We start from the raw sequence: 121,929 nt of genomic DNA, 5'->3' as shown, positions 1-121,929 counted from the left end.
TTGTAAAAAGAAAAAAAATAGTAACCGTGGTTTAACTTGACAAATTAACCAGTCAGTTCATGTCCAGTTGACGTAAGCTCTACGAAAAGAATATATGTACGTATTGCGTTTCAAATAAATATATGTATTAGAAAAAAAAAAACAGTATGATATAAAAATACGCTCATACATTTCGAAACATGCTGAAAGCTTTTTAAAATCAATTGTAACATTGCTCTTAAAATGGAAAAGGAAAAAGATATATCCCATACTAGCCGTTTTGAGAATACATTTTTACTTCAAATGGGTTTCTCGTCATCACGAAGTATATTCCTATTCTAATCCTACACAAAGCTCACTCACTATATATGAAAATGACATATGCATATTACCTCGTCATTCAAAGGTACCCAAGTAATTTTCGTAATAAACTCACTAAAAGTGTCATATTAATAAATCAGTATTTGATTTTTTAAAATTATATACACGATACAACCAGAAATTTGGTGTTTGTCAAATTATGAATATTAAAACTTGATATCCAGGGTATGTTGACCTAGAAGTTTGATATATAAAAACTTGTATCGTAGTGAATGAAAAAAGGATTTTACGCACTTGTCTGACATAGAAAAAGGTAATGTATTTGACACTAGCAAAAATACATGCGTGCGTCCGCAGAAAAATTTTGGATTGGGGGGGAGGCAAAATAATATGAAATTGTGAATTGATTAAATAAAGTTCTTGATAACGAGAAACCAAGTTAAGTAAAAATGTATTCTCAAGACAACTGGTTTCGGTATTAGCACTTAATTAAAATAAAGTATAGAACGACGTTTCGACCTTCTTAGGTCATCTCCACGTTAACAGAGAGTTTGAAACTGACCGTTGTCGGGCGCGTCTTAGGGACGATTTGTTTGTTTGTTTTGGAATTTCGCACAAAGCTACTCGAGGGCTATCTGTGCTAGCCGTCCCTAATTTAGCAGTGTAAGACTAGAGTGAAGGCAGCTAGCTAGTCATCACCACCCACCGACAACTCTTGGGTTACTCTTTTACCAACGAATAGTGGGATTGACCGTCACATTATAACGTCCCCACGGCTGAAAGGGCGAGCATGTTTGGTGCGACGGAGATGCGAACCCGCGATCCTCAGATTACGAGTCGAACGCCTTAACACGCTTGGCCATGCCGGGCCTTTTCCTTTACTTTGGTTTAATTTTGGTGTGTTTTCTTATAGCAAAACCACATCGGGCTAAGTCCACCGAGGGGCATCGCACCCCTGATTTTTGTGTTGTAAATCCGTAGACTTACCGTTGTACCAGCGGGAGACTTAATTTTGGTGTTAGTTGTTGTATAAGTAGGACTTCTTTTATTCTACGTTTGTTTCCCTTCTTAGTATCTGGGTGTTTTCTATGGTTGTATTTATTTGATTTGCAGTGTTCAAAAACGTGTGGTGTTTTTGTGTTCTTTGAATCTGGTTTCCATTTTTCTGCTTGTTTCTCCAATATAGAAGTAGTGGGAGTTGTTAGATTGTATTTTATAAATAACGTTGGTGTTGTGTTTGTCAGTGTATGTTTTACACAGTATGGACTTTAGTTTTGAACCTGGTTTTTGAATAAATTTGGTGTTTACTGGAATATTGTGTTTTGTTATAAGTTTTTTTTTATCCAAATGTTGGATATTTTTTGCTGATTTCGGGAACATAAGCTATGCAGCAGTATAAGGTTTTGTAATTTGTTGTATCTTGGGATTTTTTGTTGTTTGTTTGTACGTTGTTGGTCTAGATGTGTGTGTAAAATTTTTTCAACGGTTTTTGGAGAAAATTTGTTGAAGAAGTGTTGTTTTATTTTGTTGATTTCATTGTTAGTTTCACCGAGTGATCATAGTTTTGTGGCTGTGTGTTTTTTTTTGTTTGTTTTTGAATTTCGCACAAAGCTACTCAAGGGCTATCTGTGCTGTGTTTATTTGGTTTTTTAATATGTTGAGATTTTTTCTTTTTTGTTTCATGTGCTGAGTCCCAGGGAATGTATACTCCAGTGTGGGTGACTTTTCTGTGGATTTCTGATTTGAATTGTGTATCAGTTTTAGTGATCTTGAGGTTAAGAAATGCTATTTGATTAGGTTTTCCTGTTCACAGGTGAACTTGATGTTGGGATGTATCGAGTTAACGTGGTTAAAAAAACTAAGTGTGTGTTCTGTAGATATGAATCCAGCAATTGTATCATCAACATATTTGTACCAGTATATTGGTGGGTGTAAAGCTGAATTAATCGCTTGAGATTCAAGTTGAGTCATGAAAATGTTGGCTAGAATTGGTGACACGGAATTCCCATACTTAAGCCACTTATTTGTAGGTAGGTTTGGTCATTGAACAATAAATTAGTTTTGGTGGTAGTAAATTCCATAAGAGTTGTTAATTGGTTGCTGAGGATGTGTATCAATGGGATGGAGTTTTGGATATAAAGTTCTAAAGTTATCTTGCAGGCATCAGTTGTTTCGAACTTTATATCCAAGACCCAAACCTACTGATACACATCGCCAGGACCAATTAGCAACCCTAATAGGGAAACAAACATAAATATACCCAAAATCAAAGAAGCCCAAAAAACCAAAATTAAACCAACATAAAGAAACACCTTTATACCTTTACTAATTAATCACCCAACATCAAACTAAAACGCCCCCTACAATCCCGTAAGCTTTCAAACTCTTGTCTATAAGACATGTGCCGGGTAACGGTCAGTTGCAAACTCTCTCTTTGTCAACCTGATGATGACCTGAGAATATTGAAACGTTGTTCTGTACTTTATTTTAATTAAAGTTTTAATAGCCATGTCAGTCTTCTTGAGAATAAATAAAGTAATCCTCTTGCCCCCAACTCACCTCCTCTGGGGACGCCCATGCATACACGAATACATTTATATTAATAGTAACTGATTTGTCTCTGACTCCGGTGGCTTAGCGGTTATCTGAAGGCTTATAACACTAAAAATTAGGTTTCAATACCTGAGGTGGGCAGAACACAGACAGCTCATTGTGTACCTTTACAAACAAAGGCAAGTGAACTATAAGTTAATTCTAAGAGAAAACATTAGGCTATATGAGCTGTGCCTACCACGAGGAATCGAACACTGGTTTTTAGGGTTGTAAGTCCGTAACCTTACCCGCTGATTCATCTGTGGAGACGATAATAGAACAATAGAAATTAATAATTTGTGTTAAAATGTTCTGTCTTGCTAAATTGTTGTTGTACTTTTTTGCAGTTTAATATGTTCGTTGACAGCCCTGAAAGTCTGTTGTTGCTAAACTTCGTGTTATGATGTTTATCTTAACACAAGTGGCTTTACGTAAGAGCTCTCTGCGCACGACCGTCTCTAATTTGAACTGATAGACTGGAGGGAAGATAACTAACCAGTCAATTGTTCCCACTCTTGGGCTGTTCGTTGTCTGATGCAAATAATGGGACATGAAGATCCTTCATGGTGTGGTGTTTAGGACGTTCGACTCACTCACAGCGGGTTCGAATTCTCGTCACCGAACATGACCTGCCCTCTCAGCGTTGGGGGAAGTATAAAGTTTCAAGCAATTCCACTTTTCGTTCGTAAATTAGTATCTTAAGAGTTGGCGGTTGGTGTTATTGACTAACCGCTTTCCCTCTAGTCTACCATTATTAAATTAGAGAAGGATAAAGCAGATAGCCCTTGAGTGTATTTGTGTGAAATTCAAACAAAACAAAACGGTCTCTTTTTATAGTACATCACGACCTCAAAACTGCGAAGTGTTTGTTCCCTTGACTAGAAAACCACGCTCATTGCTCAAGGCAGCTGTGGGTGTTACGGGCAAATGTTCGGTTAACCATTTCAGTTATTTATCCATTTCAGATGTTAGTGAGCACGTGCGATGGTATGGCCAATGTTGCACGCTCTTCCATGTAATAATTTCCAGAAATTCGCAGCACGTGTTTCTTATTATATTACCATTCAGTGTGATTTGATTTGAATTTCGCGCAGAGCTATCTGCGCTAACCGTCCCTAATTTAGCAGTGTAAGACTAGAGGGTAGACTGCTAGTCATCACCACCCACCACCAACTCTTTTACCAACGAATAGTGGGATTGATCGTTATATTATAACTCCCCCACGGATGAAAAGGCGAGCATGTTAGGTGTGATGGGGATTCGAACCTGTGACTCTCGGATAACGAGTCGAGTGCTTTAATCATCTGGCCTCCATTCAGCGTGGAAAATCACAGTTAGACTAAGTGTTAAAACAAATGAAACAGGAGGGAGAGAGACAGAGGGCGTTTTCTTTTTTCAATGGTTATTTGCGATCTTCCAATTGTGGGTAATTAAAACCTGAATTTTAGCACTGTTAAGTCCAGGAACTTATCGCTAAAGTACCAGGGAAACAAGACTTTTAGCTTTCAGTATTTTTAAAAGCATGACATTGTTTTCTACGTATAGTGTGATGATTTGTGTAACACATGGCTACAGTTGAAATAAATCTTGAAGAGCCATATGGTATGGGAAAAGATATTTATCCATTAAATAAATAGTTCTCACGCTCTTATACTTGTTTCTTGTATTAAGCACAATGCTACACAATAAGTTAGCTATGTTGTGTCCACCACGTGTATCGAAACTCGGTTTTTGTTGTTATAAGATTTTAGGCTTTCTGCCGAGGCGCTAACCTACCTATAATGTGAAACATCTAATACAAGAGAACACATTTTCTGTCAACTTAACATCTCGTACGATACTTGAAGTAACTTCTTTTATTTTTGTCATTGATCTGACCATTCTTACCAGATGATGGCCAAGGATCATAATTGATCACTAATCGATTTTTATCCTCTAACTACCATAAGAAGCTTCCCTATTACGATGTTTATCCCCCATGGCTACTATCTACAATATGGGACTTCTGTAAGTGAATCTTTGTCCCTGGACTACCTACAATCCACAATAAGAAACTTCTACAAGTGTATCTTTGTCACGTGATTGTTGTCTACAATATCGGGCTTCTGTATGTAGATTCTTATCTCCTGTGGCTGTCAACGATATTTGTTTTGTTCATATGTTTATTATTAGGTACAAAGCCTAGCTAACCTTTATCGGTATATACATATACCAATGATACAAAAAAATATATTTGAGATAATACAAAAACATATTCGCTGAACTATTCACAGGATCAAAAGTTTTTAAAAAGTTGTATTTGAAAGTACCAGCAATTTTAACTGCATTGTGAAACAAACTAATTAACATACTATCTACCGGTCATTTTGTTCAGTGTTACTTGAAATGGATAATTTCTTCCTACTTGCAAGTATGCATATTTTTATATAATAGTTTAGATGCCTCCCTATGTAGTGGCACCATCTAGTAGTGGTTTAATTTATTTAAAAATAACGTTATTCCTTTATTTTGTTTCTCATTTAGTTATTCATAAATATAAACTTATTATTCTAAATTTTATTTAAAAAATATCCTGTTCGGGGTAAATAGGTAAAAACACTGACGTCATTTTGGTGGTAAAGGGGAAGACCTATAGCAGTAGTATCCAAATTCAGAGACCAGACTGATAAATAATAAATCATAATGTTAGGTTATATATGTCTGTCCACCATACGTTTAGGGTTAATAACATAAATAATTATAACACCAGTGATACATGAAGTTTTGTTTTTGACAGATTTAAATTTTAATTGGCGAGGGGGATCAGGTATGGCCCACCTTGACATATAGTAATTAAACTGAAACACAGAAATGAAAACTCACAAAATTTCACTTCAATCATGTCTGTTGCTATATCAACACGTTATTGTTTTAACAAATGCACGGGTACAATTGAACTGCTAAAAAAAGAAACCACTATTACTACTTCACAACCTTCATTGAATTTTTCCAATTACATATTGTTTACTTCTTCTGATTAGAGTTGTTTATGAATGTTGTTGAAGGCTACACCATCTAATAAAAATACAGTTCGCAACACACACTGTTAACTCTTGTCTGACTGAATGGTGAGATTTGTCTGTCACTCTTATCCTACAAAGAGAGCCCCAGAGTGAACAACACATTTTAAGGTAACACATAAGAAATGATAATTCTGAGAATTGATCTTTTCTGTTACCTGCACTGCATTAAAATAGAAAACATTTATATATATATATATATATTGAATGTAGTTTTTAATGCTGATTTAAGAAATATAAGGTTTGGAGAAATTAAAATAAGTATTTGTTTTATTTTGCTTAATAAATATAGGAAACACCTCTAACATTACATATATGTAACTATGTATTTAAAAGTGTAAACTGCCGAGACAGTATACTATACAAAGTATTGCATGAAAATGTAACAAATTCAATATGAAAATTCAGAAATATTCTTCACTATTTGCTTGAAGAGACCATAATTTTCATGCCTACGATGCCAAACAAACTCGCAGAGATACGAGTCAATCATGTCATGATTGGTTCCACAATGTCACTTGCTATCTCTTTTATCCACATTCCAAGTACTTTCAATTTGCTGCAAATTTCAGAAATATAAATTAAAATTTGAAAAACGGATTTTTAAAAAGGAAAAAAAAAAAATTCTTTAAGAATGTTTAATTCAAATGAACATGTAATTATCTACTAACTGGTCTAAGTTCACATAAACTGACCTAACCTTGGCAAAATTTCATTCTATTCCTCCAAATATTAATTTACATTTCTGGAATTAGCATTAAAAATCCCATTCAAACAAATATTTCTTTTTCTATTTGAATGAGTTCATGAAATAGAAAAGATCCCTCTGGATTATTGCCCATACACACTGACCAATAACCAACAGCAAGTCCACTGTGGTCAGACAAGGCAAGCAATTATGAAAAAAATTCTCATTTATAGTCAGAAATTTCATGTTTTACATTTATATATGAAATTAGGAGTTATTTAAAAGCCTACTTTAAGGAGTAGGATTTCTATTTGTATTAAAGGACCAATTAAATTATTTTATTATAACAGTTATTTTGTTTAGAGAACTTCTAGTGTGAAGTAGTAAGATAAAAAAGGTTTTTATTGATATAAAACTATGATTTTTTATTGATATAAAACTATGATTTTTTATGGATATAAAACTATGATTTTTTAAACCTAGAATTACAAAATGGATCCCATCAGCTTTTCAAAAATAAAATTTCTGTACACTGTTGGTTATAAGGTTATCAATAAATAACATATAAGGTACAGAAAAAATGTAAAAAAAAGATACCATGAATACCATACCACTAGTTAGTGTTACATATTTTATACAGAATTAATCACCAGTATGAAATCTATACCATAACCAGCAGTGAAAATTATTTAAAAAAAACCCCAACGAAAACAATTCAGTAACCAGTGGTAAATAGTATAAAACAAACAAGGTAATGCATGGCATAAAGAAACAAGCCAGTAAGCTGAGTAAACTGTTTTAATACATTCATAACTTGCCCACTTATTTAACTTCCTTTAGAGCTGATCCATTTTTTTCAAAGTTGGGTTTTAGAGTGGTCCAAAAGTTAAAACACTTTCAAACATTAAACCTTAGTACTCACATACATGTGTTCCTTTAATGTAATGTTTTTAATAAAAATGGTTAAAAGTATAAATTTACACAATTGTTAGCTGCAATAAGGTAATGCTTGGAAAACAAGTGTCACTTGTTTCCCTAATATACCCATCCTCGAAACCACCACTTCACATTTTTCAACAATTCCTTGAATGCCCTCTTTATCAAATGTGCATGAGGTCAGTCAACTAAACTGATTCCATATTAAAGGAGGAATACTGACCATACTAAATATATTACCAAGTTTTCAGTAAAATATACAAGTTTGTTATATACAAATAATCTGATGCATTACAAAGGCACTTGTATTTAAAAGTTCTTGGTGAATCAACAACATTGGCCTGATTCAGAGTCTGACAGGTCACAGTGATGTTCCTGTAAAGAATAAAAGTATTTTGTCCATCATGTGTGTTTTTCTTATAGCAAAGCCACATTGGGTTATCTGCTAAGTCCACCGAGGGGAACTGAACCCCTGATTTTAGAGTTTTAAATCTGTGGACTTACCACTGTACCAGTGGGGGACTTTGTCCATCATGGAGTTTGCTAAATTTCCAGAACAGGCAAAATAAATATTTCTAGTTTCTTTAGTATCCCCTTATACTATTCACCCTCTACCACAATCTGTTGCTAAATCAGTGATGTAGGGTAAAACAAATGGTTTACTAATTCTGACTGCAAAGACACTATTATGTTGAAGGGCACTCTTTTGGGGGAATTGTACATTGACCCTGACTTTTGCATCTCGGGTTAAACTCCTGTAACCTGCTAGCTTTCACTACAGCAAATGGTAACTCATCCCATAAACTAACCTCTCTGTTACAAAAATAAAACTGTTTTAACCGAATCCTAACCTCTCTCTTCCACATCTTAAAACTACGTCTTCCCATTTTATTGCCTTGAGAATATGGCAGAAAATAAATCAGCTTTATTCTGTTGATGCCATGGATAATATTCCAATCTTTAATGAGACCACATCTTAGCTTTCTTCTCTCAAGATTTTAAACTATCTCCCAAAGACAATCCTTCCAACCCTAGTGTTCTCTTCTTAATCATTCCAATAATTTAACATCCCTTTTTAGATTAGAAGACCAAAATTGTATATAGTACTCCAGGTTAAGATTTTTTAGAGACAATTACCTCTTCATTTTAAATTGGTATGTTTACAATAATAGATTTCTAATGATCAATGCAATCTTCAGTGAATTACCCATCACTGTACAAAGATCCTTTTTCTTCTTTCACCATTTAGTGAGCCCACATGTACCTTAAATGTGAGATATAAATCAAGATATTACAAATTCATTACCTTGGATTTACTACAATTTAAGATAATTTGTCAAATTATAATTAAAGTTAATTTGTTGATAATCTGTCCAATCAACTCAAATCATTCTGTAATATCATACAGCTAGAAATATGCAAGACTTTCATGTCCCAGGTGAACTTTAATAATTATATATCTGTCAATATCATTAATGTAAATAAGTAAAAAGAAAACAAAAACAGCCCAAACATGACATACATCGCTGTCCTGTTTAAACTGAATCTGTTGAAACTACTCTTTTCTTCCTAAAAATCCAATCAACTGATCTTTTCATAATCCATATACATCAAGTCCACACCTTTTCCATCATTCAGGTAAAACTTGTGACACCCTAAAAATAAAGTTAGCAGATGGGTAAGGCGCCTTTCCTTAAGTGAATCCACGTTACCTCTGTTTTCATTACTGTATAGTAATAGCTTTTCAAAGCTTCTTTTATCAGAAACATTATAATTTTTCCACCAGAGAATTAAGACAGAGTTCAACCATCTTATTGTCTCCAGAACAACAACAAAAAATCTTTATTTTGGCAACCTGCTTTTCCTTACACAAGTACTGCTATATTTAAAATTATCAATTAACTTGTTTCCCACAAGCCCTTTTTGACTTTATAATTTTTATTTAACCAAATCCACATGTTAGTTTCAACTTCATAAATTTAACCCTGATATTGTCCTCCTTCATCCCCATTTGGTAATTCCCATTACCTTATTATTATTTTTTAATTAAAATCCATTTATCACAAAATCTCACAATTTGTTCACATCAATTGTTAACTCATCATTGCAATTTACTAGTAACACATTTTTCTCCCATGGTCTCCAAACATTTAAAAAAAAAATAGGAACTGACACTTCAATTTTATTTCAACATGAAGCAAAACAACAAAACAGTGAATTATATTTTGTTTGCTCTTGAAAAATAAGTGGTTTAGTTTATTAAGAAACATCTAAAAAATTCCTTTGATGTAAAACATATAAATCGGAACATCACCAACACATATACAATGTTCACTTACTTTAAAATCAATCAAACTTGTATTTTTAATTTAATGTACATGATGAATGAGTGATCTTATTAGGTCATCTAATTATGAACAAACATTGTAGGCCAGTTTTCGATATAATTTCGAGTCTAATTTCAAACAAGGAATTTTTATCTTGAAACCTAAACTTCAACCACTTCATTGTCCTTATCTTGGTCTTTCTCCCCATCAAAAAATTCATTAGCTGGTTCAACTTTGGTGTCAGCTTCACTCTGACTGTGAGAATCTAAATTATCATCTTCATTAGGGTTATCAAAACTCAGTACATCTGGAGGGACATCCTGCATCTGTACACTTGGAGCATGAATGAGACATTTCAAGTTTTCTGTGGTGGCTTTTATAATTGCTTCAAGATACTGTCTACTATTTGCATTTTCCTGCCTCGTTACAACTTCAGGATGTAATAAGAAGTCGGGTGCAAAGTATTCAAAATATTCGTTATATGGGATCTCGTTGCTAATTGTTTCTTCAACTAAAAGAGAAGTTTCATAAGTCCAACAACGAGCAACATTTCGCACCGTGTAACCTCCACCTCCAAGAACAAATAAAGGCAAACCTAATTCTTTGACAAACTTAACACATTCTCCATGTCCTTTGATGCTAAGATTAAAGCACCCAAGTCTGTCCCCTGCTAATGAATCAGAACCACACTGTAAAACGATACAAGTTGGTTGATAAAACTCAACCACATGTTGAATCACAGGTTTAAAAACTTGAAAATAACTTTGATCATCAATTCCTTCCTTAAGAGGAACGTTAACTGAATAGTAACGTCCACTTTCAGCTCCTATTTCGTACATATCACCTGTTCCAGGAAAAAAGTAATTTCCATATTTATGAAAAGAAACTGTCATAACTCTATCTGTCAAATAAAATGCTTCCTGAACTCCGTCACCATGGTGAATATCTATGTCCACGTACAAGACCCGTGGATGATATTTCAGCAATTCCAAAATTGCTATCACGATATCATTCACGTAACAAAAACCTGATGCTTCGAATTTTTTAGCATGATGTAACCCCCCCGACCAGTTGACGGCAATATCACAACACATATTATTAAGTTTTACCGCACCTTCTAAAGATGCTCCTGTATACATGGAACAGAAGTCGTAGAGACCGTCAAACACTGGACAGTCATCTCCTACATTAAAATGGCTTAAACTTTTTGTAAAACTCTGAATATTCTGAGGAGTAACTCTTTGAAGAAAATCTATATATTCATCAGAGTGAAAACGACACATGTCATGAGCACTAGCACGGTAAGGTCTGTAAACTTGCACTTTCTTATATAAACCATAATGTAATACCAGACTATGAGTTACCGACAACCGATGAGGTTTCATTGGATGTCCTGGCCCATAATGAAAATTTCCAACGTCCGGGTCCCAAAAGTATATCACACTTTTCTTTGTCATTTTTAATAAAACTAATTTGCGTTCATAACCTTCGTCAAATCTCTCAAATTTACAATATGGCGAACGGAAATGACGCCAAATAATATTCGATATGATAATACACAAAATGCTCAACAGAGTGCGTGTCTCAAATTGTTAAAAATAAAATATAAACAAATATTTGTTTGTGCTTGTGTGTGTGTAATTGTGATTTCTATGAAATAAAACGTAAGAAACTGATGCAACTTTATTTTCTTATTGAACCACTACAGCTATTGTAATGTTAAATAAACATAATATTTTAATAATTTCAAGGTATCAGTTTATTCTATAATGATAACTTTCGTTATTTAAGACAACTCATTGGATGATGAATATGAATGCTTTATCGAAATAACGTTCACTAAAATTACTAGTTTTAGCGCAAAGAGCTACACAGTAGGCCATCTACATTTTTGTTCACCCAGGAATTTAGTGTAAATTTCTTGATGACGAGAAACTCACTTGAAATAAAAATGTATATCAGGAAGGCTGGTATGGGTATTAACACTTAATGATAAGGAGAGAACAATGTTTCGACCTTCCTAGGTCGATTTTAGATTAAGAAAATGACCTAGGAAGGTCGAAACGTTGTTCTCTTCTTATCAATAAGTGTTAATACCCATACCAACCGTTCTGGGACACATTAGTGTAAACTTGTTTCTCACAAAATTAGGGACTCAAATAAGAATAAATGCTCTATATGATATAATACTAAAACAATAATAAATTATACTAAAGTAGTTGAGCAAAGCTAATTAGTACTATATGGCATAGACGGCAGACCATATCTGGAGGTATACTTTACTTGCTTGTCTGACTATGGCTGTTGAATCAAATATTTAGACAACAATATTTCTAGTGTTTATATGTATGTGGAGGAGGTTGTTGGTTTTCTTTTTTAAATAAATTTCCTCTCACGAGATTGGAACTCGACACCCATTGCATTTTAGTCGAGGGTTCTATCAGATGATATTAATGGCTAAATCTAAAGAACATTCTAATAAGGCATTTTTAATTACTCAAATTTATATATAAGACAATTTCCAAAGGAGTCAAAAGTGTAGGACATGTGCCCACAGTGCCCTTCAGTTCCGTCACCAGTGCTGTCAAATATGCCACGAGAATAGGTAGAGTGATTAAATATTATAATAATAAGATATATTTACGTTTGCTTCCTGTTTTTAAACTAAATAACTTTAGAACAAAAATAAAATAAAGAAATTGAAAATATACGATAAATTTTCTTTGTAAAAGAAGGTTTAGCGCTTTTTTAAATATAATTATCAATAAGACACGCCACAACTCATAAAAAACTGCAAATATATAACAAGAAATTAACACAAAGTCTAATTCTCAAACTATTGAAGAAATTAATTTTTGTTTCTCAACCAAACGGTTTGTTTGTTTTAACGCAGGGACACACAAAAGGTTGGTTTGGTTTGTTTTGAATTTTGCGCAAAGTTACACGAGGGCTATCTGCGCTAACCGTCCCTAATTTAGCAGTGTAAGACTAGAGGGAAGGCAGATAGTCATCATCACCCACCACCAACTCTTGGGCTACTCTTTTAGCAACGAATAGTGGGATTGAACGTCACATTATAACGCCTCCACGGCTGAAAAGGCGAGCATGTTTGGTGCGATTGGGATTCGAAGCCGCAACTCTCGTATTACGAGCCAAGTGCCTTAACCACCTGGTCATACCGGGTCTACACAACAGGCAATCTGCACACTGTACACTGCTGTGGTTATCGAATGTGCTTCCATCTAGCGACGAAACGCTTTCCAATTATGTACCTCAGAACATTCTCAGACATATTTTTATTTCAAGTGGGTTTCCCGTCATCAAGCTTCCCAATCATATTATACATTTAATATTACATTAACATAAGATAAGAAATAACTTCACTTCAGTGTCAAGATCCGTTTGCTTACGAGTTATGAATATACAAAAATACTCATTTGAAAATAAGTTAATCTGAAATCTTAATTAAACATGTGACAACATATTTTGCAAACGGGCTATACTTTTGTATATAAATGAAACCGGTGTCTCAGTGGTAAGTCTGAGTTTCTTAACTCTAAATTTGGGATTGAATACCTGTGGTTGAGAACAAAAGAGACAGCACATTGTTTAGCTTTGAGCTTTATATTAAACAGAAGTTAAACTGTGAACCTATTGCATATCACAGACGGATATGAAAATCGGACACGTTACTTCTTCGAAAAAGAACCCGTCATGGCCAGGTGGTTAAGGCCTTCGGCTCGTAATCTGAGGGTTGCGGGTTCGAATCCTTGTCGCACCAAACATATTCGCCCTTTCAGCCGTGAAGGCGTTATTAGTCGGTGATGGTCTACCGACTATGCGTTGGTAAAAGAGTAGCTCAAGATTTGGCGGTGGGTGGTGATAACTAGCTGCCTTCCCTCTAGTCTTACACTGCTAAATTAGGGACGGCTAGTGCAGTTAGCCCTCGTGTTAGCCTGGTGACTTAATCGTATTCCGAGAATTCTGACTGTGATTGGCCGGACATTAGAGTGGCGTCCTTAAAAATATTTTCTATTGGGAGGTAGGATCAGCTTTTTACAGTGTAATCAACACACTAAAATAATATGTTTTATGCGTGTTTAAACGTAACATAAATTTACAGCTTTGATAAAAAATTACAAGAAATATTTATTTTATTTAATTACGGTGTTGAATTTACATATTAATATAAATGCCCCTCTTACCTCTTCCTGTGGGAGTCCCTGATCCTACCCATAAATTTAAGGTTCAGTAAAGGAAACTATTTGAAGACACTTTCCTTACACTATCGTGTATATATATTATTAGTTCTTTTACTTAAAAATAGATGGCGGAAGGTAAGGTGTGCCGCAAAAGTCGGTCAGTGAAACTTGCATGAATATCAATTATAATAACAGAAGTACGATCAGCATAAATGAATGATAAATGGGGGGGAAAAAAAACCTTACTTGAAGCTAGAAACGAAAAGGTAGATATAGATTATACACGTAAGGAATTAACTTTAACAAATTCAGGTAAAGATTCTAGTGTTTAAGGTTTATCTCATCAAGTGGCATCGGAAATAAAATTAACTCCAGAGTTTAAGTATGAATTTCCGCAAAGCTACTCAAGGGCTATCTGCGCTAGTCGTCCCTAATTTAGCAGTTTAAGACTAGAGGGAAGGCAGACTAATCATTACTACCCACCGCCCACTCTTGAGCTATTCTTTTAGCCACGAATAGTGGAATTGACTGTAATATTATAACACCCTCACGGCTTAAAGGGCGAGCACGTTTGGTGTGATGGGGACTCGAACCCGCGACTCTCAGGTTGCGAGTCGAACGCCTTAACCCACCTGGCCATGCCGGGCCCATTTGTTTGTTTTAGAGCAAAGCTACGTGGGGGCACTTGCTCTGTCTAATGTGGGGATTTAGCCCCGGATTGTAGTATTATGAGTTGTAAACGTAACACCAGAGAATGTAATCGCAGAAATACATGATTTTAAGTATGAAATTTATTTCATTTTAACTTTACAAGAAGCTATGAAAAAACAACCATTATCTCTAGAATGTAGCTCTCACGTTCATAAATTATCCACCACCATATATTCCGAAAAATTACTCCATAGTGAGTCAGTAGTAACAGTATTGGGGGATTATACCGCTAAAATCCCAAATGTGATCCATGCAATGGGTAAAACGCAGAGAGCTAATGGTGTGTAAAAGAATATTGAGAAAACGTAACAACACAATAATGAAAACTTATTTCATTTGCTACATTTTAGACGTGTTCTCATCGTTAGGCTTAGTTGTTAAAACTGTGGTTTATAACAAATGAAACTCACAGAATGTATTGAGAACAAAATAAGAAAACTGTTGATCTGTTTCAGCGCAAAATTACACAAGCGGTCATTTGTGCTGTGTCCACTGCAGGAAATCGAACCCCGGATTTTAACATTATAAGTTCAGGGACTTACCACTGACTTATTGTATAAACGAAATATAAGAAATAACAGTCGGTAAACTTCCGATGGCATAAATATTTTAATTAGTGTCATCAATACACACTAACATACTTCTATAATTGCTGACATATTATTTACTTATATGTACATAAATGTAGCGTTGATTTTTTACGCTGTTTGTTAATAATTTATTTATATGAAATATGTCATTAAATATGTATTCTCAAGACGGCTGGTATGGGTATTAACACTTTAAATAAAAATAAAGTAGAGTAAAACGTTTCGACCTTCTTAGGTCATCCTCGAATTAACAAACAGAGTTAGGTGACCTAAGAAGGTCGAAATGTTTTTCTCTACTTTATTTTAATTAACGTGTTAATACCCATACCAGTCGTCTTGAGAATACGTTTTTACTTCAAGTGGGTTTCTCGTCATCACGAATGGCATTATTTTAACTTGTTTGAGGTTAAACAAAAAGTTACACAAAGGGTTATCTGTGCTCTGCTTATCATGGGAATCGAAACTCAGTTTCTAGTGTTATACTTATTAACTTAATTGGTGCAGTAATGTAACACACCATAGAGTAATCATATTTCATACCGTTTTAATGGTAATCAACATAGTCATGGGCGTCCACAGAACTTTTTTTTTTTCAGGGATGAACACAATTTTCTTGGAGGGTGAATGGTGTGAAATTATGAATTGAATAAAAAAAATCATATACACGTGCTAAATGAATAAATAAAGAAATATGTTATTTATTTTCCTCGAAGATTAACAATGAGCTGTCTTTACTGTGCTTACCGTAGAGTTTGGAATTCCTCGGCTGGTCAGCGATAAGTTTAGAACTTATAAAGCTAAAATTCATGGTCAGTTCTCCGTATTGGACAGAGACAAGTAGCCTAATTATGCAGTCGGACTGTTTGTTACTCATACTGCATCAACGGTGCCATAATGAGGAGGGTGTTTATGAAGCAATCAAATGCAAAAATGTGGATTCAAAAGCGAGCACATTAATCACCGGGCCACGTCATACTCATAAACGTTACGACTATTAACATAATAATTTTATAAAATACCCAGATATACTGAATAAATAGTGTGTTGGCTCTATCTTAAAGCTTTATATTTCGGAGCTAACAGTCCCGGGTTCATATCCGTGAAGTACAATAGAATATTTCATGCAATCTAAGATGTGTTATAACTGTGACAGTCACTCACTCAACTAAGATGGTAAGGTGCTTATGTTTTTTGTTTTGAATTTTGCGCAAAGCTACACGAGGGCTGTCTGTGCTAGCCGTCTCTAATTTAGCAGTGTAAGACCAGAGGGAAGGCAGCTAGTCATCACAACTCACCGCCAACTCTTGGCCTACTCTTTTATCAACGAATAATGGGATTGACCATTACATTATAACGCCTCCACGGCTGAAAGGGCGAGCATATTTGGTGTGACAGGGATTCGAATCCGCGACCTTCAGATTGCGAGTCGAACGCCCTAACCACCTGGTTATGCCAAGCCAAGGTACTTCTCACTCGCTACCTTCACTTTGGTTAATGGTTACAAGTTAGGGATAACAACAGATAACCTCAGTAATTAACAAAAATCCAGATTACTTTATTCGAGTTTAAATATAAAAGGGCATAATAATATTAGTTTTTTTATAGAAAGGTACTTAAAATATATTATTGTCCTAACAACCATAATTCGATAATAATATTACTGATATTTTAAATCAAAATGTTTGTTTGATACGAGAAACTTGTCATTGCGTAGTATTATTACATCTCGAAGCTTCCTTTGGTTTCTACAAAAGTAGTAATGATATAAAAACTACAGACTAAACGGGTTATTTATTAATTGGTTCAGTGTCAGTTAATGAGTTAGACAATAAAAAATCGAGTTAATCAGTCAGTCGCTTGTGTATTATCAATCGATATCGAAGGAATTCTACAAGTTAAGCGTACCATTTGTTTCGGAATTTCTGTTTAAAATTTTGTTTGTGAAGTTTGGCCTACTAGTGAACGTAGTACTTATAAAACGTTATTAAGAAAGGTTTATGTTTAGGTGAATGTTCTGCTAGCTACTGTGATCTACATTTGTTTTAAATTAATTGCACATGTTCTGTGAATGTACTACTGATATATTTATGCTCGCTCGTTTCAAATTCATGACGACATATATATACTCGGACTCGGAGCAACGGTATTCACTAATAAGAGACTCGAAACTGTAGTATCTACCAATCTGGGAATTGATTTTTCAAAACTGGACAAAAAAGAAAAATATTTATTTCAAAATAATTTTGCTTTCTCCATCACTAAACATTTTTTCTTTAAGGTAGTACAATAAACTAATTATTCTTCACTGATTTAGTAAACACAACACGAGCTATTGCAGTTTTGTTAATGGTATTACTTCCATCTGCCTTTCAACAAAAAGTGTGCCTGGTTTAATATATATTTTAAAAGAATGCGTGACACGTGTTATATACAGAATTTAAAAACATTACCACAAACGTTAAATTCAGCTCTGTATAAAAAGTTGATTTATTTCAACATTGATATTTTCAGTCGCTATACATCAGTTTTTTTTGGTTTTTTTCAGCAGTAAGCAGTAGAACAGTAGAGGGAGACACCACACACCATGACCAGGAAAAAAAGAAAGAACGAGAAAAATAAAGAGAGAAAAAAACACCCACAAAAAGAATGATTTTTTTTTCTAACCACTGCAGTTTTTGAGGTGGCTGGAGTTGTGTCACACATACAATAATTATCCCAGCCTCAAGCTGACTAGATGTCGCTACGGGAGTTTCTACAGTCTGAGTGAGGTGGTGGTATGGTGAGGGTGATCATAGAATGGACTGTACAGAGCTGGCTGTACTAAGACCTTTGCTACAGGGAACATTTCGGTTTCGTCTCTCCTTTGTGACCTGTGGTGTAAAAAAAAACATGAGTAAATGTCATATACTGGCAAATATAAAATAACAGTAAATAAACCACACGTATATTTATTTATAGTTCTTATGATATTTGTATCTACAATGAGATTTTTGAAGATGAAAGACCGTATACGATCGCCACTGTGCGAATGAAGCTGATACTACAATAGTTTTTACGAACTTTGAAATGTGACCGTATGTGACGTAGTGGTTAATGGATTAAAGGGGTCCAATTTCTATAGTGAAGTTGTTGAAAACGATCTATACTTTCAGCTGTGAGCGTGTCATAAAAGTGACAGTCAGTCCTGTTAAGTCAGCCTTTAAAGATAAAGCTCTTGTAGCAGCAGTTGCTGGTAGCTTGCTTAATTTTGTCCGTCAGCTTAAAATTAGGGAGAGAGATACAGGACCCTTTGACCCATGGGCCAGATACGCTAATCATTAGCAAAGCTACTCGACGGTCGTCTGCACCAGCCGTCCCTAATTTAGAACTGATACCAAGCGTGTTTCTTATAGCAAAGCCACATCAGACTAAGTGCTGTGTCCTCCGAGGGAAATCGAACTCCTGATTTTAGCATTGTAAATCCGTAGAGTTACTGCTGTTCCGGTGGGGAACTTGTGATCAAAAAGCAATTAGTTAACATTAACCACCATCAGCTCTGCTTTACTAACGAATAATGGGATTAACTGGAACATTACAATGCTCACTCGTTGTGAGTCAAGTGCCCTAATCACCAGACCATATCAGACCGGCCCAAAATATTACAAACACGACAAGTAATTTTACGTCAGAAAAATATAATCCCAAAGATGTACTAGATTTATTTATATACTTTTTTGTCAACACTTAAAGTGTAAATCGAAACATTTTCTATGAAATAGCTTTTAGTGAAGTTTTTCTATCGACTTTAAAAAATAAAACTATCTAACCTGGGTGATTTAACTTATTCTACAAAGGCATATTCTCACAGCTTTAAGCCTAATTGAACTTGATTACGATACTTTAATTTTTTATCACTAAGCCTAGGCCCGGCATGGCCAGGTGGGTTAAGGCGTTTGACTCGTAATTCGAGGGTCGCGGGTTCGAATCCCGATCGCACCAAACATGCTCGCCCTTTCAGCCGTGGGGGCGTTATAATTTAACGGTTAATCCCACTATTCGTTGGTAAAGAGTAGCCCAAGAGTTGACGGTGGGTGGTGATGACTAGCTGCCTTCCCTCTTCTTACCTTATTAAATTAGGGACGGCTAGCGCAGATAGCCCTTGAGTAACTTTGCGCGAAATAAAAAAATACTAAGCCTAATTTAATTTCATTAACATACTTCAATTGTTTATTACTAAGCCAAATTGAACTTGATTACGATACTTTAATATTTTATTATTAAGCCTAATTGAACTTCATTAAGATACTTTAATTTTTTATTACTTTTTACGCCCCGGCTTCTTCTTCCTCTTCAGCACCTCTGGTCAGAACCTGAGCGAATTTTTTCAAGTCAATCTGGCCCTCATTGTTCATGGGAGCTTCGTTGAAAGCATCGTCCACCTGGTGTTAAACAAATGTATAACTTGTGTAACTTTATTACAGTATGAAAGGGAACTTAAGTTCTATTTAACGAAGAGGAACCTAAAACTCAAAGTAAGCTCGAATGTTAAATCGAGTTTAGCGTTGATTTGTTTTATTGCATTAGAATGGTAATTGACACTATCTTATCTACAATGTTAATCGTTCTTTTAAACCCAACAGTGGGTGGTTACCTTATAAAATAACCCTTAAATTAAAAAAGAATTATTAAACATTGACCTAGTAAATGTTTTTAAAACAATTTGCAAAATATATATATTTAGACGTTTAGTTTTATTGGCTAAAGTTAAATTTGAACTTGTTCTAATAAGACTTACAATTCTTTAATAATATTTAAATAAATAATTTTTCAAAATAATATTTATTCTCAGGCCAATCTGGATGTACTAGATAATAAATAAATAAAAGTTTTTTTTCCCCTTAAAAACCCACATAAAATGTTTGTTAAGAATATTAGTTTTCCGAATAAGAAATTGACCTTACCTCCTGAGAGGAGAGTTTCTCGCCCCAAGTCATTAGGGCATGCCTTAAACTGAAGAAGAAAAAAAGAGAGAATGTTTACTATTTTTATTGAGAGTTTCTCGCCCCAAGTCATTAGGGCATGCCTTAAACTGAGGAGGAAAAAAAAGAGAGAATGTTTACTATTTTTATTACTTACATTTCAATAAGCTAAACTAATATTTCTTCTGTAAATATAAATTTAAGTTAATGCTTAAAAACACACACAAGAAATGAAAACAATCAGATGACTTACGTATCTTCATGAACTAAGCCTTCACCTTCGTCAAAACGAATGAAAGCGTTGACAATAACGTCTTCTTCGTCAGTACCTATCATAAAAATATTTACCATTGTAATGTGTATTTTCGGTGCTTTAATTTGGATGTTAGGTAAAGGACGAACAACGTCAATATTGAAAAGGTTTTAGAGACAGGCCTAATAATTCTAAGGAAACTTAAGCAACGAGTATGTGTGTGTGTTTTCTTATAGCAAAGCCACATTATACTATCTGACGAGTCCATCGTGGGAAAACGAACCGCTGATTTTAGCGTTGTAAATCCGTAGACTTTCCGCTGTAGCAGCGGGAGACCCCACGCAGCGAAATATCATAACAATGTGAATATACAATTTTTTTTAGAACTTGTATATTTTTTCTTCGTGAATATATTTTGTTGTTGTCAGAAAAAGTTGAATGTTAACATTTTTATACTGTCACGTAAATGATAACTAACCAATAAGAATATAATAGAAAGATAAAGATAGTGAGAAATTTAACTATTTTTAGAAACGTAGTCTATTTAACAAAACAAAAATATGACAGAATGATATTTAAGAGTAAAAATTCTTTAATTTCTTGGAAATATGACCTCAAAGAAAAACAATAAAATTGAGAAAATGAATTCAAAAATTTATTAGATTAATGTTAATTTTTGGTGAACATCATAATTTTAACTGGGAATAAAGTAAAGTGTTTCTGATTGGATATGTAGGAGTCAATTAATTGTGTTCTCTGCTCTTATGGTCAATGTATTTCATCTAGTTTCCCCGAAAGGGAACCGAAAGCCGTCTGGAGGGGCTACCTGTTTTAACTAATTCCACCAGTACACAGTAGTATGTAGTCTGTCAGTCAGTCAGTAGACACTAAAATGACGTCACATAAGGGACGCTTAACGTTACAACTTATATTTTTGTGACGTCAGTAAAACTTGCGTACGCTATGTGTCACGAGAAGAATTATGCACTATATAGGCTACTACACAACATTACACGTTAACTTCAAAAACAACACATAAAAATATTTGTTACTCTTAATTTTAGTTTTATTCACTCTTGAAACAGAACACTTTGTGGGACTCTACAAACGTACATCTAGTTTTATATGTTTACTTACAACCTAAGCTCCGTGTACGTCACGCTCTCTCCAAGTTGTAAAAACAAATTATTTTTCACGTCCTGACTAATCAGTCAGAAAACTTTGATTTGTTTTTTTTGTTCCTTTGGCTAGGTCTTAACTCGTGCTTTTTAGTGATTTGGACACCAATAATGAAGTGTACGTGGACAATAGTGTTGTCTGTTGAAGTTCATCATGAGTTAAGTGTCAGTTGGCCAATAGTATTGTCTGTTGAAGTTCATCATGAGTTAAGTGTCAGTTGGCCAATAGTGTTGTCTGTTGAAGTTCATCATGAGTTAAGTGTCAGTTGGACAATAGTGTTGTCTGTTGAAGTTCATCATGAGTTAAGTGTCAGTTGGACAATAGTGTTGTCTGTTGAAGTTCATCATGAGTTAAGTGTCAGTTGGACAATAGTGTTGTCTGTTGAAGTTAATCATGAGTTAAGTGTCAGTTGGACAATAGTGTTGTCTGTTGAAGTTCATCATGAGTTATTAAAAAGAAAAAAAAAATTTACCTCCAGTCATTTTGTCACCAAAAATGGTCAGAAACATGGTGAAGTTGATAGGTCCTGGCGCTTCGGACACCATAGTCTCGACCTCTTCATCAGTGATAACTCGGCCTGTAAAACATGAAACCAGATATTATGAAATCGAGGACGTGTATGGTATGAAGTGGACTCTCTCAGATAAAGAAATCTAATACGAATACTGGTGTATTTACTGATCGAACAACTTACTTCCATGTTTAAACCGGATGTCGACTAACGCTTCCCGTATCAGGAAAATTTCGGAGATTACAAATAATTTACAGCAACATTGTTAATTTGGTGTCATGATTTACCTTTCTAATAAACACAGGTCAGTGAACAAAGACTGAATTTAGTTTTAGTTTCTGACGAAAAATGAAAAACTCGACAGTTTCCAGTTCTTTATGTCACATCACATTCAACTGTACTCTAAAACTGAAACCTGTGAATGGATTATCCGGGAAAGAAACAGTTCACCTTCAGATAAAGTTACAGCCAGTTATAGATATAAAAATGGATAGATAAGTGACTTACCTAGAGAATCAAAGGTAGCTTTTAAATCGTTCTTGGAGATAAAACCATCTTTGTCTTGGTCAATAAGTTGAAAAGCCTAGAAAGGTTAAAGTTAATACGATATTTATATTTCTAATTAGTCAGGATAAATATATTCCCAATCTAAGAGGAACGAGTATTTATTGTATCGTAAAAATAATGTTAATAGTAGTAACATGTATGTTTGAAGATCTTTCTTAAAAGAGTTTAATAAGTATAATAAATTGTCAAGAATATAGACAAAAATAATATAATAAAAATTCACAGTATAAAGTATCCTATAATCAGATTGTGTTTGATAAATCTAAGTAATGAATTATATATATTTTATTTTAAAATCGTATTTGATAGACCTAAATATTAATTTCTACATTCTATTCTAAAGTTATACCTGATAAATCTAAACACTGATTTATATCTTTTATCTTAAAAGTTATATTTGATAAAGTTAAATATTAGTTCTAAATGTATTATTTCATAAATATAAATAGTGATCTATATCTTTCATTTTAAAGTTAAATCTCATAAAAGTAAATATTGTTGTAATGAAAAAGGAATGGTCACATTAACTGATTGTTCTCGAAATTGAAAAACAAAATTAAGGTAGATTAAGAAATAACTTATATATAGATATAGATATATCTTTTTGCATTCAGAATTACGTGACATGTTACATCATTCTGTAAAATAAGAAGGTGTTACTTTGTTTTTAAGAAATCTAGATATGGTTACCTCCTTGAAGGTGGTTACTTTGTGTTTAAGATATCTAGATGTGGTTACCTCCTTGAAAGTGTTACTTTGTTTTTAAGGTATCTATACCTGGTTACCTCCTTGAAGGTGCTACTTTGTTTTTAAGGTATCTATATCTGGTTACCTCCTTGAAGGTGTTACTTTGTTTTTAAGGTATCTATATCTGGTTACCTCCTTGAAGGTGCTACTTTGTTTTTAAGGTATCTATATCTGGTTACCTCCTTGAATTCTTGTACTTGGCGCTGAGTGAACATGGAGAAAACGTTTGAACCCGATCTTTAGCCGCCTTCTTAGTGGACCCCTTAGATACCGGCGCAGGAGCTGGAGCAGGGGCCGGGGCTGGGCTGGAGCTGGCTCTGGTTCTGGAGCTGCTGGAGCCTCTTCCTTCTTCTTACTTTTCTTCTTCTTCTCTTTCTTGTCATCCGCCTGAAGAAACGTAATATGTTTCAACGTTCATAAAGCTAATTCTAAAACACAAGGTGTGCCTTTTGTTTGTTTAAAAGGCACGCATCTACGATAATTGTATCTAAATCTGAACTGATAACTTGTTTGCTTATTCGTTTGAACTTAAGCACAACGCTACGCAATGGGCTAACTCTGTTCTGCCCACCACGGGTTGAACTGATAGACTAGAGGGAAGACAACTATTCAATAGCACCTACTGCTAACTGTTTAGATATTCCAATTATAATGACGGGGGTTAAGAGTCACTCTTATAAGGCATTCACAGCATCTAAACGCGGAGTATGGTTTTTGCGGCAAAGAGACGCGAGCCATGCACCCTCAGATACACAGTTCAATAGGTTACTACTAGGCCTTACCCGGCTTCATTGATAACAAGCGTAGCTCTTCACGAACGATGCTAGGAAAGCAATAATGCAATGAGAGAAACGTTAAAGATGACAAATTAAGGCACCTTCAAAACGTATTATACACAACTGTATTTATTTATAAAAATCACTTTAACACATTCGCCTTAGTTTGTCCATTACAGATGTTATCGTGTTTAACGCCCACCGCTAGTAAGTCTACGGATTTACAACGCTAAACTCAGCGGTTCGATTCCCCTCAGTGGGCTCAGTAGAGAGATGCTGTAAGAAAACAACGTGTTTAGTTTCAATACTTAGCCAGCTTTCGGCGTTTAAACCGAAAAGTTTTTAAAAGCTCAAAGCTATACAACGAGTTATTTATGTTGTACCCGCCGTGGGTATTGAAACTCGATTTTTAACGGTGTAAGTTCATAAATTAGTCGCTGGTGACCCTATAATTTTCGGCTAAAATTTTGCATTTGTTAAGGAGAATAAAAAAGTACCTTCAAAAATAAGGCTGAGACAGCAAGTTCATATCTGTAAGTGTATTTGTGTTACATACAGAGTGGTGCTGGTGTGTAAACACTATTTTTGTGGTAATTTATAGACATATCATCTCTGAGGCATTTAGACGCCTGTATTAGAATATGCACAGCTACTGCAAAAACCAAAAAACCGTAGACATGTATCTATGTATGTATCACAAAGATAATAAGATATTCAATGCTGCCATCTAGAGTTCCCCTTCTCGTAACGATGGCCTGAAAGTCCTTGTTTGAAACATTTTTTTTATCTCTCTTGTGTTTTTAAGAAGAGATGGTCGCCATTTTTATACTCTAATAATAGCCATACCTAAAAAGGCAATGGCAAACTGCACTTTGTGCAGTCTGTATTTTCGCCTCTTGTCCCCCAAGCGGCAGGTACCCAAAGTCTATTTCTGGATGATCTGCCCAGGAGAAAGCAAGCACTGCTATTTGACTATAGGAGGAAGTATTTAGATTATAGTTTTTAGAGTAGCAAAGATCTACATCTCTGTTGCTCTGTATTTGTTTTGCTACTTATAATTAGGTGCAAATGAATAGAGGGTATGGGGAAAATAATGATTAGTAAATTTTAACAGCACATCTTAAGGGAAGCAAAGTTGTTACTGTTTAAAAAGGAGAGGAAAGGCTTACGTACGAACGCGTAAAATAACGAATCACAAAGGAGTATGAATACATGAGACATTCAAAAATTATCTGAAAATACAGTATCAATATACACAGTGAACCAAGTGTGTTAACAATGATATCTTATACCAGTTTTAGCACAACTATAGTCTTTGGATTTATAAAAAAAAGTACTAATTTTTATTCAGATATACTGTACGAGCATCTAACTTTATCAATTTAAGAGGAGATTCTCTTTTCGGTCTAACTTTTAATAAATCGTGTTTTCCGAAAGGGCTTGTCTTCTGATAATTCTTATACGACACTTCTTTTTAAAATATTCTCAAATATTTCAAAGATAACAGAGCCACAAGACAACAACAACAACAAAAACAAGAAAAATATATAGAAAAATGGATAATTGTTGAACGGATCTGGTAAGGAAAGGCTTAGTGTATAAATCGAATCTAAAAATTAAATTAGTTTTTTTTTGGAATTTTGCACAAAGCTACTCGAGGGCTATCTGTGCTAGCCGTCCCTAATTTAGCAGTGTAAGACTAGAGGGAAGGCAGCTAGTCATCACCACCCACCGCCAACTCTTGGGCTACTCTTTTACCAACGAATAGTGGGATTGACCGTCACATTATACACCCCCACGGCTGGGAGGGCGAGCATGTTTAGCGCGACGCGGGCACGAACCCGCGACCCTCGGATTACGAGTCGCACGCCTTACGCGCTTGGCCATGCCGGGCCAATTAAATTAGAAAACGAATGAAGACAGCCCTCTACAATAAACTGCCTATGAATGTTAAATATCTTAAATCGGTACCTCAGGAAATTAAAATCTATAAAGATTAGAATTAATTGATAATGATAGAGATGACTTCGATTTTAGCTCAATTTTTCAATCGTCGTGAGTAGCTAACTATCAGAACGTTGACTGACTGTTCAGACTGTGAAAACAACATAAACAAGAAAAATCTGATTTCACGGAGTGATTTGTTTCCGAAATAATTTATAAATCATGCTCTACGAACACGAGAAATTAAACCAACGTTCCGAAAGTTTTGTGTTTATGGCAAAACCATTACAACTATCTGTCGCCGTCTCTAGTTTTGTAATATAAGACTACAGGCGAGGCAATCAGCCAATGGACCGACTGCCACTCTTATAACGTACACACAGCTAAGAGGTTTTTTTTTTTTTTTGTGGCATCTAACTGTAATAATAGCAACTTTCTTTCTAACAAGCAAAGAAACATTTAAGGACTGAATAAAATAGTTTGAACATGCTGTTAAAAGTTTGTAACTATTGTAAAATAGTTTGAACATGCTGTTAAAAGTTTGTAACTATTGTTAATTTAACAATTTACCAGTCTTTCTCTAACGCAAGAATTTATGCTTTAATATCAACTCTAAATTCCATAATACGTTTAAACACCATTAACGTATTCATATCTATATTATAGAAATATTCGAGCAATTTTAAAGTAATATTTATGTCTATCCAGTTCTTTAAATGTGCGACTTGTTTGTTTAAAACTACCATAGATTTTCGTAAGATGGACTAGTTCTTGGATTTTTTTGAATATCTAAGTTTCAGTATTGTATCTAAGGCTTTTGTTTTTAATCTTGAAGTAGAATAAATACGATATTTTCACATACAAGTTGTTATTATTATATTTTAAACACAGAAATCAGTTATTTAGGACTAAAAATAACTAAAACGATTTAAGTAGTTTTGTTGTATTTAGTAGTTAGTTTTTCTAACGCTTGGGTTATTCTGATATAAAAATAACCGAGGCAATAACGTATTTTAAATTATACAATTAAAATATTGATATAAGTTGGGACACACGATTTAAAAATTGACGAATCTGTAATAATAATCTATTATCCTTGTTTACGAGAACTGTTAAATCATTAACTTGAACAACGAACAGTATCTTACCATGGTGGTAAGTTGGAGAAAGGAAGATCTTAGAGAATATGAGGTTCGCTTTGCTCCAGATGAGACAACAGAGTGCTCCAAGCAAGATGTATCAGGTACTCTTCCAGCCTAGCGTCAGGCTAGATCAAGTGACGTCACACTTCAAGTCCAATCAAACGCTGGGATTCATAAAGCTGCGGCACATATGGAACAAGAAAAGAACCAATAACGTAACACGATATATTTATCTCAGAGCCGCTTCACCCGCTTTAGGGTGCAGACGGGTGTAGAGAACTTTTCTCTTTATAGAATTAAGCAGGTCACGAGCAAAAAGAAATAAAAAAAGAAAGTCGTTGAGAGAAACAACCAAGAAAACAAGTCTACTCTGACATGCAGTAAAACCAAATCACGATAGACAGTTTTTATGAATATCCACTGTATTCCCTAAACGTAAAACAGGAAACACCTACAGAGATTTCTTTTACTATATAAACAACTTCTATTGTTCTTACGAGCCATGTTTCGTAACCCGATATGCCTACGCATCTGTTAAACAGTCACTACTACCCGCTTCTAGTTCATGTTAAATCTAATGTACGACCTCATTTGTTGTTCGCGTGGAACCTGTACTCATGACGTCACACTGCCAAACATTACTTTCTATTATCGCTCCTGTATGGCTATGAGGTGTCGTTTTTAGTTGGAAATAGATAAATTAAGAGAGACAGTGTTGTAAGGACGACTCCGCAATTGCGGGAAGAGTGGGGGTCGAGCAAAGAAAAGGGAACTCGAATATGTTAGAATAGTAACTACAACTATATGGAAATACATTTAGTGGGCCCAATAGCTTGTATTCAGGTGAGGGCATATTTTGTAATTACACTAGTGGAGAAAGACGATTTAACTTTTGTACGTTCCTCGACACTCCACATTGATGGATTGTTGTTTGTTATTAAGCACAAGGATGCACAAACGACTATCTGTGCTCTGCCATCCACGACAATGGAAACCTGGTTTATAGCAGCATAAGTTCACAGATATATTACTGTGCCACTGAGAAGGGGTTTATTTTTGTTTTTTGAATTTGGCAAAAAGCTACACGAGAGCTATCTGCTCTAGCCGTCCCTAATTTAGCAGTGTAAGACTAAAGGGAAGGCAGTTAGTCTTCACCACCCACCACCAACTCTTGGGCTACTCTTTTACCAACGAATAGTGGGATTGACCATTGCATCATAACGTACCCAACGGCTGAAAGGGCGAGCACCCGGGAAGCTTGGATTACGAGTCGAGTGCCTTAACCACTCGGCCATGCCGGGCCCTGAGAAGAGAAGAGAAATTTTATAATTTCGCGCAAAGCTACAAGAGGGTTATCTGCGCTAGTCGTCACTAATTTAGAAGTGATAGACTTAAGGAACGGCAGCTAGTCATCAGTACCCACCATCAGCCCTTGAGCTACTCTTTTACCAACGAATAGTAAAGGATTAACCTTCAATCTATAACTGCCCTAAGGCTGAAAGGTCGAGCATGCTGGATGAACGGGATTCGAACCCACGACCCACAAATTGCGAATCAAGCGCCATAACTATCAAACCAAAAAAAAACTTATTAATACCACCTCAGCACACCCTTTATTTTTGGTTACCGCTCAAAATTTATAGTGTGTACTGGAGAGGTTTACAAATTTTGGTGATAAAATAGTTTTATTTTCAGTAACTTAAACCGTTAAAGCTAATTTTAAACTGTTAAGTCACAGATCTAGCTTCCTCTTATTGCCGCTCCAATTAAGATACTTAACTTAAAAGTTATTGCCTTTTTCTGATCCAAAAATTAAAAACAAAACTAACTGCAAAATAAATCTTCTTCTAAAAAGAAAAGAACAAATGAAGGACAATAGAGCCGCCATTTTGTGTCTATTCTTTTTTAAGGGTTAAAATATTATCGCGAACTATAAATGAATTTAAAATTAAGCTGTAAGAAGATTAGAGTTTTAAAGCAAGAAGAAAATTTCCACTTCTCTAGAAAGTTGGCTCAGTTTTGGCAGAAACAAGTAAACAGAATGTCAAAAATTTCGGTTTTCTGGAGAATGTTGAAGCCGGATATAGAGATCGTAACTATTTATCAACTGTAAACAAAACACCTGTGGCGCTTTAGAAAAAACACTTCCAGACTCGTGTTTTTCTTTTCAGAATAAAACAGTACAATTAAGATGACTCAAGTGAGGTGTAAATCAGATTAAGAACAGATTTATTATTATTATTTTTTTAAATGTATACTATTTTTTGTTTCGAAGCCTTAGGCCAGCGAGTCGCTTTTTCTTGTAAGCTTGACTATAAATAGTAAACGTTTGAAACTATATTTATTTTTTTCAGATTTGTTATTATGATTCGAGTGACGTCATGCTCATAAACCACAGGTGAACACGCCTGCTATAAATGTAACCCATACATTATTTTTATAATCACAAATCCAGGTGTAAACTTTTGATTGAAAATGTTCATCTATATTGGAAACAATAAACAAATTAAAGTAACAACGCACGTTTAATGATATGGAAAGATAAAAAGGTGACTCTCTTATTGTTGTTTGTACTATTATTATTAACACATTACTGATAGCAAATATTCTTTGTTTTCTGAATGTGCCCTCCAAGTAGCATGATTTCACCTGTGTAATTATATTTCTGCAAACAACAACAACAACAAAATGTTGGTCAAACTGAATTATGTAAGAATGTTAACATTTGAGGGCATGAGACAGTAGACATGGGATTCAGCACCCTGTCGAAAACTTAGGTTTCATTCATAGGACACGTGTTTCAGAAGTAACTGGTAGATCAAAGAACTGAAAAAATATCGAAAAAGGTAGTTTTGTTTCGAGTTAAACAAAATCTACACAGTGGGCTAGTCCCTGCATAGTACAGCGGTAAGTCTACAGATTTACAACGCTAAAATCAGGGATTCGATTTCCCTCGGTGGACTCAGCAAATAGCTCGATGTGGCTTTCCTATAAGAAAAAACCAAACAGTGGGCTATCCGTGATACATCCACCACTGGTATGGAAACCCAGCTTTTAGTGTTAGAAGCCTTCATACGAAGGGGTGGTGGTGGACGATATAGGTAGAAGGAAACGAAATTCCAGGTGATATATATGTTTAGTTTCCTGTCATTCATCCCCACTGGCTCAACAGACACAATAAAATGCTTATAACTCTAAAAACCGAGTTTAGATACCAGTTAACAAGAAACATATAAATTTCATTAATTTAAAGCGATTTGTATATCAAACATTGGAGCAGATTTAATATTCCAAGTGAACTTCTTCTAAAACGACTTTACTTCGCTATTGAACTTCTATCTTGAGCGCTACAAATCTTGTGAATTTTCAAGTTTAAGATATGAACTTACTGTTTTAAGAGCGGTTAATCAGAAGGCTTATAACGCTAGAAACTAGACCTAGATAACAGAAACACAGACAGCCCTTGTGTAGCCTTGTTCTTAACTACAAATAAATAATAATGCTTGCTGTCGGTATAGGTATTAAAACTTTAATTAAAATAAAGTACAGAACAACGTTTCGACCTACTTAGGTCATCTTCAGGTTAACAAAGAGAATTAGGTGAACTAAAATTGTCGAATTGTTGTTCTGTACTTTATTTTAATTAAAGTTTTAATACTATATAACAATTAGTCACTTGAAAGTAAACTATTTTTTGAAGGCACGAAGTAGGATAACTTTCTATATTTATTCTATTGTTACTTCTGCTTTGTACATGAAAGTTATCGCACTTCGTGTCTTTAAAAATAGTTTACTTTCAAGTGACTAATTATATATTTATATAAAATAAAAATAACTCAAAGAATTTTCCTCACTAGAGGACTCTCTGTCTCTCTAGCGAGGCAAAAAGTATGGATGCTTGAATATTTTCAGCCACAGGGTTGCTGCTGGTCTTAAGTTGCAGTTTTCTAACCCGTGTTACACATGTGAAATCATTCCTTGTGTGGTTATTAAGTAAAGAGTGCTTGTAGCACACCCTAGCGGTGGAAGTATTTGTAGTTACGTGGTTTATCTCAATCTTTACAAACTCATCAGAACAGAAGTGCTTGCTTTATCTATTCCGACCCATAAGAATTTCTAGGCCTAGTAAAAAAAAAAAAAGAAAAGGAAGTATTTTAACAATTGACGTCTGTTCCTCACGGTTTTATTTTTAGAGCACACACAACTACAACACGATACCTTAAACCGACACAAATTCAATTTTTATTTTTGTCTATATATATATATATATATATACACACTTTTCGTTACATCTACACCGTTTCATCAGCCTTTAAAGTGGTTTTCGAAAGACAATGAAACCGATTTAATAAACGAGAAATAAATATTAATCATCTGACATATTATTTAGTAGATTAGTTTAGGAGTAGATATATAATTAAATTAAGATTAACCAACAAAGCATTATGTAGCGAACAGACAGATGCTAATCAAAGACGTAGTTTTATGTACGTGTAATTCTAATTAATTCCTCTTTCCCAACGTAAAGTTCCCCACTGGTACAGCGGTAAGTCTAGGGATTTACAACGCTAAAATCAGACGTTCGATTCCCCTCGGTGGACTCAGTAGATAGCCCAAGGTGGCTTTACTAATTCCAAACAGATTCACTCCAGTCTTTCGGAACCGGCATGGCCAGATGGGTAAGGGTGTACGACTCGTATTCTGAGGGTCGCGGGTTCGAATCCTCGTCGCACCAAACATGCCCGCCCTTTCAGCCGTGGGGGCGTTATAACTGTGACGGTCACTCCCACTATTGGTTGGTAAAAGAGTAGCCCAAGAGTTGGCGGTGGGTGGTGATGACTAGCTGCCTTCCCTCTAGTCTCACACTGCTAAATTAGGGATGGCTAGCGCCTATATCCCTTGTGTAGTTTTGCACGAAATTCAAAAACAAACAAACTATTCTTCCCCGCTTACAGCAGCAAGTCTACGGATTTAGAACGTTAAAATAAGGGGTTCGATTCAGGGGAACGTGATCCGAATTTTTTTCATAATTTGAATAAATTCTTTGAACACATTATAAATGGGATTTAAGCAGATGTGAAACAGATTTGAAGGGTGGCTGTTACCTAAGGACTTCCACACATCGAGTTTCTAAGCTTCTTGTCACCTACCGGAAGCAATTAAAGTTTATTTTAAGGCCACTAACTCGATCCAGGGGTTTGTTTCTTGGTTATACAATTTTCACCGAAAGTTGTACAAGGGCTATTTGTTTTTAGTCCTCACCCTCTCTCCTAGTTTTGAAATGAAAGACCAAAGTAAACACATCTCGTCAATAACATCCACCGCCAACTACTGATGACTTCAAGTGCGGAGCGCGTTTTTGCAGTAACTGGATACACAACACATAACAAACTATAATGAAAAAGTAAATAGTACTTACAAATTATTTTAACGTTGTAACTTGTGAAATATAAAAACATGGATTCATTTTTTCTAACTTTACAAATATAATTACTCAAGTAATGTATTTGTTTGATCGCCATTTTATAATATTGTATAAATGAAAACCTACATGTAAGAACGATTCTCTTTGTTATCAAATATGACAGACAGCCAAGCCGTTCAATTACTCTGAAAGATGCTTTTATTGCATCCCAGACTATTATTTTAATTAGTATTTTATAATTTATTTGCTTTCTACCGCTAGGTTAACACTCAATATTTCAGCACTTTTTAGGCCTATTCGCCAAACGATTGTTTGTTTGTTTGTTTTGAATTTCGCACAAAGCTACTCGAGGGCTACCTGCGCTAGCCATCCCTAATTTAGCAGTGTAAGACTAGAGGGAAGGCAGCTAGTCATCACCACCCTCCTCCAACTCTTGGGTTACTCTCTTACCAACAAATAGTGGGATTGACCGTCACGTTATAACGCCTCCAAGGCTGAAAAGGCGAGCATGTTTGGTGCGACGGGGATGCGAACCCGCGCTCCTCAGATTACGAGTCGCACGCCATAACCCACGTGGCCATGCCGGGCATCGTCAAATGAAATAGTCTATTTTGTAATACAAATGAAAAGAAATCTAATACTTTAAAAAAACAGTCATTTTACGGTGTGTTTGTCACTCAACTTCCAAATCTTCGAATTATATTTCGTTATATTTTGAAGTATTTGATTATTATGATTACTCACTGATCTCTTCGCTACATGCCGATCAGCATCTTATTCTGATATTTTGATATTCGTGTGATTGTTTAACAGTAATCATGGAACTCAGATTACTGAGTTTTCAGACACAACTAATGACAAATATGTATCCAAAATAATAATAGTAGCTTCATAATTTTAAAAGGATGTTTATATTATTTTTGTTGCAACTTACGTATGTCCTCATTCTCGTTTCAGTGAAGCTCTATCACACAATTATTATGTTTTATAGGGAGAGAAATTTGTAGTTAAAACCCAAAGTTAAACAATGGATATTTATAATGTGACCATTACGTGTATTGAAGCCCAACTTAAAGCGTTCTAAGTCTATAGACGTGTTGCTGAAACACTGGAAGACATAGGAATGTGGCAATAATTCTGTTCACTTATATATTATTTGGAAATATAATTTCAAAGCTTTGTAACACAGCAATATTAAATGCATGTCTCTTGATAATGTTTTTTAAATATGGATAAAGTTTCACGAACAACTTATCTTTTCAAACATTCAGGCTTACGAGTCACAATATTCATCTGGTGTCGCCATCTTGTGGTATATGAGTCATCAGATTTAGCACGTGTCGCCATCTCGTGTTGTATGAATCACAAGTACATGCCTCCAGGGTGACGTAATAGCCTGCATGAAAACTATACTACGTTATTTACACGTTTTTTTACGGTTATTTTGCTTCATAAACAGTTTCAGTTATATGAGACAGTCTACAAACAATTTTAAGCATGTAAACAATGCACAGGTGGCTGATATGGGTATTAGAAACTACTGGTTAAAACACAAAACAAGTACCAAAGTTTTGATTTCTCTAGGTCATCAGAGTTTTTGTATTTTAGATAAAAGTCGTTAGAATCCGTATCAGTTGTTTCTACGATATGTTTACTTCCTCGTTATCATTGATAGCAATAGATGGCTCTGCAGTAGACAGAGTTATGTTACTTGTTAGAGATGTGTACATTTAGTTAAATCGATACCTTTTTCTGATGACTATTTATGTATCAGCTATTTCGAATATCGTTTCCACTAGAATACCAATTTAGGGATGCAGTTTTGTGGTTTTTTTTATCTCTAATTCTTCCAGTAGAGGTCTACCTTACATTTGATTAACTTTTCTTCTGTCGTCACTTCTGCAAGGTTTTCAAAAGAAATATGGCGACGCCCACTCTCACGTATCAGTACAATTAATATGAATGGAAATAAATGTCTAACTTACTAATTACTACTGTTGTGTAAATAAACAGAATAATAAGGTTTGGCAAGTTACAATTTACTAATGAAAGATTAACGATTTATTTCAAGGATTCTTGTTTTTTGTATGCATTATTTTAACCAGTCAACGATTTATCTAAAGTAAAGTGTTCTTGGTTTTTATGTATTGTTGTGATCAGTCAACGATTTACTTAAAGTATTCTTGGTTTTACAATTTCATCACACTTCGTTTGTTTTAATCGAATTATGCTGTTAAACTGGCCACATAAATTATAAAACTGGAGCTGATAGTTGTATGACTGGAATGGTCCAGATAGGCCCTACAGTTACAGATGGCATAGCCATAGAGGTAACAGGTGTAGAAGAAATAGCTTCTCCTGTTTCATACTTTATAGAAAGAGATGTGGCTATTTACATTTACCAATTACTTTTACAAATGCGTTATTTTGTCGTTCAATAATATTTACGTATTTCATGAATGTCTCTTCTTGTTGTTGCCTCTCTGTACATCTCAAATAGTTTTATCGATTTTGTCTTCGATTAAATTTACTTTTATTCCTAATTCATTTTCAAATATTACACTCTCTTCTTTTAACCCCTCTTTCGTTCTTTTGGCGTTATTTTAATTTTTCTGTCTCATTCTGTTTTTGCTTCTTTCCACTCTTTTATTATCTTAAGGAAATTTTAGATCTCTTTTTGCGTTATTGGTGTCATTTTAAAGTTATCCAAAGTACTATTTTTCTCACCAAAATAATCCCACTTCTGACATCATTATTGAAACACGTTCAATTTTTGGCGGTTTTTTATAGTTTATTTCATAAAAAATAACGCAAAGTTCACCCACCTGACAATAACGAATTAATTAACTTTTTCAATAATGTTCTTCACAGGATGCAGACTATGTTCACTGATAAGCCTAACTTGTACACACAGAATCAGAGAGTGAATTTTTAAGATGTAATAAAGATTGTTGTTTTTTGTGGCTGAAACAGTTACTGCTAGTAGTTTTATAAATAACAATGAATCCAATAAATGCAAAAACAGTCCAGTTTTACGTGCATCACTTGACATTAATATACTTTTTGTGTTAAAAAGAATAAACATGTTGCCCAAAAATTTCCCAAGAAATAAGTAAGCTTAAGGCAACTTGGGATAAAGTTTTAGAATACATTTCTCCAGTTTACGATTATCTAAATAGTTACATCTAAATAAACAATTCTGTTTTGCTAGTGAAAAAATAAATAAATTGGCCTTTTTTTGACGAATGGCAAAAGTCTTACAATGACTAATGATTTTTTTTTTCTTCTGGTGGTTTACCAGAACACCAAAAGTTGTATAGAAAACTGAAGTCCATCATAAACTGATAAAGACACAACTTGCAACATTAATAACTGTACATCTCGAGGATGAAAAACTGTTGTTTTGTCTCTTTTAAAAGAAGAAAACAGTGACATGTTTGATGGAAAAGATACCGACAGTGTACCAGAAGATACGTTACAGAGATGCCAAACAATAGTTTCTTCCACAAACTGATACACCCTGTTTTACTAGAGTATCTTAAGTTAATAAAGAAGATGTAAAAGGCTTAGAACTGACAGACATAACCAGCTTTAATTAAGCAGGTGATTTGTCAAATAGTAGGGTTACAAAACCAAAATGATGATGTTTGCCTAATAATTTCCCAAAGTAAAGATTTGAACATCTTTTGTTAAGATGTTAAAATTTAACGACAAATATGAAAGAAAAGTAACCTAGAAGAGGTAAGACAGAGTCTCAAATATGCAGCATTATAAATGAGCGTTCATTTACAAAATGTGAGTGCAAATGTGTGTTGTTTACCTTCTGTTTGAGTTTGTGCGTGTTTAAATCAATTATAATTACTTGAGTTAATAGATGAAACACACTTTTGTAACCTTTCATCACATTGAGACTTTTTAAACTACTTAGTCAGGTTGCCTACTCATGCCAGACCAGATAGAAACATTTACAATCTTTTATTAGATATTTTCAAAAGTTTTTATTTTTTGGTTTGAAGATTTCAAAAGTTTTAAAATAAATGTGCTCTTCTTTTTGTGGTATCACTGAAATTGTAAATAAATGAATAAAAGTTCGTCTGAGGTCTTAAAAATGTTGGAAAATGTGTTAGTTTTGGTCTCTGTTTTTATTTAGGCTGCAGAAACTTATTACTATAGAAATTTAAAAATTCAAATAAAATGATATCGAGAAAATTCATTAGAACATTTTCCAGAAAATCATTTTAGCGCTCTCTGTCGAAAGAAAATGGTACTTCAACCACCAGCGCGATTGCTGAGATCTAACCATTTTAAGTAAGTTTTTATTTAAAATGTGTTCTGGCGCAAGAACTAACGTATTCCTTAAAACATTTGAACAACCAACTGTACTTTTCTGAAGGAATTATACACATAACATAGGCAAGTACTTCAACCTGAGAAGGGAATAAAAAAAACACGAAAAAGAAAGAGCTACTTTGATATATAATTTTCCATTTATATTTAATCAATTAAAGGAGTCAATTTTAATATTCGATATAAACAACATTTTAACAACCAAATCTGTTACTTTTCTTTAATTGAACATTCAATATTTCAGTTTACTGAAGTTTCAGGAGCATTCTGCTAAAACACAAACCTTTGTAGTGTTAGTTACGGTTTGTGTTTTAGTGAAAAGCTCCTGATAAAATTAGTGACAAACAACTATTCACAGATATTTCTTGTACAATCTTACAGGAAAATAATAATAAACTTTTAATAATATACATATTATATCCTACATTAAACACAAAATTATAATTACAAGTACCAATCAGAATGTTAAACAGAAGTTTATGGACTAAGATAGACATTTGTAATACTCATGTTAAGGACCACGTTGAGACACAAAGATAAGGGTATTTGTAAGTGTATCTGGATGTGGAAAGAGACATAATTCAAAAGAAAAGTTATTATTGTTTGGTTTGTTTTGAATTTCGTGCAAAGTTACACGAGGGCTATTTGCGCTAGCCGTCCCTAATTTAGCAATGTAAGACTGGAGGGAAGGCAGCTATTCATCACCACTCACCGCCAACTCTTGGGCTACTCTTTTACCAACGAATAGTGGGACTGACCATCACTTTATAATGCCTCCACGGCTGAAAGGGCGAGCATGTTTGGTGCGACCGGGATTCGAACCCGCGATCTTCAGATTACGAGTTGAGGGCCTTAACCGCCTGGCCATATCAGGCCTACATGCCTTTTGTTAAATAGGCCAGCTTAAAATCACATCACTCTCAGGTGGAGAACATATCCTTAAAACTGAAACATGAGGCCCGACATGGCCAGGTGGATTAAGGCGTTCGACTTGTAATCTGAGGACCGGGGTTCGAATCCCTGTCGCACCAAATATGCTCGCCATTTCAGCTGTAGGTGCGTTATCATGTTACAGTTAATCTCACTATTCGTTGGTAAAAAGAGTAGCCCAAGAATTGGCAGTGGGGGATGATGATTAGCTACCTTCTCTCTAGTCTTACACCGCTAAATTATGGACGGCTAGCACAGATAGCCCTTGAGTAGTTTTGCGCGAAATTTAAAACAAACCGAACCAAACTGAAATATGAACATTTCTTGTAACGTTAGAGTTTGAGTGGTGTAAATTAATTGCTTTGAAATTTGAAATAAAAACAAATCTATTTAGGAGCTCAAAAACTTTACCTACTTATGGCATCTTAATGTCACATGGGACATTGCCAGAAGAAGTAGGGGAACATAAGAGATCTTGAACTTGAACTGTGAAGGTCGTACAATTTCAAACAAAATTAAAAATTGATATTTTTGATATGTAAATATAATAAGCTGGTGTGATTATGTCAACTTTCAGTGACTTGCATTGCTGTAATCATGGGTTACAAATTCAATATAATACAATTATGAGCGCATGTCCAAAAACTTTGTCCATCTCTATTTTTATTCAAATATCCCAGTGGTCAGTTGTTTTTTTCTTACAGCATACCCTCCAGTGGCACAGCGGTATGTATGAAGACTCATATCGTTAGAAACATGGTTTCGTTACCCGTGGTGGGCAGAGCACAGATAGGCCATTTTGTAGCTTTGTGCTTAATTCCAAACTTTACCTACCTATGCTGTCATCTAGTGGTTTGAAGAATTACTAACTTATATTATTTGTTTAAAATCAACATTTTATTTTTCACTTGCAGCATTTTGTTCAGTGACAAGGTGCTGTAATTATGGTCGTATAAATAAAACTTGATTTTTGTTAACTGTGTGTGATTTGTCTAATTATCAAGGTACACACACAGTATGTTGTGGGATGTCTTCTTCATTTATTAGTTTTAAAATATAAAAAAAAATATTTCAGGTTGTATGCTGATGTAGTGTAACAGCATGAGAAACTGTCAGCGTCTTTGGTTTCTTTACTAATGCGGGTTAACATTAAATAATAAGTTATTTCTCTACGAAAGAAACTTCCTGTGTGCTGGTTGTACATTTTGTTTGTTTGTTTTGTAAATTTCGAGCAAAGCTACACAAGGGCTATCTGCGCTAGCCGTCCCTAATTTAGCAGTGTAAGACTAGAGGGAAGGCAGCTAGTCATCACCACCACCACCAACTCTTGGGCTACTCTTTTAACAACAAATAGTGGGATTGACCGTCACATTATAATGCCTCCACGGCTGAAAGGGCGAGCATATTTGGTGCGATGGGGATTCGAGTCGAGCGACTTAACCACCTTAAACAAACTTCAAGAACTATCAGAAGTGGTAGTTTAAATTTGTTTCAGGGGCACAGCGGTATGTCTGCAAACTTAGCACACTAGAAATTGGATTTCGATACGCGTGGTAGGCAGAGCACAAATAGCCCATTGTGCAGCTTTGTCCTTAAATTCAAACAAACAAATAAAAATCAGACAAGTGCTTGTAAAACAACAATCACTCAGCATTGGAAGGCAGTGAATATCTGTGTGTATTTTATTGAATATGATGTAGTAAGTTCTTTAGAGTGTCTTTATTATAAGTTTACGAAAAAAACATTTTTCTTTTTACAACATACTGACGGTATAAAAGCAACTGTCAGTTTGTCATAAGGTTATTAAAACACTTAAAAAGTATGGTTTATATTACCTAAGTCATTTGAAAATAACGTACTTATTACAGGCAATGGCATAGTAATAGTAGTTTTACGTTTTAAGAATGAATTAAAAAACAACAGAATCTTCTCAGTCGGTTACGAAAGTCTGATAAAATAAACTGGTATTCTTGTAGAGAATTTCTAGTATACAGTGTTATCAAACATTTCCCTTCCTGCTTTGAACAATGACACCGCGTATCACACGGTCAAACTGTCACAATCACTTTAAGAGCACTAAAAATATCATAAATTGTTTGTAATTGCTTGCATAATGTGTGTTGTATACTAAACGAAAAATGGCTTTCAAAACCTGTGTTTATTGTTCTCAAATATTGGAGGTGAATAATTATCTACTGGCATAAGCTACTTAAATAAAATTAATTTATATTTACTTTAGAACAGTTGCCAAACACGCTTGGCCATGCCGGGCCAGGGGCTGAATGTTATTTTAAATAAATGAAATATTTAAAACTAAGTCTATCTGCAATGCTGAAACATAAACTGGTGTTTTTACAGCCCATTTCAAAATTTCGAGGATTGGCATATTTATTGCAAAAGGTGCTGAACTTAGTATATTAAGTATCATTATTATTAATTCTGCATAACTTATACTTGTATTTCTTAATTAATGCTTCTTCCTGTTTTACCGCCCTTTGCGTCATCTTATGGCGATTGCAGGAGAATAAATATTCGAATCATTCCCTAATTTGTATTTATAGTTATTCAGATTTAAAAAAAAAATCATTAAGAAAAATAAAAGGAAAAATGCTGATCAGGTGGAAGACAAAGTTTTATAATAAATATTATAAATATGGTAATACCATAAAACATCTTTAATACGGATGTTTCGTTAGGGTCAGCTTTGATATTCAGTTCTAATTCGCTAACATCTCACACGAGGAAACAAATTAATATAAGTTTTAGACAGGTATTTCTTACCAAAATGATACGCAATCATATCAACAAAAGTTCAAACAGTTTCTTAAATTGGTAATCATGAACAATCACTTTATGACCGGATAGACATGGTGGCGTTGCGATCGCTACTAGATCCGACCCTTGCAAATACTTTGATGTATTATTACGAAACAAATATCGATGGTTGAATAATTGACACTTTGTCACAAACCAGTACTATATAGAAGGTTAGTTGGTTCTTTTCTACCCTTTCATAACACTGATCACACCAAGAAGGTTTTAGAATACCCAAACTCATAACATCCATGAATAAATCTTACATGTAAGATGTTAGAAGACAATAAGTTAGGTTTTTTAGACGTTCAAGATACAGTGTTTATACTTATATTTAAGCCTTTCTCTATAATAGTTTATCTCAAACAATGTTATTTATTAAACATGTATGACGCTCGTTTTATCGTACATTGCATTATATTGTTACCGTTTAAATCCATTCTTTCTAAACTTCCGATTAAATACGAAAACTCGCTCAGTGTTAGTTTTGTTTTTTTGTAGTTCAAATGTTATGAAGTTTGTTTAGATATTAACGCTGATGATTGGATTTAGGAAAATTCCCAAGCAGCATGTTTTTTGGTATATTCACATTTTTAATATTTATTATTAAACACAAATAATTAATAAAAATCTATACATCTTGCTTCGATACTACTTAATAGATGCCGCTCGTGCAGCAAAGCAGGTGTTTTGGACGCTTCGTGAGCTTTCGTAGGGATGGCTGCTAATTCTCGGTATGGTATTTTCTTCAAACCTCGGGTGTTTGAAGGGAAATAACTTGTATTCCAAAGACGGTTGGTATGTGTATTAACACATTGCTTCTAATATCGTACAGAACAACGTTTTGACTTTCTTAGGTCAAATTCTGTTTAAAAAAGGGTAATTACACGATCTGGTGAAGAGAATAGTATTTCCCCGAGTGATACATCTCGAACATTTGTGTCTACGCCGTTAACTGTTGAGACAAATATCAATAATATTATACGTATCGTCAGCAAAGACAGGGTAAGGTTGAATTAGAGCATATTTTAATGGATTCGATCTTACACTTTGAACGTAAGGAAGAAGATGATTTTTACTTTATTCTTGGTTGTGACGAATTATCATCGACAGAACAGATTTTAGCAGAATACAGGTGTAGAGCTGTTGGTATTCACCCAGATAAAAATCCTGATTCAAATGCAGTTCAACGATTTCAGAAGTTACAGAGAGCCAAGGATGTGTTGACGGATCCCGAAATGAGAAAACTGTATGACAAGTGGCGTAGAGGCTGTATAGCTATGCCATTTGAACAGTGGACGAACTTAGGGAAAAGTGCACACACTTCCATGCACTGGGTTACAAAGAAACGAAAGGAACCCATGTTAATCGAAGGAGGTGTTTCGAATAGACCAGAAGATTCTTCAAGTTCTTTCTCAAGACCATCGGAACAACAGTCAATATGGAGGAGTGAGTCACCTAGCGATGTGTTACGAAAATTTAGAAATTATGAAATATGAAAATTAAAGTCTTTTTGTGTTAATACTGATACAATACATTTAACTTAATGCTTAATGTACAGAGATTTTCGTTCTTTCAGCTTTATTGTGTAATTATAATGTATAAATGTTATAATTATCTTGGTGAATGAAAAACGGACTCTGTGAGATTCCTATTTCCCAACTGATAGGGCCTTCTATTATTACCACAATTTTCTTCTGAAATAGATTTCTTAACAGTTTTTTCTTTCAGCACATAATATTTGTCTTTCAATAAATTATGAAACATGAATAATTTTTTCAAGAAATAAGTATCAAAATAAATGATGTGGTGTTAATTTATCTTGCAGTTTAGGGTAAAAAAATTGAAACTTTTGTGTAAATCATGGTCTATTAACACTTTATGCTACTTATTAAGTAATTTCTTACAAACATATATTTCTGTACTAGTAAACTACACTGATATTTTCTGGCAACTAAATTTTATTTGTTCTAGAGATTACAGAAACCATTGTGTTTATTGTACAGTGAATGTTAACAAACTTGAAAACTAGAAAATTCTGAAAGAATATTACCCTAAAGTGTTTTAATGAGATTTTTTTTAAGACCTCTTTCCATTCCTTGATGAATAATGCATATAAACCACAAAGTAAATGAACAATCTGTTAATAATATTTTTAGTGGGGTCTGGAATTTACAAGGTTTAGTTGACTCCAACCACTTACGAGACTCGCAGGCCAACTAGAATAGCAAAAAGACTTTTTCCCATAAATTTATAGATCTGTTGTGTCTTGTTAAAGTATCTCCTATACTTTGGTCTCCTAAATAGTCACTAGCTTTCTATGGATCCCTGGCCTATCTTTAAACATTGTTGGAAATCCTTGTGATGTCTGAACATGTGAATGGTAGGATTGATCCAGGTGAATTGTAATGAATATTATTATATCAATGAAGAAATACCTAACCATTCTGTCAGTAGTAAAACATGAGTGATATAATAAAAAAAACAAAAAAAAACTTCTGTATGATATTTACATATTTACAATTGTGTGTTTCTTTAAAAAAAATCATGTCTGCTATTGATAAAATGGAATTAATATATAGGTCCATGCTTTTGGAGTGGATAAGTTAAAACTGATAAGGACCAGTTAGATTTTCTTTTTGAAGGACTGATGAGAAGTTTTGCAGGTTTGGTCTATGATTATGTATGTATATATATCTGTGTGATATATTGTATTTCATACATCTACAGAGACCTGTATTCATATGTAGGAGTTTTTTGTTTACATATTACTGTATATATGTGTATTTTTTATTTCTTATCAAACTTTGTTACTAATACTTGCAGGTTTATACTTACTGGTTATTTAACTTGAATATTTTCAGCATAAAAGTAAATAATTCATCTGTACTCTATTTCTCAGCATTATATGAGACTGAAATTACTGATATTAACAAACAAACCACAGTATGTAACTTCTAGTTGTACAAACTTAGTGATTGTGTAATTAGAATCAAAATGTACAAATTTATTTTGTAGTCGCTTGCAATATATTCTGTGAACAAGCTATGAAAAACCTGTAATGATTTCTTCCTACAGTTTAGTAGTTCAGTTGAGAATTGTTAAAAATTAACATGAAGACATGAAATAATAATAATAAAAATTTTTTAGTTGACTTTAACATATTTCTTTAGGTCCAGGTGGTTGACATTCTGGGATTTTTTTTATGAACTGTTTGTGTTTGTTGCTGGCAAAATGTCGGGCTTTTTGCTGAGTCGTTTTCCAGATCTCTATAGAAAATGAGAAAAGAATCTTCCAGAGAATAACTGAACTCAAAGCCTGAAATATTGTTATGAAGGTGAGGTAAGGACATCCACAAAAAACAGTTTCCTCAGTTGGTAAAATATTTCATCTGACTTGTGTTACATGAACTTGCATGGTAGGAATTGTTGTAATAGAAGTTTTGACAAGAAGATCTGATGTGAAATACCTATTTGTAGTCTAAAGTTTATTGGCTTGATTAACTTGTACATAGTTTGATATAAAGAATGATATGTTATTAGTTGACAATTTGTCCTAAACATGCTATATCTGAGATTCGGAACAGTTTTGAAATAAACAAAAGGATAAGAAATACAAAAACACATAGTAACAAATGTAATATTATATAAAATAAACATGTTAACAACAAGCTCAGCTCACCACTATCAACCACAGATATGGTAGCATTTGTTTTACAATTATTTGACTTTTATATACTGTTAACAGAAGTTTTCTTATCTTTAATTTTGGCCATATTAACTAGAAATAGAATTTTGAGAATGCTTTGAGCCTGACTTAATGGAGTTGTACAAATTAATTTTCCATGAAATGTCAAAGAAAATGTACCTCACAATGGTTGTCTGAACACATCCAACCATGTGTAAAATTCCATCAGAGAAATAAAATTAGAAACATGTGTGTAGACAACAACGTGGTATCACTTGCACTTTTTTATAAACGTTTTTCAAGTTGTTTTTTTTTCTTTGTAGAAAATATCTAAACCTTTTGATACATAAATGAAATACTAAAATCAGACGGTATCGTTTAAGCCTTCCGTTACGTTGACAGCATCCACCATACCTGATGCTTGCCAATTCCAAAGCCTAACCACCCTATAAATATGAATAGAAAGATAATTAAAAAAACTTTTCGGAAGTGTATAAAGCTTAATATCACAAAAATGTAAGATTGTGAAAAACGCATTAAGTTAATAGTAAATGAAAATTAGCATATAATATGAACAATTAGATGTTCAGTTTTATTGCAAGTTAATAACGACATGTTGATTAGTAGTACGGTTAACTATCTGAGCACTAGATGGCAGGACCGTTAAATCAACGGATAAATATGTATTCGGTGTACGTCTAACATTTTATGTATAAATAAATAACACAACAGGAATATTTTTGCTCAACACATTACAGTAATACTTTATTAATAATTCGTTGTGTATAAGTAAAATGAAACAAATAGGTGTCGCAAATATATTTTATCGTGCTAACTTCAATGCATTCAAATTCAGTTAAAAACATTGTATATTATGTAATAATCATAAAGTAAGAAGGTATCGAAAAACTTATTAAACAATCTAAGGCAGGGGTTCTTAATCAGGGGTGCCCGCACCCTAGGGTGCGAGGATGCCCATGAATAATTAAAGCAAATCTATATTTTTACATAAGAGTATGCTTTATATTTCTCCAGGGGGTGCGAGAAATGATTACTGATTTGAAAGGGGTGCAAACACTGAAAAAGGTTAAGAACCACTGATCTAAGGCTAGTCACTGAATTAGTCATAAGATGTCACGCACAAAATAGGAAATTATTAGATACATTAAACTTCTAAAATATATGATATATATATATATATATATATTATAAACGAGAGAACATACACTTTACATTAGTGCAGGACCCGGCATGGCCAAGTGGGTTAAGGCCCTCGACTCGTAATCCGAGTGTCGCGGGTTCGAATCCCCATCGCACCAAACATGCTCGCCCTTGGGGGCGTATAATGTGACGTTCAATCCCACTATTCGTTGGTAAAAGAGTAGCACAAGAGTTGGTGGTGGGTAGTAATGACTAGCTACCTTCCCTCTAGTCTTAGACTGATAAATTAGGGACGGCTAGCGCAGATAGCCCTCGTGTAGCTTTGCGCGAAATTAAAAAACAAACAAATACTAGTACGTCACATTAGTGCTTTTTATTAAACTAGGATGTAAAACGTAAATGTTGAAAATAAATTGTCACTATTTGTTTTTTAATTTGGTCTTTATAGATCTGTCTTATAAAAATATGTTATTTTGTTAGTAGAACATTAATTTAATGCTAGTATGACAGTTGTAATAAAACAATCAAGGTTAATTTTTCTTGACGTCCCAACACATCTATTCTTTTTTATTCTCCCAAATTATAAAAAAAGTATTTGTTTTGAATTTCGTGCAAAGCTACACGAGGACTATCTGCGCTAGCCGTTCCTAATTGAACAGTGTAAGACTACAGGGAAGACAGCTAGTCATTACCACCCACCGCCAACTATTGGACTACTATTTTATCAACGAATATTGGAATTGACCGTAACATTATAACGCACTCACGGCTGAAAGTGAGAACATGTTTGGTGTGACGGAATTTCAAAGCCGTGATTCTCAGATTATGAGTCGAACGCCTCAACCACATGCCTATGACGGAGCTAAAAAAATATTTATAACGAACTAAAGATGAAAACAACTATAAGATAACACACCATAGGTGTTCTATCAGAAGTATATATAGTATATAATTGTACATATTATTTTTATTGAAATTAATTTTGTCCTTTAATTTAATAGTTTTAAATTAAAGTTATGAAAAGCATTAAAACGTTTTTTTTCATAGAAAATATTTGTTTGTACGAAGCTAGACAATGTGCCGCCTCTGCTCTGTCCTTCGCAGATATCCAAATCTAAGTTTTAGGGCTATGAGCTTTCAATATCTGTATACACTCGTTTTCTTCACGCTTATAATGAGGGTTAATCGAGTTTTTAATGAGGTGCTAGACTTGCCGCTGGGTGATGGGAGTCGCAGCTAAACAAACTTTTTCTGCAAAGTTAACAAAATATAAGAAATATAAATAACTTATTTATATGATTTTATGAACTGCATTTTCTTCGTTATGTTGAAAATAGTTGGTTTAATTACTTTATTCTGGTTGTAACTATTGTAATGTTGTTGTTTTTAATATTTTAAACCTGCCCCCCAGTGGCACAGTGGTATGTCTGCGGACTTACACACTAAAAACCGGGTTTCGATACCCGTGGTGGGCAGAGCACAGATAGCCCATTGAGTAGCTTTGTGCTTAATTCTAAACAAACAAACAAACAAACAAATATATTTTAAACCTTATAACAAAGGTTACGCCATCTGACGAGAATACTTAAAACGTCTGAATGACAATCTAGCCAAATGATATTAGGCTACAAATGATAATGAAAAGCAAAATGTTTACAAAGTATGAAAACACACCAAAAACAATTAAAATATTCGTAAAATGTATGAAATGTACATTTATCATTAAATGTAGGAGTTATATATATATATTTATTTATTTAAGAAAAAGTTATTTTATGACGAATGCACTTAACTGGTCATCACGTACGTTTTTATTTTGTTCCTTGGTCAGTTCTACAGTTTTGCTTCAGACGCTTACGAGTGTTATAACATAAAATACTTCGAGATAAAACCTACTTCTGTGTATTTCTTTAAGTAACATGAATTGTTGTTAAACAGTCGGAGTTAACAAGCAACCATGATGCAATGTGATTGGTTGTCGCAAATTGATATGATATAGTATGATCCATTGTCAAAACAACTATGATGTGATATGATTAACTGTAGTAAAAAGTCATAATGTAATGTGATTGGTTGTACCAAAGTATCCATAACGTAATATGATTGGTTTCAAATACACTCGTACTGAAATATGATTGGTAGTCACAAGTACTCGTAATGTGGTTGGCTGTCTCGAGCTGTAGTGATAGGACATGTTGTAAAAAGAAATTTTTGCGAAGTTTTGGATTTTTACTTACTGTAAACTGAAAATAATGTCAGTTAAAACATACGGGAAGCTGGTTAGTCCAGCGTTTAAAATAAAAAAGTTAAAAATATTTATTGTAGCACAAATATAATTTATCATTAATCGAAAACAAATCCAAAACAAAAATTCTCAACGTTGTTTTATGTAATTCAAACTTTTTTGTTTCTAAGATATTTTTTTCTTGGCACTTTGCTCACCATTTATTGTATCCAGCCTCCAGGTAACATTAAGTTAACACATAATAATAATGTCCGTTTTTAAAACCCAGAAAGTTACACACAGCAACGCCAGAAGGAAGCTCTGGACACTTTCCGTGATGGCTCTTCCGGCGGAAGTTACGCAGGTTGTCATGTCAACAGCTTCCATCATGTGAAGAAACTCCTCTCCCAAAACGTCTCGATAACGTACATAATCAGGCAGTGGTTCCAGTCTTGTCGTAGTGTCTGAAAATAGCAAGTCAGAGATGTTCTGGTAGTTTCCAAACATTCGAAACGTGGACGCCTCGGGTCCAAACACGTAACCGGCGTTCACCAATAGCTCAACGGCATTCGCTTTCTGTTTCTCGGACACGAAGTTTGACATCATCACCTAGAGACATGAAGAACACGTAGAAATAAGATTGCAATTAACCTATAAACTAATTAATATACAGTTGACTAGACGCAAATTTAAGTACTCGTATGTTCTTCCAGTTACAAATCTGTTATCAGATAATGTCAGAGAAACTTACGTGCTTTGCAGGAATAGCCATCATGTGACAGAATTTGTAATCTTCAATTCGGGCTTGACCACCACTGGGGCACAGGAGTTGTAAATCCTCTGTCTGCAGCTGACTGACCCTTCCGCCATTGACCTCGTTATTATAAAACTTTTCTAGCCATTCGTGATCTATAAATGCCACGTCACCTCTTCCTTCGACTAAACATCTAAAAGCACCATCGTTGCCATAGTAACGTTCTCTTTCATTTTGTGCGCAGACATGTCGACCATCTTGGTTTCCCTTACACAGACGACACAAAACATCTGCGCCAGTAGTGTTCAAATTTAGTTTACGATCAGCTGCTCCCGGAACACAACTTGCTGAGAAAAACTCGGCTATAGAGGGCATTACGTCGCAAACGTTTGACGTCACGAGTCGGGCGTCCATAAGTCGGGACACTGGAGCGGTCCAACCAGATGTGTCCATCATTTCTTTATGGCACGATTGTCTTCCTATTAGGAGAAATATACAATACTTCTTATCGCTCGCTCAAATAATCCAGTCAGGCATGGCCAGGTGATTAAGGTGCTCGACTCCTAATCAAAGGGTCGCGGGTTCGAATCCCCATCACACCAAACATGCTCGCTCTTCCAGCCGTGGAGGCGTAGCCCAAGAGTTGGCGGTGGGTAGTGATGATTAGTTGCCTTCCCTTTAGTCATACACTGCTAAATTAGAAACGGCAAACGCAGAGTAACTGTTCATTGGTTGGAGGAAGCAATAGGGTGTTTATTCGAAAATGGCTGCGCTAATTTTAACAATGTAAACCTGAAGATGACCTAAAAAGATCGAAACATTTTTCTGTACTTGTTCTTGAGAATACATTTTTACTTCAAGCGGGTTTTTCGTCATCACCAATTTTAACAGTTTTGCATTTGAAGTTGATTTACGTTAAATATACGACAACTGACCAGTTGTATCATACAGATGATTATTTATATCTAGTCTAGTGACCAAATGATCAGCTGGTTTATCTGATTGAACTTTACTAAGTTCATAAAAAAAAAACAACAACGATTTTTTTAGTCTTAACAACTGTACCCCTTCTCACGTAACTAAATGGTAACTAATGCTAAAAATCGTGGGCCAGTGGGCAGAGCACAGACAGCCCACAGCTTTGCACTTTACAACACAATAAACAAAATATCAATGTGACGCTGATATAATTGTTACAACGATGAATGAACTTTGACACAAAAAAGGTCTAATAGTACCCATGATGAACGAACTTTGACTGTCATCACTCACTGTGGATAAATCAAGATACTCAAGTAGCCAGGGATCTCAGACAATATTCCAAACTCTGCATCAGAGTGTTTCCGGTCCCTGAATCTGTTAGTTACAATGTTCTTAATAACACATGATCGAAACAAAGAAATGCCAAAAGAAATATACCGTCAGCAGTTATTTTCGCTAACTACTGCTAGGATTCTTCCTGTCTGTTATGTATTTCATATATAAAGTAAGTGATTTTTACTCAGTTTTTTTGAAAATTTCTTATATTGTGTGTACTGTAACAAGAAGAAAGATAAATTAGTCACCACAGTGGAACACGTGGATCTGGTGTGAAAGTAGAATTAACATATTATTGAATATCAAGAAAGTTTGTAAAACAAGAAAATAGGACAACAAAAAGATGTGTGAGAAAAGGTTGGCTAAAAATTTAAAACTTACCAGTAAGTATTTATTAAATACATTAAGGATAAACAAAATATTAGAATAGGGTAGGACCCTTAAAGAATGATGAAGAAAGGCTAGTACCTGACAATTATAAGATAGCACTAGGTTATTAAATTTTGATTTTTCTTCAGTTTTTACTAATGAAGGATTAAGCAGTATTGTGCATCTAGAACAGTTGGTAAATGGAAACAAGATCAAACAAGATGTCTACATTAACTCTGTGCTGGTTAAGAAAAACATTGAGAAGTTTAGAGAACAATAAGGCTTCTGACCAAGATAATATCCCCCAAGGGTTTTTAAGTTGGTTAAAGATTGGATACGTGAGTCACTTACTACTATTTTTTTGTTAGTCCTCCGACAGTGGGCAGGCACTACAGGATTGGAAGTTAGCTAAATGTAATTCATCTTTTCAAGGAAAGTGATAGAAAATGTCCCAGTAATTATAGACCCATTAGTCTTACACCAGTTGTGAATAAAGTTTTGGAAAGTCTTATAAAATATAGTTGCAAAGCCAATTGAAAAATTTAAGAATTTTATCACACAGTCAACATGGTTTTACTAAGGGGAAAATCTTACCTTACAAATCTTTTGACATTCTATGAAAATGTTATTGCTTACATAAATAAGGATAAGAGTGTAGATTTGGTGAGTCTGGATTTTTAGAAACCATTTGACAAGTTGGAAAGAAGAAAGCAGGAGGTTTTTACAAATGGAGTTCAGTCAATCTGGATTAATGTCACAAGTAGGTAGCTCATGACTTAGTTTTAGGACTTTGGCTCTTTTTGATTTACATCAATGACATAAATGAAGAAATGGTCAATAAATTACTTAAATTTCCAGATGAGGTTAAGGTCTTGGGTGTCACTGAAGAGGATGCTGCTGATTTACACAAGGATTTAGATCATCTAGTGAGTTGGACAAATAAATGGTAGCTTGGTTTTAATTATAATAAATGTAAGATAATTAATGTGGGTTATTATAATTTGAATTATAAATATAATTTGGATTGGAACAACCTTAACAATGTCATCAAATGATCAGTCTCCAAAGCCATCCAAGCAATGTGTTGTTTCTAGCGGTACAGCAAATAGAATTTTAGGTTGTATCTAAATAAATATTGAATACAAGTCTAAAGAGGTTATGATTTTATTGTACTGGTCACTGGTTAGACCATATATGTAATATTGTGTTCAGTCTTGGGCTCCTTAACTTAGGAAGGACATTGAATTGTTGTAAAGAGCTTAGAGAATGATTACTTCACAGGGGTTGTCATGTGAAGAGAGACTGACATCTATGAAATTGTTTTCTGTTAACAGATGGAAAGTTAGAGTGGATTTGATTAATTAAAGTGTTTAAGATTGTAAAAGGAACTGATAATGTTGATATATCATATTTTTTCATACTTAACTGTGACAATAGTAGGACTACGAGACAAACTTTGAGAGGGTAGGAGTCATTTTCAGAAAAGACAGTTTTATTTTTTTAACAGGGTGGTTGGTCTTTGTAATGAGTTGCCTTCACATGTTGTGGCGGAAGTAAATTTAAGTGAGTTTAAGAAAAGGTTTGTTAAGTATATGAATTATAAGAGCTGGTTTCAAGTTTTTAAAAGTTAATTTAGTTTAGTATGTGGAACACCTGAGAAGGACCAACAGGTTGTTCGAAAACGTTATGTTATTTGTTAACACGATACATAGGACGTGTCAATAGTCTACCTTTGACCTGTTATCAAGTACAAAACTAAACAATGGACTGCTTGTGCTGTGCTTACCGTGGGTATCGAAACCCGGAGTTTGGTTACAAGACTTCAAACGCATCGCTGTGAAAATAGGGGGAGGCTACCAAAAATGGGTGACATTAACATAACGTTATGGGTTTAAGTTAATATTAAACATCCATATTAAATATACGTGTTTTAAGAGTTCACCGTTATAACTGATCTGAGTAGTATGTTTAAGTTTACATCGAGATAACATTCATATAATACCTTTTAATTCACTGAGTCTTTTAATGTTTGAACCTCTCCGAACAACCGCCACTGCCCATGAAGAAATATCACTATCGTTGTATCTTTCGCCCACGACGGGCTTGAGTCCATAGTATCTAAAGTATTAAGAGAAGAAAAAAATTCCGGACATGTAAATTTCTAACTGACAAATTATGATTTTTACTAACTCCTAATTAAACACCTGGTAAGATAATAACGCAGAATGCAGATACAGTGAGAATATTTTTATAATAAAAATGGCTCAGTTGTTTGAGAAATAGACGGATTAGTTTTTACCAAAAGATGAATAATTTTATTAACATAAATACACCAGTAATCGAGAAAATGTTTAACTTACTAACTCACCTATACAACAAATATTTTTTTAACTTTAAATTTCATCGTATGGAACGAATACACAAAGAATTAAAATATTAGGGTTAACTTAGTACCTCACCTGTACAACAAATATGTTCAATTTCATGCTATAAAACAAATACGCATACAACTAAAACATTAGGGTTAACTTACTTAATCACTTAGACAATGAGGAATATTTTCTTAATATTATTTTATATAATACGATGTGGTTATTTACACTTTTACTTTAGGGACAAATTAAAATTCAATTGCAATAAATATGAAACTATCTATAAAATTACCTGCCTGCTCGGTAGATGTCGTCACTATTTAAAATTATCACATCAGCATCATGTGATTTCACTACTTCCATACATTCCGCTTCTGAAACGTGATTGATGCATCGTATTTCTGGTTTCAGTCTCCAAGCGAAAGCTGCTTTTCGAAGATCGTTACATTTCCTGTTGGCCACGACAGAAGTGACGCAGATACTTACAACATTTTCTTCGCATCCAGGATTTTCTTTTTCAATGGTATTTAAAAAAGTTGAGCCTGTTCGAAAGAGTTTCATGTTTTCTGAGTTATGCAACAAGAAAACCCAACTTAACAGCTTCGTAAAACTAAATTCCATTAAAAAAATGTAAATTCGAAACTTATAATCGAGTTACCTACAAATAAATATACATATATATTTACTGTCAGCTTGGATCGAGTACCAATGTAGGTTTTACAGAAAATTATATATGTAAAAACGGCTGGTATGGGTAGAGAAAGCACTATGTAGAGGAGCGAACAGCCGTTTTTACATATATAATTTTCTCTACAAGTGGGTATTCTCGTCTTCGCGGATCAGATTTTACAGGATCGACTATAGTCAAAGGATTTGTGTAATCCAGGTTTATAGTTCGCTCTTTGGAAACGTGAGCGTGCTATAAGAGTGACGATGAAATATTACTATTCGATTCGACAAGGTTAAGGGTCGGCGGTGGGTGTTATTCTCTAGCTTGTCGTCTTCCTTCTAGTCTATCAGTTCAAATCAGGAAACGCGATGGTAAACCCAACGTAGAGCTTTGATAAAAAATCACGAAACAAACAAGAGATTTGTCGGTTACTTTTCAAAGGATTTAGGCCATCGATTGACCAAGGTAGTCTATATCTGACTGAAGGGCACAGTATAACTGATCTGATGAATTTGATGAATATGTTTGGAATACTAGTATACTTACAGCTTAAACAGAACCGTTGAAAGAAGTGAAACAGATTAGAGTAAAGAATGAACACAAAACTTTGTGTGACTCATGTTACTTCGAGAAAACAAACAAACGCTAACACTTACCTAAATAATCATTCCATGTGGCCATTGTTGGAGGAACAGGAACAATGTTGGTCACATTTTCACTGGACACAAACGCCTCGTGTCCCCATGGTGGCCTTCGGAGGATCGTATAACGAGTGAATATCTGTTGCAGGACACGAACCAAACGATTTTTTTCTTCGTCTAAAAAAAAACAACAACATTTATTTATAACTTACTTTGAGTCAGGTTGGTTGTGAAAACACGGAAATGTAGATTCTTTAGTTAAAACCTTCATTTAATTAATGACGTATCTTCTAACCCAGTGCATTAAAACAATTAAATACGTATGTACATATTGTTACATGCTATCATAAAAACAATGTCAATACTGAATAAAATTATGTGTGACTATTAGCAGTATCCACATGGGATAGCAACGAGTTCAAGAAATTACAACACTACCCAGCAGTTTTAAATGTACACACACACAAAACATGTTGTAAAATAAACAGATAGATTAGGCTTAAAAATAATAACAGCTCTTCTTGTTAATTACGTTTGTTATCAGAAACTAATGTTAGTCCTATTTTATTTTCTAACTTATTACCATAAAATATTAATATTAGGCCCAAATTCTTATAATCAGACATTAATATTAGATCTATCGTATTTTCTAAGTTCTTATCATCAGACATTTATATTAGGATCATCATATTTTCTAAATTCTAATAATCAGACATTAATATTAAGCTTGTTATAGATTGTTTGTTTTTGAATTTCGCACAAAGCTACTCGAGGGCTATCTGCGCTAGCCGTCCCTAATTTACCAGCGTAAGACTAGAGGGAAGGCAGCTAGTCATCACCATCCACCGCCAACTCTTGGGCTACTCTTTTACCAACGAATAGGGGGATTGACCATCACATTATAACGCCCCCACAACTGAAAATGTGAGCATGTTTGGTGCGACGGGGATGCGAACCCGCGACCCTCAGTTAACGAGTCGCACGCCTAAACACACTTGGCCATGCCGGGCCTTTAAGCTTGTTACATTTTTACCATTACGTTTTTATCTAGCCTCTTATGAATTATAAAAAATTAGATGAGTGTATAATATAATTCTAATCACACTTTGTCGTCATATCCATCGGCGACTGCAGTGTTAGGAAATACAATACGCTTATCTTTAATATCCATTGATAAGTCATAAGATATAATAGGCCTAATATTAAAGTCTAATGACAACTATAATTAAATATAAATATGTCTTCCCAAATTGAAAATGGCACTCTCATCATAATAATCGTTATTTTTTATTTACTGCGTTTATCGACGAAAGTTACCGAGGGTTAAAGAAAGTTGTCAAACTTTACATTCTTAAATGAGAATGGAGTTCAGTTAATTCGAATTACACAGAAACTATGGTTTCGTTAATATGTTCAATTTGATAAATACATAAAATATGACGATTATTTAAGACAAAACTGCTTACCATAATTCATGAATTATTAGCTATTGTTTATTTGTTGGTCAGGAGATAAAATATTATGAATGTTTACTTGGATAAATCTTGACATCTAACCCTTGCTGTTGACCACTGGGAAGTAGTAATACTTGTATGCTTGACCACATCTTGATATCTAACCCTTGGTGTTTACAAGTAGACAGTGTTACTACTACAATACAGATTTTGTTTGTAATTATTGTGTTATCAGCACAAACCTCCATCTGTTTCTAATTTCATTGTGGCCAAACATCTTCATTCCTCCCTACACTGTTCATAACATTTTCTCCATGCTGTACAATATTATACTAATAGTTGGTCAAAGACGTTTGCCGCTAACTCTTCTGCTTAGGAAACAGTTGAGTATTAAAGATTTTTATTTTATAAATTAATGGAATTTTGTACTCGTGTGGGTAGTCTGAATGTAATTACATCAGCTAAATGTTTGTAAGACTTATCCACAAAGTCACCGTAAAAAATGCTCTCATTTCCTTTTTATTAGACGAGTAAGACGAGTATTTTCCTCATGCCATTTGGTACCATGTTTCTGACGCTTAGCCCATACATATGTAAATTCACCCATATTTTCAATGGTATAAATATGATTTTTACCAAAGTACTCGCATAGATAGATAACAAAAGACCAATGATCAAAATAATATTTTTATATTTGTTTGTGTGCTTCTGCAAGAAATTCCGTCAGTGATGTAAATTAACAACAAACTTTAAATCTAAAAATTGATTTACATTCAATAACAAATGTTTTCTATATTGCGAAAATTCGTAACACATGTTTAAAGTTGAACAAACACGGGTTGCCTTTTCTGACAAAATAGCTTTTCGGAATTGATGTGGCTAATTTTAAATAACGAACTAACAAGGATAATGTAATGTAATAAAACAATTCACAAGAAAATAAAAACAATTAAAGAATTGATTTATCCAGTGGGTACCGTCTCCGTTATCGACATTTTCGGCCGTAATTCCAACAACATGTCACAAGGTTAGACCAGATTAGTAGATTAGGTTATTTCGAAATCCATAGTTTAAGCTTCAATGCAAAATAATCTTGATAAATTAAAAGAAATACAAATTAAGTATATATATACACAATGCTGGCCAAAATCTTAAGGTCAATGAACATAAAGAAAAAATATGCATTTTACGTTGTTAGACTCACCCATTTATTTGAGTAGAGCTTCAAAAGATGAAAATAAGAATAGGGAAAATAAAAATAAAAACTATTTTAGCATTTAATAGAGAAAATGTGAACACTATGAAATTAGCCAAAATACTAGTTGGTCAAAAGTTTAAGACCATACTGAAACGAAGCGTTAATCAGTTAACACGTAAAGAAATTTAGTCATTTGTATTCAAGCATTAGCGTTGTAAACTCTCTCACTGACATCTCCTACGTTACATTGGGTAAAAAACATGGCAAAGGCTATAAATTTGACAGAGTTTGAACGTGGCAGAATTGTCGAGCTGCAAAAGCAAGGTCTCTCTGAACGTGCCATCGCTGGTGAGAGTGGGCGTAGTAAAACTGCTGTTGCAAATTTCTTAAACGACCCTGAGGAATACGGAACGAGAATTTTAAGTGGTCGGCCTAAGAAAATTTCGCCGGCGTTGAGCAAGAGGATTCGACGGGTTGTCCGGCAAGATACCAGCCGATCGTCGAACCAAATTAAGGCCCTTACTGACGCTACATTCATAAAACGGCATATACGAGAGAAAAGCTTTGCAAAACGTAAACGTCTTTAAAGGCCACGGCTCCTTCCACACCATGAAACAGCTCGGTTAAACTTTGCTGAGAAGCACCAAACATGGGACGTACAAAAGTGGACGAAGGTTTTGCCCTCTGATGAGAAAACATTTAAGCTGGATGGTCCAGATGACTTCCAACGTTATTGGCATGATACGGATATTCCACCGGAGACATTTTCTACACGATACAGTGGAGGAGGTTCCATCATGATCTTGGGTGCTTTCTCTTTCCATGGAACAATGGAGCTTTAGGTTATACAGGGCATCAAACAGCAGCTGGCTACATTGGCATGTTGGATAGAGCATCCTTATTGACTGAAGGCCCTTGCTTGTGTGGAAATGACTAGATCTTTCAGCAGGACAACATTGCAATTCACAATGCCCGCAGGAGAAAGGACTTTTTCATGGCGAATAACGAGATTCTTTTGGACCATCCAGTGTGATCACCTGAACTGAATCCCATTGAAAATGTTTGGGGTTGGATGGCAAGGGAAGTCTATATAAATGGACGTCAATTCCAAACAGTGCATGGTCTTTGTGAAGCCATCTTCACCACTTGGAATAACATTTCAGCCAGCCTACTGCAAGTGCTTATATCGGCCATGCCAAAGCGAATGTTTGAAGTTATTCGCAATGACGGCTGTGCAACTCACTACTGAGACCTCTTGTTGGGCATTTTCTACCCTGTTTAGGACTTTTTTTTGGTATGGTCTTAAACTTTTGACCAGCTTGTATTTAGGCCAATTTCATAGTGTACAGTGTACACATTTTCCCTATTAAATGCTAAAAAGTTTTTAATTTTTATTTTCCCTTTTCTTATTTTCATCTTTCGAAGCTCTACTCAAATATGTAGTTGAGTCTAACAACGCAAAATGCATATTTTTTCTTTATATTCATTCTCCTTAAGATTTTGGCCAGCAGTGTATATATACACACAATAAATAGTTTTATATATTAATTTAAGTTAAGAGTAAGATCATTTCATTGAAAATATTACATACACAGGTAATTGTAGTTTCAATTTGATGTGAATTCTCAAACATGGCATGAAATAATTTTGAAAATAGATTATGTTATTCATTAGATTGCCTTTTACGTTTGTTGATAAGCACAAAACTACACAATACGCTCTTTATACTCTGCCCATCACGTGTATCAGAATCCGATTCGTAGGTTGTATGTTCTTATTGTTTGCTTTTTTTTTAATTTCACGCAAAGCTACACGAGGACTATCTGAGGTAACTGTCCCTAATTTAGCAGTGTCAGACTAAATGGAAGGCAGCTAGTCATCACCAACTACTGCCAACTTCTGGGATATTCTTTTGCTAATAAATATTGGGTTTGACCGTCACTTATAACGCCCACACGATTGAAAGGGCGAACATGTTTGGTGCGGCGGGGATTCGAACCTGTAACCCTCATGTTAGGAGTCAAGCACACCAACCACCTGATTATGTCTAGCCGATGTGTGTTTCGAGATTTACCGTTAAAACATTGGAAGATGTTCTCATAAAAATAAAGCATCAAATGTGTTAAAATCACATTTATTGATCACTTGACTAATGATATAAAATTATAAAAGAGTAAATCGACAAAATATGAGGTTTCTGATTCAGTATTTTCCTGTCGGACTATTTTTTGAAAAATATAAATACAAAAAACTCACCTGATACTGGTATTCCTACGAAAGCGTTAGATGGAATTCGTGCCCAGTAACATGGGTTGGTGTTTAATATTTGATCTGTAGTTGAATTCAAGCACAGGTATTCATATTTATTTGCCAAGGTTTTTCGATTCTTAAAGAACTTCTCGGTTGCTTCTACAGTTGTGAAAGCAATATCATTTCCACTACTCACAAGACAATGAAGTGCGCCCTCGTGGCCAGAGTATCTTTTATCTAAACAAGAAGTTTCCTTTCCGCAGCCATTGCAAAGTTGTGGATGGCGCTGTTCTGTGAAAAGCATTCAAGACCCAGATAGTGGTATGATAATATTTTATAGGTCTAATGAAAATACAACAACTGTAAGTCTCCTGATAATACAATGTGCTATAGCCCTAGCAATCAAACAATGAGTTAAAGGCCTATACTTAGAAATACAAAGGTAGACTGAAAAGCGTAAGATTAAACACAACGATATAAATAGACCTTTTAGATACTGAAGGTGTATTTCTAAAACCAGAAGTCCTTGGCCTTACTTTTAGGCCTAGACTCATTCAAATATATTATGATTTTGCTGTGAATTTTAAAATTAGTAACCCTAACAATATCCAGTATGAATGATTTGTTGCATTGGTCAAGCTTTCGTCCGCCAAGCGGATAAAATATGTGGTTGTATTACAGATTGATTTTCTTTTCACAAAAATTTAAATTTAAAATACGTTATGTGACGTAAAGGTCTAATATATTATTTGATTCGCGGTAACGTAAATTCACATATTGGAATTAGGTAAGGTTATTAAATTGGTGAATTAAAAGGACTTCATAAATATTGGGTAAAATACATGTTACTATGACACTTTACAATGTTTATAAGAGTGGATTATTTTGTGAGTTTAAAAGTGATAAAAGTGGTATATATATAGTACTTTAAACTGATGAATAATTATACAACATTTTACGGCTGCATTTTACATATATTAAGTTACACATTTCATCCATATTTAGGCATCTTATATATAACAACGTATAAAAATCGAAACTACTACAGCTAATGATTTCTTACGTAGGAAAGAAACTACATTTGTTTATTAATTGTCATATTAAGAAAAAGCCGAGTTACTAGTGACATAACCTAATTTTATTTATTGTAATAAATTTAAATTTCGTAAAATATTTCGTATAAAAATCACATTATTGATTATTTAGAAGAACATTATTCTGTGGTACTCGTAGTCCATTATTTTAACAGTGCTTTTAGAAGTTGGTTAAAATATATGTGATCCTTTGGGCAAAGAAAAACTCTTTATTACATTTATCAAACTGAAGGGATGTCATCAGAACAAAGGATGAAAAATGAACTATTATTATTTAAGTTGAAACATAGATAAGTCATCTCATTGGTCTTAATTTTAAGGACGTAAGGATAGAATAAGAAAAATATAACGTCTAACCCTTTATTTATTTACATTACAGAACCTACTAAGCCTTTCTTCCAAAGCAGGGTCCGGAGACCAGCTTCCACCAATGCAGCTCTTCATGAAGAAGCTTTCCATGGAGTGAAGATCACTCCAACAATCGGGTGTAAGTATTTTTTTTCATCGAGAGGGCGCTGACCGGAACGTGCCATCCAGCTACGTCATTAAACGACCCATGACATGACCTCTTACTACGAAGATCCGCTAAATTTGTGAGTCTTAAATCTTTCTTCACAACAGCTGTAGCACGGTATTTATAGGGCACTATTGGACATCGTAAATATTATTATAATTTTCAAAATTAGGCCTAGAGAAACACGAAGAATATAAAAGAAAACAACAACTGTAATCAAGAAAACAACATCGTTTTGCGTAATGAGTGAACATAACAGATCTGGAGTAAATCGAATAATACATTCTAATTTTTGATTACATTATCTTGATTAATTTTGCTGATAAATAATATGTTTAAAGATAATTTTATAAGATTGTGTTATGACCTATTTTTGTTAGGGTTAGACTAACTTTCACGAAAATAGGTTTACGTATGAATGGTGTTATTTGTCGAAATCTAACTAACTAGAGAGGTGAGCAGAAACAAAATAATTTAAATATTCTAACACTTTTTTCACACAAATTTTGTAGAGAAAATATCAGACAATTTTGTTTGATGTGATGTTGTTTGAAAAAAATTCAGAAATTAATCAGTAACAATAAATAATGCAGTTTTAAATATATGATAAGCCTAATAGTTTTATGATAATTACAATTAATTATAATGATGCTTTGCCAGCTTAATAAAGGCACTGACACTACTACAGTTGTTATTGTAATGCTTATATGTTTTTATAGGCTTATTTTACAAACCAGTTGCAGGCTAAGCTTTTCTGAGATACAGTAATTTTATTCTCCCGGTGAAACTGTCATAGTGGGGTTTCAGAATAAATTGGACTAATATAACCTATGTTTTTGTCAATGCCTCACAATCGATTTTACGTAAAATTATATTTAAAATATACTGTGGAATTAAGAATTAAATGTTATACTGTTATTTAATTAATGCTTTCCGTTGATAAAAGAGACTAAAATTCAGTGTGTACAAAGTAATTCGTTAATACTATTTTATTTAATTAATGCAACTACATTATGTTCATATTAATAAATTGTGATAATATAGCTACGTTATGAAAGTCCAAAGATACAGTTTTTGAGTGGATTGTTTATTTCTACTTGACTTTTTTTTTTAAACTACGTTTCGACCACTCGCGTAGCCATCATTAGGTAATTGTCTCTATTTTGTAAAATACTAAACGACCATTTTGTTTCAGCTTAGAAACCATATAGGGCGACACCTTTGTTTTGGTTTAAATTAGGTTTCAGTTCACGAATAATTAATGTTTATTTCCTTTCTCTTATATTCATGTTGTTCTCATTGCATAATATCTTAAAGTTGCTAATATTAATTGGATGTTGATTCGTTGCGCTTTGTTCGTAAATGTGGAATATTGTTATATTATTTTATCATCATGTTTATGTTGCGTCTCGTTTCGCTTATGTACGAGAATGTACTTTCGTATGTGCTATCGCATCGAAAGCATTGATATTTGAAGATTATTCCATTGTTGAAGTTGTCAAAATAGAACTTAAGTTGAACTTTGATTTGGTTTTTGAATAAAATTAAATCTTCTGATTATTTTGTGTTTTTTTTATGCTTGTTTCCAAATGTTTATGCTGTTTTTTGCTACATAACCGTGATGTGATAATACACTTAGTAGCATGTTCTCACAACATTTATTATGTTAATGGTATTTATTAAACTTAGTTGATATCGTTAAAGCATGCGAATATATCTTGCTTTTATTAATTTCATTGTATTATTTTAGTATGATAGATTATGTGATATTAATATCATAAGTTTATACTTCTTGTTGATTTATGTTAACATAGTTAATGTTCATTACGTCATTGAATTATGACAATTTCGTTAAAGTATGCTAATATGAATGTTATGATAATATATTTAGATTATGTGTATTATGTTAATTTCGTTAAATTATTCAAATATAAATATATTATGTTAATATCATTAGATTACGTTAGGCTGTTTATCAGACAATGCTGATATCATTAAATCTTGCTAACATCTAGGTTTTTAAAAGTATAATTTTTCTATTTTAGTATTATTTGAGAATGTTAATACCATTAGGTTAGGTTTATGTAACGGCTTTGTTTGTTTGTTTTGAATTTCGCACAAAATTACTCGAGGGCTATTTGTGCTAGCCGTTCCTAATTTAGCAGTGTAAGACTAGAGGGAAGGCAGCTAGTCATCACCACCCACCGCCAACTCTTGGGCTACTCTTTTACCAACGAATAGTGGGATTGACCGTAACATTATAACGCCCCCACGGCTGAAAGGGCAAGCATGTTTGGCGCTTATGTAACGGGACCAGTACCTTATTAAAAATACTTACACAGTGTTTTTGTGCTATAAATGTGTATACATATATACTAGTATTTTAATTTTGAACGCGTGACTTAAAACTGGGTAACGAATTTCGGTTGTTGGTAAACAAATTTGAAAATAATTATTTTCCATATTGTATGGCTTTATAGTACCTTCATATCCTGTTGCTTCCATAGCTATGGGAACGAGGTTAAAATGTCTTCCTCCTACGTAAATTTCTTCTGGTCCAATGTTGACCAGGTCAGCTTTACCGTCTAGTATAATGCTCATGCAGCCTAATCTATAATAATAATAATTTTATTTAATATCAATAATTAATAACCATGACATTAATGATAATGACATGCAGAAGTGACATGTTTTAAATTAGACATTCTGGTTAAGAAGTTTATTTTTTTATTTTACATAATTTTATTAGATATTTACAGCAAGACAATCACCGTAAAACAATAATGCTTGAGATATTAATTACAGCGATATGTTGAATTTTAATTTTGTGTTATCAATCAATAGGAATAGTAGGTTATAAGATATTTTTAATATGTTTGTAAAAACCTTGAATAATAACTAATTATGCTACTTCTGTATGTGACGTATTGAATAATCGTTAGTTAGGTTACATTTATATATAAAATATTAAATAATTATTAATTAGGTTACAGTCATATATAAAGTATTAAATAATTATTAATTACATTCAGTTAGCATATAACGTATTAAGTAATTATTAATTAGGTTACATTTGTATATAATATATTAAATAATCATTATTAGGTTAGATATATATATAAAATGATTAATTAAATTAGTATACATATATATAATGGATGAAATAACAATAAATTATATTACATCTATATAAAGTATTAAACAATCATTAAGGTATGTCTATATAAATTATTAAATAATAATAGATTTGAAGATTTTTGTAGCAAATATTGATAAAAATTAATTATGAACGTTTTATGTAAAGCATTATTAATTATATTGCATATTTGAAATCGAAATTAAACCAACAGAAGTCAGCGATATCAATATCAATAGTCAATATGTCGATTCTTACTTGTCTCGTCCTTCAACACACTGGACATAATTGGGCATTTCTTGGGACATGGACAAGCAAGATTGTATGTTCTTCCCTGGAACACAAAGTCGAACTGAAAAGAGTTATAATGTTAAAAGATGACTTTTCAGAATGGATTCATATCTAATAACTTGTACGGAGAGGATTAATATATACTAGTTTACAGCGCACGCTCTATACTTTAATATTAGTTACAGAAGTAGGCTAAACATGTGATCATTTATCTTTTTAAATTAAATGAGAATTTTGTTTTCAAATATTACATATCTTAACTTCTCAAGCTTTCTGTCATTTTTAAAAGTTATTTTAAAATAATTTTTGGTCTTATAGTTTTTTATTTTGTAACATCTTAGTAATTTTAGAATATTATAAGTTTTCTTTGTTGACATAATCTTAGTTATAAGTAACTTTTATTTGAATTAATATTAATAGCTTAAAAAGTTATCAGATTAATAAAGTACCTTTTAAAACGAAAAATCTCTGTTATAAAAGATAGTAACTCCGTCTAACGTGATAAAAATGTTTTTTCTTGTTATTCTATCACTTATTCGAAGTATTCGGTAGTAAAACCCCGATTTAACTTACACCCACATACTGAAGCATACTGGAAGCCTTTAAACATTTCTTCCCCTTCCCTCCAGTGACTCAGTGGTGAGTTCCTGAACTTATAACGGAAAAAAAATCGGTGTCTTTATCCACGGTAGGTAAAGCATATATCGCAGTTTTTTGTATCAGTGACAAAGAGAAATAGGACCAAAGAATTTTCATGAATGATAGTTCGATTGCTGACATAGAATTACTACTCTACGTTATTTGGAACAAATGGTGCACGTTATTTGTTGATGGCCATAGAGCAGTGTTTTAAATAGTAGCACCCCTAATTCGGCAAAGTTTCCGTTTCGTCTCTGCCCTTCACATTGAAATAAGTTGCGCAAGTGATAACAACAAAATAAATATTTTCTTTACCTTACTTTAATAATTTTTTTAAATAAAAAAAGAAGAAACGCGTTGAATGCAAAGTGATATATTTGTTATGTTATCGTCGTCTTCAACTCTAATTTTTTTCCGTAAGATGGGGATGTTTGTAAGTTTCTTTTCCTTTGTTAGTTTGGGAGAAAGCTTTTTAATTGGCACTTTATTAATCATAAGTCCAGAGGGAGCCGTTTTGTTGATATTACTTCTACACATAGAAAAAGTGAATAAATTATTTGTTAGTTCCATTATAAGACAATAAGGGGCGCTACATTCAACTCACTGCCGCTATAGGAGCGATTACCAGCTCCTGACCAATAAAAGCTCGTCCTTGAAAAGAGATTGTGTAGCGTTCGATAAGGTCTTTTATTTAATTGTTTTTATGTAAATATGTTGTGCCATGCTTTTCTGTATAAATATAGGAAACTAATTATAATGTAGTGAAGTTTTTAAGGGCTGTGATGTTTAACTTCTGTGAATTCTTCTCTAACAATAAGTAATTACCAATAGTCAGACATGAAGGCTGGTAATTTCCGAGGACAATAGATTGTAAGTAAACAGGGACTCGACTGCCTTCAACTTTGACAAACTACTGTGTTTGTTAGCAATCAGCAGAACTGTTACAATATAAATAGCTACATTTAAATACGAATCACCCAAGGTATTTCATTACTCAAAGAAACATGGAATTTGTTTCAAAATAATATTTTCGGATTGTTTATCATCCATATCTTTACATAATAAATACCGTGTTTCTCCGAAAATAAGACAGGGCTTATATTAATTTTCACTCCAAAATATGACACTAGGGCTTATTTTCGGGGGATGTCTTATTTTGATATATTAAAAAAATGAAGTTACAAAGTAAAACTATTAAACTAACCATTTAAAATAAACTATTATTAAACTATTAAACTAACTGATTAATACTTAAACAAACTAATTAACTAACTATTAAACTAATTAATAAATTAATTTTTTTTTATTTCTTTCCTCTTCCTGCCACTCTTAACTAGGGCTTATTTTAAGGGTAGGGCTTATATTAAAACTATCCCCAAAAATCACACGAGGTCTTATTTTATGGGTAGGTCTTATTATCGGAGAAACACGGTAAGTGTTGACGGAGAAGGAAACGATATAACAAGTGGATTAAAATAATGTTGTAGTTTGTGAGAACAGAGCCACGTATAGAACTATGTGCGCTATGTCCATTGTACGGGTTCGAACGCTGGATTTCAGCATTATAAATCCGTATACTCATTAACTTTTTATCCCCCCCTACACACAGGTGGGTCAGCGGTACTTCAATGGACTCATAACACTAAACCTCTGGTTTCGATACCTGTGGTGGGCAGAGCACAGATAGCTAATTGTGTAGCTTTGTGCTCTAGAAGAAACAAACTCATTTACTGGGAAACAGTAGTTTGGGTCTTACGTGCCAGAAGGGAATTGTTTATAGATGTGGAATATACAATAAAGGACCGAACCGTGAAATAATGGTAATTTGATTAATTCTTGACAATTAGTTCATGACGTGTGAAGTGTTGTGGAAAACAAAATATAAAAATCCAAACAACTCGAATCAATAAACACAAAGAAATTAAATATTTTTAATAACGAATTTGTTTGTTAAACACAAGGCTATACCATGGGCTATTTGTACTCTGCCTACCACGAGTATCGAAACCCAGTTTATGGATTTGTAATTCCACAGCCAATCCGTTGTGTTACTGGGGAAGGGCTTAAAACAGAGTAGGTAATAATATTTTATACAAATTTTGAAAGAAGATCGTGAAAATCACTGGGTAGAGCACAAAAGACTCGTGCGTCTGTACAAAGTTTTAAGGCCCGGCATGGCCAAGCGTGTTAAGGCGTGCGACTCGTAATCTGAGGGTCGCGGGTTCGCATCCCCGTCGCGCCAAACATGCTCGCCCTCCCAGCCGTGGGGGCGTTATAATGTTACGGTCAATCCCACTATTTGTTGCTAAAAGAGTAGCCCAAGAGTTGGCGGTGGGTGGTGATAACTAGCTGCCTTCCCTCTAGTCTTACACTGCTAAATTAGGGACGGCTACTACAGATAGCCCTCGAGTAGCTTTGTGCGAAATTCAAAAACAAACAAACAAAGTTTCAAACAGCTGTTTCTGGAAACATAACTAAGTCATAGAGCACACGGTATTCGTCCGAGACACTTTCGAATGGTGCAAAATATTTCCTTGTGTGCCATTCATCGTATTAATATTTGATAAGTATGATTTTGTTCTTTGGCCATTCAAGAGATGCTTGTTTGTTTCTAGAATGTTCACGCAAACCTGAAGCTTATGGCAAGAGGGAAGGCAACTAGTCAACAGCACTAACCGCCAACTCTTGGGCTATTCTTTTCTGATCGGATAGTGGGAATTTAACAGTCATTGTTACATCGAAACCACAATAACCATAGTGAGTTATTTATGGAAATGGGACGCGAATCTTCTGATTATCAGTGTGGGCAAGCTAAGAAAGAGGCCACGCCCGGCCTACTCTAAACATTAAGGGATAAGTACTTACTAAGGGTAAGTACGTCATTACCAATACTTTACACTTAGAATTTTCAAATAAGTAACAGAACTTATACAGAATACGTCTTGTGACGTCAGGCTTTTCACGTGGTTTACGATACGCGTGTTTAAATTTGAACACTTTATAAGGTTGTTCTTGTTTGTTTTTTGAATTTCACTCAAAGCTACTCGAGAGCTATCTGTGCTAGCCGTCCCTAATTTAGCAGTGTAAGACTAGAAGGAAGGCAGCTAGTCATAACCACCCACCGCCAACTCTTGGGCTACTCTTTTAGCAACAAATAGTGGGATTGACCATTACATTATAACGCCCCCACGGCTGGGAGGGCGAGCATGTTTGGCGCGACGGGGATGCGAACCTGCGACCCTCAGATTACGAGTCGCACGCCTTAACACGCTTGGCCATGCCGAGCCTAAGATTGTACTGATCATGATATAATGTTCTATCGGCAGATATCAAGACCTATAAGAGAGAATTTCCAGAATAACCAAGGAAAACTATTTCGACATAGCGGTAAGTCTGAAGGCTTATAACGTTTAAAAATGGGGTTTGATACCCATGATGGACGCAGCACAGATAGCCTATTGTGTAGCTTTGTGCTTCACATCAGGCAAACAAACAAACAAATAAACATATATACCCAGAGTTAGAGTCGTTACTGATCATGCGTCCTGAGAACGTTGTTTTGGAATCATGCGCCCTCTAGTATTCTATTAGATCAAATAACAGTAAATGGTCTCCATAGCTACAACGACGAAGCTGCTAGAAACAACGATCCCAATGGGAATGCTTGTGTTCAATGAAGTTTAATTCCTGGCTACTGGTTTGTGCTAATATATATAAAATCAGATTAGGAAATTTAGAGAAGTATAGGTTTTAGGTTCGTTACCCACACGTTTAATGTTGTCGATTTCAATAGTGTATATATGACCGTTTGTTTCTTTGTTCAATTTCGCGCAAGGCTACTCTGTGCTAACTGTCTCTAATTTAGCAGTGACAGGCTCGAGGGAAGACAACTAGCCAAGAGCAACGGTGACAGGATTCGAACTGCGACTCACAGATTATGATTTGAGCCGCATATATTTTTTTATTGTTTTTTGTTAAGCGCAACGGTTATCTGTGCTGTATAAGATACAATACTTCAGTTACATATCTACGTTTAGAGTTAGGTGTTTTACAATAAAAGGATTTTTTTTTCTTCTGTGTCGTACCCTGGAGGTCAAACGTGGATATTTTCCAAACCGCTGAGCATGAAACGTGATTACAAATCCTGGCAAACAGCCCTGACGTTGAGGAAAGCAAACAAAAAGGCTTTCCGAAAAAATAAAAAATAAAAATGGGTACATACATTGCCACACCTTTCTCAGGAAAGCAAACACGTAATACTGCTACTGGATGTGGCTAGTCTTTCAAAACACGAACACGTAGACATGGGGTTTCAATTTTTAAGTTGCAATGACAACATTAAAAGGGTTTATGTGTAAATACTATTGTTCTAACTTAGAATATATGTGTAATGTCGGAATACGGCTTGAAGTGTTTGTGCGTTGTAGAACGTTATACAACCAACAGAAGTAATAACTACCTACATGAACAGGTCTTGAAAGACGTGAAAGTGGTTGCTCCAAATTGCCCTGATTCTCGCGTTAGTAGAGAATCTAACTAACATTACCCAAGAATTTGTAACTTATGCTGGAGGGAGGAAAAGCTCTAACGCACCTGATCCTAACTCACTCATGTGCATAACCCGAAGCTGTTGAAACGCAACTATCCAACTTGCATCATTGAAAGGAAGTGAGCTAGGGTGCATAAGAGACTTCTTGGGATGTCTACATATAGCTTTCCAAGGAATTTTGCCACTAAAAAAACAACAACATGAAACGGTTGTATTACGAATACTTCAATCCTTTATTGTATAAGTCCGAGTACCTGGAATGAATATCGTACAGTTATGAGTCCATTTAATAATGCTACAAGTCTTTATTAGATCTCGTGTCATGGAGACCGTAATAAGAAAAGTCAAGAATATTCCATATATTATAAAACTAAGTATATATATTTACTGATGACAGATTTTTTTTTATAATAGGAAAAATTTGTACGATTAGTTCATGTCTTTTTTTTTAATTCCTTCCTGTTAGGATTTTGGCAAGTGAAACGTTGACTGGTTTGTTGTGAGCGCAAAACTAAACAGTGAGGGCTGAGTGATCTGTGAACCGATTTTTAGCGTTATGAAAAGTGTTCACTTGGTGTATTGTGAATACCTCTGTGATATATTCGGGGAATCTACAAAAGTGATCTTACGACACATTTTATATAAGATCAGAAGGAAACTATTAATATATCTAGGATACAGTTTATATAAGACCGGAAGTAAATCATTAATATATTTAGGATTCCGTTTATATAAGACTGGAAACAAATCATTAATATATCTAGGATACAGTTTATAGAAGACCGGAAAGAAATCATTAATATATCTAGGATACAGTTTATATAAGACCATAAATAAATCATTAATATGTCTAGGACACAGTTTATATAAGACTTGAAGGAAACTATTAATATATAGTAGTGTAGATATATGATATCTTAAAACGGAAGTGTTAGTCTTGTCTTAAAAACATGTGATACGTGACTGACTTCAGAAAACTTCCTTGTTTGTATTAAGAAAAAAACGAGTTAGTTGACGAAGTAAGAGCCATATTTGTTGAAGTGTTACGCCCCTTAAGTATTATTGGGTGTTGTCCCTTCTAAGCGGTGGGCCTGGCATGGCCTAGCGCGTTAAGGCGTGTGCTTCGTAATCTGAGGGTCGCGGGTTTGCGCCCGAGTCGCGCCACACATGCTCGCCCTCCCAGCCGTGGGGGCGTTATAATGTAACGGTCAATCCCACTTTTAGTTGCTAAAAGAGTAGCCCAAGAGTCGGCGGTGGGTGGTGATGAGTAGTTGCCTTCCCTCTAGTCTTACACCGCTAAATTAGGGACGGCTAGCACAGATAGCCCTCGAGTAGCTTTGTGCGAAATTCCAAAACAACAAACAACCCTTCTAAGCTATATTTTAAAAATCTGACGTCATCTGGGAAAGGGATCAAGACATCCAAGCCCCATCCCAACCTTCGTAACCGCCCAGGCATCATATTATAGTTGTTGCCCATCTACTCTACAGTTGAAAGGTGGAAGTCTGTGTCCACCTGTCACTCTACAGTTGAGTGGTGGACGTCTGTGTCCCCCTGTAATTCTACAGTTGAGTGGTGGAAGTCTGTGTCCCCCTGTAACTCTACAGTTGAGTGATGAAAGTCTGTGTCTCCCTGTCACTCTACAGTTGAGTGGTGGAAGTCTGTGTCCCCCTGTCACTCTACAGTTGAGTGGTGGAAGTCTGTGTCCCCCTGTAACTCTACAGTTGAATGGTGGAAGTATGTGTCCCCCTGTAACTCTACAGTTGAGTGGTGGAAGTCTGTGTCCCCCTGTAACTCTACAGTTGAGTGGTGGAAGTCTGTGTTCCCCTGTAACTCTACAGTTGAGTGGTGGAAGTCTGTGTCTCCCTGTCACTCTACAGTTGAGTGGTGGAAGTCTGTGTCCCCCTGTCACTCTACAGTTGAGTGGTGGAAGTCTGTGTCCCCCTGTCACTCTACAGTTGAGTGGTGGAAGTCTGTGTCCCCCTGTCACTCTACAGTTGAGTGGTGGAAGTCTGTGTCCCCCTGTAACTCTACAGTTGAGTGGTGGAAGTCTGTGTCCCCCTGTAACTCTACAGTTGAGTGGTGGAAGTCTGTGTCCCCTTGTCACTCTACAGTTGAGTGGTGGAAGTCTGTGTCCCCCTGTAACTCTACAGTTGAGTGGTGGAAGTCTGTGTCCCCCTGCCCCTTTATCAGTCTTCTTACTCATTCATTTGTCTATTTTCTTAAATTCATGGTAACATGAATACACAAAAGTCAATTCAAGTAATGTCGATTGAAAGCTAAATATGACGAAATGATCATGTTACATCATCTGTGTGCAATTTCCAGACAAAGGAAAAACGTCATTACCTCAACTTGACATTGGTTTTTCCCAAGTTCAAAACAACCTCGTAGTTAATACGAAAACGAAAACTTTTTTTTTAAGAAGGGCGTGTACAACAAGTCAAGTTTCAAGGGGATGTAGGAAGTAAGTACTTCCCCCCCCCCCAAAGTTACCGGAACTGATAATTGTGGATAATACCGCGAAGGTCATTTCGATTTATCTTATGTATAAATTTTCCGTATAGTTCTATAACTCGCGTTAATGTTGAAAGGGGGAACACCCACATCTCTTTGTTCCTGATAAAGTTTAATATTTGTGAGTCGCTGTTTAAGACCAACACCTACGATTGTCAGTTTCTTTGTGTGGTTTAGAGTAAAGCCACAGAGTACTATTTGCTGTGCTCACCGTTGGGAATCGAACACTGGATTTTAGCATTGTAAATCTGTAAACTTAACGCTGTTCCACCGTGAGACAACAGGTGTGGTTTATTCTAAAGTAGTCAATATTATTACCAGCATGTCCTTCTGTGGGGCAGCGTTAAGTTTATACTTACCACGCTAAGATCCGATGTTCGGATTCCCGCCATGTGCACAACAGGTAGGCTCATATGTCTTTGAGCTGAAAAAACAAAACAAAAAAGAATACGTATATATTTAGAAAGCGATAAAACATCGTGGTAGATTTTTACAATATTATCATCAAACGATACACAAGTGTCACAAATGTTAAAGTCTTTTTTTGTTGTTGATGTCAAAGATATTTTCAAACTTTACAGCACTTTATGCGAGAGACATTCTAACTTGCAAGGATCAAGATATGAGTACAGACATAAGATCCCTAATTTAAAGCTGTTGATCAGAAGAGGAAAGAATGATTAAACATTGTCCATCACCTTAAAGCTACACTGGAATGAACAGTGGTATTAATTTTATAAAGTGTTCATAGTTGAAAGTTCGGGATATATTAAGACGATATTTTGAGGCTCGAACCTTGGACTGCATTTCAATGTGATAAATATTATCTACTTATCTAGTATTTAGACATAAAACTGGCGAGCTCAGTACGTTATATTAAAATTAGTTTGGAGACTCACTACGTAGTTTCGCCATTTGCAATCGTGCTTTATCTAGTAAACGTGTAAAAGCCTCGGGCGTAAGGTTTTCACGTCCAAAGCACACTACTCTTCCGAGTAGTCTTCCATAACCCATCCACAGTTCGATCGAGACAGTTTTCAACCACTCATTTCAACTGTCCTATGACACGAAAATCTACAGATGACTTGACCGGTATGTTTTCACATTTAATAATAATTTAATTTAATGAGGTACGCGATGGTTGGAGAAAAGGTATATGAGTGAACGTGTTATCTTGGTGAACTCATACCTTGTCAACGTTATTTAAAGACGAAGATATTTCTTGATTATGTTGTGTACTGTTTATCTGAGGCACGTGGACAACATTTACAACTGAAGTTCGTGGATTCTCACCTGCTATAAGATGCAGCACTTTGCTTATTACGGGTTGGGTATGACTTCTTGCAGGTCTCTTTTGGGACAGTTCTAGTACCCCAAGTTGCTCCATATTATTTTTTTGTCAATATCATTAAGTATAAGGGACATCTCCACCTTGGAAATTCTATATATTTTTTAACGTAACACATCTTCATGATCTGAGTGCATGAATATTTTGCGTCAGAAATGGCTTTTGCACGCGGATCCCTAAAGCGATTAGTTTTTGGTAGCATCGCTCTACCAACAAAATGGGAATGTTAAAATGTAGTTATGATACATTCTGTCCCACCATGATTTTAAGTGGGCATGATTAAAATCGTTTTATTAAAACCCACTCAACCATGTATAAATAAAGTTATAGATCCATACTTTTGTAGGTAAAACTAGTACAAGAAAGACTAATAAATTTTACACAACTACGTGGAACTGTTTATAACACTTCGTATATAAAATGCACGTGTTTCGTGAATTGTTTCGTTTGTTATATAATCTTTGAACGAAATATTATATACTTAAGACTATGTTATTGCTAAACATGTCAAATTAAACTACCTTGTGTTAAACTTAACCCTAACTTCCAGAGGCGTAGCTAGGGGGTTCCAGGAGGGCTTACCCGTGAAATATCTGGGTATACTGATTTCATATTATTTTTCAGCTTTTATATATAATAAACACGTTTTGTATCATTTAATAATAAAATAAAACTTTCAGCTTTATAATTTATTACACTCTCCTGTTAAATTTGTTTGCCCCCAATGAGTGTAAAACCTGGCTACACCATTGATAACTTCTAGCCTCTAAAGCAAGATCCAGTTTAGGCTGTGTTTTTTAGTATTATTCTGGGGTAGAGACTTAATCGTATTCCGAGAATTGTGACTGTGATTGGCCGGACATTAGAGTGGCGTCCTTAAAAATATTTTCTATTGGGAGGTAGGATCAGCTTTTACAGTGTAATCAACACACTAAAATAATATGTTTTATGCGTGTTTAAACGTAACATAAATTTACAGCTTTGATAAAAAATTACAAGAAATATTTATTTTATTTAATTACGGTGTTGAATTTACATATTAATATAAATGCTTCTCTTACCTCTTCCTGTGGGAGTCCCTGATCCTACCCATAAATTTAAGGTTCAGTAAAGGAAACTATTTGAAGGCACTTCCCTTACACTATCGTGTATATATATATTAGTTCTTTTATTTAATAATAGATGGCGGTAGGTAAGGTATGCTGCAAAAGTCGGTCAGTGAATATCAATTATAATAACAGAAGTACGATCAGCATAAATGAATGATAAATGGGAAAAAAAAAATAAAAACCTTACTTGAAGCTAGAAACGAAAAGGTAGATATAGATTATACACGTAAGGAATTAACTTTAACAAATTCAGGTAAAGATTCTAGTGTTTAAGGTTTATCTCATCAAGTGGCATCGAAAATAAAATTAACTACAGAGTTTAAGTATGAATTTCCGCAAAGCTACTCAAGAGCTATCTGCGCTAGTCGTCCCTAATTTAGCAGTTTAAGACTAGAGGGAAGGCAGACTAATCATTACTACCCACCGCCCACTCTTGAGCTATTCTTTTAGCCACGAATAGTGGGATTGACCGTCATATTATAACGCCCCCCACCGCTGAAAGGGCGAGCATGTTTGGTGTGACGGAGATTCAAACCCATTACTCTCAAATTACGAGTCAAGTGCCTTAACCACCTGACCATGCCGGGCTAGAGCAAACGCAAACGAACTTGGCAGGGGTTTAGTTTAGAAAGAGAGAAGTCTGAGGAATTCTCTCCCCAACAGGGGTGGTCAAGAACGTTGTGGTTCCTCTTCGTTTACGCTCATGGAAGTTTATTTACTTTTACGTGGAAGTTTTCTTGTAATTTGGTTTGACTTGTTTAAGCTGATGAAGTGAGATGAGGCATTGTGAAAATGACGGGTGAGAAAGAGCGAAACAAAAGCAGCAGAAGTGAAGTAGGCCAGGCCGGAGCTCATAGTCCAAAACGCCGACGAGACAGCAACTCAAACGGCACGATTCAGGTCCGGGAAAGAATATTACCTTGGCTGGGATCTAAAGATCCAATGCTTGAGATTTAGATGTGGGGGAAACGGGAGTGCCCCCAAGAAAACTCCCTTTCACAAGACAGGGTTTTACCTGTCCTGTGCCGAGAACAAATATTCACCTAATTTATCATTATGTATTTTGTTGACTGTTTTGTAATTGTTGAAATATATGGTGAAATGTATTTTGTATGTCCACTGGCTAGTTTACATTATGATGCAGTTAGTTGGTTTCTAAGCTCTGCTTTTAAATAATATTTATATGATATTTCTGTGTGCCTGTTTCTAAGAGTTGGTAAGTTACTGATTTTGTGTACATAGTTTACGGGTGTGTGTGATGGTAGTCTGTTTGCTGCTCTTAGTATTTTATATTGTTGTACTTGGATCTTCTGTAGTGTGTTAGACATGTGTGACTTGACATCCATATTCTATTAACGGACAGATGTAAGCCTTGTATATTTGGATGATGGTTTCTGGTGAGCAGTTTGAGTGTTTACTAGTTATGGTCATCAAATGTGAAATGCGTTTTTTGATGGACAAATGCGTGTTGTTAACATGTTTTTTCCATGTTAATCTGGAGTCGAAAGTGATACCAAGAAATGTGATGTGCTTGCTCATGTTGATAGACGTATTGCCGAGTGAGATGTTTACTTACTCTAGTTTTTATGTACCTTTTTAATTTCCTATAAAAAGTGAGTGTTTGTGTTGGATTTAAAACCATTCTCCACTTGTTGTCCCAGCTCGAGACAGTATGTAGTGTTTCTTGTACGCGAGACATGACCATTAGCGGGTTTATAGAAATACTCTAGATAGCAATGTCGTCTGTGTATTGTGAATTGTAAGTGTAAGTTAGACTAAGAAAAGGTACATCACTGACGACCGGGCTAGAATTTAAATATATTAGTATTAAAAACAAAACCTAAACTGCGTGTTACAGTTTTAAAAATTGTAATTAAAAGTGTCACATCAAAATGTGTTTTCTTACAGCAAAGCCATAGCGGGCTATCTGCTGAGCCCACCGAGGGGAATTGAACCCTTGATTTTAGCGTTGTAAGTCAGTAGACATACCGCTGCACTAGCGGAGGGTCACATCAAAATAATTATAATATTACAGAATGCAAGATACAGATTTTATATGCAAAACATTACTAGAATAAATGTAACAACTTCATTGAAATATTTATTCAGTGTTCCTACTACAAGGACCCTGGCATGGTCAGAGGGTTAAGACACTCGACTCGTAATCCGATGGTCGCGGGTTCGATTCCCCGTCACACAAAACATGCTCACCCTTTCAGCTATGAGGGCGTTATAACGTAACGATCAATCTCACTATTCGTTGGTGAAAGAGTAGTCCAAGAGTTGGCGGTGGGTGGTGATGACTAACTGCCTTCCCTCTAGTTTTACACTGCTAAATTAGGGACGGCTAGCATGGATAGCTCTCTAGTAGCTTTGCGCGAAATTAAAAAAAACCAAATCACACCTTCTACAAGAAGAATTATTCGAAACGAAAAGGAAAGAGTTGCAGTGTACTTGGTGTTTACTGTTCGACCACTCGGGTGGTGTCCATTCTCATGTAGTGTAGCTGTGTGTTACATGATGTACAATTTATAACCGTATTTGTTAACGAAGTAAACAGTCTTTAAGACTTAAATTTCTTACGAAACTAACCGACCTAAATAAATAAAATAAACAATAACAACTTGAAATTACCTGGTTGACTTGATATAATACGTAGAAAACCCTGTAAGAAGATAAAGACGAAAGGAACCATCTTCTCCAGAAATCGAAAACTACACTGAAAAAAACAACAACAACTAGTGTATAAACAGCTTCTTGTAAACTAAGTGGTTCTTCTGTTGATTAATAATTGTTTATAACACCATTCACTACTTTATACCACTCTATACAGCTTGGATCAGACTGAAATTTCTGAAAATTAAAATTCGAGTTCTCTGTATTTATTCCTAATTATACTATTTGACACAGTTTTATTTACGAGTGGCGAGGGTCACGTGACACAAGGAAGTGGGGGGGGGAGGTGTTAACAAATGTTTTCAACTGTGGGGTTTCCAGCCGTGAAATTTGGTGGCGCGTGAAATGACTTCCTTGAGAAAAACGTAGATTCTTTCATTAAAGGGTGTATAACTTTAACTCACAAATCTTGAAACTGCTAAAAAAGAACAACACGTCTTAACGGTACAATATAGCACGAATCGGTTCTGCACTGTCCTAGATCCACACTCGTAATGTCTGACTGTCTATCTCACATACGCACGAGGATTAGCGATGATAAGGTCCATCGGTTTTTTAAAACATATTTTTTTTAAACTCATTACAACGATTGATATTCAATCGTCACAACTTTAGTATTTTTGTTTGTTTATAAATTTCACGCGAAAAATAACAGTTGTTCCCAATTTAGAAATGATATACTAGAGGGAAGGCATTGGGATTGACCGACACTTTATAACGCCTCTACGACTGAGAAGGTAAGCATGTTAGGTGAGGAAATTCGAAACCTTTGTCCACAGATTACGAGTCGGGTCGCTAATAACCATTAGGTCTCGTTAGGTTTAAAAATTAACGTATATACAAAAATATAAAATGTGAAAGTGTATACAATAATAGGACGATATAATAATCTGGTATTATTGGGGCGCTCGACTCGCAACCTGCGCGTCACTGGTTCGAATTCCTTTCACAGACCACGCTCGACCTTTCAGCAGTTAGGAGGCTATAATATAACAATCGGTCCCACTCTTTGTTGGTAAAGAGTGGGTGGTAATGACTAGCTTTTTCATTGTATTGAAAATTAGGGGCGGTTTTGCACAAAGCCCTCGTGTAACTCTACGCGAAATTTGATAAACAAATCAAACTTTTGGAAATAAGATGAATTTTAATTTTCGCTACAAGAAAAAAGTTTGATAAGAAAAGAAGGAAATTACATCTCGAAATGCGTACAAAATACGTATTTGGTTTAATTCGTTATTGTTTCTGAGAATCACAAAATGTTTCTCTTTTTTTATGTTCAAAATGCTTCAGTTGGATCATAAATGACTGATAAAAGACACTCCGATTGAGTTGTGAAAAGAAATAATAAATTTGTTTGTTATTAAGAACAAAGCTACAAAAAGCAGACATACCACTGTGACACAAGGATGCATTATACCATTATTATATTATTATTATTATTACATTTAAAACAACATGAAAATATTGAAACTTTCAGTGTTGCTCCCCGCTAGTACAGCGGTAAGTCTACGGATTTACAACGCTAAAATTAAGGGTTCGATTTCCCTCGGTGGGCTCAGCAGATAGCCCGATGTGACTTTGCTATAAAACACACACTTTCAATGTTGAACCCTGGCGATAAACAGTGACAACTAATGTTGGGTTAATCTAAATGTTAAGATGATGGTATTTTCTAGCTGGAGAACTAGACGGAGTAGAAAATTAATTCCAGAACTTTTATATTCAATATGCTAATTCACTGTGCGATGTGCTAATTTAGCAGCTATAAGCGTGCATGGAGATGGAACTGATCGTAAGCTATAATGACGCTTTGAAGTTTGTATGCACGTGTTAGAAAAACACCTAAGGTATTGAACACTCTGTCTAAATGTAAAACTTTAAACCTAAAAGTAAAACACTGCATTAGAAAAATATATTTAAAATCTGAGAAACTGTATTCAAATTAAATCTTTTAAACTTAGGAGGATAAAACTTTATTCAAATAAAAGCTTTTAAACTTAAAAATAGAACACTTTATCCAAATAAAATCTCGACTGTTTAAATGTTAATACACAATTTATTTTAAAAATGAAAATACTAAATAAATATTATTTTGTGCTCGGTATGGCCAGGTGGTTAGGGCGCTCCACTCATAATCTGAAGGTCGTGGGTTCGACTCCCCATCACATCAAACATGCTCGCCCTTCCAGCCGTTGGGGAAGGCGTTATAATGCTACAGTCAATCCCACTATTCATTTGTGAATGAGTAGCCCAAGAGTTGGCGGTGGGTGGTGACGACTATCTGCCTTCCCTCTAGTCTTACACTGCTAAATTAGGGACAGCTAGCGCAGATATCCCTTGTATAGCTTTGCGGAAATTCAAAAGAAACAAAGACATGATATTTTGTAAATTAATTCTTGTGACAAAATGTCGCAGGTAAATAACGAAATAAAAATAGCAGTTCGATTGTTTAGTTTGTTTTACACCATAACAATGATTGTTCATGAAAACTGAAGACATACATACTTATTTATTGCCTAAAGCACTACAATGCCGTTGTATTCCAGGCAGGTTTTATTTAGCGAAAGGCCTCGTCGGCAATGGATATGGCAGATGTAGTGTGTTTATTATATTATAAATCATTCTTATTTACATTCATTATCTATAGACCATGCTTATCACATATTCGTGAAATGGTGTCATTGAATTTAAAGTCACCTCCTGGGGACGTTAGCGTCGCAGTTGAGTTAGTTGAGTTTCAAAGAAAATCAAATAAAAGTTTGATTTTAAACAAATCTTAAGCCTAATCAAGCTGTTCGTGTAGATTGTGAATCTGGTTACAACCAAAGGGTATAGGTTAATTTTAACCCTGATCAGACTCTCGTCACTCCATGTTATTGCAAGTATTCCACCAGACACGATGCCAGTGTCCTCTGTCACAGTTCATTACAAAAACGTGTGATATTCTAAAAAAAGTGTTAAGTAGTTTCGTTGTGGGTACGTATGGAAAATATGATTTGTTAGTAACGTTTCTACACATTAGCGTAGACAGCTCCCACAATAAGGCAACCGAACACAACAGGTAGGTTACCTATCTTAAAGATGTAAACGTTAATTGGCTGTGGTCGCACCCATTGTTTACACATTAAACTTTCAAAATATCTTAACCTAAGCGTACGTTGTTAAAACAATGCTTTTAGTTCTGGTTAGTTGTAAATGAAAACAAAACGTTTTAATTATCATAGCACGTGACTTTCTACCACAATCTACGCGATCACGTGATTATCACCAACTGTACGATCACGCGACTCACTACCGTAACGTCATTGGTTACATGACTTTCATTACATGTACAATTAGAGAGGGAATTAATTTTAATAGGCTTCGTAAGTACAGCGCTAAGTCTACGAATTTACTAACCCTAAAACAGCTGGGTTCGATTTCCGGCGGTTGGCTTAGCGCAGTGGTTCTTAACCTTTTTCAGTGTTTGCACCCTTTCAAATCAGTAATCATTTCTCGCACCCCTGGAAACTTAAATATAAAAAAGCTAAAAATATAAAGCATACTCTTATGTAAAAATATAGATTTGCTTTAATTATTCATGGGCATCCTCGCACCTCTTGGGAATCATCTTCGCACCCCTGGTTAAGAACCTCTGGCTTAGCGGATAGCGCGATGTGGTTTTGCTGTAAGAAAACACACAATTTACTAAATATGCCGACGTGTGTCATAATATACTTTTATTGGACCTAGTAGATCTGCGTTATAAAAATAGTTATTCATAATTAATTTATGCTATAATTCGTGAGTATATACAATTTCATCTCGTCGAATACTCTAATAATGTTTTATATTGTTGGAAATAAAATTAGGTTATTTTTTTGTATAATTATGATATTTGTGAAACGATCAGGTTACTGTCAGCTCGCAGATGGAAGAAAACCTGTATGTAAACAGGATAAAATGTTGGTGGCCTGTCATGGTCTTAGGCACTTGACTCGCAATCTCAGGGTTTCGGGTTCGAATTCTTTCTCCGAACCTTCTCGTCCTTTCAGCTGTTGGGACGTCATAATGTGGCAACCAATTCAGGTATTCAGTGATAAAGGGCAGCTCAAGAGATGTGTGTCGCTTTAATACTAGAAACGGCTGACGCAGTTTTTCGCGAAATTAAATATAAATAAACGTAATTTTCAAAGGTACAGTACTTAGGCTACGTAATAACTGTGGGTTAAGTTTCAAAAATGTTGGTGACGATGATCAAATAATAATAAATAAACAAGGATTTAACCAATGTTTGTCAACTGTTTGTAATGTTTGTCAACTGTTTGTAATTTTTGTCAACTGTTTGTAGTTTTCACAGTGGAAGGATGATGTGTATATTTATAAGACGAATAAATTTACATTTCAAAATCTTCTCATGACATAAAACTCATATGAAAATCAATCATGTTTGTTTTTTTAATTTTGTGTAAAGCTACACGAAGGCTATCTGTGGTAGACGTTCCAAATTTAACAGTTTGAGAATAAATGGTAGGCAGATAGTCATCATCATCCATCGCCAACTCTTGGGTTACTCTTTTAGCAACGAATAGTGGGATTGATTATTATATTATAACGTCCTCACGGCTGAAAGAGCGAGCATAGTTGGTGAGACTGAGATTTAAACCCGCGACCGTCAAATTGCGAACCGAGCCCTCCCTAACGACCTGACCATGCCGGGCTGATTTCTAACATTCAACTCACTCCGTCGATTGCTTAAATGCCTAGTTATTAATATTTTCAGTGTATTAAGATAAATATAATGAAATAAAATCACTCCTTAATGTTTGTTTTTACGCTACACTTATTGTTAGGTGCAAAGATGTAGAAGGGTCTCTGTCCACTCCTGATTGTTACCTAAATTACATATTTAATCCACTTTTGACCACTGTGTTCGAGTAACATGTAACAGCTAAATAACGTTTGGAAGTTGTGAGAACTGAGTTGGATAAATATACTCACCCTCGCCATCTATCGGCGGATTCCGTATGTCTAAGTTGCGCTCCAGTCACGTTAAATGGCGTTTGCAAATTATGGTCATTAAGATGAATAATAAGAGAGTTACGTTACGTTTGTAGAGAATAAAGTCGAAAATAAAAGGTAAGAAAAAATGATGAATTATAGTTATAACATGATTATTGTTCAGTTTCATGTACAGTAAGAAAATTCAGGCGTAAAGCGAGTGTTGTATGTAGAGTAACTAATCTTCGAGTATCTCGAAAATTAAAGAGACTGCGTTGGTGGGTAATTACATCCAGACAGACTCATTTAATAACGTGACAACCTAACCCTAGTGGCAGGAATGAAGGATTGTTAAGAGATGTGGCATTCAGCTATTTTAATTGGTTGACTGAGTTAAACAAAATATTGTGGTGTGCGCTTAACGTCAATTTTCTTGGTAGCTTATATTACGTTTGTGTAAGTAAGGGTAAAGTATGAAATAAAGAGGCAAAAATAATAATAATAAATTAATAATAAAGATGCAGTAAGAAGTCTCTTAACAACACATGAGGAAAAAAACCTTTGTACATGACGAAATTTTCCTTAAAACAAAAACGTATAACAGTTACGAACCCTACAGAGCGACAACGTTGAAACTTCAACGACGACATCTGACGAAATAAAAAGAAAAACGAAGAAAAATATGTCCCCGATATGTCAACGGTAAGTTCGATTACCAGTGGTGAGCAGAGTGTAGAGAGTCCATTATATAACATTGCATTAAGTGAACACACACACTCACCTGACAAAAGTAAACTTTAATTTGCGACCTCTAGTGAGATAACAAAAACTAAAAAAACTGGCGAAAGAAAACACCGACTAAAATAAAGAGTGAAATTGTACATTAAGTACAGTTGAGGGTGGGTCACTTGACCAACAGATTAAATATCGTATCAGAGTACTGAATGTTTATGAATAAATACTTCTGATTGAACGTCAGGCCTCATAGTTGGTAAGCAATGGTGGCTAAGCGGCGAGCGCTTGGTCTTATGACGTCTAAAATTCTGGGTTTGATACCTTATTGTTCACACCATAGCTAGTCCATTGGGCAGATTTATGGTAAACAGAACAAATTAAGTTTCAATTTGCTTTGAAATTAAATTATTATTTCTGCATCGTCCTGGATATGATATATAAAATTGAAAATACTTTCAGACGAGAAAAGACAAAATTCCGGTGTTTAAGCCGCAGTTTGTAGGTAAATAAAATATAGCCAGGGATAGAAATCAAGATCTTCGACCTTTAAGGTGGTGCTGAATATCTGCTTTCTGATCGTTCTATCCTCTCCCACTTCCCCCTGGACTGCAGCTTCCTTATTATTAAAACCACCCGAAAATTCATTTTCCTGGGATATTCATGCAAAAAAATATAAGGGGTATCTGGAATAACCGATCCTAATTTTGAACTGACAAACTGATGATGTTGTACACCACTACGTACTATATGACATCAAGTTTAGTAGTTGTACACCACTACGTACTATATGACATCAAGTTTAGTAGTTGAACACCACTCTGTACTATATGATATACAGTTTAGTAGTTGTACACCACTATGTACTATATGACATTAAGTTTAGTAGTTGTACACCACTACGTACTATATGACATCAAGTTTAGTAGTTGAACACCACTCTGTACGAAATGACATCAAGTTTAGTAGTTGTACATCACTCTGTACGAAATGACATCAAGTTTAGTAGTTGTACATCACTCTGTACGAAATGACATCAAGTTTAGTAGTTGTACACCACTATGTACTATATGACATCAAGTTTAGTAGTTGTACACCACTCTGTACGAAATAACATCAAGTTTAGTAGTTGTACACCACTCTGTACGAAATGACATCAAGTTTAGTAGTTGAACACCACTCTGTACGAAATGACATCAAGTTTAGTAGTTGTACGCCACTCTGTACGAAATGACATACAGTTTAGTAGTTGTACACCGCTCTGTACTATATGACATGAAGTGATGTTGTTGTACACCACTCTGTACGAAATGACATCAAGTTTAGTAGTTGAACACCACTCTGTACTATATGACATCAAGCTTAGTAGTTGTACACCACTCTGTACGAAATGACATCAAGTTTAGTAGTTGTACACCACTCTGTACGAAATGACATCAAGTTTAGTAGTTGTACATCACTCTGTACGAAATGACATCAAGTTTAGTAGTTGTACACCACTATGTACTATATGACATCAAGTTTAGTAGTTGTACACCACTCTGTACGAAATGACATCAAGTTTAGTAGTTGTACACCACTCTGTACGAAATGACATACAGTTTAGTAGTTGTACACCGCTCTGTACTATATGACATGAAGTGATGTTGTTGTACACCACTGTATGCTATGTGACATAAAGCGATGTTGTTGTACAATACTGTGTATTATATGACATAAAGTGATGTTGTTGTACCCTACTATGTACTGTATGAAATACAGTGATATTTGTATGACATAAAGTGATGTTGTTACTATGTACATAAAGTGATGTTGTTGTACACTACTGTGTACTATATGACATAAAATGATGTTGTCGTACACTAATAGACATAAAGTGATGTTGTTGTACACCACTGTGTACTATGGGACATAAAGTGATGTTGTTGTACCCTACTATGTACTGTATGACATAAAGTGATGTTGTTGTACACTTTTCTGTACTGTATGATATAAAGTGATGTTGTTGTACACCACTATATACAATATGACATACAGTGATGTTATTGTATACCACTTTATGTTATGTGACATAAAGTGATGTTATTTTACACCACTGTGTACTATGTGACATAAAGTGATGTTGTTGTACACTACTGTGTACTATATGACATAAAATGATGTTGTCGTACACTGTGTACATATGAATAAAGTAATGTTGTTGTACCCCTCTGTGTACTGTATGACATACTGTTATGTTGTTGTATACTCTATGACAAAAAAATGATGTTGTTGTACACCACTAGGTGTTATAATATAAAGTGATGTTGCTGTACACTACTGTGCACTATACGACATAAAGTGATGTTGTTGTACACTTTTCTGTACTGTATGACATGAAGTGATGTTGTTGTATACCACTGTGAACTATATGACATAAAGTGATGTTGTTGTATCCCTCTGTGTACAATATAACATAAAGTGATGTTGTTGTACACTTTTCTGTACTGTATATGACATGAAGTGATGTTGTTGTATACCACTATGTACTCTATGATATAAAGTGAGGTTGTTTTACACCACTATGTACTATATGACAGGAAGTGACGTGATGTTGTTGTATACCACTATGTACTCTATGATATAAAGTGAGGTTGTTTTACACCACTATGTACTATATGACAGGAAGTGACGTGATGTTGTTGTATACCACTATGTACTCTATGATATAAAGTGAGGTTGTTTTACACCACTATGTACTATATGACAGGAAGTGACGTGATGTTGTTGTATACCACTATGTACTCTATGATATAAAGTGAGGTTGTTTTACACCACTATGTACTATATGACAGGAAGTGACGTGATGTTGTTGTATACCACTATGTACTCTATGATATAAAGTGAGGTTGTTTTACACCACTATGTACTATATGACAGGAAGTGACGTGATGTTGTTGTATACCACTATGTACTCTATGATATAAAGTGAGGTTGTTTTACACCACTATATACTATATGACAGGAAGCGACGTGATGTTGTTGTATACCACTATGTACTCTATGATATAAAGTGAGGTTGTTTTACAACACTATGTACTATATGACAGGAAGTGACGTGATGTTGTTGTATACCACTATGTACTCTATGATATAAAGTGAGGTTGTTTTACACCACTATGTACTATATGACAGGAAGTGACGTGATGTTGTATACCACTTTATTTTTCATATTTTATAGTTAGCCGATTGTTTGTAGTTGGAACAGATAGTGTATGATAAATAGTTTTACTCCAGTTAGTAATCACTCATTGTTGTGAATAGTATGACATTGTTCTTTAAGTGTGAACGTTCCTAAGCCCTTCTGACCTAGATAGGTTTCATACTGCAAAATAAAACGTTTCCTTTGGTACCAACATATTGTATTTTTCGACGCGGTTCATCTTTGTAAAAGGGTTGGCTCGCTGCAGTAGGGACAACCTTAATATGAATTATGGTCATTTGAAATACTCGAATGTCGAGTTAATATTCCACAAATAATAAGACATTTAGACGCTCTGGTGAATACGATAATTGGATGATAACATTAGTGAGCGCAAAGTAAGACAAATGAAACTTAATTTTTCGTGAATTTTTCCCTTGTTATTAATTTATCAAAGAAGAAACGTAATATGCAGTTCATAAAATAAGGAGATAAACGAGGTAGGCATTCTTTTTACTTTGTACCTCATGTGTTAGTAGTATTTTTGTGTTCGTATGTGTAAGATTCTGAAATTATAGTCCTTCACGCATCATTGGTGTCTTTCTATCACCAGGCGGTTCCTAGGCACCAGGCCAAAGGTCAAGATCATGACGTTATTTTCAGGTATCTTGGTTATAGTGGGAACTATATAAAACTGGATGAAAGTTTAACGTCTAGATTTGAAAGGACAAAAGAGTGGTTCCTGAAAACGGCAGTGAAGATGATTTGACGTCGTTAGATGATGAGGGACATGATGTTATTTATACACTGCTCTACAAAAATTAAAGCTTTTTGTTCTATTTTATGATAAATAAAACTGTGAAAACTTAACTAGTAAACCCAAGATATTTTTAAGTACTGGAAATGAAATATTTTAACAATCAGGACTGTAATTTTTTAACAACTAAAACTGGAACAATTTAAGAATTAACTCTGAAATATTGTAATAGTGAAAGGTGATGTATTTCATCAAATAAATCTGTAATATTTTAATAAGTAAAACAAGTATATTTTTGCATTTAAAACTGCGATATTTTGTAAGTAAATCTGGGACGTTTTTATATGCAAAACTATAGGGTTTTAACGATTAGAACCATAATATTTTAAGGTATACGGTTAGGTTAATAGTTACCTCTTGTTTGTTTGTTTGTTGTTGTTTATTTAAAAGGAAATTGTTTGGATCAAGTCTGTATTTAAGTTGATAAGTGTCTTAGAAAGTTATCAACAGTAGACACCATAAAATAAAACGTTAGCTGTAAACGTTTGTTTGTTTTGGAGTTTCGCACAAAGTTACTTGAGGGCTATCTGTGCTAGCCGTCCCTAATTTAGCAGGGTAAGACTAGAGGGAAGGCAGCTAGTCATCACCACCCACCGCCAACTCTTGGGCTACTCTTTTACCAACGAATAGTGGGATTGACCGTCACATTATAACGCCCCCACGGCTGGGAGGGAGGGCGAGCATGTTTGGGCGACTCGGGCGCGAACCCGCGACCCTCAGATTACGAAGCGCACGCCTTAACGCGCAAGGCCATGCCGGGCCCAGCTGTAAACGACTTAGACATATGTGCTATGATAAATGAGCTGAAATTAGGTTAAAAAATAAACTGTACATTCATAGTTAAATAGGCCTATCTTCTGCGTTTCCTTATCTCTTTTTTCTAGTCTAATCTGAAGCAGAAACAACCTCATAATTCGGTAAAATAAACTCATAGAAGGCGTGAGTAAAGTGGATTCTTTAACTTTTGACCTTGAATTATGATCAAACTTTTTAATTACTGTTTCAGGTTAGTAGGCCTACTTTATTTCAGAAAAGGAGTACATATTGAAAGGTCCATATTTGTATGTGTGTGTGGTTACTGTTACTTTAGTTTCGTAAATAACGAAAGTCCAAACAGATAATTACCTGCAACCATCGTAAGAAATACATGAAATAAAAACATATGAGATGAAGAATATATATTAAAATTCAAAAACGTGTTCAGTAGGCTATCATTGCTTGTAAGAAATATTAATTACTATTGTTTAATAATAATATATCTATTTATATTCCACACTCGAGTAAACTTGTGGTTCTACTTTTCTTATTTTTGAGATTGTATATTATATTTTTATACCCGTAATTTCTATTTTTAATATTAAGTGTTTTATTATTATATTGAAATTTGAATAAAATTTTAACATTTGTAGCAGAATGCTTAAAAAGTTGTAGAGAGAATCAGCATATTTTTTTTAATTTCTAAAATTAACAATCGAAGGAATGGATAGACAGAGAAGAATGATTATTTGTGTTTAAGCACGAATTTGCATAATTGGTAACTGCTTTTTGTTACCCTCAGGGATCGAACTCCAAATTTTAGCCTTATAAGAAAAACAAATGAGACGACACTGCTTCGTTAGGATTTTAAATTTATTATTATTTTCTGTTATTAACAGTGGCACTGTTTATAATGTGTAGCTATGGTGATTACAAGTCCACGTGACGAAAAGGTTTTTTAGCTCATCCTGTGACAAGACACAGAAAGTCAACTTCCATCATTAGAGAGAATGAGTCAGTAGAAAAAGAATCTAGATCCGTTTTGGAGTTTAGAATTTGTGCGTCCTTTCAGGAAACATCGGCTGTCGCGGTTTTTAACACTTCTTTTTAATTGCTTATACATCAACAAACTTTTGATTTTTGTGTCAAAAATAACGGATGTAAAAATAAAGATTAAAATGTTTATAAACCTAACTGAAATTTCCGTTTTATAAAGTTGTGTTTACAACAATATTATTTTTTAAATATTGTAATACACTTTTTTTATAACAAATATTTGTATTCATGGCCTTTGAAGTTCAAATTTCAGTTATTCATTGCGTTCGATGACGAGAGTACATCTCATGTTATTATATATTTACATGACCTTTTGTTGCATTAATAAGATCTATTCGTCACCGTTAGGGAAACTGGTTTCAGCTTCATAATAGATACATATTTATTATTATTATTATTTATTCCAAATAAACGTGATAAGCTAGAAGGTGAGTAAGCATTTTAATGTAACTAAAAATTTATCTGAAAACTAAACAATTTTAGGAATAATAAATTGACCGATAAATAAAATCGTAGCCCCCTCAAAAAACAAAAGAAACAGCTATCTCACAACTTCTGCATCACATGAATCAAATGGTTCTTGTTTAATATTAGATAAAGTTTACTATGGGCTTCATAAATTCAGAAATACTTTTTGGTGTTTTAAGGGACATAAGATTTTTACAAGAAGTGAATTGTATAACGTTTCTTAAGTGCAAAGCTGCACAGTGAGCTATATGTGCTGTGCCTATCATGAATATCGAAACTCTGTTTTCAGCGCTATAAGCTCTCATTATTACTTCTTAGTCATCCCGAGGGAAAGCATTTGATTTGTTTGTTATGAAGTACAAAAGGTATACAATAGGATATTTCTGCTGTGCTCACTGTGAATTTCGAAACCCGGATTTTATTGTTATAAGCCCCCGAACTTACATACAGAGGAGGGACGTAAATTGAGTTTGTAAGGAAAAAAAAGCTTCAAATTTGAGTTTTAAATTCGTTTAATTCTATTTTATAAACAGATCACAGCCACAATCAGAAACACAGTGACTAAAGTAACTCAGTTGTTTGATTGTTTTTGTTATACAATAGACTAACTCTGCGATTCTTACCACAGGAATCGAACTCCACGTTTTATTGTTATAAGCTCTCAAGCTTGAGAGAACTGAAAATTTGAGAGTGAAGCCTAATCTCCCCGTGGCACAACGGTATGTCTGCAAAATTCACATCGCTAAAAACTGAATTTCGATACCCGTGATGTGCTTAGTTCCAAACAAACAAGGCTTCAAGTTAAAAACCAGAAAAGTTGTAGTTACAACATAAGGCATGTTAACCTAAGAAATTCTAAGATTCACTTCCGTTTTTCCTTCGCTGCTTGTGAGTTTCAGGTTGTCAGGTTTCTTCTAAAACAAAAGAAACAGAAAAACCTGCCCTATGGAAGTGAAAGGTTAAGATGTCATGTTTACGTCGCTGTACTATTTAAACGAAGTGTTGATGAGCTAGACGAATCTGATCTGTTATTCGAGACCCAATTTTGAATGTTCTGGAATTATGGGATAAGAAACTATTGTTGCTCTTCAAAATTAGGTTAGTAGAACTGTTCTGAACTTCTCTGATTAATGGGTCAATTTGTTCCTAAACACGCACAATGGAAATGTATGTAGAAGATATTACTATTTCTCCGCCCCTTTTGTGAAAGAGCCAATCGTTTTGGAGTGACGTAATTTTTTTAGCTAAGCCTATAAAGCAAGCGCTTATCTCATTCACGCATGTTACCAGAAATAATAAGAACCGTGGAAAATGCGAATGTTCAAATTAACAAAAGCACATCGAGAGTGTCTTGTTGCAAGTCAAGAAGGCAGAATCTTAAAGAAGAGTGCCTACAGGTTAGTGTGGTGGACTTTACTGATAGATTCTGTTTTGGCTAAAGCGTCTAGCAGTTGTCCCCCAAACACATTGTCTATCTATAGGGTGTCTCTCGTCACTGAATGGTCAGAAGAAAAATTTCCAAAACAATATCCTCAATGGAGACCCCACGCCCAGTGGTCAAACATTCAAGGTAAGTTTTTATCTTTCTTTTTTTCTTTTAGAGTTTTGTATGTCTCGTTCTGTTCATTTACTGCACCCAGACTGTTAATCCGATGTTTATGGTTCGTTTCCCTTGTTTGATTGATTGTTTGTAGTTAAGCAAAAAGTTACACAATGAGCTATCAGTACCGTTTCCACCACGAATGTCGAAACCAGTTGTTTAGTGTTGTAATCCTTCAGGTTTAATAACTAGCTACCGGAGGAGTGTTGTAATCCTTCAGGTTTAATAACTAGCTATCGGAGGAGTGTTGTTTAGTGTTATAATCCTTCAGGTTTAATACCTAGCTACCGGAGGAGTGTTGTTTAGTGTTATAATCCTTCAGGTTTAATACCTAGCTACCGGAGGAGTGTTGTTTAGTGTTATAATCCTTCAGATTTAATAACTAACTACCGGAGGAGTGTTGTAATTTTTCAGGTTTAATAACTAGCTACCGGAGGAGTGTTGTAATCCTTCAGGTTTAATACCTAGCTACCGGAGGTGTGTTGTTTAGTGTTATAATCCTTCAGGTTTAATAACTAGCTACCGGAGGAGTGTTGTTTAGTGTTATAATCCTTCAGATTTAATACCTAACTACCGGAGGAGTGTTGTTTAGTGTTGTAATCCTTCAGGTTTAATACCTAGCTACCGGAGGAGTGTTGTTTAGTGTTATAATCCTTCAGGTTTAATAACTAGCTACCGGAGGAGTGTTGTAATTTTTCATGTTTAATAACTAGCTACCGGAGGAGTGTTGTAATCCCTCAGGTTTAATAACTAGCTACCGGAGGTGTGTTGTTTAGTGTTATAATCCTTCAGGTTTAATACCTAGCTACCGGAGGAGTGTTGTTTAGTGTTATAATCCTTCAGATTTAATAACTAGCTACCGGAGGAGTGTTGTAATTTTTCAGGTTTAATATCTAGCTACCGGAGGAGTGTTGTAATTTTTCAGATTTAATACCTAGCTACCGGAGGAGTGTTGTAACCCTTCAGGTTTAATAACTAGCTACCGGAGGAGTGTTGTTTAGTGTTATAATCCTTTATGTTTAATACCTAGCTACCAGAGGATTGTTGTTTAGTGTTGTAATCCTTCAGGTTTAATACCTAGCTACCGGAGGAGTGTTGTTTAGTGTTATAATCCTTCAGATTTAATACCTAACTACCGGAGGAGTGTTGTTTAGTGTTATAATCCTTCAGATTTAATAACTAGCTACCGGAGGAGTGTTGTTTAGTGTTGTAATCCTTCAGGTTTAATAACTAGCTACCGGAGGAGTGTTGTTTAGTGTTGTAATCCTTCAGGTTTAATAACTAGCTACCGGAGGAGTGTTGTAATTTTTCAGATTTAATACCTAGCTACCGGAGGAGTGTTGTAACCCTTCAGGTTTAATAACTAGCTACCGGAGGAGTGTTGTTTAGTGTTGTAATCCTTCAGGTTTAATAACTAGCTACCGGAGGAGTGTTGTAATTTTTCAGATTTAATACCTAGCTACCGGAGGAGTGTTGTAACCCTTCAGGTTTAATAACTAGCTACCGGAGGAGTGTTGTTTAGTGTTATAATCCTTTAGGTTTAATACCTAGCTACCGGAGGATTGTTGTTTAGTGTTGTAATCCTTCAGGTTTAATACCTAGCTACCGGAGGAGTGTTGTTTAGTGTTATAATCCTTCAGGTTTAATAACTAGCTACCGGAGGAGTGTTGTAATCCTTCAGGTTTAATAACTAGCTACCGGAGGAGTGTTGTTTAGTGTTATAATCCTTCAGGTTTTATAACTAGCTACCGGAGGAGTGTTGTTTAGTGTTATAATCCTTCAGGTTTAATAAATCGCTAGGGCCTGGCATGTCCTAGCGCGTTAAGGCGTGCGCTTCGTAATCTGAGGGTCGCGGGTTCGCGCCGGAATCGCGCCAAATATGCTCGCCCTCCCAGCCGTGGGGGCCTTATAATGTGACAGTCAATCCCACTTTTCGTTAGTAAAAGAGTAGCCCAAGAGATGGCGATGGGTGGTGATGAGTAGCTGCCTTCCCTCTAGTCTTACACTGCTAAATTAGGGACGGCTAGCACAGATAGCCCTGGAGTAGCTTTGTGCGAAATTCCAAAACACATAATAATTCGCTACCGGAGGAGTGTTGTAATTCTTCAAGTTTAATAACTAGCTACCAGAGGAGTGTTGTTTAGTGTTGTAATCCTTCAGGTTTAATACCTAGCTACCGGAGGAGTGTTGTTTAGTGTTATAATCCTTCAGGTTTAATAACTAGCTACCGGAGGAGTGTTGTAATTTTTCATGTTTAATAACTAGCTACCGGAGGAGTGTTGTAATCCTTCAGGTTTAATACCTAGCTACCGGAGGTGTGTTGTTTAGTGTTATAATTCTTGAGGTTTAATAACTCGCTACCGGAGAAGTGTTGTTTAGTGTTATAATCCTTCATGTTTAATACCTAGCTACCGGAGGAGTGTTGTTTAGTGTTATAATCCTTCAGATTTAATAACTAGCTACCGGAGGAGTGTTGTAATTTTTCAGGTTTAATAACTAGCTACCGGAGGAGTGTTGTAATCCTTCAGGTTTAATACCTAGCTACCGGAGGTGTGTTGTTTAGTGTTATAATCCTTCAGGTTTAATAACTAGCTACCGGAGGAGTGTTGTAATCCTTCAGGTTTAATACCTAGCTACCGGAGGTGTGTTGTTTAGTGTTATAATCCTTCATATTTAATAACTAGCTCCGGAGGAGTGTTGTAACCCTTCAGGTTTAATAACTAGCTACCGGAGAAGTGTTGTTTAGTGTTATAATCCTTTAGGTTTAATACCTAGCACCGGAGGATTGTTGTTTAGTGTTGTAATCCTTCAGGTTTAATACCTAGCTACCGGAGGAGTGTTGTTTAGTGTTATAATCCTTCAGGTTTAATAACTAGCTACCGGAGGAGTGTTGTTTAGTGTTGTAATCCTTCAGGTTTAATAACTAGCTACCGGAGGAGTGTTGTAATTTTTCATGTTTAATAACTAGCTACCGGAGGAGTGTTGTAATCCTTCAGGTTTAATACCTAGCTACCGGAGGTGTGTTGTTTAGTGTTATAATCCTTCAGGTTTAATAACTCGCTACCGGAGAAGTGTTGTTTAGTGTTATTATCCTTCAGATTTAATAACTAGCTACGGGAGGAGTGTTGTAATTTTTCAGGTTTAATAACTAGCTACCGGAGGAGTGTTGTAATTTTTCAGGTTTAATAACTAGCTACCGGAGGAGTGTTGTAATCCTTTAGGTTTAATACCTAGCTACCGGAGGAGTGTTGTTTAGTGTTGTAATCCTTCAGGATTAATACCTAGCTACGGGAGGAGTGTTGTAATTTTTCAGGTTTAATAACTAGCTACCAGAGGAGTGTTGTAATTTTTCAGGTTTAATAACTAGCTACCGGAGGAGTGTTGTAATCCTTCAGGTTTAATACCTAGCTACCGGAGGTGTGTTGTTTAGTGTTATAATCCTTCAGGTTTAATAACTCGCTACCGGAGAAGTGTTGTTTAATGTTATAATCCTTCAGGTTTAATACCTAGCTACCGGAGGAGTGTTGTTTAGTGTTATAATCCTTCAGATTTAATAACTAACTACCGGAGGAGTGTTGTAATTTTTCAGGTTTAATAACTAGCTACCGGAGGAGTGTTGTAATCCTTCAGGTTTAATACCTAGCTACCGGAGGTGTGTTGTTTAGTGTTATAATCCTTCAGTTTTAATAACTCGCTACCGGAGGAGTGTTGTTTAGTGTTATAATCCTTCAGATTTAATAACTAGCTACCGGAGGAGTGTTGTAACCCTTCAGGTTTAATAACTAGCTACCGGAGGTGTGTTGTTTAGTGTTATAATCCTTCATATTTAATAACTAGCTCCGGAGGAGTGTTGTAACCCTTCAGGTTTAATAACTAGCTACCGGAGAAGTGTTGTTTAGTGTTATAATCCTTTAGGTTTAATACCTAGCACCGGAGGATTGTTGTTTAGTGTTGTAATCCTTCAGGTTTAATACCTAGCTACCGGAGGAGTGTTGTTTAGTGTTATAATCCTTCAGGTTTAATAACTAGCTACCGGAGGAGTGTTGTTTAGTGTTGTAATCCTTCAGGTTTAATAACTAGCTACCGGAGGAGTGTTGTTTAGTGTTGTAATCCTTCAGGTTTAATAACTAGATACCGGAGGAGTGTTGTTTAGTGTTATAATCCTTCAGGTTTAATAAATAGCTACCGGAGGAGTGTTGTTTAGTGTTGTAATCCTTCAGGTTTAATACCTAGCTACCGGAGGAGTGTTGTTTAGTGTTATAATCCTTCAGGTTTAATAACTAGCTACCGGAGGAGTGTTGTAATTTTTCATGTTTAATAACTAGCTACCGGAGGAGTGTTGTAATCCTTCAGGTTTAATACCTAGCTACCGAGGTGTGTTGTTTAGTGTTATAATCCTTCAGGTTTAATAACTCGCTACCGGAGAAGTGTTGTTTAGTGTTATTATCCTTCAGATTTAATAACTAGCTACGGGAGGAGTGTTGTAATTTTTCAGGTTTAATAACTAGCTACCGGAGGAGTGTTGTAATTTTTCAGGTTTAATAACTAGCTACCGGAGGAGTGTTGTAATCCTTTAGGTTTAATACCTAGCTACCGGAGGAGTGTTGTTTAGTGTTGTAATCCTTCAGGATTAATACCTAGCTACGGAGGAGTGTTGTAATTTTCAGGTTTAATAACTAGCTACCGGAGGAGTGTTGTAATTTTCAGGTTTAATAACTAGCTACCGGAGTGTTGTAATCCTTCAGGTTTAATACCTAGCTACCGGAGGTGTGTTGTTTAGTGTTATAATCCTTCAGGTTTAATAACTCGCTACCGGAGAAGTGTTGTTTAATGTTATAATCCTTCAGGTTTAATACCTAGCTACCGGAGGAGTGTTGTTTAGTGTTATAATCCTTCAGATTTAATAACTAACTACCGAGGAGTGTTGTAATTTTTCAGGTTTAATAACTAGCTACCGGAGGAGTGTTGTAATCCTTCAGGTTTAATACCTAGCTACCGGAGGTGTGTTGTTTAGTGTTATAATCCTTCAGGTTTAATAACTCGCTACCGGAGGAGTGTTGTTTAGTGTTATAATCCTTCAGATTTAATACCTAACTACCGGAGGAGTGTTGTTTAGTGTTGTAATCCTTCAGGTTTAATACCTAGCTACCGGAGGAGTGTTGTTTAGTGTTATAATCCTTCAGGTTTAATAACTAGCTACCGGAGGAGTGTTGTAATTTTCATGTTTAATAACTAGCTACCGGAGGAGTGTTGTAATCCCTCAGGTTTAATAACTAGCTACCGGAGGTGTGTTGTTTAGTGTTATAATCCTTCAGGTTTAATACCTAGCTACCGGAGGAGTGTTGTTTAGTGTTATAATCCTTCAGATTTAATAACTAGCTACCGGAGGAGTGTTGTAATTTTTCAGGTTTAATAACTAGCTACCGGAGGAGTGTTGTAATTTTTCAGATTTAATACCTAGCTACCGGAGGAGTGTTGTAACCCTTCAGGTTTAATAACTAGCTACCGGAGGAGTGTTGTTTAGTGTTATAATCCTTTATGTTTAATACCTAGCTACCAGAGGATTGTTGTTTAGTGTTGTAATCCTTCAGGTTTAATACCTAGCTACCGGAGGAGTGTTGTTTAGTGTTGTAATCCTTCAGGATTAATACCTAGCTACCGGAGGAGTGTTGTAATTTTTCAGGTTTAATAACTAGCTACCGGAGGAGTGTTGTAATCCTTCAGGTTTAATACCTAGCTACTGGAGGTGTGTTGTTTAGTGTTATAATCCTTCAGGTTTAATAACTCGCTACCGGAGAAGTGTTGTTTAATGTTATAATCCTTCAGGTTTAATACCTAGCTACCGGAGGAGTGTTGTTTAGTGTTATAATCCTTCAGATTTAATAACTAGCTACCGGAGGAGTGTTGTAATTTTTCAGGTTTAATAACTAGCTACCGGAGGAGTGTTGTAATCCTTCAGGTTTAATACCTAGCTACCGGAGGTGTGTTGTTTAGTGTTATAATCCTTCAGGTTTAGTAACTTGCTACCGGAGGAGTGTTGTTTAGTGTTATAATCCTTGAGATTTAATACCTAACTACCGGAGGAGTGTTGTTTAGTGTTATAATCCTTCAGATTTAATAACTAGCTACCGGAGGAGTGTTGTTTAGTGTTGTAATCCTTCAGGTTTAATAACTAGCTACCGGAGGAGTGTTGTTTAGTGTTGTAATCCTTCAGGTTTAATAACTAGCTACCGGAGGAGTGTTGTAATTTTCAGATTTAATACCTAGCTACCGGAGGAGTGTTGTAACCCTTCAGGTTTAATAACTAGCTACCGGAGGAGTGTTGTTTAGTGTTGTAATCCTTCAGGTTTAATAACTAGCTACCGAGGAGTGTTGTAATTTTCAGATTTAATACCTAGCTACCGGAGGAGTGTTGTAACCCTTCAGGTTTAATAATTAGCTACCGGAGGAGTGTTGTTTAGTGTTATAATCCTTTAGGTTTAATACCTAGCTACCGGAGGATTGTTGTTTAGTGTTGTAATCCTTCAGGTTTAATACCTAGCTACCGGAGGAGTGTTGTTTAGTGTTATAATCCTTCAGGTTTAATAACTAGCTACCGGAGGAGTGTTGTAATCCTTCAGGTTTAATAACTAGCTACCGGAGGAGTGTTGTTTAGTGTTATAATCCTTCAGGTTTTATAACTAGCTACCGGAGGAGTGTTGTTTAGTGTTATAATCCTTCAGGTTTAATAAATCGCTAGGGCCTGGCATGTCCTAGCGCGTTAAGGCGTGCGCTTCGTAATCTGAGGGTCGCGGGTTCGCGCCGGAATCGCGCCAAATATGCTCGCCCTCCCAGCCGTGGGGGCCTTATAATGTGACAGTCAATCCCACTTTTCGTTAGTAAAAGAGTAGCCCAAGAGTTGGCGATGGGTGGTGATGAGTAGCTGCCTTCCCTCTAGTCTTACACTGCTAAATTAGGGACGGCTAGCACAGATAGCCCTGGAGTAGCTTTGTGCGAAATTCCAAAACACATAATAATTCGCTACCGGAGGAGTGTTGTAATTCTTCAAGTTTAATAACTAGCTACCAGAGGAGTGTTGTTTAGTGTTGTAATCCTTCAGGTTTAATACCTAGCTACCGGAGGAGTGTTGTTTAGTGTTATAATCCTTCAGGTTTAATAACTAGCTACCGGAGGAGTGTTGTAATTTTTCATGTTTAATAACTAGCTACCGGAGGAGTGTTGTAATCCTTCAGGTTTAATACCTAGCTACCGGAGGTGTGTTGTTTAGTGTTATAATTCTTGAGGTTTAATAACTCGCTACCGGAGAATTGTTGTTTAGTGTTATAATCCTTTAGGTTTAATACCTAGCACCGGAGGATTGTTGTTTAGTGTTGTAATCCTTCAGGTTTAATACCTAGCTACCGGAGGAGTGTTGTTTAGTGTTATAATCCTTCAGGTTTAATAACTAGCTACCGGAGGAGTGTTGTTTAGTGTTGTAATCCTTCAGGTTTAATAACTAGCTACCGGAGGAGTGTTGTTTAGTGTTGTAATCCTTCAGGTTTAATAACTAGATACCGGAGGAGTGTTGTTTAGTGTTATAATCCTTCAGGTTTAATAAATAGCTACCGGAGGAGTGTTGTTTAGTGTTGTAATCCTTCAGGTTTAATACCTAGCTACCGGAGGAGTGTTGTTTAGTGTTATAATCCTTCAGGTTTAATAACTAGCTACCGGAGGAGTGTTGTAATTTTTCATGTTTAATAACTAGCTACCGGAGGAGTGTTGTAATCCTTCAGGTTTAATACCTAGCTACCGGAGGTGTGTTGTTTAGTGTTATAATCCTTCAGGTTTAATAACTCGCTACCGGAGAAGTGTTGTTTAGTGTTATTATCCTTCAGATTTAATAACTAGCTACGGGAGGAGTGTTGTAATTTTCAGGTTTAATAACTAGCTACCGGAGGAGTGTTGTAATTTTTCAGGTTTAATAACTAGCTACCGGAGGAGTGTTGTAATCCTTTAGGTTTAATACCTAGCTACCGGAGGAGTGTTGTTTGGTGTTGTAATCCTTCAGGATTAATACCTAGCTACGGGAGGAGTGTTGTAATTTTTCAGGTTTAATAACTAGCTACCGGAGGAGTGTTGTAATTTTTCAGGTTTAATAACTAGTTACCGGAGGAGTGTTGTAATCCTTCAGGTTTAATACCTAGCTACCGGAGGTGTGTTGTTTAGTGTTATAATCCTTCAGGTTTAATAACTCGCTACCGGAGAAGTGTTGTTTAATGTTATAATCCTTCAGGTTTAATACCTAGCTACCGGAGGAGTGTTGTTTAGTGTTATAATCCTTCAGATTTAATAACTAACTACGGAGGAGTGTTGTAATTTTCAGGTTTAATAACTAGCTACCGGAGGAGTGTTGTAATCCTTCAGGTTTAATACCTAGCTACCGGAGGTGTGTTGTTTAGTGTTATAATCCTTCAGGTTTAATAACTCGCTACCGGAGGAGTGTTGTTTAGTGTTATAATCCTTCAGATTTAATACCTAACTACTGGAGGAGTGTTGTTTAGTGTTGTAATCCTTCAGGTTTAATACCTAGCTACCGGAGGAGTGTTGTTTAGTGTTATAATCCTTCAGGTTTAATAACTAGCTACCGGAGGAGTGTTGTAATTTTTCATGTTTAATAACTAGCTACCGGAGGAGTGTTGTAATCCTTCAGGTTTAATAACTAGCTACCGGAGGTGTGTTGTTTAGTGTTATAATCCCTCAGGTTTAATACCTAGCTACCGGAGGAGTGTTGTTTAGTGTTATAATCCTTCAGATTTAATAACTAGCTACCGGAGGAGTGTTGTAATTTTTCAGGTTTAATAACTAGCTACCGGAGGAGTGTTGTAATTTTTCAGATTTAATACCTAGCTACCGGAGGAGTGTTGTAACCCTTCAGGTTTAATAACTAGCTACCGGAGGAGTGTTGTTTAGTGTTATAATCCTTTAGGTTTAATACCTAGCTACCGGAGGATTGTTGTTTAGTGTTGTAATCCTTCAGGTTTAATACCTAGCTACCGGAGGAGTGTTGTTTAGTGTTATAATCTTTCAGGTTTAATAACTAGCTACCGGAGGAGTGTTGTAATTTTTCAGATTTAATACCTAGCTATCGGAGGAGTGTTGTAACCCTTCAGGTTTAATAACTAGCTACCGGAGGAGTGTTGTTTAGTGTTATAAGCCTTTATGTTTAATACCTAGCTACCAGAGGATTGTTGTTTAGTGTTGTAATCCTTCAGGTTTAATACCTAGCTACCGGAGGAGTGTTGTTTAGTGTTATAATCCTTCAGGTTTAATAACTAGCTACCGGAGGAGTGTTGTAATCCTTCAGGTTTAATAACTAGCTACCGGAGGAGTGTTGTTTAGTGTTGTAATCCTTCAGGTTTAATACCTAGCTACCGGAGGAGTGTTGTTTAGTGTTATAATCCTTCAGGTTTAATAACTAGCTACCGGAGGAGTGTTGTAATCCTTCAGGTTTAATAACTAGCTACCGGAGGAGTGTTGTTTAGTGTTGTAATCCTTCAGGTTTAATAACTAGATACCGGAGGAGTGTTGTTTAGTGTTATAATCCTTCAGGTTTAATAACTAGCTACCGAAGGAGTGTTGTTTAGTGTTGTAATCCTTCAGGTTTAATACCTAGCTACCGGAGGAGTGTTGTTTAGTGTTATAATCCTTCAGGTTTAATAACTAGCTACCGGAGGAGTGTTCTAATCTTTCAGGTTTAATACCTAGCTACCGGAAGAGTGTTGTTTAGTGTTATAATCCTTCAGGTTTAATAACTCGCTAGGGCCTGGCATGTCCTAGCGTGTTAAGGCGTGCGCTTCGTAATCTGAGGGTCGCGGGTTCGCGCCCGAATCGCGCCAAATATGCTCGTCCTCCCAGCCGTGGGGGCCTTATAATGTGACAGTCAATCCCACTTTTCGTTGGTAAAAGAGTAGTTCAAGAGTTGGCGATGGGTGGTGATGAGTAGCTGCTTTCCCTCTAGTCTTACACTGCTTAATTAGGGACGGCTAGCAGAGATAGCCCTGGAGTAGCTTTGTGCGAAATTCCAAAACACACAATCATTCGCTACCGGAGGAGTGTTGTAATTCTTCAAGTTTAATAACTAGCTACCAGAGGAGTGTTGTTTAGTGTTGTAATCCTTCAGGTTTAATACCTAGCTACCGGAGGAGTGTTGTTTAGTGTTATAATCCTTCAGGTTTAATAACTAGCTACCGGAGGAGTGTTGTAATTTTTCAGGTTTAATAACTAGCTACCGGAGGAGTGTTGTAATCCTTCAGGTTTAATACCTAGCTACCGGAGGTGTGTTGTTTAGTGTTATAATCCTTCAGGTTTAATAACTCGCTACCGGAGAAGTGTTGTTTAGTGTTATAATTTTTCATGTTTAATACCTGGCTACCGGAGGAGTGTTGTTTAGTGTTATAATCCTTCAGATTTAATAACTAGCTACCGGAGGAGTGTTGTAATCTTTTAGGTTTAATACCTAGCTACCGAAGGAGTGTTGTTTAGTGTTATAATCCTTCAGGTTTGATAACTAGTTACCGGAGGAGTGTTGTAATTTTTCAGGTTTAGGAACTAGCTACCGGAGGAGTGTTGTAATCCTTCAGGTTTAATAACTAGCTACCGGAGGAGTGTTGTTTAGTGTTATAATCCTTCAGGTTTAATAACTAGCTACCGGAGGAGTGTTGTTTAGTGTTGTAATTCTTCAGGTTTAATAACTAGATACCGGAGGAGTGTTGTTTAGTGTTATAATCCTTCAGGTTTAATAACTAGCTACCGGAGGAGTGTTGTTTAGTGTTGTAATCCTTCAGGTTTAATACCTAGCTACCGGAGGAGTGTTGTTTAGTGTTATAATCCTTCAGGTTTAATAACTAGCTACCGGAGGAGTGTTCTAATCCTTCAGGTTTAATACCTAGCTACCGGAAGAGTGTTGTTTAGTGTTATAATCCTTCAGGTTTTATAACTAGCTACCGGAGGAGTGTTGTTTAGTGTTATAATCCTTCAGGTTTAATAACTCGCTAGGGCCTGGCATGTCCTAGCGCGTTAAGGCGTGCGCTTCGTAATCTGCGGGTCGCGGGTTCGCGCACGAATCGCGCCAAATATGCTCGCCCTCCCAGCCGTGGGGGCCTTATAATGTGACAGTCAATCCCACTTTTCGTTGGTAAAAGAGTAGTTCAAGAGTTGGCGATGGGTGGTGATGAGTAGCTGCTTTCCCTCTAGTCTTACACTGCTTAATTAGGGACGGCTAGCACTGATAGCCCTGGAGTAGCTTTGTGCGAAATTCCAAAACACACAATAATTCGCTACCGGAGGAGTGTTGTAATTCTTCAAGTTTAATATCTAGCTACCAGAGGAGTGTTGTTTAGTGTTGTAATCCTTCAGGTTTAATACCTAGCTACCGGAGGAGTGTTGTTTAGTGTTATAATCCTTCAGGTTTAATAACTAGCTACCGGAGGAGTGTTGTAATTTTCAGGTTTAATAACTAGCTACCGGAGGAGTGTTGTAATCCTTCAGGTTTAATACCTAGCTACCGGAGGTGTGTTGTTTAGTGTTATAATTTTTCAGGTTTAATAACTCGCTACCGGAGAAGTGTTGTTTAGTGTTATAATTTTTCATGTTTAATACCTAGCTACCGGAGGAGTGTTGTTTAGTGTTATAATCCTTCAGATTTAATAACTAGCTACCGGAGGAGTGTTGTAATTTTTCAGGTTTAATAACTAGCTACCGGAGGAGTGTTGTAATCTTTTAGGTTTAATACCTAGCTACCGAAGGAGTGTTGTTTAGTGTTATAATCCATCAGGTTTGATAACTAGTTACCGGAGGAGTGTTGTAATTTTTCAGGTTTAAGAACTAGCTACCGGAGGAGTGTTCTAATCCTTCAGGTTTAATAACTAGCTACCGGAGGAGTGTTGTTTAGTGTTATAATCCTTTAGGTTTAATACCTAGCTACCGGAGGAGTGTTGTTTAGTGTTGTAATCCTTCAGGTTTAATACCTAGCTACCGGAGGAGTGTTGTTTAGTGTTATAATCTTTCAGGTTTAATAACTAGCTACCGGAGGAGTGTTGTAATTTTCAGATTTAATACCTAGCTACCGGAGGAGTGTTGTAACCCTTCAGGTTTAATAACTAGCTACCGGAGGAGTGTTGTTTAGTGTTATAATCCTTTATGTTTAATACCTAGCTACCAGAGGATTGTTGTTTAGTGTTGTAATCCTTCAGGTTTAATACCTAGCTATCGGAGGAGTGTTGTTTAGTGTTATAATCCTTCAGGTTTAATAACTAGCTACCGGAGGAGTGTTGTAATCCTTCAGGTTTAATAACTAGCTACCGGAGGAGTGTTGTTTAGTGTTGTAATCCTTCAGGTTTAATAACTAGATACCGGAGGAGTGTTGTTTAGTGTTATAATCCTTCAGGTTTAATAACTAGCTACCGGAGGAGTGTTGTTTAGTGTTGTAATCCTTCAGGTTTAATACCTAGCTACCGGAGGAGTGTTGTTTAGTGTTATAATCCTTCAGGTTTAATAACTAGCTACCGGAGGAGTGTTATAATCCTTCAGGTTTTATAACTAGCTACCGGAGGATTGTTGTTTAGTGTTATAATCCTTCAGGTTTAATAACTCGCTAGGGCCTGGCATGTCCTAGCGCGTTAAGGCGTGCGCTTCGTAATCTGAGGGTCGCGGGTTCGCGCCCGAATCGCGCCAAATATGTTCGCCCTCCCAGCCGTGGGGGCCTTATAATGTGACAGTCAATCCCACTTTTCGTTGGTAAAAGAGTAGTTCAAGAGTTGGCGATGGGTGGTGATGAGTAGCTGCTTTCCCTCTAGTCTTACACTGCTTAATTAGGGACGGCTAGCACAGATAGCCCTGGAGTAGCTTTGTGCGAAATTCCAAAACACACAATAATTCGCTACCGGAGGAGTGTTGTAATTCTTCAAGTTTAATAACTAGCTACCAGAGGAGTGTTGTTTAGTGTTGTAATCCTTCAGGTTTAATACCTAGCTACCGGAGGAGTGTTGTTTAGTGTTATAATCCTTCAGGTTTAATAACTAGCTACCGGAGGAGTGTTGTAATTTTTCAGGTTTAATAACTAGCTACCGGAGGAGTGTTGTAATCCTTCAGGTTTAATACCTAGCTACCGGAGGTGTGTTGTTTAGTGTTATAATCCTTCAGGTTTAATAACTCGCTACCGGAGAAGTGTTGTTTAGTGTTATAATTATTCTTTTTTTTTATACCTAGCTACCGGAGGAGTGTTGTAATTTTTCAGGTTTAATAACTAGCTACCGGAGGAGTGTTGTATTCTTTTAGGTTTAATACCTAGCTACCGAAGGATTGTTGTTTAGTGTTGTAATCCTTCAGGTTTAATACCTAGCTACCGGAGGAGTGTTGTTTAGTGTTATAATCTTTCAGGTTTAATAACTAGCTACCGGAGGAGTGTTGTAATTTTTCAGATTTAATACCTAGCTACCGGAGGAGTGTTGTAACCCTTCAGGTTTAATAACTAGCTACCGGAGGAGTGTTGTTTAGTGTTATAAGCCTTTATGTTTAATACCTAGCTACCAGAGGATTGTTGTTTAGTGTTGTAATCCTTCAGGTTTAATACCTAGCTACCGGAGGAGTGTTGTTTAGTGTTATAATCCTTCAGGTTTAATAACTAGCTACCGGAGGAGTGTTGTAATTCTTCAGGTTTAATAACTAGCTACCGGAGGAGTGTTGTTTAGTGTTGTAATCCTTCAGGTTTAATACCTAGCTACCAGAGGAGTGTTGTTTAGTGTTATAATCCTTCAGGTTTAATAACTAGCTACCGGAGGAGTGTTGTAATCCTTCAGGTTTAATAACTAGCTACCGGAGGAGTTGTTTAGTGTTGTAATCCTTCAGGTTTAATAACTAGATACCGGAGGAGTGTTGTTTAGTGTTATAATCCTTCAGGTTTAATAACTAGCTACCGAAGGAGTGTTGTTTAGTGTTGTAATCCTTCAGGTTTAATACCTAGCTACCGGAGGAGTGTTGTTTAGTGTTATAATCCTTCAGGTTTAATAACTAGCTACCGGAGGAGTGTTCTAATCTTTCAGGTTTAATACCTAGCTACCGGAAGAGTGTTGTTTAGTGTTATAATCCTTCAGGTTTAATAACTCGCTAGGGCCTGGCATGTCCTAGCGTGTTAAGGCGTGCGCTTCGTAATCTGAGGGTCGCGGGTTCGCGCCCGAATCGCGCCAAATATGCTCGTCCTCCCAGCCGTGGGGGCCTTATAATGTGACAGTCAATCCCACTTTTCGTTGGTAAAAGAGTAGTTCAAGAGTTGGCGATGGGTGGTGATGAGTAGCTGCTTTCCCTCTAGTCTTACACTGCTTAATTAGGGACGGCTAGCACAGATAGCCCTGGAGTAGCTTTGTGCGAAATTCCAAAACACACAATCATTCGCTACCGGAGGAGTGTTGTAATTCTTCAAGTTTAATAACTAGCTACCAGAGGAGTGTTGTTTAGTGTTGTAATCCTTCAGGTTTAATACCTAGCTACCGGAGGAGTGTTGTTTAGTGTTATAATCCTTCAGGTTTAATAACTAGCTACCGGAGGAGTGTTGTAATTTTTCAGGTTTAATAACTAGCTACCGGAGGAGTGTTGTAATCCTTCAGGTTTAATACCTAGCTACCGGAGGTGTGTTGTTTAGTGTTATAATCCTTCAGGTTTAATAACTCGCTACCGGAGAAGTGTTGTTTAGTGTTATAATTTTTCATGTTTAATACCTGGCTACCGGAGGAGTGTTGTTTAGTGTTATAATCCTTCAGATTTAATAACTAGCTACCGGAGGAGTGTTGTAATCTTTTAGGTTTAATACCTAGCTACCGGAGGTGTGTTGTTTAGTGTTATAATCCTTCATATTTAATAACTAGCTCCGGAGGAGTGTTGTAATCCTTCAGGTTTAATACCTAGCTACCGGAGGAGTGTTGTTTAGTGTTATAATCCTTCAGGTTTAATAACTAGCTACCGGAGGAGTGTTGTTTAGTGTTGTAATTCTTCAGGTTTAATAACTAGATACCGGAGGAGTGTTGTTTAGTGTTGTAATCCTTCAGGTTTAATACCTAGCTACCGGAGGAGTGTTGTTTAGTGTTATAATCCTTCAGGTTTAATAACTCGCTAGGGCCTGGCATGTCCTAGCGCGTTAAGGCGTGCGCTTCGTAATCTGCGGGTCGCGGGTTCGCGCACGAATCGCGCCAAATATGCTCGCCCTCCCAGCCGTGGGGGCCTTATAATGTGACAGTCAATCCCACTTTTCGTTGGTAAAAGAGTAGTTCAAGAGTTGGCGATGGGTGGTGATGAGTAGCTGCTTTCCCTCTAGTCTTACACTGCTTAATTAGGGACGGCTAGCACTGATAGCCCTGGAGTAGCTTTGTGCGAAATTCCAAAACACACAATAATTCGCTACCGGAGGAGTGTTGTAATTCTTCAAGTTTAATATCTAGCTACCAGAGGAGTGTTGTTTAGTGTTGTAATCCTTCAGGTTTAATACCTAGCTACCGGAGGAGTGTTGTTTAGTGTTATAATCCTTCAGGTTTAATAACTAGCTACCGGAGGAGTGTTGTAATTTTTCAGGTTTAATAACTAGCTACCGGAGGAGTGTTGTAATCCTTCAGGTTTAATACCTAGCTACCGGAGGTGTGTTGTTTAGTGTTATAATTTTTCAGGTTTAATAACTCGCTACCGGAGAAGTGTTGTTTAGTGTTATAATTTTTCATGTTTAATACCTAGCTACCGGAGGAGTGTTGTTTAGTGTTATAATCCTTCAGATTTAATAACTAGCTACCGGAGGAGTGTTGTAATTTTTCAGGTTTAATAACTAGCTACCGGAGGAGTGTTGTAATCTTTTAGGTTTAATACCTAGCTACCGAAGGAGTGTTGTTTAGTGTTATAATCCATCAGGTTTGATAACTAGTTACCGGAGGAGTGTTGTAATTTTTCAGGTTTAAGAACTAGCTACCGGAGGAGTGTTCTAATCCTTCAGGTTTAATAACTAGCTACCGGAGGAGTGTTGTTTAGTGTTATAATCCTTTAGGTTTAATACCTAGCTACCGGAGGAGTGTTGTTTAGTGTTGTAATCCTTCAGGTTTAATACCTAGCTACCGGAGGAGTGTTGTTTAGTGTTATAATCTTTCAGGTTTAATAACTAGCTACCGGAGGAGTGTTGTAATTTTTCAGATTTAATACCTAGCTACCGGAGGAGTGTTGTAACCCTTCAGGTTTAATAACTAGCTACCGGAGGAGTGTTGTTTAGTGTTATAATCCTTTATGTTTAATACCTAGCTACCAGAGGATTGTTGTTTAGTGTTGTAATCCTTCAGGTTTAAGACCTAGCTACCGGAGGAGTGTTGTTTAGTGTTATAATCCTTCAGGTTTAATAACTAGCTACCGGAGGAGTGTTGTAATCCTTCAGGTTTAATAACTAGCTACCGGAGGAGTGTTGTTTAGTGTTGTAATCCTTCAGGTTTAATAACTAGATACCGGAGGAGTGTTGTTTAGTGTTATAATCCTTCAGGTTTAATAACTAGCTACCGGAGGAGTGTTGTTTAGTGTTGTAATCCTTCAGGTTTAATACCTAGCTACCGGAGGAGTGTTGTTTAGTGTTATAATTTTTCAGGTTTAATAACTAGCTACCGAAGGAGTGTTCTAATCCTTCAGGTTTAATACCTAGCTACCGGAAGAGTGTTGTTTAGTGTTATAATCCTTCAGGTTTTATAACTAGCTACCGGAGGAGTGTTGTTTAGTGTTATAATCCTTCAGGTTTAATAACTCGCTAGGGCCTGGCATGTCCTAGCGCGTTAAGGCGTGCGCTTCGTAATCTGAGGGTCGCGGGTTCGCGCCCGAATCGCGCCAAATATGTTCGCCCTCCCAGCCGTGGGGGCCTTATAATGTGACAGTCAATCCCACTTTTCGTTGGTAAAAGAGTAGTTCAAGAGTTGGCGATGGGTGGTGATGAGTAGCTGCTTTCCCTCTAGTCTTACACTGCTTAATTAGGGACGGCTAGCACAGATAGCCCTGGAGTAGCTTTGTGCGAAATTCCAAAACGCACAATAATTCGCTACCGGAGGAGTGTTGTAATTCTTCAAGTTTAATAACTAGCTACCAGAGGAGTGTTGTTTAGTGTTGTAATCCTTCAGGTTTAATACCTAGCTACCGGAGGAGTGTTGTTTAGTGTTATAATCCTTCAGGTTTAATAACTAGCTACCGGAGGAGTGTTGTAATTTTTCAGGTTTAATAACTAGCTACCGGAGGAGTGTTGTAATCCTTCAGGTTTAATACCTAGCTACCGGAGGTGTGTTGTTTAGTGTTATAATCCTTCAGGTTTAATAACTCGCTACCGGAGAAGTGTTGTTTAGTGTTATAATTTTTCATGTTTAATACCTAGCTACCGGAGGAGTGTTGTTTAGTGTTATAATCCTTCAGATTTAATAACTAGCTACCGGAGGAGTGTTGTAATTTTTCAGGTTTAATAACTAGCTACCGGAGGAGTGTTGTATTCTTTTAGGTTTAATACCTAGCTACCGAAGGAGTGTTGTTTAGTGTTATAATCCTTCAGGTTTAATAACTAGTTACCGGAGGAGTGTTGTAATTTTTCAGGTTTAATAACTAGCTACCGGAGGAGTGTTGTTTAGTGTTATAATCCTTCAGGTTTAATAACTCGCTACCGGAGAAGTGTTGTTTAGTGTTATAATCCTTGAGGTTTAATACCTAGCTACCGGAGGAGTGTTGTTTAGTGTTATAATCCTTCAGGTTTAATAACTAGCTACCGGAGGAGTGTTGTTTAGTGTTATAATCCTTCAGGTTTAATACCTAGCTACCGGAGGAGTGTTGTTTAGTGTTATAATCCTTCAGGTTTAATTCCTAGCTACCGGAGGAGTGTTGTTTAGTGTTATAATCCTTCAGGTTTAATAACTAGCTATCGGAGGAGTGTTGTTTAGTGTTATAATCCTTCAGGTTTAATACCTAGCTACCGGAAGAGTGTTGTTTAGTGTTATAATCCTTCAGGTTTAATAACTAGCTACCGGAGGAGTGTTGTTTAGTGTTATAATCCTTCAGGCTTAATAACTAGCTATCGGAGGACAGATGTTTCATATGAAAAACTGATAATTTATGTCTCGTCTTATAGCGATATCATAGTGGAAATGTACACCTTACTGTTACTGAGCAAAGACAAATAGGTTACTGTTACTGACCATAGACAAATATGTTAGTCTTACTGACCATAGATAAATAGGTTAGTGTTACTGACCATAGACAAATAGGTTAGTTTTTCTGACTATGGACAAATAGGTTATCTTACTGACCATGGACAAATAGGTTAGTCTTACTGATCATGGACAAATAGGTTATTGTTAATGACCATGGAAAAATAGGTTACTGTTACTTTACTGTTACTGACCATGGACAAATAGATTACTGTTATTGACCATGGACAAAGAGCTTAGTCTTACAGACCATAGACAAATAGGTTACTCTTACTGACCATAGATAAAAAAGTTATTGTTACTGATGATAGACATATAGCATCAGGGCCTGATTTCTACTGGTCAACTTGTTTTCTTTACGTATCTAAAACCAAACTTACAGAATAGTAAAAAAAGAAAAGTTAAGAAATAACTTGTAACTGAATCTAGAAATTATGAAAAACGAAAAAGACAGTATTATAATTAAAGTGTGATAATTGAAAATAGAACTTGGGCTCATATTAAAAAAACAACTCCGGTGGTTTAGCGATGAGTCTTAGAATTATAGCGTAAAAATAAGATTTCGATATCTGCAGTGAACATCTGCACAGATAGTCCATTGAGTAGCTTTTTGCTCAACAACAAACAAAAATAACATTGATACAAATAGACAATATTGATCTCACGCACGTGTGTGTGTTATGTTATTATTGTTATTTTTTCTATTTTCTGTTTTAATCTGTGTATAAATCATGTTACTGTTCTTGTCAATATATTTTTATTTGAAGAAAGGCGCTTGTTTTAATGCTGTTTTTTTCTCTTCGTGTAGGTAATTCTCATAATAGTAGCTATAGCTTTTGGAGACTTGGTGATGTGGCATCCGAAAGCTTGAAAACCTTTGTAAATAACGGAAGGTCGGGCATCTTGGAACAGTCTTTCCAAGGCGCAGGCGGAATTTACGACGTGTTCTCAGCTCCGCCAATAGATGGCGGTGTTGGTCGTACCCAAGCCGAGTTCTTTGCTGATAGTAATCATTCGTTGGTGAGACAAAATTATTGTATTATTTATGACCGATTGCGTTAGTATCTGTGACTTTAGTCATAGCTGGAAAGTCACATCCTAAGAAGCTCGTATTATTTAACGAATTATGAGAAAAAGTCTCGAACTTAACAAGAAAACTAGCTCGCTGCTCCGCCAGTTCTATTGAATGATAACGAATTTAATTGAAAATAATTATTATTATAAAAAGAAATTGAAGTTAAAAAATAAACTACTGACTTTGTGTTACCCATTCTTGCAATCGCTTTGATTTGTAAATTACCAAAATAAAGTTGATAGTAATTAAGATGCACTAATTTTATTTATTTCACACAATTGCTAATGTCTCTTACGTATCCCTATCGGCATGACTAGTCATGGTATTGAGTGAAAGACCCTCGTTGGTAATGGATATTGGCAAATATTATGTGGTTGTCATATCATATTATTCTGTATTATCACGACTAAATTCCTCATCTTGATGGTAGGTGGTGGTGGTGGTGGGAGTCGAACTAAGGGGGATAGTCCCCCTCGTTTAACAAGAAGGGGAAAATTTCGTTTAGTTGTTTGTTTCGTGTAGCGAAATTCCAAGTGAGTTGTGACTGGTTAGAGAAGTGATTAAAGTTGACGTTAGGTGTTATGCTATCAATAAAGTGTTAAATTATTTTCTTACGTTTACAAACTTTTTAAGAGCTACTTTTTGATTACTGTTTTAGGGAAGATCTAAGTCGGGAATAACTTAAGTAACTTTTTTGTAGACAACGCCTTTTTTTTTCCTTTCAAATAGAACAACTTAATCCATATTTGTTATCAGTTGTATAATTACACACCGAATATTATTGCTTATCTAAGGTTTCCCTGGCTTGTCGAATCATACCGAGTCCTGATTGGTTCATTGGCGTGAGCAGTTTGGATATGTGTGTAAACGGCAAATGGTTAGATGAAATTACATTAGACGTGGACCCATTAGACGCCGGCACTGACAATGGCTTTACATTCACTGCTCCAAGATGGGAGACATATCCTAGGACTAAAATCTCGCGGATCACAGCTCGTCATCACAACCATCCAGCCAATTCTTTCTACTATCCTCTTCTTGAAAAGCTGCCTAGAATAGCCGTATTCCAGTTTACCAAAACCAAAACCTATGAATTGAGCGAAGCATTTTCTCCGGGTAAAGAAAATGTTGTTAACGACAAAAAAGACAAAGGGTCAAAAGGTATAAAGAGAGGAACAGAAAAATCTGTTTTCCTGAAAGAAGTGGATACCAATACAGTTAACTACAAAGGTACTTTTGAGGGTTTAAGAATCAAAATCATTAGAAATAATGACCCAAAGGAAGACGTGGAAAAATCTAGAAGGCTTCGAACCAGAAAACTGATCAAACTATTAAAAGAAAAAAGGAGACTCGAGTCTCGTTCAAGAGCTCAGTGTAAGTATGAAAATGTGTGTTCTCTGTTTGAAACGTGGCATGAGAACCACTAATGGTGATAGTTCGTGTAGATATGACGCTAGAGCTGTATTTTTAAACAAGTTTAAAACCCAACTTCAAACCATTCGGAGTAACTATTTAAAACAAAACAAAATACAATCTATTTATTAATTTCTATCTTAACTGTCAAATAAATTATCAGTGAATTAGTCTTTCTTCTAAGTAGATTATTTCTGGTGATCAGTTAGATTTCTATAGCAAACTTGGTTTTTCTAGATTAGTGTTTTTTTCAAGATTCACTAATTCTCACCAAAACTGAGGCATACTCTTACAGCTCTCCACCCTCATAAAGGGCATAGATGAAGGGAGAAAAGTGCATAACATAGAATAATAATATAAATTAATGTTAATTAATAACAGAAGAGTTAATTATGAAACTTGTTTGGTTTGTTTTTACATTTCGCGAAAAGCTACACGAGGACTACCTGCGCTAGCCGTTTCTTATTTAGAAGTGGAAAATAAGAGGAAGGTAGTTAGTCAAACCCAACCACCGCCAACCTTTTGGGTTACCAACGAATAGTGGGGCTGACCTTCACCTTATAACGTCTGCACTGCTGAAAGTCGGAGTATGTTTGGTGATAGGGAATCGAACCCCTGACTCTCAAATTGCGAGTTGAGTGCACTAACCACCAAACCAACGTAAGTACAAAGAAGTGGTGAAAATATAAATGCGAAAGTACGGTCGACGTTTTACCGAATCCCTAAGCGACTTTTATTTCAGACTTTAATTTGAAACAAGAAACTTTAGGTGCCCCATAAAGGTTGGTGACATCGCAGGTCTTTCTATCATATCTTCTTATTTGCAGAATTTAATTGTTCTGTTATGTATCTTAGTAGATTAACAAAGAAATAGGTAAATAATTCGAAATTTTTGGTAAATATTATTTTGTTCAAACATCTTATCGTTGAAATAAATACAGCTTTGGTTTCTAGCCCAGCTTCGCCAGTGTCACGTCAGCAACTGGTCAGACTGGTCATCCTGTAGCAATAGTTGTGGCTTTGGAAGGATCGTTCGCATGAGGAAGGTGGTGAGACATGGAGACTTACCTTGTCCACGGTTAGAAGAGTCATGGTGGTGTCGTGGAAGAACGTGTCAGAAAAACAAACGTTATTTCTTTTGGTAAAGGAACCAGATGAAGACAGTTTGAGGTAATCAAACTTCTTATCAACTGTGATTAGTTAGCCTTCGAAATAGAAGATGTCAGAAGCTATCTCAAATCGTCGGTAAAAGAAGATTTTAAAATTTACTGCATTTCAGGAATCTGTAAATGAAACCTAATACAGAATGCCATTTCTTGTGTCTTAACTTATCATATTGTAACTTGTTAATCGAGGCCTATACTTTGTAAACTTTTGACCTAAAGGTCAACGGGGGTAAATGAAGGAAGAAAGGTGTATAAATAAAGATAAGAAAATTAATTGACGTTAATTAATCAACACGACACAAAATACTAACCACGAAAGTTTCGTCTACAGACTAAGACACGGATCATTTATAACTATTTGGTGACCTAAATTCCAGAATTCCAAATTTATGGAGAAACAAAAAGGTATCAACTATTAGTTTGAGTGTCTGCTTGTGTGGTTTTTTAGAGCAAAGCCACATCGGACTATCTGCTGAGCCCATCGCAGGGAATCGAACCGCTGATTTTAGGGTTGTAAATTCGTAGACTTACCGCTGTACTAGCGGGGTGAACGTTAATTTGAGTATTTAATCTATAATTAAGGAATTTTGAAAAGAGACCCAGAACTCGAGCGCTTTATGATTAATCACCCGTAATAAAACGTTATTGTTTTCTATTATATTATCACTAGAGAGTGCGACGTTAGAAAACACGAGTGAAATTTTGATATTTTATTTAGCTCGGCTGATAATTGAGAAAAACGGCAGAGAATGTGCAGTTATGGCAACCAAAATCATACGTCATGATATAGTTCTATGTGGCCACAGGGGGACGCTATATTTAGTGTAATGTAAAAAAATAATGCATGTAGAATGTTGCCAGAAATGTAAAAAAAATTATAATTTTACAATTCGATTTATAGTTTTTGAATTTATATAATGATTATGTTAAACTACAACACGGACAACTCCGTTTTGCGTCTAACTTTTGTTTTCAGCACTGTTAATTCATGAGAGCTAAGACGTCGGAATAAATAAAAACGAACGTAGAGTTAGTTATAACCGCCAGATAGCACTAGCATTTTAACGCATCGTAGGGATATATGTATATAAGCTTACACTTATTTTGTGCAGATATTTGAGTTTCCTTGTAGCAAAGCCACATCGGACTATCTGCTGAGTTTACCGAGGGGAATCGAACCCCTAATTTTAGCGTGGTAAATCCGTAGACTTACCGCTGTACTAGTGGGGGACTTTGTGAAGATGTATTTTTATTAAATAATATTTAAAAATGTTTCTTTGTTGTTCTTACATTTATTTCTCTTCTAATGCTTTTTAAGAAAAAAATCAAATTTCAGAAATTCACACAGATTTCTTTAGACCAATTGATTTTAACAAATGTTTTTGTATCGAATTTTTATATTTCTGTATAATAAAATAATGAAAATTGGACGTGCATTACAGTGAAGCCTTATTTACACAGACAATATATTAGAAGAAAAAAAATGTTATTATATAAAAAATATATTGTTGTATATATTCTCAAATTCTTGTGGTTCACAGCGAATCTTTATTTACACAATAATAACGTTTTTCAAAGGTCTTTGTTGTTACCTCGCCACACAGTAATCTATATTAATTTAAGTGTGTGAGTAATATTATGGCCTTATGTACTTTTTTCATTTACTGACTCCAACTGTGTTGATGAGCCTTGAATAGAGGAAACTCCAGTCCACAGAGGAGGGCGCAGCCAATCAAAGAAAGCATTAGGGTCCTACGTCACAGATTCCCTTTCGAATTGTATTTACGGTGAAAATGAAAAGGAACTTGTATAGTATAAAAAGAGACCCCGATGAAGCTAAAATGACAAAACTTTGTCGAAAATAAAGCAAGAAACTACATCGTATATTCAAACTAGCGTTTAAAAAACAGTGAACATAATAACTATTATAAAAAAACATGTTGCTAGATGGCAGGACAGATTTGATCCTGTAATGACAGATATAATAATTGTTCCGTTCTTTCTTCATCAGTTTTAATTTATTTGTTGGGAACGTTGTTTTTGTTTGTAGGCTGTTAAGCGATAACAAGAATAATAAGATATATAAAAAAATGGAATTGTTTTTATTAATTTACTTGTAAATATAATTCTTTAATATTACTGAAATAGAAACCCTTATAATCCGAGCGCTTTTGTGAGGTCCATCTTGTTTTCAGTACATCATGAATTTTTTAATAGTAAATATTTGCAACAGCCCTTACGCCACCTACTGGTTCGATATTAAACGCAATCTTCTTTAACTTCTAGGAAGAGTCAAATGAGTCAAGTCATATAGTGACTCAAAATGTGTCAAAACATTTAGTGACTCAAAGTGAATCAAGTCGTTTAGTGACTCAAGTTACTTTGTGGCTCAAGCTGAGACGAGTTTTGTAGGAACTCAAAGTGACTCAAGTTGTCCACTTAAGTCATGGCCTAAACTGAGTTAAGTGAGCTTAAAATTAAGTAAGTGGCTCAGAGAAACAAAGCAATTGTAAAGGTAATGTTATAAACACGAAATATAAACAGTATTCTCGAAGCTGTCTTTAAATTACAGGAGGTAATTAAGAATTAACAAAAATTAGTGTATTAGGCCTAAATCACCATCAGACAGCTCAACATTATTTAAGCCTTACCGTTTCTTAATAAATTTTCCGGTTCTATGACTAAAAACAGAAATCTAAAAAAAAATTTCCGGAACTCTAAGAAACCATAAATTCTGAATTTAAAAAAAACAACAACAACAAAAAATCGAACTGCAGGAAATTAACCATGCACAAAAAACACACAAAATAACAGTCTTAAGAAGAGAAGCAAAAAGTAATCATGATAAATATATTAAATATAGATATTATTGGAGGATGAAAACAGAGAGTCAGGACTAACGAGATAAGCAGATTTACATAAGCTTACCTCAGGCTACGTGTTCTATGAAAATTAAACAAAACAAGCCGTCAACGTTTATATTTCCATGTTCTGAATGTAAATTCTGGTCCAATAAGTAGGTTTGTATGGTCTGATTTTTAGTCGGACTTAACCATTTGTTTAAGCCCTTCTTTCTTCATATTTTCAATCCCATATACACTGAGGATTTTTTTTTTATTGTGGAAGACTATAAGCTCTTACATTAGAAGCTCCGGTCCCTGCTTGAGAACTCCACGTGCGCGTCATTTAGGCAAATGAAATGCTTTTAGATAAAAATACCAACATTTTCCACAGATACAGTCTAAATAAACTATTCACGTATCTTAAGCATCTTTCTTTTCCGGAAATGAATAAACAACTCTTTCTTTACTCTATGCAACATGGGCCCGTACTGGCCTCGTGGGAACTACGTGTCATATTCCACAGCACACTGATTCCGTCCCTTTGTAGGTATGTCTACAAAAACCTGACCAAATAAATATATATTTTTCAACCATTGTATGTGGTTGAACTGAAACAACAATATTTTACAAACAACTGGATACAATAGTTGTTATTTGTAGGGAAAACATTTAATCTTACAACGAAGGTAATACACTTGGTTTGGCTCGGCATAGCCATTTGGTTAAGGCGCTCGACTCGTAATCTGAGGGTCGAGGGTTCGAATCCCCATTACACCAAATATGCTCGCTCCTTCAGCCGTGGATGCGTTATTTTGTAACGGTTGATCCCACTATTCATTGCTAAAAGAGTAGCCTAAGAGTTGGCAGTAGGTGGTGATGACTGGCTGCCTTCCCTCTAGTTTTACACTGCTAAATTAGGGACGGCTATCGCAGATAGCCCTCGTGTAGCTTTGTGCGAAATTCAAAACCAAACAAACAATATATTTGGTTACGCACTATCACATGATTAACATTTCGTCCCCCACACTTCTTCTTTACCCATACTATAACAATATCTTGCGATTCATTTCTTTTATGTTTCGAGAATTTATCATCGTTCGCTTGGATATCGGCTGGGTACGTGCTCGACCTTGCCCATCTTTGGCTAAGCCATTGTTGTAGAGTGACGGTCATTGTTGTAGAGTCATAGTCATAGTTGTAGAGTGACAGCCATAGTTGTAGAGTGACAGTGAGGTTTTAGGAAGATGTTACTTTTTTAATTTAATCATGAGATTTTGTAAACACGTTACTACTCTTGTGTAACAACCAGACTTTCAAACCACGTTACTACTTCTAAAGTAGTAATGAAATTTTCAAATCATAGTCTTACAAGCAATGTACGAGCAGTATAAGTAAAAGTACTTTAGGGTTATTAATACCAGGATATATCAGGTCATCCCATAAGTAATGTCCGAAAATTTAATACAGAAAGTGTATCATCATTTCTGTCTTTGTAGAAGGCTTTAATGACTAAAATATGTGGTAGGACGTGTGTAAAAATGTTCAGACAAATAAAAGAAACTAACCCAGCTACACTTTTTCAGATCATTAATCAAATAAACCCTTATGAAGATGGATGTGTCTGAGTAACACATTAGGCATATAATGATTTATGTGTTTAAAAAAGGCAATAGTGCAGCAGAAACTACACGAAACGTTCAAGGTGTTTATGGTGCGGAGTCTCTCAATGAAACAAAATGTTGAAGGTGGTTTCAGAAGTTCAGATCAGGTGACTACAGCTTAAGTGATGTGCCATGTTCAGGTTGCTCTGTTGAGTTTAATGATGACTTGCTGTTGGCTGCACTTGAGGAAGATTGTGCTGTAACAGTTGAAGAACTAGAACAACCCATTCAACAATTCACTGTCATCTGCAACTGCTTGGAAAGGTGCCAAAACACCATGATTTGACAGAAGCCAATCTTAGAACAAGAGTGGATATTTGCACTTCTCTGCACTCTTGTGAAGATAACTCACCTTTTTTGGACAGGTTAGTGACTGGGGATGAAAAATGGATATTTTATAAAAAATGTTAAGCGCTGCAGACGATGGTTTAGCGCAGGTAAACTAGCTAAATCACAACACAAAATGGAACTTTACCCTAGAAAAGTCTTGTTAAGCGTTTGGTAGGATATTGTTGGTGTGATACACTTTGAGTTGTTGCCACTCAATGTAACGATTACATCAGACTTCTTTTCTTTCGGCCCAGCACGGCCAGGTGGTTAAGGCGTTCGATTCGTAATCTGAGGGCTGTGGGTTCAAATCCCGGTCGCACCAAACATGATCGCCCTTTCAGCCGTAGGGACGTTATAATGTGACGGTCAATCCCACTATTCGTTAGTAAAATAGTTTAAGAGTTGGCGATGGGTGGTGATGACTAACTGCCTTTCCTTTTGTCTTACACTGCGAAATTATTGATGGCTAGCGCAAATAGCCCTCGTGTAATTTTGCGCGAAATTCAAACCAAACCAGAGTGACAAAGGGAATAAGCCGTTTATAGTTAGTGATAATACACATCACTGAACAACATATCAACACAGATAGTTCAATACAAGAATTTGTTCCTGTTTGAAAAAAAATACTTGAAGGTGTTAATATTATAAAGAAGTTTCATTATTTTTTAACGTTTTATTAATTTAATAATATAAAATTGTTTGTAAACTATTTATTCAACTGAAATATTTCACTATTTATCCGAGAAATTGTCTCCTGGTGTCCGTATTGTACATAACAGATTTCGAATTTTCCCAAATGCTTACGTAACTGAACAAAGTTTGAAACTTGAAGAATAAACGAATATATCGTTTTTTTCGGGTTTGATTCAAATTCCGTTACTTATCACTAATAACCTGAAATATTTTAATTATTTGAATAGTATGACTAACCTCTCACAATTAATTCTTCATAATTATTCTATTGACTAAGCATTTTGTTACTATAAGAGCCGTGAATTCAGCGAAACTAGTGTACTGCAGAGGAAGCAACAAGATAGATAGTACATGAGATATTAGGGTTATATTTCAATCGTAGATTCTTTCTTTTATTTCCTAAAATTGTACATTTTAAACAAGAATAAAAATAATTCATAATTTATCGTTTTATTGCGTACACTTTGGGTTAATAGACTCACCTGGCGACTCACATTGTTACCATATTCCTAAATGGTGTGAACTTGTCCAATACCAAAAGACCATCTATAATATATTCACATTTCAGCGTCATATAGCAACACACTATTTTATTGTTTGAAACCTTTTAGGTTCGAAACTATGAAACCACCTGATTCAGCACTGTAGTGTTGAGATGTAATATTATCAGCAGATATTTTACTAACGACTTTCAGGAATGTTCTCTTATTTCCGTAGTAGTTTTCTTTTGAAGAATACATTCTCGTTTCAGATATATCTGTTAAATCAGCTCAAACGTCGAATTTTATCACGTTCCGCTTTTTTTTGTGTTCTTTCGTGGAGTATGAATGTGTTTCCCACAAAATACAACACGAGCATTCGAAAGTTATACTCAAAAGAAAAAAAACTGAGCTAGAAATTCTACAACGCAATATTTAATCGCATTTAGAAGATTAAAAGTTTCAGAGATTCCAGTTTCAAGATGAAACATTAATATAAGCATATAGAGAAAATCAAAACATATTATTTGTTCTTGGATACTATTATAAATTAAATATCAATGTAGTTATTCTAAGTTTAGATTTGAAAATAATGAGCTCTTTTATTAAAGAATTATAGCAAAAACGTTGATAATGTAGATATTAATATTAAATAACGTTTGAAAAAGTATTAAAATATTTTCAATTTATTTTTTAATTTAGTTTGGTTGATAGTTATAAAGCATATAACTACACAATAGATTATTCGTGCATTGTCCACCAGGACTACCGAAAGCCTACAAATATTCCGGTAAGAGAGTGGATAGGGGATGATAATTAGGAAAATGTATCTAAATGAGAATTAACATGGCCTCAAACTTCAATATAGATTATATAAGTTCTTACTGAGCTTTCTAAGTAAGAAATCGAAATATATTTTACTAAGGTGTTTTTTTTAAAGGAAAGATTATCCGATAAATAACTTACTAGGCCTAACTAAGAAGGATTATGGCCTCAAATTACGATCGTCCGGGACAACTGTAATTTTACGGACAGTGCTATAATTCGAGAAAGCAGCCGAAATATACCTTTTCTGACAAACAACCAAACTAAAGTAAATCGTGATTTCACTGATACCTGTTCACATTTAGCCCGATAAGTTGTGGTGCTAAGTAAAGAGAAAGGCCTCGCTGACACTGAATACATGAGATATAGTGTGGTTGGCGTATTATTACACACGTCTTGAGTACCACTATCAAGTTATCACTCCTAGCATCAAAATCTTTTCGTGATTTTAAGATCTCGCTAATCTGAACATAGTTTTGGTAAATTTGTGAGATAAATAAAACCTGTTATCTAGGCCTGAACAGGAAACAAGATGGCTCCAAATCAAGTTATTCGCGGAGGAATACGAATTTCAGTGTAGGCTTTACTTAAAAACGAAATCGCTTATGGTAAGTGATTATTTTGCTGAAATAAATGTTGCTAGAATATTTAAATGTTTTATATTCTTAATGATTATTGAATATTTCTGTAATTTAGGAGAACAAGCTTAGTTAACTTGTATTATATATTACTTTTAGCAAAGGTAAAAATGAAAACGATTTCTGACTCGAAGGTTCAATACATTTTCTGATTGGTCGTACTTCCACTGTCGCTCTTGGTCCTTCACAGTCTTGGATTATGCTTACAGTTTAGTGCTGCCATCTTTTGATAGCTCATGAAAATAAGCGTCTTAAACTTTATTTCCAGCCTCACCGTCAAAGTGAGTAAATAATAAAACTCGCAATTGGACACGTAAGTAGTAAAGTTGACCAAGAAGCATTCAATGACCTTATTGTAGCCGGTTTAAAATACGGGAGTTATAACACTGTTTTATTATTGTCTTTCACATTGTTTTTAGTTATATCTTCATTGATAACATGGTCATCACAAAGTGGTTGTGGGAAATACTAAGAAATTAAGCAACACGATTGTTGACCTTTACAATGTTCTAAGAATATCAGGTCATCCCATAAGTAATGTCCTTTGTAATACCAAGATTTAAAGAGAGAAAAATATTCAAGTAACAAATTTAATCAATTATGTATTTTCCATCACTTTCAATAACAGTCTGCTAACGTTTGAAAAGATTTTCAATACGACCGCTTATAAAAATCAGGTGGTTTTGATACAAAAAAGGTACAAAGGCTATTTTTAACTCTGAAGGAGCAATGTCAGGAGAATAAGGAGGATGTAGAAGTTTCTCCCAGCTGAGCTCTTCAACATTTCGGGAAGTGATCTTAGCGGTGTGAGGACGTGAATTGTCAAGGTGAAAACAACTCTTTTCACCAAAGCAGGTCTCTTTTTTTTTTTTTTTTTGAGTGTGGTGTTCAGTCGATCCAGTTATTGACAATATCTGTCAGCAGTGATTGTCTGGTTTGGTTGTTACAAGTCAAAGTATATTACACCCCCTTTATCTCACCAAACACAAAACAAAATCTTACTAGGGTTCGCTTTTGCTGTGGTGTAGCTGGTTCTTCTGAACTAACATACTGTTGGTGGCATTTACATTTTGATAGAGTACCAGTTTCTCATCTCCATTCACTAGACCGATCAAAAACGAAGCTTGAAGTTCACTAGAGTGAAGAGATGTGCAGATGTCTCTTCGTTCTTTCAGATTATCAGCTGACAACTCATGTGGAATCCATTTTCCCAACTTTGAAACTTTACCAAGTTGCTACAAATGTTGATAGACAGTGGAAAGAGATGAATTCAGTTTCTTGGTTAATTCTTCAACAGTTACAGCACAGTTCTCCTCAAGTGTTGCTAGAAACAGGTCATTATCAAACTCAACAGTGCGAGCTGCATCCGTCAAACTGTAGTCACCAGTTCTAAACTTATTGAACCATCTTTGACACTTACTCACATTCAGAATGTCATTACTGTACACCCCTTGAATGCTTCTCGTAACTTCGGTAGCACTTTTTCCTTCTATGAACTCGTAAAACATTATATGCCTTATGTGCTCCTAGCGGCCCGGCATAGCCAGGTGGGTTAAGGCGTTCGACTCGTAATCCGAGGGTCGCGGGTTCGAATCACGGTGGCACCAAACATGCTTGCTCTTTCAACCGTGGGGGCGTTATAATATGATGGTCAATCACACTATTCGTTGGTAAAAGAGTAGCCTCAGAGTTGCTAAATTAGGGACGACTATCGCAGATAGCCCTTGAGTTGCTTTGCGCGAAATTAAAAAACAAAACAAAAAACAATGTACTCCTGTGACACTTCCATGACAATTGGGGCTTCTAAAATAAATAAAACAAAAACTAGAAAGAAACGAACTGGCTTACACTGAATTCTATCTAGTCATCTCATATAACTTATATGACTTTGATAATAACTTCATTTATCTAAGAAATATGCATTTAAACTTCTACTATCCCAGAAAAACATTACTTATGCGATGACCTAATATATAATAAAACCACATCTTGATCGGGCTTCGTCATTTGGTGACGATGAA

General features: G+C 35.4%; 5 protein-coding genes across 6 annotated transcripts; 2 read left to right on the top strand and 3 right to left on the bottom strand.

The window, feature by feature from the left end:
- Nucleotides 1–9,386: 9,386 nt before the first annotated feature.
- On the bottom strand, nucleotides 9,387–11,438 carry HDAC3 (histone deacetylase 3). The gene has a single exon (XM_076508240.1). It carries the CDS (start codon nucleotides 11,357–11,359, stop codon nucleotides 10,064–10,066), a length of 1,296 nt encoding a protein of 431 aa, XP_076364355.1. The 5' UTR covers nucleotides 11,360–11,438; the 3' UTR covers nucleotides 9,387–10,063.
- A 6,430-nt stretch (nucleotides 11,439–17,868) lies between these two features.
- On the bottom strand, nucleotides 17,869–27,530 carry LOC143253823 (myosin regulatory light chain 2-like). The gene is given in 10 exon segments (XM_076508239.1): nucleotides 17,869–18,275; nucleotides 19,707–19,823; nucleotides 20,346–20,394; nucleotides 20,617–20,692; nucleotides 22,268–22,372; nucleotides 22,814–22,889; nucleotides 23,800–23,859; nucleotides 23,862–23,936; nucleotides 23,939–24,007; nucleotides 27,489–27,530. Coding segments are annotated over 9 exon segments (627 nt in total). The 5' UTR covers nucleotides 27,492–27,530; the 3' UTR covers nucleotides 17,869–18,275; nucleotides 19,707–19,709.
- Nucleotides 27,531–41,949: 14,419 nt separating this feature from the next.
- LOC143251745 (transferrin-like) lies at nucleotides 41,950–77,167 on the bottom strand. The gene is given in 12 exon segments (XM_076502989.1): nucleotides 41,950–45,131; nucleotides 48,289–48,679; nucleotides 48,822–49,303; nucleotides 52,513–52,628; nucleotides 53,175–53,424; nucleotides 54,209–54,370; nucleotides 59,102–59,386; nucleotides 60,576–60,690; nucleotides 60,692–60,834; nucleotides 63,187–63,314; nucleotides 64,098–64,191; nucleotides 76,927–77,167. Coding segments are annotated over 11 exon segments (2,193 nt in total). The 5' UTR covers nucleotides 76,988–77,167; the 3' UTR covers nucleotides 41,950–45,131; nucleotides 48,289–48,322.
- Nucleotides 42,030–44,946, top strand: LOC143253822 (dnaJ homolog subfamily C member 12-like). Its single transcript, XM_076508238.1, has 2 exons — nucleotides 42,030–42,447; nucleotides 44,172–44,946. The coding sequence occupies exons 1-2, from the start codon at nucleotides 42,030–42,032 to the stop codon at nucleotides 44,183–44,185; spliced, it is 432 nt and encodes a 143-aa protein (XP_076364353.1). The 3' UTR covers nucleotides 44,186–44,946.
- An 11,360-nt stretch (nucleotides 77,168–88,527) lies between the features above and the next one.
- On the top strand, nucleotides 88,528–113,867 carry LOC143253833 (spondin-2-like). Of its 2 annotated transcripts, none has more exons than XR_013029859.1 (4): nucleotides 88,528–90,528; nucleotides 109,594–109,805; nucleotides 110,655–111,933; nucleotides 112,228–113,867. XR_013029859.1 is itself a non-coding variant. In XM_076508255.1 (4 exons), the coding sequence occupies exons 1-4, from the start codon at nucleotides 90,270–90,272 to the stop codon at nucleotides 112,416–112,418; spliced, it is 1,242 nt and encodes a 413-aa protein (XP_076364370.1). In that variant the 5' UTR covers nucleotides 88,528–90,269; the 3' UTR covers nucleotides 112,419–113,867. The 2 variants fall into 2 exon arrangements, 1 of the variants encoding a protein (XP_076364370.1); XM_076508255.1 differs by having other exon boundaries at nucleotides 110,655–111,234.
- Nucleotides 113,868–121,929: the final 8,062 nt, after the last annotated feature.

This window comes from Tachypleus tridentatus, chromosome 6 (genome assembly GCF_004210375.1).
Source record: "Tachypleus tridentatus isolate NWPU-2018 chromosome 6, ASM421037v1, whole genome shotgun sequence".
NCBI lineage: Eukaryota > Metazoa > Arthropoda > Merostomata > Xiphosura > Limulidae > Tachypleus > Tachypleus tridentatus.
The sequence above is the reverse complement of the archived record's forward strand: the minus strand, read 5'-3'. Positions and strand labels throughout refer to the sequence as shown.

Excerpts from the sequence above, each read along its gene's own strand:
- HDAC3 (XM_076508240.1), bottom strand. The coding sequence starts at position 11,359 with ATGACAAAGAAAAGTGTGATATACTTTTGGGACCCGGACGTTGGAAAT.
- LOC143253822 (XM_076508238.1), top strand. The coding sequence starts at position 42,030 with ATGGATTCGATCTTACACTTTGAACGTAAGGAAGAAGATGATTTTTAC.
- LOC143253833 (XM_076508255.1), top strand. The coding sequence starts at position 90,270 with ATGCGAATGTTCAAATTAACAAAAGCACATCGAGAGTGTCTTGTTGCA. Across the intron at positions 90,529-109,593 it reads CCAGTGGTCAAACATTCAAG|GTAATTCTCATAATAGTAGC; the intron begins GTAAGTTTTTAT and ends CTCTTCGTGTAG. Across the intron at positions 111,235-112,227 it reads GTCTCGTTCAAGAGCTCAGT|CCCAGCTTCGCCAGTGTCAC; the intron begins GTAAGTATGAAA and ends TTTGGTTTCTAG.